The 121,896-nt window shown below is 36.7% G+C and overlaps 3 protein-coding genes and 4 long non-coding RNA genes across 8 annotated transcripts; 4 read left to right on the forward strand and 3 right to left on the reverse strand.

The window, feature by feature from the left end:
* The first annotated feature begins 55,965 nt into the window (after positions 1-55,965).
* On the forward strand, positions 55,966-57,942 carry LOC124170435. The gene is made up of 3 exons (XM_046549156.1): positions 55,966-56,177; positions 57,231-57,422; positions 57,733-57,942. Exons 1-3 carry the CDS (start codon positions 56,142-56,144, stop codon positions 57,940-57,942), a joined length of 438 nt encoding a protein of 145 aa, XP_046405112.1. The 5' UTR covers positions 55,966-56,141.
* Positions 57,943-61,133: 3,191 nt separating this feature from the next.
* On the reverse strand, positions 61,134-86,459 carry LOC124170159 (putative nuclease HARBI1). 2 transcript variants are annotated; one of them, XM_046548860.1, is made up of 4 exons: positions 86,189-86,459; positions 65,383-65,554; positions 62,731-62,869; positions 61,134-62,443 (listed from the first exon to the last, which is right to left on the reverse strand). In XM_046548860.1, the coding sequence occupies exons 3-4, from the start codon at positions 62,858-62,860 to the stop codon at positions 62,061-62,063; spliced, it is 513 nt and encodes a 170-aa protein (XP_046404816.1). In that variant the 5' UTR covers positions 62,861-62,869; positions 65,383-65,554; positions 86,189-86,459; the 3' UTR covers positions 61,134-62,060. The 2 variants fall into 2 exon arrangements, with proteins under 2 accessions (XP_046404816.1, XP_046404817.1); XM_046548861.1 differs by lacking the exons at positions 65,383-65,554; positions 86,189-86,459 and having other exon boundaries at positions 62,731-63,088.
* Positions 86,460-87,905: 1,446 nt separating this feature from the next.
* On the reverse strand, positions 87,906-90,624 carry LOC124170160. Its single transcript, XR_006867334.1, has 4 exons — positions 90,375-90,624; positions 90,060-90,255; positions 89,864-89,945; positions 87,906-89,595 (listed from the first exon to the last, which is right to left on the reverse strand). It is a non-coding gene; the product is annotated as an uncharacterized LOC124170160 (long non-coding RNA).
* A 5,326-nt stretch (positions 90,625-95,950) lies between these two features.
* LOC124170213 lies at positions 95,951-96,509 on the reverse strand. Its single transcript, XR_006867372.1, has 2 exons — positions 96,305-96,509; positions 95,951-96,142 (listed from the first exon to the last, which is right to left on the reverse strand). It is a non-coding gene; the product is annotated as an uncharacterized LOC124170213 (long non-coding RNA).
* A 982-nt stretch (positions 96,510-97,491) lies between these two features.
* On the forward strand, positions 97,492-112,650 carry LOC124170004. The gene is made up of 7 exons (XM_046548691.1): positions 97,492-98,501; positions 107,153-107,391; positions 111,065-111,169; positions 111,292-111,333; positions 111,407-111,653; positions 111,809-111,971; positions 112,357-112,650. Coding segments are annotated over exons 1-5 (495 nt in total). The 5' UTR covers positions 97,492-98,499; the 3' UTR covers positions 111,514-111,653; positions 111,809-111,971; positions 112,357-112,650.
* Positions 102,400-104,418, forward strand: LOC124170006. The gene is made up of 3 exons (XR_006867289.1): positions 102,400-102,432; positions 103,668-103,900; positions 104,332-104,418. It is a non-coding gene; the product is annotated as an uncharacterized LOC124170006 (long non-coding RNA).
* Positions 104,605-105,299, forward strand: LOC124170005. The gene is made up of 2 exons (XR_006867288.1): positions 104,605-104,698; positions 104,848-105,299. It is a non-coding gene; the product is annotated as an uncharacterized LOC124170005 (long non-coding RNA).
* Positions 112,651-121,896: the final 9,246 nt, after the last annotated feature.

A 121,896-nucleotide genomic window follows, 5' to 3' on the forward strand; every position in this document is an offset into this window, starting at 1 on the left:
GCAATACTACAACTCACCCTCTCTGACGACGCAATCCGGCGAAAACAGATGCGACCAATCACGGGTGTCGGTAACAGGGGTCATAACCCCCCAAAATGTATCCACAACAATATATTTTTATTTGTCCCACAATTTTTGTATCCTTGTAAAGAAGTAATGAGAGTGTTTATAGAGGGAGTTACTTAGCTATATTACGAAGGCCAACATACTACAGTAGATCAGATAATGAAAATAAAATAAGAGTTATAGACTGCGGGACACATTGATTCAGAATGTCGGTTTTTCCACGATAGGTGAGACGAGACTATAAAGGCAGCGTTGGGACTTACTTAGAAATAGGTTTAATTAACTTATATTGTAGACTACTAACGTATTGTTCTCCTTAATACATGCTTCTGAATATTATTATTATTTCTAACAGCATTCTTAGCAAATTATTAAAATTAAAAGCGTACTTATTGGTAAACGTGAATGCCCGCGGAGCAGAAATTCTTATATTTCACTTCCATGTTAATTCTTTTCATTCGCATGTTTCACTATTTGCTGAAATTAACAGGAATATTCGTGATTACGTAAGTGAAAGAATTAGATTCCGTGTAGTTACAAGTGAAACTGCAATCTTTGTACGGGTTCCATCCCCTCCCTGTCTCCAAGACGACTGATCGCCCTCCCAAACCTCACGACTAATGCCACAACAATAAAACAGATGCGAATCGCCTCCGTAGTTTTTAATTCGTGTTTCAATAGGCCTACTATTTGCACATATGTGATGTTAGTGTTCGTCTGGGCTGCTGCCAAAATCCAATTAAAGCCTAATTATTAAAATTTTAAATGCTTTTTTCTCTCAAACCCGGGTGTACATGGACAAAACCCTTCAACTGTATTCCTATCTAAGCGTCTTCTTTCAAAAAAAAAGTTTTCATCTTCTTTCTCGTCATTACTTACGCAAAGTCTCCTTGTCAGAAAAATACGTTATTTTTTAAAATCATTCGTTTATCTGTGATCGCTTTCTCTCGTTGTAGGGGGTCTACTCCCCCCAGACCCTCTTCCCCTCTCCGAAAAAGTCCTCTGGTCTTCCCGGTCACTCCGCCAGCTTTGACAATTATTGTTGGACCCTATGACGCAACAGCTTACCTGCCTCCATTGTTGAGATAATAATTCGCGAAATAATAAAATTGCACGATTTGGCCGGAATTGCTTCGAATGGACTGAAAATCGGGTTATCGATACATCCCGCGATGTGGAATCGAAAAATTACGTTAAAAACGATTATTTTGACCCTCAAAAATTGGAGGCCGAGGTTGGCAACAATGTAATAGATAGAAAATGTAGTCATTTCATAACTTTCCCAGGGTTTGAGACCATTTCCGAGGGAATCGATTCGACGACTTTTTTTCGTATATTGTCTCGTTCACTCCAAAACATTTCTATGAATCAGTCAGTCAGTGCAATCGGAAGTGCGTTTTACTATATATTGAAAACCCTGTAGCCGTTTCGTCAGGCATGTCCTAGGCAACTACGGGGTTCACGAGGTTGGGGAAAAGGAAATGACATTTGCATAGCCACGAGGAAGGTTGGGGGGTCCAGAACCCCCCGAAAAAAAATTATTACTTAGATGAATAAAATATATCAAGATATTGAAAAATCATTAATTAACAAATTTCTTTTTGAAAAATGAAGTTTTTTCGATTACGATAAGTGTTAAAATTAGTTGTAAACCCTCTACTTATTACCCTTTTTTTCTATTTTTTCTAATTTTCCCACCTAGTTTTGGACCCCCCCCCCCGAACAAAATTTCTGGCTACCCCTCCAGGCGAATTAACTTTAATAGCTTATGGAGAAACAAAATCCAAGTACCTACCTATTGACCCACAATTTTTTATTTATTTCCTGCTGTCAACTAGTTTGGACGTCTATACCGTCATTATCATGACAAGCAGACGGTATAGACGCCGAAACTGGATGACAGCGGAAGATAAAAAAAATTATTGAACAGTTATTGGTTTTTGTTTCACCATGAACATTTCATCGTTGCATCAAGTGACGCCCAAATCAGTTGATTTTATTCTTAATATCTTAGGCGGAAAGTGTTGCAAACGTGTATGTCAATAGACGTCATAAACTCTAATAATTCAGAACGAGAAATTGCGCATCAAGAGGGGATTTTCCTCAACTAAGGCATAGCAACAGGCGATTCGTGTGTTGACAACAAGGGCTATCAAAAAATTTAAAAAACATTGCGCAATTGCGACTTCGTTTCATTGACCAAACAGAACTTAAAGAAAACTATAAACGAAGCGAATAATAAAATGAAATAACGCCCCCGGCTTGGCTCGAACCACCAACCTTTCGGTTAAGAGCTGAACGCACTAGCCGATTTCGCCAGGGGGGGATACAGGAAGAGCATTTCTATTGGTCTTACAATAAGGATTTGTTTAGGTGATACCTTACTTTGGCTTTATTAAAATTAGATAGAAAATATAGTGTCCCAAAAAATTTTCATAGAATTTCAGAAGGGGTAGATACCATGATTTTCTTCGTATCTAGTCCCGTTCACACCAAACATTAGAATTAATCAGTAAGTCAGTGGTCAGAAGTGGATTTTATAGTATAATTATGCCTTGGCGATAAAGAATTATAAATACACTCATTGTGGTTAATAAAACCAATAAAATTTTATTCCCACAAGCGAGAGTATACATAAATATAATGTAATTAGTTTTAAAAGATGAAAATTATCCTTACTTGCTTATTTATTTATATTTGGAGCCATTAGACGCTTTCCACAAGAAAGAAGCCATCTCGTAAGTTCCGATAATCGTTTGATACTTTTCTTGCGTAACTTATTTAATGTTAACCCAACAAGGTACACAATACAACACAATCACCACAAAGTGCTTCCACAGGTACACCATCGAACACACTAGACACTATATGCACTAATCCAGAGATTTCCAAATACGGATTATTTTATTAATCCACATTCACTTTGCACCACGAAAGATTAACATCTTATAAAACTGTAAAACACTTCCTTCATGTTATCAGAACACAGGAATAATTTCTTCAGTAGACAGAAAAGGCACACTCAGGAATAGAACTCAACACTCTCATCACACGGTTACCCAGCAACTGAACGATATTTAGAGTCGCTTTGCATAGTCGATGCGATATTTTTTCTCCACCCTCAACTCTGAATTGCGTCATGCCGAAGGCCTAAAGACAAACGATCTCTTCCTACGGTTCGTGCGTGACCACAGTTCACTGCATTTTATGCAAACATTGACGAAAATGCGGCCAGCCGAACGGCAGTTGTTCGCCATGTTAACCGCGCGAGTGAAAATATTAGCGATCATTCACGATGACTTCGTACGGGATCTACAGTGATTCTTTGGGTATGTGTAATGCTAATCTACGCACCTCAGTGATTGTGGTATAATATATAGGGTTAACATTTATCTCATATTTGGTGAATATTCGAAATATCCATGCTTAAAACTTCGAAATAATAGTGAATAACGGAATAAATAGCATTCGACACTCCCATTAGAACCACTCCTGCATACTTGCACACCTATAAGCTTCCCATAAACAAACACAAATTCGAAATACCAGGCGTACTGCCGCTTTCACGCAGAGAAAATCCAACGCGTTAAGATTTTTCTGCGAGGACGTAGCGAGTTCAACTGCAGTGATGCATCGTGTTATAACCGCTCGTGTGAATGCTAGCGATTATTCACGGTGTCTTCGTGTACGGAATCCAGAGAAATATTTCCCATTGGACGCACTGCCAAATAGTTTTTAAAAGGGGATTGCATGTCCCCATGGGAGAAGGTTATTTATCAATCGGTCGATTCGTTAACCTTCGCAGGAGGCAAAAACCTTCGGGGGATTTCATCTCAAATCAGGCAGATGGGTGTCAGGTGACCATCACCGATTTCTGTGAAATTTATATATGTAAAAGCTGTATCCTTATGATGAATAATGATGCCTTTATCTCAGCTCAGAACTGAACCGTCATAAAGTTACCGTCCTTTGAACATTGCAGTGTCAGGCCTCAGAGTAAAAAATGAAAAATCACATAAATGATGATTACTAAGTAACCATGGCCCGTAAAGCAATGGTTATTGTTTCATTTTGAAGAAAATTATTTATGCACATTATGGCATAACTTGAAAGTCATTTGAAGCAATAATAAATAAATAGGACTTGTTTAAACAATAAAAATTAGTCATTATATAACAATTGTTTACTAAAAAATGCCTCCTTTTATTTTCTTTAAAATTTGTCAGAGGGTAGTTTGAATGTTCTGCTTTCAATTAAAAAAATAAAAAAAGGTAGTATTTTTATACTTTTTGTTTTAAGGCATGTCAAAGTTGGGCATGTTTTCGACTCTTTTACACTAAGATTGCATACCTTCAAGGGGATAAAAAATGAAGTTTCATTCTACTTAGCATTCATAACAGTGAAAAGTTCATATCTGAATGATTAGTTACATCTATTGAGTGAAAGCAAGTTCAATCTTGTTTACTTCCATAGCATCCAATGTGTGCAAACACCCACTGCTACTGGCTGGAAACGATGAATGAGTTGCAATTTGCACAGAGTATTTTTCAATGGCACTTTACATAAGTCTTCTACTATGGGCCATGTGGAACATTTTCATGAACCATGTGTATGCATAAACGAGACACTTATGTCATTCTCTTCTAAACGCACTGCAGTGATTTTAGAAATTCACCAGGTTTTTCGGAAGCACACGATGAAGTCATTCATGGTGAGATTTTGAGTACTGTATGTCTTTATATCTGATTTTGTTAGTGTCACAGCCTGTTTGATTGTGTGGATTACAGAGAGAGCTATAGTTTTCCCGTGTCTATAAACTACCAAGACATGAAACTGTTGATGCCATGTACAGCAGCAAATGAAGTCATCAATTTAATCACCGCGGATCTTACAGTAACAAGATGTTTTTGACAGATTTCGTCATAGAGGATAAATGTGGGAATTCGCTCTTACCCCGAACCATAAAAGACTTTAATGAATGCTGGTCGCAATTCATTTTTCTCGAGCATTTCCTTTCTATGTAATTAAATGCTTGGATTGCCTGAACAATTGAGAATGGATATCTTTCATGGCGACATAAAGAACCGTATGATATTTACAGGTCCGAAAGAAACGATAATATAAGATAGATATTTAGCTGAACGGATATATATGGGAATTCGTTTTTCCTCAACTAAGCATAGCAAAGGCCGTATCACACTAGCGACTGCGACCGCCGCTGCGACCGCGATTTCGGCTGCGACTGCACTCCATCACACATTGCGGCCGACGCCACGATCGCGCATGCGCACGTATGAACGTTTATGCTTGTGGCTTGTTTATTTACGAAAGCCCAAAGAATAGATAGAGAGCAGCAATTGTTGAAAATGTTCCTAAAATATGTTAAAACGTACTTCATTTTCATTCACCTGTGTACTCGGGTGCAATATCCAATATACTGGGCTTCCATCTTCACTTTAAAAATCCGAAATTATCTCAGCGTTATCTTATAACCTTCTTGAACTTCCCTCGCTACGGTAACCAAAACAAACAAACACGTCTGCCGCAAGCGCGCGAGATTGAAATGGAGCTCTCTGATCGGCTGCGACTGCGACTCAGAAGAATAGCCGGTCGGCTATTCTTCGGAGTCGCAGTCGCAGCGTCGACGGCCTCGCTCTGATTGGTCGACGGTCCAGTCGCAGTCGCGGTCGCAGCCGCAGCGCCGGCCGCAGTCGCTAGTGTGATACGGCCTCAACGGGTGATTCGTGTGTTGACAATAAGTGCTATCAATTGACATACAATAAGCTCTTATAAAATTTTTTTTTTTAAACCAGCCTTTATATTTAGATTACAGGGGATGAGCAACGTTTATATATGACACAAAGCAAAAAAACTCAGTGACCCCGAAAAACCAAAAGTGACGTATTAAAAAAGTCACTATATTTATTAAATTTTCAGTGAATGGTAAGCCCCCTATGTTTCAAAATGCCACCCCTATGCTTTTAAATGCCTACCCCTATGTTAAAAATGCCACGAAACACGAAAATCGACCATTTGGAACTTCTTAGATCAAAAACATGTTTTGGGGGGCTATAGGTTGACTGGGGGGTGGTTAAAGGGGGGTTGGAGAGAAAAAGTTATATTTTCATGTATTGTCATCGGAAATGAAGAAGTGTGCAAAATTTCAGCGTTTTTGCTTCACAGGAAGTGAGTCAAATTTCAGTTACAAGATTTGTACCAGACAAACAAACAGACAGGTTGGTGAGTTGATATAAAGGCTGGTAAAAACAATGCGCAATGGCAACTGCGTTTCAATTGACCAAACAGAACTAAAAGAAAACTATAAACAAAGCGTATGGTATAATTCATGATGCTATAACTTAATTTTATTTATCATCAATGCTAGTCGTAATTTCATTGGAGTGTAGCCTTTTTCATCTGTAATCGGCTCTTGTCTTAACACCCCCTTCCACACGCCTTTTTGTGGCGACTAACTCCGTGGTAGTATGTAGCGATATTGACTGATATCTCCTGTGATAGGTTTTGAGGGACATTAAATGTGATTGCTCATTGACATATCACTTTCTGACTCATCACTCGGTAATTCGCATTGACTGCAGTTTTTTTTTTTCAAATCGCTTATTCCGTCTGTTTCCGAATTTAGCCCTGTCATTCAATTTAAATCCGAGCGTGGCGTTACGTTCGATGTGAGCAGCCGTGCTTTCTGATTGGCTGAAGGACCGTGCCAGCGATGGGAAAAGGGGCGTGCCCAATGAAGGGATAAGGGATGGGATTGCCATCCCTATGGAGCATAGGCGGAAAATGGTGATATAAGCGAAACGGTCATTTTTCCACTATCATTGATGCGACCATTGGAGCGATCATTTTAGCCTGTCCCTCGAATAGGATGGAAAAAATGATAGTTTCATCCATGCTTTCGTAAAAAAAAACAATAAGAATGGTAATAAAATAAAAACTCTGCGAAAGAAATCCCGAAATAATAAATGTTCACCTGCGGACATCAGTGGCCTCCATTTCAATCGTAAACTCATTGACGATTTTTTTTCGCGATAATTCCGAGTCGAATCATTTTTGGAGGAAAAAACTTTTTAATGTTTAATTATATTAACCATAAAAAACCTTCATCAATTTAATCACCGTGAAAGCCTACGTAAAAGTTAACTCTTAGCTACGCCACGGCGCGGCGAACTTTCCACTTTCAAAATTGCCATAAAACGTGTTATTGGTTCTCTTGGATATCACACAATAGGGTGGTTTCCTATTATTTTTTTATTGCCTAAAACGAAAGATTATTACTCCTGGAGTACGTATTTCACCCTTTTAGATTTCTAAATGATGGTATCTATTTTTCGCGATTAAATGAAAAGTGAAAATTTTCAAGCGCGCGAAAACGTGACGCGTAAGTATGAATGCCGGGAAATTTCTCCGTACGACGTATTTCTGGTCCCCGGTGCCGCTCTGTGAGGTGACCTTGAGGCGAGGCTTAGCGATGATACGACGCAGGCTGCTAGCGGGTAGCTGAGTACCCTGCTGGCTGGTAGCGCTTGGCTCAAATAAGGATTATTAATACCTTATCAAACGAGGAAAACTTTCGGACCTTAGCCAGTTTTAATAAGTGATTATTAAGACATGTTTCCCTGAGCTTTGCGCCTCATGCATGCATTGGTAACCTCAGACGATGTAAAACTCCTATCTACTCGTATAGAAACTAGGTCCCTGTGACGTCACGTGGAGTGGCATCGCATGGGCGCCAATCTGGCCTTTTTCAAATTAAGTTAAAATTGACCATTGCCATTCGTCTAAACCGGTATTTCTAAAACGAAATAATTTGTGTATTATGAATACAGTAATGGTGGGTAATAAATCGCAATCAATGCCTTTCGGTTTCTTTGATGAAGGAAACTACCCTATTACTAATAACACTTCTTTTTTACAGAGCGCGAACCGGGACTGATTTATTGTTAAATGTAAGGAACAGATGGATCAATTGGATAGATATTGTGGAGTGTATTCATTGAAAAACAGCGCTTGTAAGGGTTTATACGTGTTGCAGACAGGAATAAGTTTTGAAATCAGGAAGAAAGAACATTTAAGTGCTTACAAAAATAACAAAGATGAAAAAAGTAATTTTGCTAAACATTTAATTTGAAACTGCCATACGAACGATTTCAATGTGAATATTTTAAAATTTTTCAATGACCGCCGCGAAGTGGACTTTACACAGAGTAGTTAGAAATATTAAAAATTATTGAAATTCAGGACAGTACTCTTATAAACGAATGTAATTACCCATCCTTTTCCCCAAATCTGGCGTCCGTTATAAAATTCATCACGTAACTAGGTAACAAGAATAAGATAAACAAATCATAATTTGCGCCTGAAGATGATATGATAACTCATTGAAACCCGGGTCGCGCTCTGTAATAAAGAAATTGTTTAATATCCGGGAAAACTTATAATGGAAAAGCACAAAGTTAATCAATAGTTAGTGAATTTTGTTGAGTGTTATTGCACTCGCTCGAAAATATCCCTCGGAAATCCGTAAAACTCGCCATTTTGAACCATCTTCTATATTATTTCTACTGCATAGATACCTTTTACTCAGCTAATACGCAACCAAACTCTACAAATGATGTACCAAAATGCACAGAATTTGTCGGAGAACATGCGACGGCATATCTTACTTCCTAAATATTGCTATTGTTTCCTAAAATTTGTTTTTAAATAATTAAAAAAAAACTGTAAATATTCCAGACGTTAACGGCCCACAAACTGATACATTTGTTCATTTGCAACAATATATCGCATTCTTTAAATAACTTTTATGAAAATGCGGCTGATTCCACATTCAAGTCTCCTGTTGATACGAGAGTATGAGTCATCATGAGCGTTTAAAAGAGGATAGTGTAATTACTTCCAATGTTGTGTTTAAAGAGGTCCTCTGACCTCAATTTGTACGTGAACATTCCAATTAAATTTGTACATAAGACCCTGCCTTTTTATTTCTACATTTTAAAATTGGAAACGCGCTTATCCCCACACAGCAGAAATACGTCTCGGATACGTCTCTGAGACGTCTCGAATATCGCATGTTACGTCTCAGAGACATTCTGAGAGCTTCAGAGGCATCTCTGAGACTTCTCTGAGATGTCACTATGTCAAAAAAAATGGTCTATGAGATGTCTCATGAGACGTCTCAGATAAGTCTCTGAGATGTCTCATAAGAGTTTGTACTCTGGTATGCTTAAAAATGTAGGCAAAAAAATAATTAAATGCAAATTATACAGTTGTGACCTACTTATCTCGATCATTTTTAGCGACGAATTTTTGATGGATGACCTTTTGAAAATAAGAAACCCATATTAAATGTCGTGATTTTAATAATCAAAACTGCGCAATTGCACCGAAAAATAATATGGAAGGCATTGATGGCGTTAAAATTTTTTTTTTAAATTTCCTGAACGGCTCACGATTACATCTCTGAGACATATTCGTGATATTCGAGACATTTGAGATCATAGTGAGACGTCTCTGAGAGGTTCGTTGCTATGTGGGTCCCTCTGTGGACCTGCAGTGAAAAGAGCGGGGGAAGCCGGATGGGAGCGGGCGCAGCACGCTCTTTCATTTTAAAATTCCGCAATTTATTAATCTCGCACCTACCGCTTCTCCTGGTGGGTATACCACACACACACACACTATATAGCTGCACCGTAACCCCTCCCCCCCAGCCTTAATTCCTAGTTGCGCCCCTGTTCCGTACGACAAGAAAGAAGAGTCTCTTGGGGCTCAGTACGAACAGCAGTCATGCTAAGACGAAAACTCCTCCGTCTCGAAAGGGTTAAGTAGTTATTCTTGTTATATTGTAATATCATTTAGCAACACCTGTGACTCACAAGGGGAATACACGGCCTTCGCGTCGCCGATCGAGCTCAAATTTTGCGATACGGTAGTTTATGGGTGCAAATGTAATATGCCGAAGCGAGACGACGCACTTCTCGTAAAATTACGAGAAAAAAGCAATTAAAAATCATAAAAAATGAAGCTACGCTTTATAAACTGTTTTGAACGCCAATTTTAACGGGCCTCAGCCCAGTGGATACGGTGTCCAAATGTGGAAATGAAGGCAGCGAGTTCGATGCTCACTCAGGGAACTTTTTTTGTGTTAATTTTTAAGAATTTTATTGTTTAAATTTTTTAAGTTCGTTTTCTTATCTTCGTTACTACTATGGAATATATTCTTAAAAGAGTTTTTTTTAAATATTTAAATCAGGAATGGATCAGTTTGGGATTAGGAACTGAGGATGAAGGATGGATAGAAACCCGGCGTCGGCATAAGCCTGCTCTTAACGAAAGGCGCCAAGGGGACCACGGCTTAACGTCCCATCCGACGGACGGTGTACTGCACAACTAGTGTAATCCACATTACGCGCAGGGATTGAATTTAGGAATTCCCCTTAATTCTTTACCGAGATTTGGATGTGGAAGGCCAGTACACTGCCTCACCACTCCAGTTAATCCTTTATTTGCAATTTTCAGGATGGAACTCACCATAAAGACATGCAAAGCAAAGTGATTTGCGGCACCACGAACAAGCAGAAAAGGTGTTTTTTCCACAACCGCAACAACTGTCTCTAATTTTTGAAGGAAAACACACGTCATTCACAAAATTTAAAATTAAATGATATTTTGCTTGTTGTATTGATTCATGTTACTAATAGAATAGTGTAAGGATTAATAAAATATCCCTTAGAGACCGTAAAACACACCATTTTGAACCATTTATCTTAATTTTTTTCTGGCGGAGGGCCCCCGCACCTCACGATTACCCTGGCAGTTATTTCATACACCCAGACACCCCCGTATTAGTTGCGCCTGAAACCCCCCCTTAGCCTTAATTCCTGGCTGCGCCCCTGATGAGGAGGGATGTTGGCTGGAGGATTTCGTGAAGACGGTTTTAATTCCACTACGGAAAAAGAAGAAAACTGTGGAATGCGGAAATTACAGGACTATTAGCCTAATATCGCTCGCGGCGAAAGTGGTACTGAGGATATCGAACAGACGAATGGAGGCAAGGGCAAAAGAGTACTCGGGCGAAGATCAGTTTGGTTTCTGAAAAGGGAAGTCAACTCGGGATGCAATAGCAATGATGAGGTTCCTCGTCGAGAGGAACCTAGAATATAAGCAGGACATGTATGCCTGCTTTGTGAACTTTGAGAAAGCATTTGATAGGGTTAACTGGGTTAAGCTGATGGATATTCTCAAGAGAATAGGTGTAGATTGGAGGGATAGACGACTGATTCGTAATCTTTATATGGCCCAGACTGCGCAAGTGAGGGTAGCGGGCGAGGAATCTGGGTGGGCAAGCATTGGCCGAGGTGTAAGGCAAGGCTGTCCTCTATCGCCGCTGCTTTTTAACGTATACGCTGAGGAGATGGTAAGAGAAGCGTGGGACGAGTTGGAAGCTGGAGTGAAAGTGGGAGGAATGATGTTGAAATCGGTAAGGTTCGCGGATGATCAGGCGCTGATTAGCCAGTCAACGAGGGGATTACAGGCTCTAGTGGATGCGTTTTACGAGCGGTGCGAGGAGTATGGGATAAGGATTAATCACAAGAAGACTAAGGTAATGTTGTTTTGTAAAGTATCGCGAGCGAGGAATGTGAGACTCAAGATCAAAGTAGGGGGGGGAAAACTTGAACAGGTAGAGCAGTTTAACTATTTGGGCAGCACATTAGAGGAAAACGGACACAGTAGCAAAGACATCAGGAAGCGAATTGCACTAGCAAAGGAACCAGGAAGAATTGAACTAGAAGAGGCTCGTCGAGAGGAACCCAGAATATAAGCAGGACATGTATGCCTGCTTTGTGGATTTTGAGAAAGCTTTTGATAGAGTGAACTGGGTAAATTTATTGGATAAGATATCCAATTACTTAAGATATCCATTCTCAATTGTTCAATCAATCTAAGCCTAGCGCACAGCCTCAGAGTCTCCAGCGGCTTCCAGCCCAATCAGCTTAACATTTGCAAAACGCTGTCTGTACACCCCTAGCAGTTTTTAACGAAACGCGCAGCCCTTTAACATTCGTCTAAACTGGGATTTCTAAAACCGAATAATTTGCATATTATGAATGCACTAATTGTGGGTAACGAATCGTATTCAATGCCTTTCGTTTTCTTTGATGGAGGAAACTACCCTATTCTTTTTTCCATTTTTTCTTACTTCCCCATTCCGCCTTCCCCGTTCTGCCCCAAGAACACGTTTACGCTTACCTAGGAACTGACGCCGACTGACTGACCGAAAATGACATTTATTCAGACGTTTAGTCATACGAAACTAACGTTAACCTCAAACACATACCAGGAATTACTATAATTTAAACGCTTGAATATGACCTAACATCGATACAAGATCTTCCGAAGTTAGAAGAAAACAGCTAAAATTCACACAACTCTAGTTCACATTTTAACGCTCAGATAACTAAACTGACATGGCTGCAGAGGATGAGCAATAACAGGTTTATCTATTTTGAATACTCTATGATAGTTGACAGCAACTCCTAGTCGTAAGAAAAACCCAAACCCCCTTCTGCCCCGGCCCCCGTTCTACTCTGTGTTCCACCATTACCAAATAAAACTTCGGCGGTTCATTTTCCAAATCTATATGGAAATGATTTTACTCGTCCATCGTCCGCCTCTCTAGATAAATTGGATTCAGGCGTCAGCATGCTCTTAACGAAAGGCGTCAAGAGGACCACGGTTTTAGGTCCTGTCCGACGGACGTAGTGTTGCGCTTGAAATATCCTCCACGCAATACTCGGGTAGGAATCTGAAAATTCTTTAACACCACCAGCATTTGAACTCGAGCCCACATGTTGGGAAGCCAACACTCTAGCCTCCACACGAACGCGATCCCTCTTCGCCACAGTTATATCGGTACTTCCGTGTTAGTAGTAGGCGAAAACTTGGAAGGTTGGCACATGAAGCCACTTGCATCCTTTGCCCTCACGGCACCAAGAGCCGACGAAGACTATTGCACTACTAAGCGACTTAGCAACCGCAGTTGTAGTCAAACTTTTGGAACATAAGCCCGATCGGAATTAAGATTTGTGAATAGAAAGAACTGAGGAAAATCACGTCCACGCACACGTTGGACACTCGGAGGGTTTTCTTTCGGGCTCCATGACGAAGTTTTTCCCGTCTGTAGATTCTTATCAAGACCCACCGTTTATATAAAAAAAGACGTGGTTCCTTAGCCGATCATGTCTATGCGCGATATTTGCGGTGAACATCTGGGAGGCTTTGAGTCCAAAGTAATATCACTCTCTTTCATTTTTAAACGAGACATTCTTACTCTCAATATTATATCTGCAGATAAATAAAGAAAAAGTTCATGTTGAATTTTTTAAAAGAATAAAGTCATTAAAATGATGTCTCTATTCACACATTTACACATACCAGCATTTGAACTCGAGCCCACATGTTGGGAAGCCCTTTTTTTCTCTAGTTGTCGAGTTTCTTTAGGGTTCAATCCAGCAGCCATCATCTTTCTTTTCGTCAGATTGTCTCTCAAAATACTTCTCATTGGGGGAACCTTATGCTCCTCCATGCACTTACACGCAAAAATATCGCATAATTTAAAATGTTCCTTTAAAATTGTTTGAGTCTTATACTTCAATAAAACCCTACTTTTTGCCTATTGCGATTTTCCGTAAGTTTTAGTACTTCCTGTGGTACCGCTAAATCCATTTAGTCACATTCATAATGGAAGAGAAGCGCGTCACCATAGTTCGCACACCTTCATAGCCACTCGAGAGGCGTCTTCAAGACCGTAGTCTCCTTTGCGTGGTATCCGCGACGCTGCGTGGGCGTTGGAATATTTTCTTCGCGGACGCGGACTCAAATTAGGCATTTTGTGGCTAAACGGTGGCAGATACTTCAAAATGCACGAAATATTTGATCTAGAAGGAAAGTAACTCCGCAAAATCTATAGGAAATGACCATAAAATATTATATTTTTCGAATTTCGACCCTCCGACCCTAAATTGCATTTGAGGGTCAGGGGGTTTACGTACAGGTCTCAAAATTTTCAGGCCTTATTTTTGATCGGTCCCACAACTTTTTTTCATTGGGCCGGATGGATTTGGAAAAAAATCGATTTTTGCGATCCGCCATACTACACAAGCCTGTTTGCAAGGGAAGAAACAAACTTAATAAACTTAAAAAAAAACTTTTTATGTATAAAACAATCGAAACGCTAATATTATTGTATTACTCCGAAATGTGGGCTTTTACAAAAGTATCACAAGAGGAAGATGGTCGAGGTACTTATTGTAGGGGCCAGAACGTGGTAGTAATTACCCACACAGCACAAAGATATCCATTGGATATCCACTGGATATCTATGTTGGTAACCATGGCATCCGTTAGATATCCAGTTGTCCTCCATCTGGAGATACCATGGATATACATTGGACATCCAGTGGATATCCAATGGAGATACTTCAAGATTTCTGTGGACATTTATGACTCCCATTGTTTACGTCGTCAGGAAGAATTGTTGTTCACCATTACGTAACTCATTGATAAAATCTTTTTCGGGTAAGGCCTTACTCAACCTAACCCAGTGGCGAACCCGAGAAGATCATCAAGTAGATCAAGATGTATTCGTCAGGAAAGCCTTCGATCTCCTACGTTGTCCATTAAATTACGCAGTCTGCTTTTATCATGCATGCCGCAACATGCTCGTGTAGAAAATATGAACTAAATCCTGATTTGCAAAATAAATTTGGAACTTTACGAAACTGCTGCTCCCATTAAAATATAATTTTCCAAATTTTTAAAACGTATAGAAATCGATTTTTACATTTACACTACAATTACCATATGCCATAATTTAAATATTTTCAATAATACATCTATGATAGAAAGTCTTGAATATCCATGGGTGTACTCTGACAGATATCCATTGCATGTCTAGACATGGATATCCACTGGATATCTTGCCATAGATATCCATTTGGATGTTCATTGTTGTACTCTTGATGGATATCCAGCCATGGATGTCCAATGTATATATATTAGACATCTCCCATGGATATGGATATGTGGTGGACATTATGGATATCCACTGGATATCCAGTGGACATTTTGTGCTGCGTGGGTAGTAGCAAGAGAACATGATGGTTGAGCCACCTACACAAAAAGAAGGGAGGATACATCGCTGAAAAACAGTTCTTGAAGGTAAAGCAGAAGGTGAAAAAAAGGCAGGAAGACTGATAATTCACTGGGGCGATGATCTCAATGAGGATGTTCAATGATGTAATATGGAAGGAGAGCCCGGCTGCGCATGGCAGGTGAGAGGAGAATGTGGAGACATCTGATAGGTGAGACTTTCTAGGTTACGAGTAAGGGTAAGTTGGTAAGTATTGTGATAGTTTGCTGCAAGGCCATGAAAAAGCTGCTGAAACACAGCAGGTGGGAAAATTAAACCTTTCGAGACGGCGGTGTTTTCGTCTTAGCATGACTGCTGTACTGAGCCAAAAAAGATTCTTCTGTCCTCACCATAGAGATCATATTTGCAGGACATATATATTAACAACCAAAATCCCGTGACATTTGCCACTGTTTTCGGTCTGAATTTCAAGTTTCCTGGTCAATTACATGTTAACAAACAACATTAGCGATGCATGTGCTTCCGTGCGATACTGTTATCGGTCAGGATGGCACTAACAGCGTTCCGACTCCAATTAAATTATAAAAATTCACGTTTTTTCCAGGTTTTCGCGGTTTTAATGTCGTCTAATTTACGGTCTGTTGATACGCCATTTTAGGAAGAAATATTGATCACATAAACAATCACACCGGCCGCACGTCGACTAAAAATATAGCAAAAACGCGATAAAAGCCGGGAATGCATAACGCAGCGATGAAAGGGCCTATTGTTAGCAAAATTCAGGGCCGGCTAAAGGTTGTGAGTGGGAAAATGGAGGGTTACAGGGAAGTGAAGATGTGTCTGATTTCTCGCCAGGGTTAATGATCACTTTGGTTAAAGCTCGTCCAATCTCAGCCTTAAGGTCTGTGCGTCAGAATGGCACACACGGACCAATATTTGCACCACGAATATACGTGTGCAGACAAATGCGTGGACAGTGCCTGAAATGTGATCGACAAATCGATTTTACTTTTGATCCGTCAATCGCAGATCTAAAATCAAGTTTGAGAAGTTTTTAAGGTTTTACGACGAATTTCACGGCCATTTCCAGGTCTAGACGAAATTCACGGCTTATTCACGGTTCTAAGGTTTTCACGGTAAACGAAATAGGGTGGTTTCCTATTATTTTTTTATTGCCTTAATCGAAAGATTATTACTCCTGGAGTACGTATTTCACGCTTATAGATTTTTAAATGACAATATCTATTTTTCGTGATTAAATGAAGAGTGAAAATTTTCAATCGCGCGAAAACGCGACGCGTTAGTGGGAATGATGGGGAAACTCCGTGTGACGTATTTCTGGTTCCCCCTCCCGCCCGGTGAGGTGACCTTGAGGCGAGGCTTAACGCTGATACGTCGCAGGCTGCTAGCGGGCTGAGTACCTTGCTGGCTGGTAGCGCTTGGCTTAAAATAGGTTTATTAATACCTTATCAAACGAAGAAAACTTTCCGACCTTAGCCAGTTTTAATAGGTGATTATTAAGACATGTTTCCCTGAGCTCTGTGCCTCATGCACGCATTGGTAACCTCAGACGATGTATAACTCCTATCTACTCGTATAGAAACTAGGTCCCTGTGACGTCATGCGGAGTGGAATCGCATGGGCGCCAATCTGGCCTTTTTCAAATGAGGATAAAATTTGACCCTTGCCATTCGTCTAAACCGGTATTTCAAAAACCAAATAATTTGTGTATTATGAATACACTAATGGTGGGTAAGGAATCGCAATCAATGCCTTTCGTTTTCTTTGATGAAGTAAACTACACTATTCGCGATTTTAAGGTTTTCATGGTTGAGTGGGAACTCTGACTTAACAATTTTCAATAACGGCATTTCAATCAGCCAAATTGAAAAAAATCAAGCGTCGATTGTAAGCGTCGAAAACCAAATGATTTGTATATTATGAATACACTACATCTACATAATACCCCGCAAGCCGCCTAAAAGGCGCGTGGCAGGGAGTGTTAGGACACCAGCCGTTTACAACTAATTAAAAAAAATTGAAGTGCTCTAACGAGGTTGAGACTAGCGTTTATTAAAGTCCTTTATTGTTCGGGGGAAAAACGAATTCCCATTTCTATCCGTTCGGCAAAACATCTCTCTTAATTTATCGCTTCTATCGGACCTGGAAATATAGTGTGGCTCTAATATTATGTTCTCTGTGTCGCTCTTAAGTATATCCATTCTCAATTGTTGGGGCAATTTAAACCTAGCGCGCAGCCTCCGAGTCTCCAATGGCTCCCAGCCCAATTCGCTTAACATCTGCGTAACACTGTCTGTACGCCCGTAGCAGTTTTTTTTACTAACCGCGCAGCCTTCTTTTGTATTTTATTTAGTTCGCGGATTAAGTCTTTCTGCGCGGGATCCCACACGCTCGCAGCATATTCAAGGTGCGGTCGGACGAGAGCGTAATAGCACCTTTCTTTAACTTTCTCATCCGAAAATCTTCCCACAATACGCTTGACGAATCCCAATTTCTTCAGGGCTATACCGCAAATATTCTTTATATGTGTTCCCCATGTGAGGTTCGAGGTTATCGTAACTCCCAGGTACTAATGGTGGGTAACGAATCGCAAACAAAGCCTTTCGTCTTCTTTGATGAAGGAAACTACCCTATTAAACACTCTCAGTCACACACACGACGTAACATTAATAACATACCTGGACATGGAGACCCAAACGCAAGCCAAGTCCCACGCCAAGAGTTAGCATATTAGACCCTCGTCTTAACCCTTTCGAGACGGCGGAGTTTTCGTTTTAGTATGACTGCTTCACTTCGCCCCAAGAGACTCTTCCTTCTCGTGTTACGGAGCATGTTTGGGGTGACATTCGTTGAGAAGGGTCTCGCGGATAATCACACACTCTTGAGCACCAACCTTTTTCGACCATTCCCAGCAGGGACTCCACATTATCACGGAAACTAAGGGTATTTAGGCCCCCTCTTTTCCACATTTATACACCGCGATTCACGACACCACTTCTCTCACAAACTATCATCAATACATTGTATGCTTCACAGGCTATGCATGATTCCATTGTCGAATTACGGAAGGATGAAGGAGCTAAACACAATCAATCTAATTGCATCCAATAATAGGTACTCCGAAGTTCCCCCCCTTTCTCCACCGCCACTCTACCTCCCCTCTAACGCCTTCAAGGGTATAAATTCTACGTACTGATACTTGTAATTGCCAGATGATGATACGCTGTATCGAAACCGGTCGCAAATATATTTTATTTTGTGAAACAGCGAAGTCTTTTCTTAACCTTTGTGCATCGTATAAAGTTACCTTTCCCGAGTGTAATATATCCTACATCGGGCAGATACGGAGGAATTAAAACACGCATTTCAAGTATAGCGCTGCGTGCTTCAGACTTGGCAACTACAGCAAGTCGTCTATAGCTCATCATATGGCTTATAATTCTCATTCAATCGCCATCAATGATATCAGGCTAATTAAACATGTCCTAGATAATTTATTAGCCTTCTATGAATCTATCAACTTTCAAAAACACCGAGGCAAAAACATGAACAGTGACCAAGGGCCGGACACAGATTGCCTTTTTCCTTGATTTCAAACATCGACAAAACATATAGTAACGGCCATCTTATTTCTGATGTCGAATTTTTTTTTGTCGACAGAGTAAATTCGGATATAAGAACGGAAAAATGACTGGCTACCGACTAAATTTCAGTGACAATTGCAATTTTCAGTTGATACTTTCTTATTTTGTCCGGAAGCTTTATGTCATTCATAATATACATATGATTTGGTTTCAGAAATCCCAGTTTGGACGAATGTCAATTTTAAACTCATTTGAAAAAGAATTTGTTAAAAAAATATTAGGAGGCCAGATTGGCGCCCATGCCATTCCACTCCACGTGACGTCACAGGGACCTAGTTTCTACACAAGTAGATAGGAATTTAACATCGTCTGAGATTACCAACGCATGCATTAGGCACAGAGCTCAGGGAAACATCTCTTAATTATCACGTATTAAAACTGCCTGTGGTCGGAAAGTTTTCTTCATTTGATAAGGTATTAATAATACTTATTTAACCCAAGCGCTACCAGCTAGCAGGGTACTCAGCTACCTGCTAGCAGCCTGCGTCGCGTCGTATCAGCGCTCAAACCCTCGCCCCAAGGTCACCTCACTTGCGGCAGCGGGAACCAGAACGCCGTCACACGGGGTTTTCCCACCATTCATACTTACCCGTCGCGTTTTAGCACGCTTGAAATTTTTCACTTTCTGTTTAATCGCGAAAAATAGATATCGTCATTCGAAAATCTAAGAGCGTGAAATACGCGCTCCAGGAGTAATAATCTTTCGATTTAGGCAATAAAGAAAAATAGGAAACCACCCTATTCTAAACGGGCAAATTAGGATTGTAATTATTTAATTATTCTAAAAACAATGTGCTCATTGTTTAATTTTTAAGGGTGTCGCGGCTAAACGTATGGGCTGAAATGGGTCGCGGAAAGAAAATGTTTGTTCTGGACAAAATGCTGCATTACATATTGCGTGTAAGGGGAAGATGCAACCAGCAAAGACGCACAGTTAGAGAGGAGATGCATAATCTCAAGGATACACCATGCGTATATACAGTACGTAATCACGGCTGCATTAAAGGTCTCTAGTTGTCTCTGTACGATTTGCGGAGGTAGTTAGGCCGTATCAGGTGTTTCTCCTTGGTATGATAAATGGAGGTTTTACGATATAAAAAGGTTCATTACATAGAGGTTTATCTATAAATTTACATGTAAATCAGACGGGACCGTAGTGGTGGTATGAAGTATGGAGGTTTATGATGTAAAGAGGTTCACTACATAGAGGTTTTACTATATTTTGTCGATTCTTTGCAGGAGCTGGCTGATAAAGTGGCATCAAGTGAAACCAAAACGCCTCCTAGGCGCAGAAAGAGAAAATATTCTGTCCAAAGCTGCCCTGGAGTCGAACTTAATGATTCCGATATGGATCGCCTCATATTGGACGATGTCCCATTCTCGCCTCAGGAAGAGAGGAAGAAGAAGACAGGCCAAGTTCGGAAACGCAGCATAAGTGTGAGCTTTGGGATATCGCGTTCATATTGATTTCGTATTTTGAACATTTGTGGATTTGTGGATGCATCTCCAAAAATATTGTTTGAAACGCATGATAAACAATATTTTCTACCGAATGACCCTACCTGTTCACTATGAACCGATATTTTGAACTGTTCTTTTTACTGAACAGTATCAAAGTGAACGGTTCATAAAAGTGAACAGTTTAACCCACCTCTATGTACGTAATCACGGCTGCATTAATGGTCTCTAGTTGTCTCTGTACGATTTGCGGAGGTAGTTAGGCCGTATCAGGTGTTTCTCCTTGGTATGATAAGTGGAGGTTTTACGATATAAAAAGGTTCATTACATAGAGGTTTATCTATAAATTTACATGTAAATCAGACGGGACCGTAGTGGTGGTATGAAGTATGGAGGTTTATGATGTAAAGAGGTTCACTACATAGAGGTTTTACTGTATTTTGTCGATTCTTTGCAGGAGCTGGCTGATAAAGTGGCATCTAGTGAAACCAAAACGCCTCCTAGGCGCAGAAAGAGAAAATATTCTGTCCAAAGCTGCCCTGGAGTCGAACTTAATGATTCCGATATGGATCGCCTCATATTGGACGATGTCCCATTCTCGCCTCAGGAAGAGAGGAAGAAGAAGACAGGCCTAGTTCGGAAACGCAGCAAAAGTGTGAGCGTGGCCTTGGACGTGCCGTGCGTTGCGCAGGGGCGTGAAGGGTTGCGCAGGCGAAGTGAATGGCAGCGACTCAGGATGATCGACAATTATTCCCATTGGTTTGACCTCCGCAGAGCCCCCTATTCCAGCCGTAGTTATTCCCCCCCACCCATGGCACGGAAGGAACGGTGCAGAAAAGATAGCGATGATTTGTGTGTGCCCACAGTGTCTAACGGAGAGAAGAGTGTTAAGAAGACACGAAGTCGTCTAACGAAAGAGCAGGATGCGTCTATGGATTTGAGCTTACCTGGTGAGTATGATAATACAGTGAACCCTCTTTACATCGTAATATTGGAAGGGACCAAAATTTGGGCAATGGGGAACATGCACAATTTTTTCATAGTACTAGAATAAGAAGGTCCCTATTTCAAATGTACTCACCGAAAATTTCGCGGATGAATAATGTTTTTTAGCTGAGTTATGAGTCTTTGGAATTTAATCTTCATCGGCTGCTTGAAAACACGACGTCATCGGAGCGTGACGTCACGGCACGGAATCCACTGATGACAGACTGAGGAAGTTGGTAAAAAATCGGTCTAAACAGGGGCTCAAACGCAAATATGGCGAAAATAATTGCTGTTTTAACGTCAAACAGCAGATAATGGGTATGTTGGGTTGCCAAGGCGTTATTGAAACAAATGAAGGGGATTGTTCAGTGAGATTTGGAAGCAATCACTATATTTCAGAAAATCAGATGCCATATGGAAGTCGACCAAAAGTAAACTGTCGTATTGTGCTTTCTTAAATCCCTATTAAGTCAACTTGTCCTTTTAGGAACTACTACAAAGCTCGTTGGTGATTTTTACTTCGATATATTGCAATCAAGAGTCTGCCCTACCACTCTCTTAGCAAAGAGAATGGTGTACCGTGCGATGACATCGGAGGGCGTTTCAGGTCACGTGGCATCAAGCGATATTCTATCACTTTTATTAAGCATTTAATGACGTTTGTGTAGTGCTAGGAGAGTTGTGGCTTAGATATTTGGACTCGTGAGAAAATTGTCTATTCAATAAGACTTACTAGCATGATGAACAAATTTCATGCATGTTCCCCATTAGGTATGGAGGTTCAGAGGCGCAGCTAGGAATTAAGGCTAAATGACTCAACCGTGAAAACCTTAAAACCATGAGTAAGCCGTGAATTTCGTCTACCGTGAAAAAACCTGGAAATAGCCATGAATTTCATCATAAAACGTTAAAAATCTCTCAAACTTATAGAAAAATAACTACTATTGACAGATCAAAAGAAAAAACAGATATTTCAATAATTTTTCAAGGCTGAGCCACATACAGACACATTCATCTCCACACGTATATTCGAAGTGCAATTAATTATTGGTGCCTTGTGCCATGATGACACATTGGTCTTGAGGCTGTGATTGGAAGACCGGCAAACAAAGTGTTCATTAATCCTGGCGAAAAATCAGACACTTCTTTACTTCCCCACCTCACTGCTCCCTCCATTTTGCCGCTCTCAACCTTAAGCTTCACCTAAATTTTGATATCGATAGGTGACATCATGAGAAATGGCACTTTCATTGCTACGTTTGAATTCACAGCGCCTGTTGCTGTTGATGAATTTTTAGTTAACGTACAGGCGGTGATTGTTACGTCTTCAATATTTCTGCCTAAAATGGCTCATCAACAGACTGTGAATTTGATGATATTTAGACCGTGAAAACCTGGAAAAAACCGTGAATTTTATAATTAAGATAGAGAGGGAACCCTGCTATGGGGGGTTTCAGGCGCAACTAATACTGGGGTGTCTGGGGGTATGGCATACCTGCCAGGGTAAGCGGGAGGTGCGAGGACCCTCTGCCAGAAAAATTTTAAAGTAAATGGTTAAAATTGGTGAGTTTTATGGCCTTCTGAGGAATATTTTATTGATTCTTACACTATTCCATAAGTAATATTAATCCAAGTAAATAAAATAGATTAAACTTAAAAAAATGTCTGTGCTGTTGGGGGGTTTTATCCCCTAAAACCCCCCTCGCTGCGACACTGTGGAGGTTCACTATAGAGAGGTTTCAGTGATAGGCACCATTTTTTTATATCCTTTGGAAATGAAAGGCACTGCTGTCTTGTAAACCATTGTATTTACAGTGGGTCCTCGTTTAACGTCACTTACCATTCCTGAAAAATGTGACGATAAACTAAATAACGTTAATCGAAGCACAATATCCCATAAGAAACAATGTTTAAAGTGAATATCGGCTCCTAGACCTCACAATTTCTACGCGAAAAAATTTTAGCGTATCATATTTGGGCCATTTCTTACGATGGGAATGCCAAACTACGGCATAAACCTTAGAGTAATGAGGCATAAACCAGCATAAACACGAGTCCCTGTCTTCATTGATGGCAATACCAGCAGCGACGTACGTCCTTCTCCATTTTTGTATTTCCCGCGTTTGTTTTTTCGGCTTCGCTATGGTGGTCACCTGGGCATCATCATTGCTGAAACATTGTCGCAGTTACAGGAACCAAGATTGAGAACACGGCGAAAAAGTGACGACAAATACTCCGAGTTCTACCCGGAAAAATTCCTAGAAATCACTTTTCAGGTTCCAGAAAATCGTTATGTCAAGTAAAATTTGCTAAAACTTTACTTGACATTTAAGCACTTAACATTTGCGCTTCTACCTAAGAATTCATTTTGCAGAAAATTTGCCGTAAACGTAATCGAAATTGACAATAAACACACCGTTTTACACTTCGTTTAGACTGACTGTATTACCGCCCACAAAAAGAACAACCTGCAACGCCCGCCGCTTTGAATTTTTTCTCGCACGAAATTTAAAAGACGTGACCAGACCTGACGTTATCGCGAAGCAAAGGTGCGATAAACGAATGACGGTCTCAAAATTTTCGTGACATTATCGCGAAATGACTGTAAACGGGGTGACGTAGAACGAGGACTCACTGTATATGTTTAAGCAAACATGCATGCATTAGTGAACATATATTTACTATTTACCGTATTTCTCTTAGAATATAGTCCCCTTCTGAATATAGTCCCCCCCCCCCTAATTTTGAGGTTTCAGTTTCGGGAAAAGTTAAATAAATGTGTTTGAATATAGTCCCCCCCTTTACTTTTACCATGGGCATTTTTGGAAAAAAAGGGGGGACTATATTTAGACTTATATGGTAATAATAACAGAAAGCGAGCATTATCGTGTGATTTTTACCATGATTCGAGAGAAAACGATGTGAGCTCTCTTAATTCTACAATCACATAAAATGATTAGGATAGTTGAGCATCTCTTTTCTTATTTACTGTTAGGTATGCTCTCATATGGAACAAAATGGCCACAACTAATGATTCACATGAAAATTACAACATAGTAAAGATGTATAAGAAAACAAAAAGGGTGAAAAATTTATTGCTGAAAATGTCATTCCATGTACGTAATAGCGGATGCATTAATTGTCTCTAGTTGTCTCGGTGTGATTTCTGGAGGTAGTTAGGCTGTCTCGGGGGTATCTCCTTGGTATGATAAGTAGAGGTTTTGCATGATAAAAGAGGTTCACTAAAAAGAGGTTTATCTATAAATTTACATGTAAATCTGATTGGGCTGTAGGAGTGGTATGAAGTATGGAGGTTTATGATGTAAAGAGGTTCACTACATAGAGGTTTTACTGCAGTAATATGATGGTTTCCTATTATTTTTTTAATGCCTAAATCAAAAGATTATCACTCCTCGAGTACCTATTTCACTTTTTAGATTTTTAAATGGCCATATCTACCTATTTTTTGCGATTAAATGAAAAGTGAAAATATACAAGCGTGCAAATACTTGGCGGCTAAGTATGAATGCTGGGAGAAGCCTGTGTGACGTCCTTCTGGTTCTGGCGAGTAGTTTCCGTGAATGAAATTTAGACTTTTCTCTATCATGATTTTTTTGACATTGAGACCCAACTGAGCATGGGCGGTACTTGAAAAAGCACCGGTATTTTTGTGATGAGTATAAAAGCAATAATAGTGCAGTCCTGGTAATACCAGCGAAAAAATACCGGTATACCGGCACTTACATAATTGATAAAGTATGTTAATAAGTCAAGATTTAATGCTTGTATTGCCCTAATTATACGGTATTTCGGTAAATTAGCGAAACATTAAGAAAGAATACACTGAAAAATTCATAAACTGGATTTTTTTATGAAAATTTATCGGAATATTTACATTGAGGCTAGATTCTCTAATAGTGAGAAGGGTGATAGCGATGAAGTTTTTAAAGGCAATGATTTTGGTGCATATCATTATATTTTAGCATTTTCCTGGCGTATATGAAGTGTGAAGTTCTCTCGGGAAATCTGTCACATGACTTGTTTTCCTAATGTCACCGGTTTTTTCTTCGGACTCGAGATTAACATTAGAACGTCTTCAGCCAAGAACTTATAATGAAAAGCCTTATTATTCACAGAGCTTACATTGTCAATCTGAAATTGCCTAGAAAAAGCTCCTCTAATATTAAAACATTTAATTTTATGATTTTACACAACAAGAATCGGTGTTAGTTATGGCTAAAATACTATCGAATAAAATTTGACGTGTAGGTCGCTGTTCCATTTATTTCAGGGAAAGAAATACGTATGTGGTGGAGTTCGATAACTTCACCGATAACTGTACGGGTATTTCTAGTTCTCGGTACTACTGAATACCGGTATTTTTTGCCCATGCCCACAGGGGAAATTCAAAGTTTTGACTTAGGTCCAAACCAAAATTTAACAATCGAGATAGTGGGTCAACGGTTAAATTTTTATGAATAAAAGTGATATTTTCATGTTCAAAAAACCTAAGAATTGACATCTTAGTCAATGAAATTCAGACTTATTTCTATATTGATTTTTTTAGCATTGAGACCCCAGAAGGCAATACGGATCTATGAACTGAAAACCGATTTTGGCACCCATTAAAACCTATGGTTCGATATGTTGGTTGTCTTGATGGCGCGATGTTTAACTTTATGACCTTTGAACCCCATTATGACCCTCAGAAGTCATAAAATAAACAATATGTATTTATGAACTGCCTAACCGACTTTAGCACCCTTTAAAACCTATGGTTCCATAGGTTGGCCGATGGCCGGACGTTTATCACTATGGCCTTTGACCTCCGTATTAACCTTGGAGGTCAATTAGTGAATAATACGGGTATTTGGACATTACCTATACTTGTGCACCCTTTAAAACCCATGGATTGCCACCTTCGTTGGTATGCTATTCTTTTTGCCATCCTTATGACCTTGACGGTGACCTTACTGGGTCAACAGTTGAACTTTCGTGAATAAAAGTATTATTTTCGGGTTTCTCGTGTCCGAAAACCTAAGAATAGTCATCTTGGTCAATGAAATTCAGACTTTTTTCTATCTAGATTTTTTTTACAATGAAACCCCATAAGGCAAATTCAAATTTTTGGTTTGGACCCACATTGTGAGGTCAGAAAGTCAAAATTGTAAACATTTTGCCTACACTCAACAAAACTTAGGTCCTTTCCTCATAACTATGCCAATTTTCATGAATATTGCTTGATGCAAAGTTACTAAAACTAAGGTCAAAAATGACACATGACATGTGGGTCAGTCTGTCTTAAAAAACAGTGAAATGGAATTGTATCCTGAGCTCAAATACAATGACAAACGCTTTATCTGTATCAGACATAAATTGTCAACTTAATAATGTTCAGTGCACAAATTGATCAAAGTTAAATAACAATCTCACGGCTAATTTCGTATGTACTGTAATTAAATAAAAGGGTCTAGCAGGTTAAGATGGTGAAAAGTGACCCCAGATATTTTGAAAAACAAAAAATATACGCTTGAAGTGAATAAAAATTATGTTTTTCCAAGGGTTTTTAAGGGGCGGAGCCTCTTAAAGAGCGCGAGGAGCACAGCGAGTCCATGTACATTGCGAGGATATTTGATTTAAAAGTTGAGAGCAATGATTGTTTATCAGTTTGTAATATTATTGATTAAGAATGAATATTAGCATAAACAATGCCTATCACTGTTTTTTTAACTGTTATTAATGTTTGCAACCATACTGTTAAGCTTTAAGTTAGTTTTCAAGCTTCGAGAAATACAACATCTGCCGAAAATGATTTTTTTTCGTATCTCCTGACTAATTAACCATGATGTTATCGCCAGCACTTGAATCGATTTCCTTATTTTAAATGTATATTTTTTGTTTTACAAAATATCTTGGGGCACTTTTCACCATCTTAACCTGCTAGACCCTTTTGACAGTGTAACTCTAATTGATCCTGATTATATTTTTTTCAATCATTTCCCCATCACTAATCAAATCCTTGGTCTTACTATTATTCTTCTAGATTCCAACAAGAAGAATAATCCGAGAAGAGGACGAAGAAAAACAACCGGCAATAATGGTGCTTCTGAATTTGTGTTAAAACAAGGAAGAAAAAGTAGGTCTTCTGTTGGTCGTGGACCTAAAAATGTCTGATGGTTGGTTGGATTTCTGAGAGTGTGCGGACAAAATTAAGGTTTAACTGAAGGAAGTGAAGTTGTTTTGGGTCATATCTTCTGACCGCAAGGAACACCTTCAACCTTGGTTTCTGTCAGTGATTAATAGGTTTGTATTTTAGGAGTAATTATGGATGTCTCAGTTTCGCACAGTCCATTATTGCCGTCTCTTGTGGTTATCGTGATACATTATTGACATATGACCAACTTTGGCTGTGCAGTAAAATGTTTTTGTAACAAAATTTTACAGATTGACGAAACACGTTCGTTAAACTGAAATTTCGTTATACGGAGAATACGTTTACTGGAAATTTCGTTATAAGGGACGGCAAATAATTAACGCTATAATGAATATTTTGTTATACTGAATACTTTGTTACACTGGCGTTCGTTGTAAAGCCATTTCACTGTACACTACTGACTGAAACTGACCACACGGTATACGGAGAGATTAATGCTCCAAAAAAAATCTCCTCTTGCCTCTTGTGGTTAACATGATATATTTTTGACATATTACCAACTTTGGCTGTACAGTAAAATGTTTTTGTAACGAAATTTTACAGACTGACGAAACATGTTCGTTAAACTGAAATTTCGTTATACGGAAAATATGTTATACTGGAAATTTCGTTATAAGGGACGGCAAATAATTAACGCTATAATGAATATTTTGTTATACTGAATACTTTGTTACACTGGCGTTCGTTGTAAAGACATTTCACTGTGCACTACTGACTGAAACTGACCACACGGTATACAGAGAGATTAATGCTCCAAAAAAAATGCGACTGTTAGTTGCAGCGTGCCCTTGTGCAACAACTGCGTTGATCTAGACATTGGCTGTTTTTCCCCTTCCGACAAGTTTCTCTAAGCAATGGTTCGCAAATAGCCTTATTTTTCTGATACCGTACATTTTGGAAAGTTTGAACACTCTTGGAAGCGTGAAAGAAATATGCTCATGGACATGTTTATGATTATGAGGAAAAAATAATATTTAATATAGCCAAATGTTTAGAAAAATCAGTGACTACGTCTTTCAGGGAGTGGCTGAGTATCGCGTTTTGTCACGCGAGCTTTCGCGGCCATTATTTTGTCGCCTGATTATGCGACCTGCAATGGCCACCAAAGCTTGCGTGACAAAGCGCGATACGCAATGGCTCCTGAAAACTGTCGATATATCAATGAATTTCGGTCTACGTTCCATTTAGCAAAATTCTTTCTGCCTTTAATTCAAAAAATAGTAAAAAAATACCACCTGAATGAACCTCACGGGCGGTGGCAGGTTCGTGAGTGCGTGATTTGTTAGCTTTAATTACTTTGTGAATGAAATATTTTTATGCTAACGTGTTTTATTTATTGAAAATAGAATCTTTTCTGATTTGTTCTAATGATATAAAATGGCCATCACTTCACGTATTACGGCCTTAATACCCATTTCAACATGTTCCTCAATGCGCTGTTGTAAATTCTCACCCTCAGACTTTTGTTACATGAAATCGAATTTAGTGTAAATAAATTGAATAATAAAAAGAGTACTCAAAGTAATTACATGAAAATTTTCTCTCGTCACGAGAAACACGGTAGCTTTTGAGGGAATTTTGTATTATTAAGTTCAAAAGTACGTACTTACTGAGGAGAAAAGATAAAATTTTATCTGTCTTTGTCTCAAATTCATGTATAGCAAAGCAAAAGTCTGAAGGAAATATAATGTAGGCATTGGCAGGCACAATGACCCGACTTTGTCTTGCTTGTCCATACTCGCCCCAACTAATGGTACTGTCAGTAGCCTGTACTTGGGATGGATTTTATTTTTTAGCATAAATGAAAATACTCTGGTAAATGACCACAAAGTTTAAATGTAAAAGCACAATTATTAATAGCCCTTCCACTTTGGAAATGGGGAATATTAACCCACCAATTTTCTAAATATATGTACATCATGGTAGCGAACATGAAAAATTAATAAGTCCCCTTTTTTTCCCAAGAATGGGGTCTGACTGTATTACTAAGTTCAAAGGCACTTACCAAAGAGAGAAGACTTTTCTTTTCGCCAGTGCGAAGTTTCACTTCTACTTTTCCAATCAAACAATTTGTATTGACTGTGACCATAAGTGTCAGACCGACTGCTAATATACATGACACGATACAGTTTCATCTTTCACTGTCTTGAAGTCATGATTATATTGTAGGTACAGTAATGAAAAAGTAAGTTAACACAATTTATGCATCAGCTGGCAAGATCACCTGAAATCGCTATGAAACTATGTATTGGTATGAAGTCTGTATTAGTATCCAAATAATATTTTATGATACAGTGAATGAATGAATTAGAGGTCTGTAATTCCCCTTCTATAATTAATGTCATTAAGTGAGACTACTGACACCACTCCTGAGGAATTGTGGGTTAGTAGCTTGGATACTCAAAGTTTTTATATGGATATTTTTGTATGTTAATTGTATACCATTGTATCTAGATAGGTACTAATTTAGTGTGCTGTCTAGGGACTTACCAAAGAAGAAATAGTTCATTTAATATTGTACTGTACTGTTCAAAGTTTTTATAAATGCAGATGATTTTATGGGTTTAATGCTTAGCACTAGAAGCGCATTCTTTTCCCATGCTTAGAAGTGCCGGCGGCAGTCATTTTGACCGCTTACTCTCGTTGCGGTGTTGTGTGTGAATAATTTCTTTTGTATAATCTATTTTGAAGTGTGTTTATTTCATTTTAACTCAAATCAACAATATTTTCAAGTAATTTATAAAATTTTGATGCAGTTTAGTTTTTTCAACTTGGAAGCAAACTCCTGTGGGTTAACTCATAGGTAGTCAATGCAATAATCTTATGGTATCTAAAACTGCATTGCACTGAAACAAGAAAGTGAATGGAAGCATGCAGAAAATCAGTTGTGAATTCGATATGTCAACGTGACTGCTGAACATAATGCCAGGATAAAAGTCTGATTTCAAAGGTGACGAATAATGTGCGGAACGTTAATGACGCTGGTTGAAATGACCGCTTTGGTACATTTAGGAATGTCAGCAAGTATTTCACAATACATCCCCTATAAAAAAATTGTATAAACCTGTTTCAAAATATTATACAATCTTATACATTGCCATGGCAATTGTATAAATTGTATAAAATTTTGAAACAGGTTTATACAATTTTTTCATAGGGGATGCCGCCGATATTAAGAATTTTTTGTGTGCGGAAAGAGGACAAAAATTCACTAAAAGTCACAAAATATCGACAATTTTTAAACATTGTGAAGGGAAGGAGACCATTTAAATACAAAAACGGTCAAAATGGCTTCTAGTGTTAATGGAATGTATTCGTTCTGTCTTTCTTTTTAAAGTACAAAGTTTTTATACAATGGAATAATTTACGTATTGAAACTAATCCATGTTTTATCTCAACATGGTGAATGTGTTAGTTTTATAACAAAACTTGAGAGAAGTATTTTCTTAGCTTACGATATGATCTCGTGTCTCAACCAGCTATCCAAAGGTCTGTTGAAGACTCATCTCTGCTCAAGGGTGTGTAAGCATTTGTAATTCGTTTTAAAAACGCAAAAGGAATTGCTAATATTGATTTATTTTATTTTATGGATGTTGTTGTAGATTTTAAAATGGTTTTATTTATGATCTGATGGATTTTTATGATGTAATCCAATGCAATCGAATAGGTCGGATTTGAAAGTACATGTTCAGTTATTATCTCTGTTGCTGGAACTTAAAAAAAAAGTATGTTTGTTTTTCTGTGGCTTGTCTGGCTAAAGTCTGTGAATTTAAATTGTACCTGAGAGAATATTTTAAAGTTTATGGTTCTTCTGTGTAATATTCTATTTTAACCCGGGAGTGGTCGCCGCGGGTCGCTCCGACCCGCCCGCAAATATTTATATCTGCCCTGAATATACAAAGTAACGAACGGTCTTCACTTTCCGTGTAGCTGCTTCTCTAAAACCCTCCTACCATACCCTGTTGAGTTTCTTCAGTTTCCGCTCATTCGTTGACCTAGGCGTACATGTGCGTGTCACCCTGACCCGCAGCGACCATTAGCGTTGTCAAAAAGTGTGCAAGTCTTTTTTATAACTATGAGCGTAAGTTAGTGTATATTAGTGTAATGGTGTATTTTTTATATTATACACATAGGGACTACACAATCTTTTTACACCTGAGAGTTTTGATGTGCTTTTATAAAAAATAAATTTGTGTATCTAATCAATAAAATTGTGGGTTTTGTAGGTCCACTCGTGGCCAAAATACCTCAACTATACTGACCTTGGGATGCAACTAAACCAATAACTGGAAATTTTTAGTGACACAAAGTTGTGGAAATATATATTAGTTCTTATTGGAAAAAATATTATGAAGTAATAGTTGAAGTTTACTTTTAATTTTTGTGATAAACCATGGCTCATTGATATTTCGTTTTTTTTGAAGAAAATGTGTACAACATTTTCATGCTTCAATAACTTGAAAAATTTTCCTTATAAAAAGAAGCCATATATTAATGTTTTATTTATTTATAACCTATGTTCAATATTAAAGAGTGAAAATTTATTGTAAGGAAGCTAGTTAGCCGTAAAATTACTAAAAATCTTGTACTATGACAAAAATCTCATTTTTTGTGATACTTTTTCTTTAATTCCGAAAAAAAATATAAAAGTGATAAAATGTTTGTTTTAAACACATGGTTTTAGTTTATATACCTAGTAACTGAAATGTATAAAGTTACAAAAAAACAAAAATGTAAATTAAGCTTTAAAACAATTACTTTTAGTGCGGGTCAGAGTGACCCGCAGCGACCACGTAAGGCTACATGTTAGGCGCGACTACTCCCGGGTTAATTAGAAGTATTTGTTCTGAAAATCTATGGAATGAAGTATTTATTTTTTCCTTTTCTTGACCTCATTTAATATATAATATGGTATTTCCTGGAGTATAGGTCATTTATACAAAAGTTAGCAGCAAACGTTTTGATTTATTTTCTTAAATCATCTTCAGGACTATGTTAGAAAAAGTGTGAAACAATATAAAATACAGAGAATAAGACAATACATAATATTTATACATAAAAAAGGAACAATTGGTTTTTTTTAATACAATATAATTTAAAGAAATATGTATATATAAACATATATATAAGAACAGAATGGAATATACAAAAAATTTTGACATACCTCTAAACTTTGAACATATTTATTGATGTTTTGTTTCTAAGGTATTGCCACAACCTAGGTTACCATTATTTTTGATGTATTAAATAAAAATATATTTTGCTGAGGTTATCGATGTCTGTTTTTTTATTACAACAATTTTTTGAACCATTTTCATGAGACATTTTGTAAACCATTTCCTTGAAAAGTTTTTTTTTTCAATATTACTTCATGATCTAAAATTTCGGCGTTCTCAAAATCAAAACTATGGCCATTGCTTATGCTATGGCTAGCAAGAGCACACAGAGTTATACCACCTTTTACTGTTGATTTGTGTTGTGATATTCTATTTTTTAAATATAGTGATGTTTGTCCTATATAACAAGTGTCACAATCGAGACACTTTTTCTAACATAGCCCTGAAGATGATTTAAGAAAATAAATAGAAGCGTTGGCTGCTAACTTTTGTATAAATGACCTATACTCCAGGAAATACCATATTATGTATTTATTTATGTGAGATTGAGAGTTGTCAAAATCTCACTCGACACTCACAGCCACGAGTATGATGGGTGCGTTGATGTGGTGATGGGAAGATACTCTGCATGGCGGGAAAGGAGGCATGGCGCTACTTTTCCCACCCACCAGAATGTAAAGAGCTCTAAAGATGAAGTTAAGGTAACTAAGCAAATAGAAAGCTTTAGGACCCATGTGGAGAGAGTAATAAGGAAGGTCAGAGAATACAAGTTGCTTGTCCTTCATTCCTGCATTGATAAACATTTGGTGCGCAAAAGTAGGATTAGAGGATAGCTTTAAAAGATAATCACTTCTACCATAACAATATTTGGGCTCTGCCTCAATGATGGGGAAATTTTGTAGGAAGTGACCGAAAATACTTTGAATGCATTTATAACCAATGCACACATTTATAACCATTAAAAAAAATAAAGTTGTATTTTTCATTTAAAAAACAACGAGAGATTAGTTGCACACCTAATACTATTTAACATAAGTGATTGAATTTTGTCATAAGTTTGCTAAATAGCTTATAACTATTTTGTAGTCATCTTATAGAAGTTTCATAGCTAACATTAAATGCTGTATTATCTTATGCTAATCGTTAAACAGCCATTATAAAAGTGGCTCCAAAAGCACATAACCTGTCAAAACCTGTACGCACTTCAGACAGTATGCATACAGAACACACCTTAAAACTGTACATAGTATGATGTGCATAATGTGTATAGAAAAATTACCGTAAAGTGCACAGAAAGTATTTTACAACATACTGAATCTAATGTCCAGGAGCATTTCCGAGAATTTGGACCGTGCACTAAAGTACTCTACCCTTTCCAACTCCTACCCCCTTCTTGCCACCCGCACCCCCAGGAACTTGATACAGTGAGTCCTCGTTCTTCGTCACCCCGTTTAACGTCATTCACATTAACCACGGAAATTTTGATATCGTCATTCGTTTATCGCACCTTCGCTTCGCGATAATGTCAAGTCTTTTAAATTTCGCGCGTGAAAAAAGGCGAAGTAGCAGGCGTTGTAGGTTGTTTGTTTTGTGGGCGGTAATACAGTCAGTCGATACAAAGTGTAAAATGGTGTTGTTTATTGATAATAGGGTGGTTTCCTATTATTTTTTTATTGCCTAAATTGAAAGATTATTACTCCTGGAGTACGTATTTCACGCATTTAGATTTTTAATTGACGATATCTATTTTTGGCGATTAAATGAAAAGTGAAAAATTTCAAGCAAGCGAAAACGCGACGTGTAAGTAGGAAAGATGGGAAAAAGTCCGTGCGACGCATTTCTGGTTCCCCCTCCCGCCTTGTGAGGTGACCTTGATCGAGGCTCTGAGCGCTGATAGGACGCAGGATGCTAGCGGGTAGCTGAGTACCTTGCTGGCTGGTAGCGCTTGACTTAAAAAAGGTTTATTAATACCTTAACAAACGAAGAAAACTTTCCGAACCTTAGCCAGTTTTAATAGGTGATTATTAAGACATGTTTCCCTGAGCTCTGTGCCTCAAGCATGCAATGGTACCCTCAGACGAGGTATAACTTCTATCCTCTCGTATAGAAACTAGGTCCCTGTGACATCACGTGGAGTGGAATCGCATGGGCGCCAATCTGGCCTTTTTCAAATGAGGATAAAATTTGACCGTTGCCATTGGTCTAAACCGGTATTTCAAAAACCAAATAATTTGTGTATTATGAATACACTAATGGTGGATAACGAATCGCAATCAATGCCTTTCGTTTTCTTTGATGAAGGAAACTACCCTATTGCGATTACGGTTTTGGCAAATTTTCTACAAAATGAATTCTTAGGTAGGTGCGCAAGGTTTTACTTGGCATAACGGTTTTCAGGGACCTAAAAAGTGATTTCACGGCATTTTTCCAGAGCAGAATTTTTGTCATCACTTTTTTCAAGGTGTTCACAATAATTTTGGTTCCTGTAACTGTGACGATGTTTCAGCGATGATGATGCCCAGGCAACGCTCGCCCGGGCGACCACCATAGTGAAGCCGAAAAGCAAATGTGGGAAGATACGAAAATGGAGAAGGATTTACGTCAGTGCTGCTATTGTCGTCAATGAAGACAGGAACTCGTATTTATGCCATAGTTTGGCATTCCCACCGTAAAAAATGCCCCAGATATGATACGCTAAAATTTTTTTGCGTAGGAATTGTGAGGTTTAGGAGCAGATATTCACTTTATCCATTGTTTCTTATGGGATATTATGTTTCGATTAATGTCATTTCGTTTATCGTCACATTTTTCAGGAACGGTAAGTGACGTTAAACGAGGACTCACTGTATATAGGGCTGAAATTCTGTCCCGCGTGGACAGTTTCTAGGCAGGACAGGGAGTGTGTGTGTTAGTGCCTGGTTGGGACGTGTTCGTTGTTCGAGGACTTCTGCGATTCTCTTCCAGGGACTCTTCGGTACCGTGACGCGAGAGCTGCGGTAATTCTCGAACGACGACTCGACAACCATCAGCATCGCCTCTTCCTACTAGCCGCTACGTAAGTTTTATACCCCAGCCTTCCTCCTCCGTGCGAGCCAGCCTCAAATCCCCCTCCCCACCCCCCCTCCTGTGCAAGTGTAAGGACTGAATATCAAAGAACAATAAAAGCTGAGTTTAGTACAGTGGAACCTCGATAAAATGACACCCCACAGTGCACCAATAAACACTCGCTATAGCGAATTGTCGCTTTACCGCAGGTGGTGCAAATAATAGCCAATATACCTATTGCAAACAGTTATACAGGAACAGGAGTGGTGCGGCGACAGATAAATTTCTATCCGATAACCGTAAGCATAAATCCAGACGAAAGGTGAAGTTTTTTTGTGTCGCTAAATTTCCTTACTCAAACAACGACTTACTATTCAAACAATTTATAAGCGCTGTACTGAATAAAAATCATGCAAAGAATTGTTTTGACAATCATTATGCCAATACACAACCGACAAAGCCATTTATGTAATCATTTTATTATTTTGATATTTTCCACTGAAAATTCAAAAATTAACTATTAAAACTGTTTGTTTGGTGTATTTTAGCCATGGTGTGTTCCATCAAATGCTTTCTATTCATGCAACTCATGGACGTGTGGGTATGCTGACGACTGCTTTCTGCCGCCCGAGGAACAAAAGAAGATCAAGCATTGATTTAGCATTCTCGAATGCTAATGCCACAATATTTTCACCAAAATTAACTACTTCTTTATCGAACGACAGTTTACCACATAAATTTGAGACTGAACGATCCATTAACTTCATTTCTAACAGATCGCTAGCGATTACAGAGATTAAGGAGTCTTGGTGTAAGTTTTTCCGGCGGTGAAACCCTCGCTATGGCGAGAGCCAACACCAAAAGGGCCTCGTAAAAACGAAATTTTTAACATGCTTATTATAGGATCAATCGACGGTACATCGGCTACCTCTCGTAATAACAGGGGTCTCGCTATAGCCCGTACTCGCTTTAACGAGGTTCCACTGTAATTCCTGAAGAGCATTTGACTCGCTCTCTCTTCAGAACCTTATCCAGGTAGAAGTCCTCCTAGTAGGCAGCAGTTGTCGTCCCGTCACGACATCGGACATCGAAACGTCGGCAGTTTTGCAGATCCTGACACAGTGGCGATCATGAGAACATTTTACGAGGTCTATTCGCCAGGGAAACACTAAATCTTTATGCAGGCATCCCCCGAGTTACGTATGTCTCGACTTACGTAAATCCGTACTTACGTAAGCGATAACCGTATTTCAAATGATTACGTTAATTTTCGAATGCGAGCGCGAAGAAGTAGATATTCCCTCGTACAACCTATGGTAGAAAAAATATCGAATAGTTTAATCGAGTTTTTTACGTGCTAAAAATAACAAAGTGACCCATTTTTGTCATTCCTCGAAGGAAATTTCATTAATTTCTGTAGAAAAATCGCTTATAAATCCCAAGTCAGCAATCAACGTGAAAATTTGCAGTTCTAGCGATGGATGTGGTGGCGTATGTGGTTGCGCTCATTCCTGTACGATACAACTTGTTATACAGCAATCTCTTAAGCGCCAACGCAAAGGTTCGACTTACGTAAATTTCGACTTACGCATAGTCTGCCGGAACGCATCTCTTACGTAACTCGGGGGATGCCTGTACACACATTTGGAGGCTGACTTGATTATCCTCTTGTGTAATATTTGTGAGTAAGCTTATCTAATAGGGAGGTTTCCTATTTTTTTTCTTGCCTAAATCTAAAGATTATTTCTCCGGGAGAACGCATTTCACGCTTTCAGATTTTTAAATGACGATATCTATTTTTCGCAATTGATTGAAAAGTGGAAATTTTCAAGTGCACGAAAATGCGACTGTAAGTATGGGAAAACTCCGTGTGACGTCGTTCCCGCTGCCGCAAGTGTGGTGACCTTGGGGCGAAGCTCTGAGCGCTGATACGACGCAGGATGCTAGAAGGTAGCAGAGTACCCTGGTAGCTGGTAGCACTTGGCTTAAATAAGGATTATTAATACACTAAATATTTGGTTTTAGAAATCACAGTTCAGACGAATGTTAATGGTCAATTTTATCCTCATTTGAAAAAGGCCAGATTGGCACCCATGCGATGCCACTCCACGTGACGTCACAGGGACCTAGTTTCTATACGAGTAGATAGGAGTTTTACATTGTCTGAGATTAGCAATGCATGCATGAGGTACAGAGCTCACGGAAACATGTCTTAATAATCATCCATTAAAACTGCCCAAGGTCGGAAAGTTTCCTTCATTTGATAGGAGAATAATAATCCTTATTTAAGTGCTACCAGCTACTAGGGTACTCTGCTACCTGTTAGCAGCCTGCATCCTATCAACGCTCAAAGCCTCGCTCCTAGGTGGCCTCGCATGGCGGCAGCCGGCACCAGAAAGTAGACACACTGGGTTTTCCCAGCATTCATACTTAGCCGTCGCATTTTTGTGCACTTGAAAATTTTCACTTCATTTAATCGCGAAAAATAGATATCGCCGTTTAAAAATCTACAACTATATAATACATACTCCAGGTGTAATAATCCTTCGATTTAGACAATAAAAAAAATAAGTCAAGTCAAAAATTTGTTTATTTCCAATGCTGCCAGTCTACATGAATATTTACATAGTATTGGTAGTATTAAGACATATATACAGCATGAACCCCGTTATAGGACATTTTTCCTCTTCATGGCTTGTCATTTGTATTTTAAGTTTACAGATTTTTGTGAGCTTGTAGCAGCAATTGTTATACATATTTCGCTGGAACTCATTTCCTCTGGGATGGCTTATTGGTCCGACATTCGTCCGAGACGTGAGGGAAACCGGCAAAACCGCACGTAGACCGCCGTGTGAATGATCTTGATGGCTTTGATGTTGATGTTGCAGAAGAAGCCAAGTGGTGTCTGGAAGGCATTGTCCTGTTGTCCTTCCCTATTGGAAATTTCTTATAAGTCTTACAAAAATTCTTATAAGAATTCTGTAAGACTTCTAGAATTCTATAAGTCTTACAGAATTCTTATAGGATTCTATAAGTCTTACAGAATTCTTATAGGATTCTATAAGTCTTACAGAATTCTTATAGGATTCTATAAGTCTTACAGAATTCTTATAGGATTCTATAAGTCTTACTGAAATTCTTATAAGAACTTTGCATTTCTTATAGAATTCTATAAGAATGTTTCCCAGGTCGCATAACTTTCAGGTTTTTATCCAGGCAGGCATTTAAGTCACCATAACTAATGTTGGCAATTGATAATTATTTAAGAAATTCTTATAAGATTTTTTTGGAAATTATGCGTAACTCTTCGTTAGGTAATGTTCTGCTAATTTATTAGCGTTCTCAGCATGGCATTTGACATAAATGGTTCCAAGAAGTGGAGGCTTCTTTTTATGAGACTTGTTAATATTATTAAAGCCTTGGTTTATAAGAAATTTTCTTATAAGAAAAATTCTTACAAGAAAAATTCTTATAAGAAAAACGTCCAATTTCTGATAAGAAATTTACTTATAAGACATTTTCTTATAAGAAAAATGCCCAATTTCTGATAGGAAATTTTCTTATAAGAATTTTCCAATAGGGCCCTATTGGAAATTTCTTATAAGTCTTACAGAAATTGTTATAGGATTCTGTAAGTCTTACAAAATTCTTATAGGATTCTATAAGTCTTCTGAAATTCTTACGGGATTCTATATGTCTTACAGAAATTCCTATAAGAACTGCATTTTTTATAGAATAAGAATGTTGTGCAGGTCGCATAACTTAAAGGTTTTTATCCGGCTGGCATTTAAGTCACCATAACTTATGTTGGCAATTGATAATTATTTAAGAAATTCTTATAAGATTTTTTTGGAAATTATGCGTAACTCTTCGTTAGGTAATGTTCTGCTAATTTATTAGCGTTCTCAGCATGGCATTTGACATAAATGGTTCCAAGAAGTGGAGGCTTCTTTTTATGAGACTTGTTAATATTATTAAAGCCTTGGTTTATAAGAAATTTTCTTATAAGAAAAATTCTTACAAGAAAAATTCTTATAAGAAAAACGTCCAATTTCTGATAAGAAATTTACTTATAAGACATTTTCTTATAAGAAAAATGCCCAATTTCTGATAGGAAATTTTCTTATAAGAATTTTCCAATAGGGCCCTATTGGAAATTTCTTATAAGTCTTACAGAAATTCTTATAGGATTCTGTAAGTCTTACAAAATTCTTATAGGATTCTATAAGTCTTCTGAAATTCTTACGGGATTCTATATGTCTTACAGAAATTCCTATAAGAACTGCATTTTTTATAGAATAAGAATGTTGTGCAGGTCGCATAACTTAAAGGTTTTTATCCGGCTGGCATTTAAGTCACCATAACTTATGTTGGCAATTGATAATTATTTAAGAAATTCTTATAAGATTTTTTTAGAAATTATGTATAACTCTTTGTTAAGTAATGTTCTGCTAATTTATTGGCGTTCTCAGCATGGTATTTGACATAAATGGTTCCAAGAAGTGCCCTATTGAAAATTTCTTATAAGTCTTACAGAAATTCTTATAAGAATTCTGTAAGACTTATAGGATTCTATAAGTCTTACAGAATTCTTATAGGATTCTATAAGTCTTACATATTTCTTATAGGATTCTATAAGTCTTATAGAAATTCTTATGGGATTCTATAAGTCTTACAGATTTCTTATAGGATTCTATAAGTCTTATAGAAATTCTTATAGGATTCTATAAGTCTTACAAAAATTCTTATAAGAAATCTGCATTTCTTATAGAATTCTACAATAATGCTGCGCGGGTCGCATACCTTTTAGGTTTTCATCCAGTAGGCGTGTCACCATAACTTATGTTGGCAATTGATAATTATTTAAGGAATTCTACATAAGATAATTTTGGAAATTATGTATAACTCTTTTTTAAGTAATGTTCTGCTAATTTCCTGTTTTTTTTCAGCATGGTATTTGACATAAATGGTTCCAAGAAGCGGAGGCTTCTTTAATGCTACTTGTTAGGTATAGCTGAGGGCACATGAAAAATTGTAGACTTATAAGATCTCTCTGTTTCGAGTCTACAGCTTACTTGACCGATGGAAGTTCGATATGAGCCATGAATAACCACGATGTATACTACGATTGCATACGTTGCAGGATACTGTTCACATGGTTCCCTAGCAACCTAACAACCAAAACTTGTTTGGTTGTTAGGTTGCTAGGGATTGCTTTTATATGTTAATCATTCACTATGTCTTTGTGATAGCAGTTTAATAAAATAAGTCGTGTGCTTCTAACCAAAATAAGGCATTGACCTCATTTGGTAAGTATTAAAAAACTGGCACTCCTAAAATTATGTTACCTTAAACAGATAGTCTCGTTGAATTTTAAACTTTTAATCATTAATTTAGATAGACATGTATATTTTTCAGATTGTGGTATATCTAACATAAGAGGAAGTTTTAATGAAAACAGTGTTTTAATGGACAAAGAGAGTGATTTAGTCGTCTCTGAAGAGAATGAGAATGAATTTGTATGAGTATGCCAACATCTTCACAGTTATTATTTTATGGAAAATACATCAACTATTATTATCAATCAGTGTTTCTGTGATTCCTATTACTTTCCCTAAATCTTGCACTTTTATTGTTAGCCATATTCTACGTATCCTTTTCTCCAAAATGGCATCAAATTCCATTTTGCTTTGTTTATTTCTTTCATTATCTATCCAAATCTGCATGTAGAGGTCTCTTTCTCTCTGGTATCTTAAATAAACATTGCTCATATGCATTTGATTTATCAAATTTTACTCTTCCTTCTCATATAATTTCTTGAAGTACCTATCCCCAGTGGAACTTGAATTTTATTTCATTTGCTTCTTCAATTTTCCAGGTTAAATCATATTCCATATTGCAATTCCTGTATCTTTCATTGTGTAATGATTGCCAAAGTTGTATTCAATTATCAGTATATCATTCCAGGCTATCGTTGGTTTCATTGATTTTAGTTTCTTTTAGCATGTGGGGACATTAACCCTATACAGAACCCATGCCCTGAAAGACCTCTATGGTATCTTGCCTTTTCTGGCCAGCCAGGTGAACTTTACAGAGCTTCAATGTCCTTTTTGATGTACACTGATGATAGACATCTACATTTGGTTCATGGAAAATCATTAGGTTTTGCTGTATAAGATATAGGCGTCTACATTTGGATTGAATTAGGTATAATGCTAACTTTGTACTCTCAGTAGGGATGTAAATCTTATGTAGCTTTTTATAGAAGTTTGCGCAAGTGTTTTAAGCATGTTTATATGATATTTATAATTAATATTTCTATCAGAAAATTTGTTATAAATAACAATTTGTAACTGATAGTTAGAAGAAATTTTCTTATAAGAAAAATTCTTATAAGAAATTTTCTTATAAGAAATATGCCCAATTTCTGATAAGAAATTTTCTTATAGAAAAATTCTTATAAGAAATTTTCTTATAAGAAATATGCCCAATTTCTGATAAGAAATTTTCTTATAGAAAAATTCTTTTAAGAAATTTTCTTATAAGAAATATGTCCAATTTCTGATAAGAAATTTTCTTATAAGAAATTTCCAATAGGGTGGAGGCTTCTTTTTATGAGACTTGTTAATATTATATAAGCTTTGCTTTATAAGAAATTTTCTTATAAGAAAAATTCTTACAAGAAAAATTCTTATAAGAAAAACATCCAATTTCTGATAAGAAATTTTCTTATTGAAAAATTAATTTAAGAAAACTTCTTATAAGAAAAATGTCCAATTTCTGATAGGAAATTTACTTATAAGAATTTTCCAATAGGGTAAAGGTCTCAAATTTTTCAGACCTTATTTTTGATCAGTCCCACAACATTTTTCGGTGAGCGGGAGAGGTAAAACTGTAATAACAGGAATTCTCGTTTTGTTCCATGGATGAAACGCATTTCTTACTGTTTTTCTCGCACTAAGTCTGACACATTTTAAACCCTTTAGGTTATAGAAAAAACACACAGTACTTCTCTCACCGTAAGTAATTTTGAGCCACGTATTTCTTCACTTTCTTTTCCAACCAGTTCAATGTTTGAAATCAGTTTTGATTTCAGACTTTTTTCTTGCTGGCCTATTCTTAAAATGAACGTCACTTGAATTCATGATGAACTAGTTTTTTTCACCACTTTTCTCCTCAAATCCTAAAAAACTTAGCACTTCCTATCCTTTGTGCATTATACATAAGAACTAACTGCAGGGTGCGCCAGAGACTCTTACTTATTTGAAAGGTCAATAAAAACAAAGGTACTTCAGTTATTGTTTTAAATTTTTTTTTATTTGAGAACACAATATCCCAATTTTTTTCATGCAGTCTTGAAAATCACATCGGATAAATGGCGACCCCCATTGCGCATACACTGATGAAGTCGATTTTTGAAATTCGTATCCACTCTTTGCAGCATATCAATCGGTATGTTGGCAATGGCGTCGCGAATCTTGTTCTCGAGGTGTGCTATGGTCCGTGGTCGATCGACATAAACCAGGGATTTCAAATAACCCCATGAAAAGAAATCGCATGGAGTCAAATCTGGAGAGCGTGCCAGCCATTGGAGATCGCCTCTGAGAGATATGGGTTATTTGAAATCCCTGGTTTATGTCGATCGACCACGGACCATAGCACACCTCAAGAACAACATTCGCGACGCCATTGCCAACATACCGATTGATATGCTGCAAAGAGTGCAATACGAATTACAAAAATCGACTTCATCAGTGTATGCGCAATGGGGGTCGCCATTTATCCGATGTCATTTTCAAGACTGCATGAAAAAAAAATTGGGATATTGTATTCTCAAATTTAAAAAAATTTAAAACAATAACTGAAGTACTTTTGTTTTTATTGACCTTTCAAATAAGTAAGTTTCTCTGGCACACCCTGTATCTCTCCAAATTGATCTACAAATGTGAACTGACTGCCTCGTTTCTTCTTCCTTGAATATTTCTATCTGGAAGCCCTGCTCATTTTCTTCATTCCGTTATAATAGGGTGGTTTCCTATTATTTTTTTATTGCCTAAATCGAAAGATTATTACTCCTGGAGTACGTATTTCGCGCTTTTAGATTTCTAAATGACGATATCTATTTTTCGCGATTAAATGAAAAGTGAAAAATTTCAAGCGCGCAAAAACGCGACGCGTAAGTAGGAAAGTCCGTGCGACGCATTTCTGGTTCCCCCTCTCTCCTTGTGAGGTGACCTTGATCGAGGCTCTGAGCGCTGATAGGACGCAGGATGCTAGCAGATAGCTGAGTACCTTGCTGAATGGTAGCGCTTGGCTTAAAAAAGGTTTATTAATACCTTATCAAACGAAGAAAGCTTTCCGACCTTAGCCCGTTTTAATAGGTGATTATTAAGACATGTTTCCCTGATCTCTGTGCCTCATGCATGCATTGGTAACCTCAGACGATGTATAACTACTATCCTCTCGTGTAGAAACTAGGTCCCTGTGACGTCACGCGGAGTGGAATCGCATGGGCGCCAATCTGGCCTTTTTCAAATGAGGATAAAATTTGACCCTTGCCATTCGTCTAAACCATTATTTCAAAAACCAAATAATTTGTGTATTATGAATACGCTAATGGTGGGTAACGAATCGCAATCAATGCCTATCGTTTTCTTTGATGAAGGAAACTACCCTATTCACAAACACAATGGGGAATTTTCACATTTTTTGAAAACTCAGTCAAAACGTAGTAAACCTTTAGGAAAGAATATCTACCGGGGGAAATTTCAATACTAGCGGTAGTTTTCAAGATATTAAAGGTCAAAGTGGAGGAGTGGGGGGTGCGAACGAAAGTAGTGTGTCCAAGAGGAGTGACGTCATTTCTCCCCAAACAGAGTTGCTGGCGTCCGAGGCACGGAGTTAGGAGATTGTTGCGGTATGCCTACGCCAGGAAGACGGTATGTGTACCTACGTGAAGTGCTGTTTATCATCTCGAATAATAAATATTGCTCGGTGCCTACGTGTTCAAACACATCACGAAATTCTAATAAAATATTCGTCCTTATGTCGAATAATAAAGTGAGAGGAAAGAAGTGTGTTGAGCCAATGAAGAGGGAGAAACGATTCTGACACAATTACCATCAGCGGTCCTCATATCTTTTCCCTTTCACATTAGGCCATTAGTTCACCAGTGAAAATGAACTAGGGGATAGGAAAATTGAGAATATGTAGGTGAATGTATTATTTTTTTTCCCCCTTTTCTTGACCTTATTTAATGTATAATATGGTATTTCCTGGAGTATAGGTCATTTATACTAAAGTTAGCAGCCAACGTTTCGATTTATATTCTTAAATCATCTTCAGGGCTATGTTATATAAAATGTGAAACAATATAAAATACAGAGAATAAGACGAAACACAATATTTATACATAAAAAAGGAACAATTGGGTTTTTTTGATACAATATAATTTAAAGAAATATGTATATATAAACATATATATAAGAACAGAATGGAATATACAAAAAATTTTGACATACCTCTAAACCCTATTGGAAATTTCTTATAAGAAAATTTCTTATCAGAAATTGGACATATTTCTTATAAGAAAATTTCTTATAAGAATTTTTCTATAAGAAAATTTCTTATCAGAAATTGGGCATATTTCTTATAAGAATTTTTCTTATTAGAATTTTATTATAAGAAAATTTCTTATAAGAATTTTTCTTATAAAAAATTTCTTCTAACTATCAGTTACAAAATGTTATTTATTACAAATTTTCTGATGGAAATATTTATTATAAATATCATATCAACATGCTTAAAACACTTGCGCAAACTTCTATAAAAAGCTACATAAGATTTACATCCCTACTGAGAGTACAAAGTTAGTATTATACCTAATTCAATCCATATGTAGACGCCTATATCTTATACAGCAAACCTAATGATTTCCCATGAACCAAATGTAGATGTCTATCATCAGTGTACATCAAAAAGGACATTGAAGCTCTGTAAAGTTCACCTGGCTGGCCAGACAAGGCGAGATACCATAGAGGTCTTTCAGGGCATGGGTTCTGTATAGGGTTAATGTCCCCACATGCTAAAAGAAACTAAAATCAATGAAACCAACGATAGCCTAGAATGATGGACTGATAATTGAATACAACTTTGGCAATCATTACGCAATGAAAGATACAGGAATTGCAATATGGAATATGATTTAACCTGGAAAATTGAAGAAGCAAATGAAATAAAATTCAAGTTCCACTGGAGATAGGTATTTCAAGAAATTATATGGGAAGGAAGAGTAAAATTTGATAAATAAAATGCATATGAGCAATGTTTATTTAAGATACCAGAGAGAATGAGACCTCTACATGCAGATTTGGATAGATAATGAAAGAAATAAGCAAAGCAAAATGGAATTTGATGCCATTTAGGAGAAAAGAATACGTAGAATATGGCTAACAATAAGTGCAAGATTTGGGGAAATTAATAGGAATCACAGAAACACTGATTGAGAATAATAGTTGATGTATTTTCCATAAAATAATAACTGTGCAGATGTTATTTAGGTTTACTCATACATATTCATTCTCTCCAGAGACGACTAAATCACTCACTTTGTCCATTGAAACACTGTTTTCATTAAAACTTCCACTTATATTAGATATGTCACAATCTGAAAAATATACAAGTCTATCTAAATTAATGATGAAAAGTTTAAAATTCCACGAAACTGTCTGTTTAAGGTAACATGATTTTAGGAATGCCAGTTTTGTAAGACTTACCAAATGAGGTCAATGCCTTATTTTTGTTAGAAGCACACGACTCATTTCATTAAACAGGTCACACAAAAACATGGTGAATGATTAACATATAAAAGCAATACCTAGCAACCTAACAACCAAACAAGGTTTCCATGGCAACCGTATCCTGCAACGTATGCAATCGTAGTATACATCGTGCTTATTCATGGCCCATATCAAACTTCCATCGGTTAAGTAATCTATAGACTCGAAACAGACAGATTTTATAAGTGTACAATTTTTCGTGTGCTCTTTGGGATATATATTAACAAGTCTCATAAGAAGAAGCCTCAACTTCTTGGAACCATTTATGTCAAATACATTGCTGAAAATGCCAATAAATTAGCAGAATATTACTTAACAAAGAGTTATACATTATTTCCAAAAAAATCTTATAAGAATTTCTTAAATAATTATAAATTGCCAACATAAGTTACGGTGACTTAAATGCATGCCGGATAAAAACCTGAAAGTTATGTGACCTGCGCAACATTCTTATAGAATTCTATAAAAAATGCAAAGTTCTTATAAGAATTTCTGTAAGACTTATAGAATCCTATAAGAATTCTGTAAGACCTATAGAATCCTATCAGAATTCTGTAAGACTTATAGATATCTATAAGTCTTACAGAATTCTTATAAGAATTTCTGTAAGACTTATAAGAAATTTCCAATAGGGAACTTTGAACATATTTATTGATGTTTTGTTTCTAAGGTATTGCCACAACCTAGGTTACCATTAATTTTGATGTATTAAATAAAAATAAATTTTGCTGAGGTTATCGATGTCTGTTTTTTTATTACAACAATTTTTTGTTTTTGAAATATAAACCATTTCCTGAATGGGTGAATTTGCCTCGTCCAGATATTACTAGAGTTCATATGACTCCTCTTGACTCGACTAGATACCAGACAGATCAAAAAGTACTACGCGCACATCCCTAGTTAGACGAAAACGATGGGATTTGTTCGTGAAGATCACTTTACCTTAAATAATTACGACAGAATTATGCTGAGAAATTACTTGAGCATGTGGTGCGGAGGAGGTGCAGTTGCCCCGTTTGTGCAGTACCCGCCTGTCACTTGTATTATGCTGTTTTTGATGAGTTATCGCCGCTTGAAAAAAAGGCCCTCTCAGTATCTGATGCCTTATAATCAGGGTTGATAAAAATCATGATTTTTTTCAAAAAAATCATTTTTGTTGATTTTTTTATTGTAATCGGATTTTATTGATTTAAATTGGATTTTATTGATTTAAATGAGATTTTTATGTTTCTCCATTCATCAAAAATTCAGTTATTTGCAAAACTAACTATTTGGGCAGCATATTGGAGAATGATCGTTTGCAGAAACAACAAGAGGCAACATACTCTAAACTCAATACAACATTTAGTCAATCAGGGGAGAGAACTATGGAAATGCCAATGGTTTCAAATTAAAAATTACACCAGCATAATATAAAATTGCCATTGGAAGTATCAAATGTGCTATATTATGCAGTTCTAAAGTAAATGAAATTTAGAAAAATTCTGTAATTGCAACTTTGTATGGTGCCTACGCTTAGAAGTTAAATCAGAAAACAATTTTTTTCAACGGATACACTAGTATTCTAACCAAAGCCATTTTTTTTAATTTTCATGTTACATGCATTCCTACAGTATCACTTCTATTTAAGAGGCACCATTGTGCTGATAACTGTCGATTCATTGTATTAATTAAGAAATCAAAATCAAAATTATGCACTTACAGCTTCCTTTTCTTGACTCTTTAAAAATCAAACATATAGATCACATTATGGTTTAAATCACCTGATTTTTAAAATAAAAATCAAGTGATTTAAATCGCGATTTAAATCATGATTTAAATCAAAGTGATTTAAATCAATCAACCCTGCTTATAATTATTGTATTTTTTTGAAGTGTCAATGATTAATCATGATAAGAATACTTAAAGGGGACATACAGTAGGCTACCCTCCTTCTCTTCGAAATCAATTGATTCTCATGCATAGTATTCCAACTGAACTCCCTCGACACCATATTTGCTACCTAGAAGTGTACAATTTGTAAGAGCTCACTGGTATATAATCACGACCTCCTCCAATCAACTGACTTAGTGCCATAGGAGGAAATACAACCTGAGGAATTGATGGAAAGCCGAGTTCAGGAAAACTCCTGCCAATTGAAACCAGAATCAAAAACTGTTGGTGTTCAGAAAAAAAAACCTTCAGTATAGTGTGTTTTTCTTGGAAAAAAAGGCAGCATTGTATTTAAGAGTAGACTGTGTATTTTATTGTCAATTTGCTATCAGGAAAGACTGGGTTACCTGTTATTGTTATGTTCAGGCAAATTAGACACAACAAATCTTTCAATATTTTAGCTCAGAATATCTCAATGTCTCACCCTCGACAGCGGCACGATATTTTTCTGCTTCCATTATTCCGATGGCTAGTCTTTCGAAAAATCTGGTTTTTTGGGTTGACAAAAATAAGATGTTGCTTAATATGCCAATAGGGTGGTTTCCTATTATTTTTTTATTCCCTAAATCGAAAGATTATTACTCCTGGAGTACGTATTTCACGTTTTTTGATTTTTAAATGACGATCTCTATTTTTCGCGATCAAATGAAAAGTGAAAAATTTCAAGCGCGCGAAAACGCGACGCTTAAGTATGAATGTCGGGAAGTCTCTCCGCGTGACGTATTTCTGGTTCCCCCTCCTGCCCTGCGAGGTGACCTTGAGGCGAGGCTTAACGCTGATAAGACGCAGGCTGCTAGCGGCTAGCCTAGTACCCTGCTGGCTGGTAGCGCTTGGCTTAAATAAGGATTATTAATAACTAATCAAGCAAGGAAAACTTTCCGACCTTAGCCAGTTTTAATAAGTGATTGTTAAGACATGTTTCCCTGAGCTCTGCGCCTCATGCATGCAATGGTAACCTCAGACGACGTATAACTCCTATCCACTCGTATAGAAACTAGGTCCCTGTGACGTCACGCGGAGTGGCATCGCATGGGCGGCAATCTGGCCCTTTTCAAATGAGGATAAAAATGGACCATTGCCATTCGTCTAACCCGGTATTTCTAAAACAAAATAATTTGTATATTATGAATACACTAATGGTGGGTAACGAATCGCAATCAATGCCTTTCGTTTTCTTTGATGAAGGAAACCACCCTATTCCCTTTCCTGCTTGCCTTCACATGTAGAGTCAACTATTGATTGTTTAGAAATAGACATTGAAAAACCAGGTAACCCAATTTGGCAAAGTTTAACCTGAATTGGATCATAAAAAAATAGATGTTTTTCCACTCCAGTGAGTGATATTTTCTCTTGTATGAATCAGTCTTTTCACTGTGGTTAGTACATCAAATTACGCTTACTTTATTACGCTACAATAGGTATAAAGTAAAAGAAGTGAATTGCAAAGGAAACTCTAAATCCGTTTTTTACAGTAATCAGTGCATTATACGGCTGATAGTGAAGAAAATTAGAAATAATGTTTTTCAAACGCAACTATTTCAAAAGGAATCAGTTTCAACATTGCTATAAAATTAATGAATTGTTTGTAGCTCAAATATTTCTATCTAAACTCAATCAAAAAATAAATCGTTTGATTTTTCTTTAGAAAATTTCAGTTCGAGGGTTTATGGTGACTAGGCAATAGATAGTGTAATTCGAATAGACTGGATTTCTTCAGCAAATTCCAAAAGGCTGTGGGGTAATAGTAGATCGCGTATTCAAACTACGTGCTCACTCATTCAGTGGTAAAATTTGAGAGTTAATTAGACCACCAAGAGTTTCCAAGAATGTAGAGAGCTCTCAAGATGAAGTTAAGCTAACTAAGCAAATATGACCCATGCGGAGAGAGTAATAAGAATGGTCAGGGAATACAAGTTGCTTGTCCTTCATTCCTGCATTGACAACCGCTTGGTGCAAAAAAGCAGGAATAGAGGATAGCTTTAAAAGACAATCACTTCAACCATAACGATATTCGGGCTCTGCCTCAATGATGGGGAAATTTTTTAGGAAGCGACGGAAAATACTTTGAATGATTCATTTATAACCTTTTTTTAAATAAAGATGTATTTTTCATTTAAAAAACAGCGAGAGATTAGTTGCGCACCAAATACTATTTAATATAAATGATTGAATTTTGTCATACGTTTGCTAAATAGCTTATAATTATTTTGTAGGCATCTAATAGAAGTTTCATAGCTAATATTAAAAGCTGTATTATCTTATGCTTATGCCTTTCGTCAAGCAGCCACTATAAACGCGGCTCCAAAAGTGCATAACCTGTCAAAGCCTGTACACACTTCAGACAGTATGCACACAGAACACACCTTAAAACTGTACATAGTATGATGTGCATAATGTGTACAGAAAAATTACCTTAAATCTGTGCACAGAAAGCATTTCACAACATACTGAATCAAAAAGCTGATATCATACAGAGAGCAAAAAATCATAACTTGTACCATATAAACTATATTTGCACTAACTAGATGCATCAGGATGGTGAGTGAGTGAGTGGTGGTGTTGATAAGATCCCTGGTAATGTAATATACCTCAGCTATGATATGATTAAGTCTCCGTTTCTGCATCTAGTTAATGAATCTCTGAGACTTGGAATTTTTCCAAACTCGCTCAAAGTGTCTAAGATTGTGCCCTCTTATAAGAATAAAGGTAATACTGATGATTTGAATAACTATAGGCCAATTGCACTGCAAAACGCATTTTCCAAAATTTTTGAAAAAATAGTCTACTCAAGATTTGTATCATTTTTAGATTAACATAACCTACTTTCTAGCAATCAACATGGGTTTACAAAAGGAAAATCCACAGTTACTGCTATTACTCATGCAATTGATAAAATACTGGTATCCATTGATAATAGAAATGAAACTATGGCTTTATTCTATGATTTTATTAAAGCATTTGATCTTGTAAATCATGACCAGCTATTGATTAAACTTTATAGATTGGGCATTAGGGGTATTCCGCATCAATGGATAAAATCATATCTACACAATAGATCTCAGGTGGTGACCATAAAATTTGATGGAGTCAAATATACTTCAACTGCTCGTCATTCAACAGTGGGTGTTCCACAAGGTTCAACTCTTGGTCCACTGTTATTTTTATTATATGTAAATGACCTTTCATCATCCTTATCTTGTAATCACAATAATACACCAGTTTTATATGCTGATGACACGACAGTGATAGTGTCATCCAATTCTGAACAATCATTGATTGATCAAGCTCAGTTAATTTCAAATGAGATCAGTAAATGGCCAAAGGATAACTTTTTAATTATTAACCCTAACAAAAGCAATTTAATGCACTTTAAGACTAGTGGCCCACCATCAGAAAACATCAGTGTAAGTCTGAACAGTAAACCTATTGATCAAGTGGATAACTGTAAATTCTTAGGAATACATCTGGATTACAAAATGTCCTGGGCAGACCACATTGTATATATCAGCGGCAAACTTAGTTCTACTTGTTACTTGCTGAGACAGCTCAGTTCCACAGTGGAAAGTAAAACTTTACTAAACCTATATTACAGTGACTTTTATTCACATGTTACTTACAGTGTAATTTTCTGGGGATCAACTTATAAATCCATTAAAATATTTTGTCTACAAAAACGGGCCATGAGAATAATTGCTCATAAAGGCTATAGGTCTCCCAGTAGACCAATATTTAAAGAATTGCTTGTACTACCTATTCCGTGTGTATATATATTGTTAACTGTTATGTATGTAAAGAATAACCTTAAAAATTTCACTTTGAATAACAGTGTACATAGTCATTACACTAGGTCACAAAGTGATATTCATCACAATTTTGTACGCACCAGAGTTACTAAAACGGGGCCCACAGAAATGGGCATCAAACTTTTTAACAAATTACCGACAGATATTAAAAATGTAAATAATTCTAATTTGTTTAAAGCCAAGTTAAAAAAACTACTTCTGGCTAAAATGTATTATTCAGTTGATGAATACTTTGACGATGCATTTTAACTCTTTATGTAAATATATTAACAGGTAATTACTCCTGTTTAATTATGTATATCTGTATTTTTCTGTATTTACATGTATTATTGACGTGCCTTATATCTTGTCCATTACTAATGTACTAGATCGTTGGGCAAATAAAGATATTATTATTATTATCAACATTTCATGCAGAAATTTTCAGCGGAGGTGGAGTAACTACTACTGTATTCGTAAAAGCTGGTCCAGTAATGGCAAAATAAACTAGAAAAAATTACCGCGAAGCCTTCACTTCTTTAATATCTGCAGCCAAAAAGTCTTTTACTTACTTTTAAAATATAATGCCATCATTAAGGAATCCACCTTTGGGAGATTATCGCAACAGTCTTTTCACGAAACCGTCTTCCATTTCGCATATATTCGATATATTCTTGTTCAACGAATACAGAAAATGGATAAAATATACTTGACGTGACTAAGTAACGTCATGAATGTCTGAGAGAAAACACGGATTAAAAAAATACCGAAATATTCACATACTCAACGACTGCTTCCTTGTAGCTTCTGCGGCCGTACATGCTGAACGAAAACGCCGTAGGGAGAAATGACGTCACCAACAATCAGAGCTAACTTCGCGTTTGCAGACACATTTCACTGTTTTAAATGAATTTCATGATAAAATCAATGGTCTACGAGAAGTTCGATTGGTGAAAATGGATTCCTGGTGAAAATAGGGTGGTTTCCTATTATTTTTTTATTGCCTAAATCAAAAGATTATTACTCCTGGAGTACGTATTTCACGCTTTTAGATTTTTAAATGACGATATCTATTTTTCGCGATCAAATGAAAAGTGAAAAATTTCAAGCGCGCGAAAATGCGACGCGTAAGTAGGAATGAAGGGAAAAAGTCCGTGCGACGCATTTCTGGTTCCCCCTCCACCCGGTGAGGTGACCTTGAGGCGAGGTTTAGCGCTGATGCGTCGCAGGATGCTAGCGGATAGCTGAGTACCTTGCTGCATGGTAGCGCTTGGCTTAAAAAAGGTTTATTAATACCTTATCAAACGAAAAAAACTTTCCGAACTTAGCCAGTTTTAATAGGTGATTATTAAGACATGTTTCCCTGAGCTCTGTGCCTCATGCATGCATTGGTAGCCTCTGACGATGCATAACTCCTATCCTCTCGTGTAGAAACTAGGTCCCTGTGACGTCACGTGGAGTGGAATCGCATGGGCGCCAATCTGGCCTTTTTCAAATGAGGTTAAAATTTGACCCTTGCCATTCGTCTAAACCGGTATTTCAAAAACCAAATAATTTGTGTATTATGAATACACTAATGGTGGGTAACGAATCGCCATCAATGCCTTTTGTTTTCTTTGATGAAGGAAACTACCCTATTGCTATAAGAATCATATATTATTTTGATGAAAAAAATTCCATGCAACTTCCCCATTGTGGACAGTACTGAGGGAGTCTGGGACCATTTTTGAGATGGAGTCGGATTCCATGATGGCTACGTTCAATTCTTCACTGCCCACTTTCTTTTTTAAAAACCACTTTCCAAACAGGGAATGCTGGGTAAAAGAAGAGGGGAAAACCCTTCATAGTGGAGCCCAAGTGTGGTTCACGGATGGCTCCATGAAAGAAGGGAAAGCAGGGGCAGGTGTCTACAGCCAATCTCCTCCTAGGAGCATACATGTTCCCCTAGGAAGATATGCCACAGTGTTTCAGGCAGAAATTTTTGCTATCCTAACCTGTGTGCACGCCATTGAGGAGACAGGTCTCTACAAGAGACCGATCCATATATGCACCGATAGTCAGGCTGCCCTAAAAGCCATGAACTCACCTTGGTGCAGGTCCAAGCTATTGGCTGAATGCTACAATGCACTCAATATTTTGGGCAGCCATTGCAAAATAGAACTTTTCTGGGTACCGGGACATTCAGGTATTACTGGTAACGAGAAGGCAGATGAACTGGCTAAGGCCGGCGCTGAACAGAACCCAATTGGCCCAGAACCAATTGTGCCAGTTGCCCCCTCAATGGGGATGGATGCAATCTAGTGTGGGGATCAACCCAACACTTTCAAATATGGCGAGAAACACCGGGGCTACATCAGGCAAAACTCTAATAGGAGAGCTCTCTCCTAGACTCGAGAGAAGACTTCTCCTTATGAACAGAAGTCAAATGCGGACAGTAGTAGGCCTGCTTACAGGACACTATCATGTAATGAGACATATGCACCTGCTGTGGGTAACAGACTCAGATAGGTGCAGATGGTCTAAGATCGGAGAAGAAACAACCACCCATCTAATATGCGAGTGCCCCGCAATCATGAGGACTCGTTATAGACACCTAGGGGGGTGTGCTTGAATCGCTCGTGATTAATTCCGGCACAGAATAATCCCGATCTCTCATTCCGTGCCGGAATCTTTTTGCTCGGGATTTGGTGTGCTTGAAATTTTCAAACTGATTGTCGGTTTCGAGGGTTGCTATCTAGATTCAACCCGAGCGATAGACGTGGCAACGTCGGGATGAGGACGTAAATACAGACGCTGTTAACCCTTTCGCGCCGAATCCCGCACCTGTGCGGCGAGGATTTTTTTTCCTCAACTACGAATGCCACTCCAGTGCGTCCTGAATGTTCTTACCCTAACCAACGAATGCCGCGCCTGTGCGGCACAGGTCGAAAAAAGTGACCGTGGCGGACACAATAGACCCACGGGCGCGGTCGCCCCTTGTGATCCGCCTTAGCGCGAGCCCAGTCCCTTCTTCGGCCACTCAGGTCGACCCTTTCCTATCCTCTCCACACGGTCAACTACTGTTATTTGCAGTGTGTTTTCCAAAAAAATATTTGTTGCGTACTTTTGAAATTCAATGCTAGAAATGAATTCGTCTTTTTTCTGACCACATGGAAATTTCAAACAAAATTCTAACGTTAATATCAACGGATTTACAGACCAACTAATAAATATACTAAATCCGTCTATATCAACGTTACAACTTCATTTAAAATTTCGGCACGCTCAGAAAAACAACACAAAATTCATTTTGAATGTAACAAATCGATGCGAGCAACAAATATTTGCATATACTTTGCATTAACATTTTAGCCAGTTGACCGCGAACTCGTGCTAGGAAGGGGCTTTTAATCCCTCTAGGGTCTGGGACAGAGGCCGAGGAAAAGGATCGGCGCCCCACTGAGTTGGGTCCAAAAATGGTTAGGGAGGGAACCACTGCCTTTAGTCGACGCGGAAAGGCTTCGTACAGAGGAGTAAAGAAAACTTTCAAGAGACTCGTATTGAGGAAGAATTTCCTTCAACGAAGGTCCGGCACGAAAGGGTTAAGGCCGTGTCAAAAAATATTTACAAAACAATTGACAGCAGAAAGCCAGATACCGCTCATATTAAAAATGAAAATTACGATGCAGCAGAAGGAAATCCTTCTTCAATTTGTTGAAGGTAAGTAAATACAACTAATTTTTATTTTACTGCTTGTAATATATAGTTCTACATCACTATTTACTTTTTAGAAAATGAAAACATCAGAAAGGGGAGATTAAAAAGCACTTTTACGGCCAAAGACGCCGCAAAACTTTGGGAGGAGGTGACACATACTTTAAATGGGTGTATGGGACCGAAGAGGTCATGGAAGGAGTGGAGAAAGGTAAGTTTGAAAATTGAATGTAAGCATATGTTGCGATTTTTTTCATTTTTAACCATGAATCATCGACAAGGCGTGTTTTTAACCCTTTCGAGACCGCGGAGTTTTCGTCTTAGCTTGACTGCTGTACCGAGCCCGAAGAGACTCTTCTTTCTCGTGGTACGGAGCATTTTTGGAGGGCATTCGTTAAGAAGGGTCTCGCTGAACCTTTTTCGACCCCTCCACGGTGGGACTCCGCATTATCTCGGACTCTGAGAGTAGTTGTGCTCCCTCCTTTCCGGGTTTACGACCATACCTGCGGCATTGGTTCGCGGTCAACTTATGCATTGCTTATATGTATTTAGCAAATGGATAATTGTTGCTTGCACGTAAATTACAGACATAGAATATAATTCCTCATTTTTATCTGAGCATTTTTAAATTTTAAACGAAGTTCTAAGGCCATTATCAAAGCATTTAACGCAGCAACAATTTCCATGTTGATGTTTATACATAACTCGAGATATAAGTTAATATTTGTCGTAGAATTTCGTTTAAAAATTGTAAACGCTGCTCAAATGACAAACAATTCAATTCTTAGAATTCAATTATTTCTTAAGAAATGAACAAATATTTATTTCGAAAATTGACTCTATAAACAATTGTATGACCGCTGTCCCTTACCGCTGAGAGGGGTTATAAAAAACGAAGGGTCCGGGTACCTGCTCCCGGATTCGGAGGGTTAATCCTAAACCCTGAAGCTTTGGGTCCCGAGACAAAGGCGACCTAAACCCACGATCGTCCTGAAAGGGGGAGAGCTAGAAAACGTATTTATACAGGTTTCGTTTTCTTGACCGGGAAAATCTCACACGTATACATACGCCCGTGGTCTCCCGGGTCAGGAAACGTCCACACGTATATATACGTGTACGGTAGGGAAAAGGTTAAATTTTTCGACTCATAAATGATAAAGACGTTTTCGATTAATGAAGCGTTGCTCAAATTTGTTTAGCGATAATGTTAACAGCTATTAATTGAACATCATAGTGGTATCATGACAGACATATCTCTTTACAGTCTTGGCAAGATATCAAATCCGCAGCAAAGGGCAAGGCAGCAGCCCTTATAAATGACATTGCTCACACTGGGGGTGGGCCTCCAGTGGCTCTGGAACTGAGTGAGTTCCAGAGGCGGGTGGCAAACATCATCGGATCAAATGCCATTCATGGTCACCAGAATATTAAGGAGTCACTGATTATTTTTGATGAGGTGAGGTTTTTTAAAGTTGTCCTTTCAATGATGCATTATCAATAAAAATGTTAGTTCTGCAATATCATACTGAAATTGCTATCATTAGTGTAAAGTGCTATTATACCATGTAGTATATTAATTTCAATACTATTAATATATTCTCATTTTTAAGTCGAGCACCTTACAAAAGTAAATTGTTAATTGAAATGAATGTTTAACTGTGGACAAAAAGAAGTTTTGTAAGATATAGTGTGAACAACCTAATTGCATACATATTCATGTTGTTTTCAGGGCGCATTTAATTCGCACTTTACTCCTTCCATTTCAGAACACTAAAGAAATTTCTATAGATTCAGCATCCCCTCCAACCCCTCAATTAAGTTTCAGTGAAAATGATCCTGGCCCTTCCACTTCATCTGTTCCCTTGCTCCCTGAATATCCATCTGCCACATCAATCCATCACCAAATAAATGCCGATCCTCCTCCATCCTCCTCAGCCACGAAGACACAAAACAAACCCTGTGGCAAGAGTAAGTGATTTTTTTACGGACAAGCTCATTTTATCAATTGGTTTAAACAGTACTCCACATTAACATTATAAACTTGAAGAACCTGCAGTGATCTTTTTCTAAATATTGTATTATTTACAAAATAATATATTTCAGGTACCAACAGCAGTGTAGAAAATTTTAAATCCATGCAGGAGAAGCTCATTTCCCTAAAGGAGAAGTCTTCTCCTGAGGGAAAAAGAAATAGAAGAGGTAAAAAAATTTCATCAGGAATTACAATCCATAGAAAGAGAGAAATTAGAGATGTTGAAGAGAATTGTGGTGAAGATTGATAACATTAATTTTTAGATATGTACTAAGTGTTGTATTTTATTGTGAATTTAATATAAAATTGAGTTCTATCATTGGGTTATTAATTATTTAATATGAAGTCCTCTCCTATAACCACTAACTATATTGTATATATCCATGCATATTGAATTCTCAATAACCATATGTATTCATTTAAGTAAATTTTTCTCTAATAATATTCCATAGAAAAAGTAAGTACCTATACATAACGCCAGGAATAATAGGGTAAAAATAATTGAGAGTGTTTCTGGGAAAGGTGACATTAAATGAAATCTCTAAATTAAACAAGAGTTTTTATTTGACTCACTGTAAATACAGTATGCAATTGCATTTTATTTATAATTTAGAGTCACTGAATACAGAAATTTTTCATCACAAAGTGCAGTAAATGTTAGGCATCTAACTATTATAATAAAGTAATTTTGCTTAAGGCCCATATCGTCAGTCGCTCCTTCAGATCTCGTCTTCACTTAGGATTCCTTCGGCGGCCTCCTTCGCGAAGGACGTGATTACGTTCGAGAGACGATCCTCAGTGAAGCTCTTCTTTATCTTCCGACTTAAGCTGGTCTTTTGGATCATTTTCGTCGCTCATGGAATGTCCGGTTCTGTGATCCGTTCATCCAGTCAAACAAAGACGAAGCATAATTCACCTAGCGTCACATGGGTCACAAAATATGCAGAAATGGAGCGAATTGGTTACGCGGAAAGAGTTTTTCTGTTTAATTTGGTAATCAAACATAGGGATATTCAAGAAAATAAGAAAACGGACGCAGTGACAGTATGTATTGGAATCAGAAATTAAATTAACCGAAAATTCATAGATAATTCATACTTCAAATATAAAACAGACCGAAGCGTGGGAAAAAAGCAACAAGTTTCCTCAGTTAGATGATTAGTAAATATCAACTATAGTCTTTAGTAGTCGAAACGTACACCTAAACAAAACCAGCATTAACGTAAGCCAACATGATGATTAAATAATTCCTGGGGTGTAGGTAATATAATGCAAAAAGTTGTTTGCCAACGTGTTGTTTTATTTTAAAGCCTTCATCAGGGCTATGAATGAAAAAATGAGAGAACAACGATGCACAATATTGATACATAAATAAAGGTTACAAAAAAGCTTTTATACAACAATATAATTAAAAAATGGGAAAGGAATACACAAGAATTTTGACATTAAAAAAATATCAAAAATATTTTTTTAATGTCAAAATTCTTGTACATTCCTTTCTCATTTTTTTATTGTAATATTGTAAAACAAGTGTTTTGTAACCTTCATGTATGTATCAATATTGTATATTATTGTCGTCTCATTTCTTCATTCATAGCCCTGATGAAGGTTTTAAAATAAACCGAAACACTGGCAAAAAAACTTAATCGTACGCGGAAAAAAGGTTTAGTTAGAACTATGAATTCTGATGAAATTTATCAAACTTTTCGGTCGTCATATGGCTCATTGAAAAATTTAGTAACAATTACCAAACCAATTTGATAAATTATATCAAATTGGTTTGGTAATTGATACCGAAATGGCCACAGCAGTTCGATAAAAACAATCAAAATCAAAAGATAATAAAACATACGAAGCGTGCACATGTGAAAGATTTTCAATCCAGAAAACACTCTTATGATTTAAAATCATAAAATTAATAGTTTCACGTAAGTTTATGCCAAAAACATACAAAAAAAAGTTAAAAAAATAACCCGTCGGCAAGCAGCATCGAACGTGGGCCCTCCGCATGGTAGCGTCGAGCGCTTACCACTAGGCTAACTCGGTTACTGTACCAACTGCCCACACAAAGATAGTAATATTTTATTAATGTAAATAATCAACCTTTGCGTTGAAATGTGAATAAGACGTGATTGAACTTTCCCTTTGTAAGCTTAAGAGTAATACTCGATGCACACAATTGCAGTAAGTAGTTACCCCATATTCATATCTAGTGCATATGCGCAAGAAAATTTTACTTGTAGGCTTTTTACATCGATGTAGAGATGATTTTAACGTGCTGGGTGATATCCTTAGCATGGATTGAGTCTATAGTATGACGACTTTTATCACGTCATTCAACATGATCGCGAATGATTATACCTCAGGAATACCTCCAATTAAGGTTTTTATGTGTCGAAATACACAAACATCTCCTAACAGCTTTAATATCCATGATAATACGCTGTTCAATCATTGTCTTTGATGCACCAGCTTACGGATAGCATCGCAATGTAAATCAGAAATAAACAGAAAAATGAACGTAAACAAAATTAAAACGTTATCGCCATCACAAATAATAAAAACAAAATCATTTCTACCAACCTATCTTTCATGTAAGGCCTGTTTAAAAATCTTTAAAGTGATGAAATGGTTGTGAAGTGGATGTGAAGGTTGGGTCAGACCAACCTACGCTGGCGAGGAGTCCTTCACCAGCAAAGTGCGCTGAAGAAGACCTTCGGACGTCTCTCGAACTGAAATCTATCCTTTAGGAGCCGAGGAAGATGAAGGATGGCTAAAGAAGCGACTGACAATACGGGCCTAAGTCAACAATTATTCTTTATATAAATCAACCAAGCTTCTAGAACTTCTACTTAGTGATCAACATGTGGTAGCTATGAAAGTTAGTTAGTGTATGTAATGATTAGGTGTGGAATTACACAAAATAATTTCTGGCTATGTATAGTATGAACTTCTGCAAAATTAAGATAGAGGTGAATGCTTAACAGGCAATTAGTTCAAGACTTGATACTTCATAATGCTGAAGAAACCATGCATTACATGCAATGATATGGCCACAAAAAAGTTTGTAGTTATGCAATCAGACAATAAATTTTTAGTATAGACCATTGATAACTAGTTATTTTAAACATGCAATGATCATAATAGGTATCACTCAAAGGGATCCAAGTGAAAAAATAAGAAGCACCATAAAGAATGCAAATAACAATGGCAACTTATGCATTTAACACAAGTATACACTAAAGGTAAAATTATCTTTCAATTAGCAAGTCTTACTTGCCTCTATAATTATAATACCTTGAGTGTGCACGACAGGATAGAGAAATACGTCACAAGAAATGACAGCACTTTTTGGGAAGGCTACATTAAGTAAAAGGGTTTGTGATGAAGAGCTATTCACATCACAAGAACATTGGATTGCACTTGATCATACATGCAGAGAAACACCTTCATATTCTGAACAGCCCAGTTCCGTTTTATTTATTTTTTTTTTTTGTTGAAGGTATTCCAGCAGTGAAGATGGGTTCAAATTGAGACTTTTTACATATCATCCTGATCAACCCTATTCCACATTAGACATCTCTATTAAATTTTAGTGACACCATTTTCCTATAAAAATCTGAGTGTAATCGATGAAACAGAATTGTGAAGTACACCAACTCAATAATTATTGACCCTAAACCTTATGTGTTCTAGTTAAAAATATATAGCTAGAGCCTAAAGTATATCCTACTCATTTGTTTACTTTATGCATGGGATATAGATAATTTTTGATTGAACACTAAGCCTTGTAAAATATAAACATATACTGCAAACAACTTCAAATTATGATCCCACTGAATGGAATGATTCATGATATCAAATGCACTCTAACATGAGTGCAATAACAAAATAAATGAAAACCATGAATAGATAACAATAGTAGGATAATTAGTAAGGTAATCATCGCTAGAAATATTTAAATGAACAATATAAGCACTATTTGGACAAAAAAGTGCCAAAAAACTATGTACACAGGCAGTAAAAAGTAAAATCAAAAGTGAACAATGAAAAAATTAACATTCAAGTAAAATGAGTGGCAATTAGCCTGTTTCTTATGTCCCGCCCTCGCTGATTCCCAAGTACATTTTGGTCAGGGACTACATCAACTCCTAATTCCTCCAACTCTACCATGTCTTCAGCATTTAGGGGCAAACCTTCTTCGACACACGTGTTGTGCAGTACAGCACAGCTATTGACAATTCTGCTCACTTTGTCCGGCAAATAGTGTAATACTCTATGTTTCAAGAGGCATCTCCACCTGCTCTTTAATACCCCTATGCACCTTTCAACCGTGCTGCGTGCTCTCGTCAAGGAACGGTTGAAGTTGTCCTCTGGGGTGTTAGGAGCAAAATAACCTGGGACAGGTGTCATCAGCCAGGGGGCAACAGGGTATCCACTGTCACCTATAGAAATAATTACAGACCAAGTTAATTCTTGTGTCACTAACCTAATAGTCGAAGAAATTAAAATCTTCTATTTTGAAAGTGTGATAAAATTCCAAAGGGCATATCTGATGGTTTGAATCCAATATTGCTTAGTAAATATGATAACTATGATGTAATGAATAGTACATATTATGTAACCACCGAGTAGGAATGTTTACCTCAAAATTACAAATAAAATAAAAAGATTAAGATACACCCATTCAAATCATGACTGAGAAACATGGAAAAATAGGCATGTCTATTACCCAAGAGCCACACATTGTACCGCTCATATGCTTGAGTGAGGGCTGGCTTTAAAGCAGAATGAGATATGATGTAAGCATCATGAGTCGAGCCACAGTACCGAGAGTTGATGTTTGTTATTTTAAGGTCCATGTCACACACCTAGAAAAATAATTTCATGCATCTAAATTAGCATTTCAGGTATTGAACTTGATTGAGCCATAAGAAGAGTGAGACTTACAATTAAAAATATTACCAATTCCATTCAAATAATGAATTTCAGTAAGTTTTAATCAAGACCAAGGATAGTTTTTTTCTCGGCAAACATGGCCAGTTAATAGTAACACTATGACTATCTTTGAAAAATATATATATAAGTACAGTGGAACCTCGATCTGTCGTTTTTCAGGGGGATGGATGAAAAGAACGATGAATGCGGGAAAACGTTAAATGCGGGAATGGTTGTCCGGGTTGCCTATGTCCCAGGATCAGCTGGATTTTTGCGAATTATGACATTCATTAATGGATTCAAACGAGATTTCAGCTGATTACAGGAATATTATTACTTTATCGAAACACTTAGATCATATTGTTGATTCGACTTATCTCTCTTTCTAAAATCCTAAAGGAACAATAGGCCGCCTTGCTAAAAAATGTTTGCACTCCACTCGGAATTTTCACGGCTATTATGCATTTCTTTCTGATGTAAAAATTCTTATCCATTAAATGCCATTTCAAGTACGCGTATTTACGAGAGAAATGTGCGTGTTATGCCTCAAACAACTGATTTCGCCGTCGCAGTTATTGGTTATGAAATGGATCAAGAAGGCCAAAAATAGTTTATTATTTGAAATGTTCCTTTCTAGCAATTAAATTTTTAATATGATTGAGGCAATGTGGCGTTAATCGTCAGCGGCACGCCCACCTGATCCTCGGCTTCATCCCACTTCTTGTTTTCACCAGGGATCTCGCTCTACCCCCACCCCTGCCGTCATGTCCTACCGGACATACCGAAGCGTTCTGCAATATTCACGCATTCTAGCCCGGATTCTTTTCTTCATCATCAATTATTTTCAGTCCATCTTTTAAAGTTCTCACTTGTGTCTTCGGAAGGGCCATGGTCCGAAGACGAATAAGAATAAAACTAATAAAAATGAAAACGGACTCCATTGAACCCACACAGAAAACACTCGCTAGTTTTAAGTCAACCCACCCCGGAAAGTACGGAACCACTCGTACGAGGTGAGGTTCAGCACTAATGCTATCGCGTACGGCGTAGGCATAGCTTACTGCAGAGGGTGAAGCAAGACCATATGACTGCGCAATGAAATTTTTTATCCTATAGAGAAGGCAACTTATCCACTCATTTCTAACAATAAGTTGCTTAGCTCTGGATGAGCAGATGAATTCAGATTGCTAGTCGAGAGAAACAAAATATCTTGAGAAGATATCGCTTCGTTAACAACTCAGACAAGTGAAACTTGTAGCATAACTCGTAAATTGTAACCAGACGTTCTGTTTTCGAAAAAAATCGCATCAACTGCCGTGAAGCTCACTATCAGCTGCGAGGATATCGTTATTCGCCAGAAATCACCATTGTATTATTCCAACTCTTTCCTTGCTTAAAATGCTTAAATAACGTTAGAAATACGTCATGTTTAGTATCAATCTTTACTGAATTACGTGCATATTACTAATATCTCAATATAATAAAAGTATAACACCAATTGCCGAAATTCATTTCTACGCACCTTTTGAGCTAATCGGTGATTCATGCAGCAGTTGACCTCCAGAGGTGGGGATCTTTGAAGCGAGTCAGCTAAAAAAAAGTCAGTGGTCGAGAAAGGGGGAAGCGTGAAAAAGGTTTCTTTTGTTCTCGAGTAACTTGATATTTTCTTTCCAAGCTAAGGTCTTCGTAATACAATCCCTGCTCGAGCTGGGACCTTTTTTTTATTTCGCAGAAGAGGAAAGCTTCAGACAGGGAGAGGCGAGTGCTAAATGGAGGGGGATACCGGATATTGGGAAATGCGATAATGTGACTATCCCACGGCACTCAGTTTCTCCCTATCGCATTTCAATCTCCTGGGGAAGATTCAAACTATGTGTCTGTTGTGATTAGCCATAATTAACACGTTGTAAACACTTCGTCTCATTTTTATCAAACGATGAATGCGGGAAAATTATTCGACGGGACCGCGATCTTCAAACGATAAATGCGGGAAAACGATACTTCGGGGAACGATAGATGCGGGAAAAAATTACATTGTCTTTATGGAACTTAATTTGGGACCAGGAGCGGCGAACGATGAATGCGGGAAAACGATGAATGCGGGAACGATAAATCGGGGTTCCACTGTAACTTGAAATTGCAAGGAAAATTAAACTGCTCATTACATATACATATTGAAGCTGCCATAAGCACATAGTCTTACCACTTGTACAGTGGCGGAAAAAATTAACGCAAAGCTCGTTGGCGTCTGAGAGCGGCCAGTTTAGGAACTACTTGTCTTCCAAAATTTTTCCCTCGTAATGCTCTCATACACCGGGAGTTTTAATAGCAATACATCCCTTATACCGGGGAAATAATCATGCCCATCACATTATGACAAGGCGCAAAAGATCCAGCTACGAATTCTTCGCCATATTCTACGAAGTATGCTTCGCCCTCGACTCACCTACAATGGAATCTGCTCTCGTCGGCACATCGTGGACACAGCCAACATATTGAGCATTGAGACTGCCAAGAACCCAATCCTTCCGGTGGTGTAGTGGATAAAGTATCATGCTTCGAATCAGAGGTTCCACAGATCAAGTCCCAGTGATGGATGACTTGACGCTGCACACACACTGTAAACATTTTTCAGATCCTAAAACTTCGCAATACCTATCAATAGGTCCATAGGATGATGCATGGCTATTGAATTCTTACGCGGTTATTTATTTGTTGAAGTTCAACCACCATATTGCATAGCCATTTGGGCAGTTGACTGTAGAGTGAATTTTGACTACCATTTCCGCGTCGTCCAACCCAGCTTCAAGTATCCAATCAATTGATTGGTATTAGATTGGATTCCGTTTTCACATAGATCCAAGATTCACATGAAATCAAGATTCAGATGGATACAGGGTTTAAATACTTTGTATATCCATACGTATTCAAGATAATTATGAATTATTGATTCACTTGGATATCTGATTCCGCTGGATTGAGGGATCACGTGGATTTAAAAACACACATGTTTTCGACACAACCTGGAATCGAAATTTTAATGGATTCGAGACCTTATGGATAGGTAATAGATTGGATTCCATATTCAGATAGACCCTAGATTCACATGAAATCAAGATTCAGATGGATACAGGGTTTAAATAGTTTGTATATCCATATGGATTCAAGATAATTATGAATTATTGATTCACTTGGATAACTGATTCAGCTGGATTGAGGGATCATGTTGATTTAAAAACACACATGTTTTCGACACAACCTGGAATCAAAATTTTAATGGATTCGAGCCCCTTATGGATAGGTATAAGATTGGATTCCATATTCACATAGATCATAGATTCACATGAAATCAAGATTCAGATGGATAAAGGGTTTAAATAGTTTGTATATCCATATGGATTCAAGATAATTATGAATTATTGATTCACTTGGATAACTGATTCCGCTGATTTGAGGGATCACGTGGATTTAAAAACACACATGTTTTCGACACAACCTGGAATCGAAATTTTAATGGATTCGACCCCCTTATGGATAGGTATAAGATTGGATTCCATATTCACATAGATCATAGATTCACATGAAATCAAGATTCAGATGGATAAAGGGTTTAAATAGTTTGTATATCCATATGGATTCAAGATAATTATGAATTATTGATTTACTTGCATAACTGATTCAGCTGGATTACATGGATTTAAAAACACACATGTTTTCGTCACAACCTGGAATCGAAATTTTAATGGATTCGAGCCCCTTATGGATAGGTATTAGATTGGATTCCATATTCACATAGATCCTAGATTCACATGAAATCAAGATTCAGATGGATAAAGGGTTTAAATAGTTTGTATATCCATATGGATTCAAGATAATTATGAATTATTGATTCACTTGGATAACTGATTCAGCTGGATTGAGGGATCACGTGGATTTAAAAACACACATGTTTTCGACACAACCTGGAATCGAAATTTTAATGGATTCGAGCCCCTTATGGATAGGTACTAGATTGGATTCCATTTTCACATAGATCCTAGATTCACATGAAATCAAGATTCAGATGGATACAGGGTTTAAATAGTTTGTATATCCATATGGATTCAAGATAATTATGAATTATTGATTCACTTGGATAACTGATTCAGCTGGATTGAGGGATCACGTGGATTTAAAAACGCACATGTTTTCGACACAACCTGGAATCGAAATTTTAATGGATTCGAGCCCCTTATGGATAGGTACTAGATTGGATTCCATTTACACATATATCCTAGATACACATGAAATCAAGATTCAGATGGATACAGGGTTTAAAAAGTTTGTATATCCATATGGATTCAAGATAATTATGAATTATTGATTCACTTGGATAACTGATTCAGGGATCACAGGGATTTAAAAACACACATGTTTTCGACACAACCTGGATTGAAATTTTAATGGATTCGAGCCCCTTATGGATAGGTACTAGATTGGATTCCATATTCACATAGATCATAGATTCACATGAAATCAAGATTCAGATGGATAAAGGGTTTAAATAGTTTGTATATCCATATGGATTCAAGATAATTATGAATTATTGATTTACTTGCATAACTGATTCAGCTGGATTACATGGATTTAAAAACACACATGTTTTCGACACAACCTGGAATCGAAATTTTAATGGATTCGAGCCCCTTATGGATAGGTATTAGATTGGATTCCATTTTCACATAGATCCTAGATTCACATGAAATCAAGATTCAGATGGATACAGGGTTTAAATAGTTTGTATATCCATATGGATTCAAGATAATTATGAATTATTGATTCACTTGGATAACTTATTCCGCTGGATTGAGGGACACGTGGATTTAAAAACACACAGGTTTTCGACACAACCTGGAATCGAAATTTTTATGGATTCGAGCCCCTTATGGATAGGTATTAGATTGGATTCCATTTTCACATAGATCCTAGATTCAAATGAAATCAAGATTCAGATGGATACAGGGTTTAAATAGTTTGTATATCCATATGGATTCAAGATAATTATGAATTATTGATTCACTTGGATAACTGATTCAGCTGGATTGAGGGATCACGTGGATTTAAAAACACACATGTTTTCGACACAACCTGGAATCGAAATTTTAATGGATTCGAGCCCCTTATGGATAGGTACTAGATTGGATTCCATTTTCACATAGATCCTAGATTCACATGAAATCAAGATTCAGATGGATACAGGGTTTGAATAGTTTGTATATCCATATGGATTCAAGATAATTATGAATTATTGATTCACTTGGATAACTGATTCAGCTGGATTGAGGGATCACGTGGATTTAAAAACACACATGTTTTCGACACAACCTGGAATCGAAATTTTAATGGATTCGACCCCCTTATGGATAGGTATTAGATTGGATTCCATATTCACATAGATCCTAGATTCTCATGAAATCAAGATTCTGATGGATACAGGGTTTAAATAGTTTGTATATCCATATGGATTCAAGATAATTATGAATTATTGATTCACTTGGATAACTGATTCAGCTGGATTGAGGGATCATGTTGATTTAAAAACACACATGTTTTCGACACAACCTGGAATCGAAATTTTAATGGATTCAAGCCCCTTATGGATAGGTATTAGATTGGATTCCATTTTCACATAGATCCTAGATTCACATGAAATCAAGATTCAGATGGATACAGGGTTTGAATAGTTTGTATATCCATATGGATTCAAGATAATTATGAATTATTGATTCACTTGGATAACTGATTCATCTGGATTGAGGGATCACGTGGATTTAAAAACGCACATGTTTTCGACACAACCTGGAATCGAAATTTTAATGGATTCGAGCCCCTTATGGATAGGTACTAGATTGGATTCCATTTTCACATAGATCCTAGATTCAAATGAAATCAAGATTCAGATGGATACAGGGTTTAAAAAGTTTGTATATCCATATGGATTCAAGATAATTATGAATTATTGATTCACTTGGTTAGCTGATTCAGCTGGATCACATGGATTTAAAAACACACATGTTTTCGACACAACCTGGAATCGAAATTTTAATGGATTCAAGCCCCTTATGGATAGGTATTAGATTGGATACCATTTTCACATAGATCCTAGATTCACATGAAATCAAGATTCAGATGGATACAGGGTTTGAATAGTTTGTATATCCATATGGATTCAAGATAATTATGAATTATTGATTCACTTGTATAACTGATTCAGCTGGATTGAGGGATCACGTGGATTTAAAAACACACATGTTTTCGACACAACTTGGAATCGAAATTTTAATGGATTCAAGCCCCTTATGGATAGGTATTAGATTGGATTCCATATTCACATAGATCCTAGATTCACATGAAATCAAGATTCAGATGGATACAGGGTTTAAATAGTTTGTATATGCATATGGATTCAAGATAATTATGAATTATTGATTCACTTGGATAACTGATTCCGCTGGATTGAGGGATCATGTGGATTTAAAAACACACATGTTTTCGACAGAACCTGGAATCGAAATTTTAATGGATTCGAGCCCCTTATGGATAGGTACTAGATTGGATTCCATTTTCACATAGATCCTAGATTCAAATGAAATCAAGATTCAGATGGATACAGGGTTTAAAAAGTTTGTATATCCATATGGATTCAAGATAATTATGAATTATTGATTCACTTGGTTAGCTGATTCAGCTGGATCACATGGATTTAAAAACACACATGTTTTCGACACAACCTGGAATCGAAATTTTAATGGATTCGAGCCCCTTATGGATAGGTATTAGATTGGATTCCATTTTCACATAGATCCTAGATTCACATGAAATCAAGATTCAGATGGATACAGGGTTTAAATAGTTTGTATATCCATATGGATTCAAGATAATTATGAATTATTGATTCACTTGGATAACTCATTCCGCTGGATTGAGGGATCACGTGGATTTAAAAACACACATGTTTTCGACACAACCTGGAATCGAAATTTTAATGGATTCGAGCCCCTTATGGATAGGTATTACATTGGATTCCATATTCACATAGATCCTAGATTCAAGTGAAATCAAGATTCAGATGGATACAGGGTTTAAAAAGTTTGTATATCCATATGGATTCAAGATAATTATGAATTATTGATTCACTTGGTTAGCTGATTCAGCTGGATCACATGGATTTAAAAACACACATGTTTTCGACACAACCTGGAATCGAAATTTTTATGGATTCGAGCCCCTTATGGATAGGTATTAGATTGGATTCCATTTTCACATAGATCCTAGATTCAAATGAAATCAAGATTCAGATGGATACAGGGTTTAAATAGTTTGTATATCCATATGGATTCAAGATAATTATGAATTATTGATTCACTTGGATAACTCATTCCGCTGGATTGAGGGATCACGTGGATTTAAAAACACACATGTTTTCGACACAACCTGGAATCGAAATTTTAATGGATTCAAGCCCCTTATGGATAGGTATTAGATTGGATTCCATATTCACATAGATCCTAGATTCAAATGAAATCAAGATTCAGATGGATACAGGGTTTAAATAGTTTGTATATCCATATGGATTCAAGATAATTATGAATTATTGATTCACTTGGTTAGCTGATTCAGCTGGATCACATGGATTTAAAAACACACATGTTTTCGACACAACCTGGAATCGAAATTTTTATGGATTCGAGCCCCTTATGGATAGGTATTAGATTGGATTCCATTTTCACATAGATCCTAGATTCAAATGAAATCAAGATTCAGATGGATACAGGGTTTAAAAAGTTTGTATATCCATATGGATTCAAGATAATTATGAATTATTGATTCACTTGGTTAGCTGATTCAGCTGGATCACATGGATTTAAAAACACACATGTTTTCGACACAACCTGGAATCGAAATTTTAATGGATTCGAGCCCCTTATGGATAGGTATTAGATTGGATTCCATATTCACATAGATCCTAGATTCACATGAAATAAAGATTCAGATGGATACAGGGTTTGAATAGTTTGTATATCCATATGGATTCAAGATAATTATGAATTATTGATTCACTTGGATAACTCATTCCGCTGGATTGAGGGATCACGTGGATTTAAAAACACACATGTTTTCGACACAACCTGGAATCGAAATTTTAATGGATTCAAGCCCCTTATGGATAGGTATTAGATTGGATTCCATATTCACATAGATCCTAGATTCACATGAAATCAAGATTCAGATGGATACAGGGTTTGAATAGTTTGTATATCCATATGGATTCAAGATAATTATGAATTATTGATTCACTTGGATAACTGATTCAGCTGGATTGAGGGATCACGTGGATTTAAAAACACACAAGTTTTCGACACAACCTGGAATCGAAATTTTAATGGATTCGAGCCCCTTATGGATAGGTATTAGATTGGATTCCATATTCACATAGATCCTAGATTCACATGAAATAAAGATTCAGATGGATACAGGGTTTAAATAGTTTGTATATCCATATGGATTCAAGATAATTATGAATTATTGATTCACTTGGATAACTGATTCAGCTGGATTGAGGGATCACGTGGATTTAAAAACGCACATGTTTTCGACACAACCTGGAATCGAAATTTTAATGGATTCGAGCCCCTTATGGATAGGTATTAGATTGGATTCCATATTCACATAGATCCTAGATTCACATGAAATCAAGATTCAGATGGATACAGGGTTTAAATAGTTTGTATATCCATATGGATTCAAGATAATTATGAATTATTGATTCACTTGGATAACTGATTCAGCTGGATTGAGGGATCACGTGGATTTAAAAACGCACATGTTTTCGACACAACCTGGAATCGAAATTTTAATGGATTCGAGCCCCTTATGGATAGGTATTAGATTGGATTCCATATTCACATAGATCCTAGATTCACATGAAATCAAGATTCAGATGGATACAGGGTTTAAATAGTTTGTATATCCATATGGATTCAAGATAATTATGAATTATTGATTCACTTGGATAACTGATTCAGCTGGATTGAGGGATCATGTGGATTTAAAAACACACATGTTTTCGACACAACCTGGAATCGAAATTTTAATGGATTCGAGCCCCTTATGGATAGGTACTAGATTGGATTCCATTTTCACATAGATCCTAGATTCACATGAAATCAAGATTCAGATGGATACAGGGTTTAAATAGTTTGTATATCCATATGGATTCAAGATAATTATGAATTATTGATTCACTTGGATAACTGATTCCGCTGGATTGAGGGATCATGTGGATTTAAAAACACACATGTTTTCGACACAACCTGGAATCGAAATTTTAATGGATTCGAGCCCCTTATGGATAGGTACTAGATTGGATTCCATTTTCACATAGATCCTAGATTCACATGAAATCAAGATTCAGATGGATACAGGGTTTAAATAGTTTGTATATCCATATGGATTCAAGATAATTATGAATTATTGATTCACTTGGATAACTGATTCAGCTGGATTGAGGGATCACGTGGATTTAAAAACACACATGTTTTCGACACAACCTGGAATCGAAATTTTAATGGATTCGAGCCCCTTATGGATAGGTATTAGATTGGATTCCATATTCACATAGATCCTAGATTCACATGAAATCAAGATTCAGATGGATACAGGGTTTAAATAGTTTGTATATCCATATGGATTCAAGATAATTATGAATTATTGATTCACTTGGATAACTGATTCAGCTGGATTGAGGGATCACGTGGATTTAAAAACACACATGTTTTCGACACAACCTGGAATCGAAATTTTAATGGATTCGAGCCCCTTATGGATAGGTACTAGATTGGATTCCATTTTCACATAGATCCTAGATTCACATGAAATCAAGATTCAGATGGATACAGGGTTTAAATAGTTTGTATATCCATATGGATTCAAGATAATTATGAATTATTGATTCACTTGGATAACTGATTCCGCTGGATTGAGGGATCATGTGGATTTAAAAACACACATGTTTTCGACACAACCTGGAATCGAAATTTTAATGGATTCGAGCCCCTTATGGATAGGTACTAGATTGGATTCCATTTTCACATAGATCCTAGATTCACATGAAATCAAGATTCAGATGGATACAGGGTTTAAATAGTTTGTATATCCATATGGATTCAAGATAATTATGAATTATTGATTCACTTGGATAACTGATTCAGCTGGATTGAGGGATCACGTGGATTTAAAAACACACATGTTTTCGACACAACCTGGAATCGAAATTTTAATGGATTCGAGCCCCTTATGGATAGGTATTAGATTGGATTCCATATTCACATAGATCCTAGATTCACATGAAATCAAGATTCAGATGGATACAGGGTTTAAAAAGTTTGTATATCCATATGGATTCAAGATAATTATGAATTATTGATTCACTTGGTTAGCTGATTCAGCTGGATCACATGGATTTAAAAACACACATGTTTTCGACACAACCTGGAATCGAAATTTTAATGGATTCGAGCCCCTTATGGATAGGTATTAGATTGGATTCCATATTCACATAGATCCTAGATTCACATGAAATCAAGATTCAGATGGATACAGGGTTTAAAAAGTTTGTATATCCATATGGATTCAAGATAATTATGAATTATTGATTCACTTGGTTAGCTGATTCAGCTGGATCACATGGATTTAAAAACACACATGTTTTCGACACAACCTGGAATCGAAATTTTAATGGATTCGAGCCCCTTATGGATAGGTATTAGATTGGATTCCATTTTCACATAGATCCTAGATTCACATGAAATCAAGATTCAGATGGATACAGGGTTTAAAAAGTTTGTATATCCATATGGATTCAAGATAATTATGAATTATTGATTCACTTGGTTAGCTGATTCAGCTGGATCACATGGATTTAAAAACACACATGTTTTCGACACAACCTGGAATCGAAATTTTAATGGATTCGAGCCCCTTATGGATAGGTATTAGATTGGATTCCATTTTCACATAGATCCTAGATTCACATGAAATCAAGATTCAGATGGATACAGGGTTTAAATAGTTTGTATATCCATATGGATTCAAGATAATTATGAATTATTGATTCACTTGGTTAGCTGATTCAGCTGGATCACATGGATTTAAAAACACACATGTTTTCGACACAACCTGGAATCGAAATTTTAATGGATTCGAGCCCCTTATGGATAGGTACTAGATTGGATTCCATTTTCACATAGATCCTAGATTCACATGAAATCAAGATTCAGATGGATACAGGGTTTAAAAAGTTTGTATATCCATATGGATTCAAGATAATTATGAATTATTGATTCACTTGGTTAGCTGATTCAGCTGGATCACATGGATTTAAAAACACACATGTTTTCGACACAACCTGGAATCGAAATTTTAATGGATTCGAGCCCCTTATGGATAGGTACTAGATTGGATTCCATTTTCACATAGATCCTAGATTCACATGAAATCAAGATTCAGATGGATACAGGGTTTAAATAGTTTGTATATCCATATTGATTCAAGATAATTATGAATTATTGATTCACTTGGATAACTCATTCCGCTGGATTGAGGGATCACGTGGATTTAAAAACACACATGTTTTCGACACAACCTGGAATCGAAATTTTTATGGATTCGAGCCCCTTATGGATAGGTATTAGATTGGATTCCATATTCACATAGATCCTAGATTCACATGAAATCAAGATTCAGATGGATACAGGGTTTAAATAGTTTGTATATCCATATGGATTCAAGATAATTATGAATTATTGATTCACTTGGATAACTGATTCAGCTGGATTGAGGGATCACGTGGATTTAAAAACACACATGTTTTCGACACAACCTGGAATCGAAATTTTAATGGATTCGAGCCCCTTATGGATAGGTACTAGATTGGATTCCATTTTCACATAGATCCTAGATTCACATGAAATCAAGATTCAGATGGATACAGGGTTTAAATAGTTTGTATATCCATATGGATTCAAGATAATTATGAATTATTGATTCACTTGGATAACTGATTCCGCTGGATTGAGGGATCATGTGGATTTAAAAACACACATGTTTTCGACACAACCTGGAATCGAAATTTTAATGGATTCGAGCCCCTTATGGATAGGTACTAGATTGGATTCCATTTTCACATAGATCCTAGATTCACATGAAATCAAGATTCAGATGGATACAGGGTTTAAATAGTTTGTATATCCATATGGATTCAAGATAATTATGAATTATTGATTCACTTGGATAACTGATTCAGCTGGATTGAGGGATCACGTGGATTTAAAAACACACATGTTTTCGACACAACCTGGAATCGAAATTTTAATGGATTCGAGCCCCTTATGGATAGGTATTAGATTGGATTCCATATTCACATAGATCCTAGATTCACATGAAATCAAGATTCAGATGGATACAGGGTTTAAATAGTTTGTATATCCATATGGATTCAAGATAATTATGAATTATTGATTCACTTGGATAACTGATTCAGCTGGATTGAGGGATCACGTGGATTTAAAAACACACATGTTTTCGACACAACCTGGAATCGAAATTTTAATGGATTCGAGCCCCTTATGGATAGGTACTAGATTGGATTCCATTTTCACATAGATCCTAGATTCACATGAAATCAAGATTCAGATGGATACAGGGTTTAAATAGTTTGTATATCCATATGGATTCAAGATAATTATGAATTATTGATTCACTTGGATAACTGATTCCGCTGGATTGAGGGATCATGTGGATTTAAAAACACACATGTTTTCGACACAACCTGGAATCGAAATTTTAATGGATTCGAGCCCCTTATGGATAGGTACTAGATTGGATTCCATTTTCACATAGATCCTAGATTCACATGAAATCAAGATTCAGATGGATACAGGGTTTAAATAGTTTGTATATCCATATGGATTCAAGATAATTATGAATTATTGATTCACTTGGATAACTGATTCAGCTGGATTGAGGGATCACGTGGATTTAAAAACACACATGTTTTCGACACAACCTGGAATCGAAATTTTAATGGATTCGAGCCCCTTATGGATAGGTATTAGATTGGATTCCATTTACACATATATCCTAGATACACATGAAATCAAGATTCAGATGGATACAGGGTTTAAAAAGTTTGTATATCCATATGGATTCAAGATAATTATGAATTATTGATTCACTTGGTTAGCTGATTCAGCTGGATCACATGGATTTAAAAACACACATGTTTTCGACACAACCTGGAATCGAAATTTTAATGGATTCGAGCCCCTTATGGATAGGTATTAGATTGGATTCCATATTCACATAGATCCTAGATTCACATGAAATCAAGATTCAGATGGATACAGGGTTTAAAAAGTTTGTATATCCATATGGATTCAAGATAATTATGAATTATTGATTCACTTGGTTAGCTGATTCAGCTGGATCACATGGATTTAAAAACACACATGTTTTCGACACAACCTGGAATCGAAATTTTAATGGATTCGAGCCCCTTATGGATAGGTATTAGATTGGATTCCATTTTCACATAGATCCTAGATTCACATGAAATCAAGATTCAGATGGATACAGGGTTTAAAAAGTTTGTATATCCATATGGATTCAAGATAATTATGAATTATTGATTCACTTGGTTAGCTGATTCAGCTGGATCACATGGATTTAAAAACACACATGTTTTCGACACAACCTGGAATCGAAATTTTAATGGATTCGAGCCCCTTATGGATAGGTATTAGATTGGATTCCATTTTCACATAGATCCTAGATTCAAATGAAATCAAGATTCAGATGGATACAGGGTTTAAAAAGTTTGTATATCCATATGGATTCAAGATAATTATGAATTATTGATTCACTTGGTTAGCTGATTCAGCTGGATCACATGGATTTAAAAACACACATGTTTTCGACACAACCTGGAATCGAAATTTTAATGGATTCGAGCCCCTTATGGATAGGTACTAGATTGGATTCCATTTTCACATAGATCCTAGATTCACATGAAATCAAGATTCAGATGGATACAGGGTTTAAATAGTTTGTATATCCATATTGATTCAAGATAATTATGAATTATTGATTCACTTGGATAACTCATTCCGCTGGATTGAGGGATCACGTGGATTTAAAAACACACATGTTTTCGACACAACCTGGAATCGAAATTTTTATGGATTCGAGCCCCTTATGGATAGGTATTAGATTGGATTCCATTTTCACATAGATCCTAGATTCAAATGAAATCAAGATTCAGATGGATACAGGGTTTAAATAGTTTGTATATCCATATGGATTCAAGATAATTATGAATTATTGATTCACTTGGATAACTTATTCCGCTGGATTGAGGGACACGTGGATTTAAAAACACACATGTTTTCGACACAACCTGGAATCGAAATTTTTATGGATTCGAGCCCCTTATGGATAGGTATTAGATTGGATTCCATTTTCACATAGATCCTAGATTCAAATGAAATCAAGATTCAGATGGATACAGGGTTTAAATAGTTTGTATATCCATATGGATTCAAGATAATTATGAATTATTGATTCACTTGGATAACTGATTCAGCTGGATTGAGGGATCACGTGGATTTAAAAACACACATGTTTTCGACACAACCTGGAATCGAAATTTTTATGGATTCGAGCCCCTTATGGATAGGTATTAGATTGGATTCCATTTACACATATATCCTAGATACACATGAAATCAAGATTCAGATGGATACAGGGTTTAAATAGTTTGTATATCCATATGGATTCAAGATAATTATGAATTATTGATTCACTTGGATAACTGATTCAGCTGGATTGAGGGACACGTGGATTTAAAAACACACATGTTTTCGACACAACCTGGAATCGAAATTTTTATGGATTCGAGCCCCTTATGGATAGGTATTAGATTGGATTCCATTTTCACATAGATCCTAGATTCACATGAAATCAAGATTCAGATGGATACAGGGTTTAAATAGTTTGTATATCCATATGGATTCAAGATAATTATGAATTATTGATTCACTTGGATAACTGATTCAGCTGGATTGAGGGACACGTGGATTTAAAAACACACATGTTTTCGACACAACCTGGAATCGAAATTTTTATGGATTCGAGCCCCTTATGGATAGGTATTAGATTGGATTCCATTTTCACATAGATCCTAGATTCACATGAAATCAAGATTCTGATGGATACAGGGTTTAAATAGTTTGTATATCCATATGGATTCAAGATAATTATGAATTATTGATTCACTTGGATAACTTATTCCGCTGGATTGAGGGACACGTGGATTTAAAAACACACATGTTTTCGACACAACCTGGAATCGAAATTTTTATGGATTCGAGCCCCTTATGGATAGGTATTAGATTGGATTCCATTTTCACATAGATCCTAGATTCAAATGAAATCAAGATTCAGATGGATACAGGGTTTAAATAGTTTGTATATCCATATGGATTCAAGATAATTATGAATTATTGATTCACTTGGATAACTTATTCCGCTGGATTGAGGGACACGTGGATTTAAAAACACACATGTTTTCGACACAACCTGGAATCGAAATTTTTATGGATTCGAGCCCCTTATGGATAGGTATTAGATTGGATTCCATTTTCACATAGATCCTAGATTCAAATGAAATCAAGATTCAGATGGATACAGGGTTTAAATAGTTTGTATATCCATATGGATTCAAGATAATTATGAATTATTGATTCACTTGGATAACTGATTCAGCTGGATTGAGGGATCACGTGGATTTAAAAACACACATGTTTTCGACACAACCTGGAATCGAAATTTTTATGGATTCGAGCGCCTTATGGATAGGTATTAGATTGGATTCCATTTACACATATATCCTAGATACACATGAAATCAAGATTCAGATGGATACAGGGTTTAAATAGTTTGTATATCCATATGGATTCAAGATAATTATGAATTATTGATTCACTTGGATAACTGATTCAGCTGGATTGAGGGACACGTGGATTTAAAAACACACATGTTTTCGACACAACCTGGAATCGAAATTTTAATGGATTCGAGCCCCTTATGGATAGGTATTAGATTGGATTCCATATTCACATAGATCCTAGATTCACATGAAATCAAGATTCAGATGGATACAGGGTTTAAATAGTTTGTATATCCATATGGATTCAAGATAATTATGAATTATTGATTCACTTGGATAACTGATTCAGCTGGATTGAGGGATCACGTGGATTTAAAAACACACATGTTTTCGACACAACCTGGAATCGAAATTTTAATGGATTCGAGCCCCTTATGGATAGGTACTAGATTGGATTCCATTTTCACATAGATCCTAGATTCACATGAAATCAAGATTCAGATGGATACAGGGTTTAAATAGTTTGTATATCCATATGGATTCAAGATAATTATGAATTATTGATTCACTTGGTTAGCTGATTCCGCTGGATTGAGGGATCATGTGGATTTAAAAACACACATGTTTTCGACACAACCTGGAATCGAAATTTTAATGGATTCGAGCCCCTTATGGATAGGTATTAGATTGGATTCCATTTACACATATATCCTAGATACACATGAAATCAAGATTCAGATGGAGACAGGGTTTAAAAAGTTTGTATATCCATATGGATTCAAGATAATTATGAATTATTGATTCACTTGGTTAGCTGATTCAGCTGGATTGAGGGATCACGTGGATTTAAAAACGCACATGTTTTCGACACAACCTGGAATCGAAATTTTAATGGATTCGAGCCCCTTATGGATAGGTATTAGATTGGATTCCATATTCACATAGATCCTAGATTCACATGAAATCAAGATTCAGATGGATACAGGGTTTAAATAGTTTGTATATCCATATGGATTCAAGATAATTATGAATTATTGATTCACTTGGATAACTGATTCAGCTGGATTGAGGGATCACGTGGATTTAAAAACGCACATGTTTTCGACACAACCTGGAATCGAAATTTTAATGGATTCGAGCCCCTTATGGATAGGTATTAGATTGGATTCCATATTCACATAGATCCTAGATTCACATGAAATCAAGATTCAGATGGATACAGGGTTTAAATAGTTTGTATATCCATATGGATTCAAGATAATTATGAATTATTGATTCACTTGGATAACTGATTCAGCTGGATTGAGGGATCACGTGGATTTAAAAACACACATGTTTTCGACACAACCTGGAATCGAAATTTTAATGGATTCGAGCCCCTTAAGGATAGGTACTAGATTGGATTCCATTTTCACATAGATCCTAGATTCACATGAAATCAAGATTCAGATGGATACAGGGTTTAAATAGTTTGTATATCCATATGGATTCAAGATAATTATGAATTATTGATTCACTTGGATAACTGATTCCGCTGGATTGAGGGATCATGTGGATTTAAAAACACACATGTTTTCGACACAACCTGGAATCGAAATTTTAATGGATTCGAGCCCCTTATGGATAGGTACTAGATTGGATTCCATTTTCACATAGATCCTAGATTCACATGAAATCAAGATTCAGATGGATACAGGGTTTAAATAGTTTGTATATCCATATGGATTCAAGATAATTATGAATTATTGATTCACTTGGATAACTGATTCAGCTGGATTGAGGGATCACGTGGATTTAAAAACACACATGTTTTCGACACAACCTGGAATCGAAATTTTAATGGATTCGAGCCCCTTATGGATAGGTACTAGATTGGATTCCATTTACACATATATCCTAGATACACATGAAATCAAGATTCAGATGGATACAGGGTTTAAAAAGTTTGTATATCCATATGGATTCAAGATAATTATGAATTATTGATTCACTTGGTTAGCTGATTCAGCTGGATCACATGGATTTAAAAACACACATGTTTTCGACACAACCTGGAATCGAAATTTTAATGGATTCGAGCCCCTTATGGATAGGTATTAGATTGGATTCCATATTCACATAGATCCTAGATTCACATGAAATCAAGATTCAGATGGATACAGGGTTTAAAAAGTTTGTATATCCATATGGATTCAAGATAATTATGAATTATTGATTCACTTGGTTAGCTGATTCAGCTGGATCACATGGATTTAAAAACACACATGTTTTCGACACAACCTGGAATCGAAATTTTAATGGATTCGAGCCCCTTATGGATAGGTATTAGATTGGATTCCATTTTCACATAGATCCTAGATTCACATGAAATCAAGATTCAGATGGATACAGGGTTTAAAAAGTTTGTATATCCATATGGATTCAAGATAATTATGAATTATTGATTCACTTGGATAACTGATTCAGCTGGATTGAGGGATCACGTGGATTTAAAAACGCACATGTTTTCGACACAACCTGGAATCGAAATTTTAATGGATTCGAGCCCCTTATGGATAGGTATTAGATTGGATTCCATTTACACATATATCCTAGATACACATGAAATCAAGATTCAGATGGATACAGGGTTTAAAAAGTTTGTATATCCATATGGATTCAAGATAATTATGAATTATTGATTCACTTGGTTAGCTGATTCAGCTGGATCACATGGATTTAAAAACGCACATGTTTTCGACACAACCTGGAATCGAAATTTTAATGGATTCGAGCCCCTTATGGATAGGTATTAGATTGGATTCCATTTTCACATAGATCCTAGATTCACATGAAATCAAGATTCAGATGGATACAGGGTTTAAAAAGTTTGTATATCCATATGGATTCAAGATAATTATGAATTATTGATTCACTTGGTTAGCTGATTCAGCTGGATCACATGGATTTAAAAACACACATGTTTTCGACACAACCTGGAATCGAAATTTTAATGGATTCGAGCCCCTTATGGATAGGTATTAGATTGGATTCCATTTTCACATAGATCCTAGATTCAAATGAAATCAAGATTCAGATGGATACAGGGTTTAAAAAGTTTGTATATCCATATGGATTCAAGATAATTATGAATTATTGATTCACTTGGTTAGCTGATTCAGCTGGATCACATGGATTTAAAAACACACATGTTTTCGACACAACCTGGAATCGAAATTTTAATGGATTCGAGCCCCTTATGGATAGGTACTAGATTGGATTCCATTTTCACATAGATCCTAGATTCACATGAAATCAAGATTCAGATGGATACAGGGTTTAAATAGTTTGTATATCCATATTGATTCAAGATAATTATGAATTATTGATTCACTTGGATAACTCATTCCGCTGGATTGAGGGATCACGTGGATTTAAAAACACACATGTTTTCGACACAACCTGGAATCGAAATTTTTATGGATTCGAGCCCCTTATGGATAGGTATTAGATTGGATTCCATTTTCACATAGATCCTAGATTCAAATGAAATCAAGATTCAGATGGATACAGGGTTTAAATAGTTTGTATATCCATATGGATTCAAGATAATTATGAATTATTGATTCACTTGGATAACTTATTCCGCTGGATTGAGGGACACGTGGATTTAAAAACACACATGTTTTCGACACAACCTGGAATCGAAATTTTTATGGATTCGAGCCCCTTATGGATAGGTATTAGATTGGATTCCATTTTCACATAGATCCTAGATTCAAATGAAATCAAGATTCAGATGGATACAGGGTTTAAATAGTTTGTATATCCATATGGATTCAAGATAATTATGAATTATTGATTCACTTGGATAACTGATTCAGCTGGATTGAGGGATCACGTGGATTTAAAAACACACATGTTTTCGACACAACCTGGAATCGAAATTTTTATGGATTCGAGCCCCTTATGGATAGGTATTAGATTGGATTCCATTTACACATATATCCTAGATACACATGAAATCAAGATTCAGATGGATACAGGGTTTAAATAGTTTGTATATCCATATGGATTCAAGATAATTATGAATTATTGATTCACTTGGATAACTGATTCAGCTGGATTGAGGGACACGTGGATTTAAAAACACACATGTTTTCGACACAACCTGGAATCGAAATTTTTATGGATTCGAGCCCCTTATGGATAGGTATTAGATTGGATTCCATTTTCACATAGATCCTAGATTCACATGAAATCAAGATTCAGATGGATACAGGGTTTAAATAGTTTGTATATCCATATGGATTCAAGATAATTATGAATTATTGATTCACTTGGATAACTGATTCAGCTGGATTGAGGGACACGTGGATTTAAAAACACACATGTTTTCGACACAACCTGGAATCGAAATTTTTATGGATTCGAGCCCCTTATGGATAGGTATTAGATTGGATTCCATTTTCACATAGATCCTAGATTCACATGAAATCAAGATTCTGATGGATACAGGGTTTAAATAGTTTGTATATCCATATGGATTCAAGATAATTATGAATTATTGATTCACTTGGATAACTTATTCCGCTGGATTGAGGGACACGTGGATTTAAAAACACACATGTTTTCGACACAACCTGGAATCGAAATTTTTATGGATTCGAGCCCCTTATGGATAGGTATTAGATTGGATTCCATTTTCACATAGATCCTAGATTCAAATGAAATCAAGATTCAGATGGATACAGGGTTTAAATAGTTTGTATATCCATATGGATTCAAGATAATTATGAATTATTGATTCACTTGGATAACTTATTCCGCTGGATTGAGGGACACGTGGATTTAAAAACACACATGTTTTCGACACAACCTGGAATCGAAATTTTTATGGATTCGAGCCCCTTATGGATAGGTATTAGATTGGATTCCATTTTCACATAGATCCTAGATTCAAATGAAATCAAGATTCAGATGGATACAGGGTTTAAATAGTTTGTATATCCATATGGATTCAAGATAATTATGAATTATTGATTCACTTGGATAACTGATTCAGCTGGATTGAGGGATCACGTGGATTTAAAAACACACATGTTTTCGACACAACCTGGAATCGAAATTTTTATGGATTCGAGCGCCTTATGGATAGGTATTAGATTGGATTCCATTTACACATATATCCTAGATACACATGAAATCAAGATTCAGATGGATACAGGGTTTAAATAGTTTGTATATCCATATGGATTCAAGATAATTATGAATTATTGATTCACTTGGTTAACTGATTCAGCTGGATTGAGGGACACGTGGATTTAAAAACACACATGTTTTCGACACAACCTGGAATCGAAATTTTTATGGATTCGAGCCCCTTATGGATAGGTATTAGATTGGATTCCATTTTCACATAGATCCTAGATTCACATGAAATCAAGATTCAGATGGATACAGGGTTTAAATAGTTTGTATATCCATATGGATTCAAGATAATTATGAATTATTGATTCACTTGGATAACTGATTCAGCTGGATTGAGGGACACGTGGATTTAAAAACACACAGGTTTTCGACACAACTTGGAATCGAAATTTAAATGGATTTGAGCCCCTTATGGATAGGTATTAGATTGGATTCCATATTCACATAGATCCTAGATTCAAATGAAATCAAGATTCAGATGGATACAGGGTTTAAATAGTTTGTATATCCATATGGATTCAAGATAATTATGAATTATTGATTCACTTGGATAACTGATTCAGCTGGATTGAGGGATCACGTGGATTTAAAAACACACATGTTTTCGACACAACCTGGAATCGAAATTTTTATGGATTCGAGCCCCTTATGGATAGGTATTAGATTGGATTCCATTTACACATATATCCTAGATACACATGAAATCAAGATTCAGATGGATACAGGGTTTAAATAGTTTGTATATCCATATGGATTCAAGATAATTATGAATTATTGATTCACTTGGATAACTGATTCAGCTGGATTGAGGGACACGTGGATTTAAAAACACACATGTTTTCGACACAACCTGGAATCGAAATTTTTATGGATTCGAGCCCCTTATGGATAGGTATTAGATTGGATTCCATTTTCACATAGATCCTAGATTCACATGAAATCAAGATTCAGATGGATACAGGGTTTAAATAGTTTGTATATGCATATGGATTCAAGATAATTATGAATTATTGATTCACTTGGATAACTGATTCCGCTGGATTGAGGGATCACGTGGATTTAAAAACACACATGTTTTCGACACAACCTGGAATCGAAATTTTAATGGATTCGAGCCCCTTATGGATAGGTATTAGATTGGATTCCATATTCACATAGATCCTAGATTCACATGAAATCAAGATTCAGATGGATACAGGGTTTAAATAGTTTGTATATGCATATGGATTCAAGATAATTATGAATTATTGATTCACTTGGATAACTGATTCCGCTGGATTGAGGGATCACGTGGATTTAAAAACACACATGTTTTCGACACAACCTGGAATTGAAATTTTAATGGATTCGAGCCCCTTATGGATAGGTACTAGATTGGATTCCATTTTCACATAGATCCTAGATTCACATGAAATCAAGATTCAGATGGATAAAGGGTTTAAATAGTTTGTATATCCATATGGATTCAAGATAATTATGAATTATTGATTCACTTGGATAACTGATTCAGCTGGATTGAGGGATCACGTGGATTTAAAAACGCACATGTTTTCGACACAACCTGGAATCGAAATTTTAATGGATTCGAGCCCCTTATGGATAGGTACTAGATTGGATTCCATTTTCACATAGATCCTAGATTCACATGAAATCAAGATTCAGATGGATAAAGGGTTTAAATAGTTTGTATATCCATATGGATTCAAGATAATTATGAATTATTGATTCACTTGGATAACTGATTCAGCTGGATTGAGGGATCACGTTGATTTAAAAACGCACATGTTTTCGACACAACCTGGAATCGAAATTTTAATGGATTCGACCCCCTTATGGATAGGTATTAGATTGGATTCCATATTCACATAGATCCTAGATTCACATGAAATCAAGATTCAGATGGAGACAGGGTTTAAATTGTTTGTATATCCATATGGATTCAAGATAATTATGAATTATTGATTCCCTGGAAATAATTGACGTGCCTTATATCATGTATATAACTCAATATGTAAAATCTTCTCTAGGCAAATAAAGAGTATTATTATTATTAACTTCACATTAGAAATTACGTCACCGAAAGAGTCCTTTCCTCAGCATCATAAGCTCCGTTAGTTGTCACACTGTCAGCTAAAGCATCTCCCACAACAGCACTTTCAAGACGTTGTTCCCTCAGTGATGGCACCACCCTGGTCTACTTCGAAGCGGAAAAGTAAGGGACATCAGGGAAGACCCTTGGGATATGGCACCATCCTTCATTTTTGGCCAGTCATTAGATTTCCTGACTTCTCATCGAGGCATGAGCTTTTAACTACCACATCTTCAAACAGGCAATACCGGACGAACACCTTAAAATAGAGATAATTTCATTACACAGACAAACAACTGTATTTCAAGTGAAGATTACCTTCGTCCGATACGGATGTCGCAAAAAAAGGCTTAAAGGCCTGGTTACACGGTGCATTAACCCGTACGGGTTAATGTCTAAATGTATGAACGCGAGAATGAACGGAAAAATTCACCGTGTAACCACCCCAAAATGTACAAATGCATGAACGCGTGAACGGAAAATAGAACATGTTCTAATTTCGTTCATGCATTCGCACAAGTTGATAACAGAGCCACCTGGTGGGAAACGACACATTTAGTTGTCATCTGCAGGGCTATTCCACGGCCGTCTTGGCTATTCAGTAACTCTTTACGCGTATTTGTTCATTTGTACTGTATCGTAAGTGCTTGAATCCTACCACAAACTCACCATTTGCATCTACACTAATATTTGCATAGATTATCCTTGTATGTATGCCGGACATACCAAGTTTATGCCTATGGTATCTTATTGGTTGTATTATGCCGGAACAAAACAATCGATGAGGTTGTCACAGAGTTTTCAATACGACATTTGTGAAATACAACGGCAATCATACGACTTATAGAACACATTTAAACATAATTAATATCATACGAATTAACGACAATTCTACCTTTTATACGTCCGAGGTGGGAATGCGCTGGCTCACCACAAAAATACGACTCACATTACGCAAGTTCATAAATCGGCAAGACCTCTAAACCAACATCTTTTCCATCAACAGCAAATATCTTCTTAACTTTATAACCGTCCCGGACAAAAGTAGAACAAAGTATTAAAAATATCTACTCTCATACATCATCTACACTCAGTGAAACAGGTGACAGAAAAATGTCTAGTGAACACGGCTTAAAAACAAGATGCGTCTACAAATTTTCAGCCTAAGTATTAACTTTGATAACGGTTTGAAATAAATAGAGTACTATTGAGATATAGCATTAAGCGAGCGTTAACGATAAATATTAAATATAAATAAATATTACTGGCACGAAATGAAACAACATCGGCAACTACAATGAAAACCACTGTTTACACGGCAGCGCAAATATATTACCAGTATGTGTAATTTCCTGGTCCTACAGGAAACAACGAAAAGGGAATTATTTTCTGGTAGGTATCGTCTGCTTCCTACCTAATGATACTGTTTTCACATTTAAATTTTGCGCACTGTAAAGGGAATAAACAAAAACTAAACGCCTCGCGTTACGAGAAAATGTGTGAAAACTTGTGCGAACGCATGTACCGCATACATGGGACACTCAATACTAAAAAACGGGACCAGCGTTTGTAGCGCCACTGTGGGCGGAAGGGAACTATCAGCAGTAGAGCGATTTAGCCCCGCCCCCTTTCGTAGTGCAAGATGCCTACTTTATAGGATACCTCAATTGCCGCGTATTTCGAAAGGGAAAATGAGAACACAAAATAACATGTACTTGTTTTATTGCTCAAAAATCACATATCATGTAGTTACAAGCAGGATATCAGAAATAAACCACAAAACATGAAAGCAAACATCCAAATCATGTCGTAACACATGCAAAGTTAAAATGCGGTACAATGAAATCGAGTTAAATTTTAAGAATAACAGTAGTTCATTATACATCCCATAAAGTACAATACTAAGTTTTATCCTAGCGCATCATGAATTTAAGCGCTAATATGAATAAGACTTCTACACCAAATACAAGTAACAGTTAGTAACATTCTTTAGGAAAGTTACATATTACAATACCACCCATAAAATATCACGTATTAAAGTCAGTTATAATTATGGAAGGCCATAAAAGCATATGGATGTTTAAATACAAGGAGGTTTCAGTGTTGGAAAGTCACATCATAACACTCATTACCATTCATAAAAAATACTTTTGAATTAGGCTTATCATGAAAGCCATCAAAGCGTGGATATTTAAATACAAGAAGATTTCAGTTTTGCAAAGTGGTATTTTGATAACACTTTAAACTTACAAGGTAAGTAGCATTCGAAGGAAGGCTTATAACAATAGCATCACAAAGTGGTTGTGAAAACACAACATGCAGGCTTCAGTGTTATCAGCACCAATACTAACTCCTAACATTATAAATCACCAAGTGAACCAGGGATGGCCAACCTATATGACAAATGTAACTGTTGTAAGCCATTTAATTACAAAAATGTAATTATAAATACTGGCAAAATCCGTCAGTACTCGTCAATTACCACGAGTAAATGGTGAATTATATTGGTTATCGATCATTTTCACCAGTAATAGGTGTATGTTTAAAGATAACTGATTATCTGTACAAGTTTTTTAAAAATTAGTTAATTCTTCTGTATTGATCAGTTTTTAGGTTCAATTTAGTACCACCACTAAAAATAGATTTATTAATGATATTAGATTGGCCACCCATGTTCAAAATTTATAATCCTAAGGAATGTGTCGATGCCTAAAGTTATTGATTCTCGATACCGATACCAAGTATAGGAATCAATGGTATTGAGAATCGACACATCCCTAATCGTAATCCTATGAAACAATTACTTGGGGTAGGACTTGTGAACTACATCTATGACCCACTTGTTTTACATTAGAAATTTAAATTAAATGAAACACAGATATACTCATGATACAAATGATAATAGAAAACCACTATTTTATGAAAAATGAAATATATTGAAAACAAATAACCTTTCAATGAAATTGAAATCAAAGTGGAAGCAGAAGCACGACTTGGAAGCACGTTCGAGCATCATATCGAAACCCATAGCTTCGAATGCTCCCACACTTATTTTCAAGTGGATCTGGATTTAAATTCCTTGGGGTAAGGTTCTTAAATCCAATGCTGTGTAAAGTTTGCCAAAGGGCCTTAATATTACTTCCTAGTCCTACCCCAATTAATTAAAGAGGGAGTCCTACTCTCCTTCTGCCCATGAATGAACACTATTGACTGCAGGAGTTTCTGAGCCTCACCCCAAAATTGCACATGCTGAGATGAAGGAGACACTGCACACCGTAATGGCTTCCCAGCAGGTGGCTTCAGGGAATCACCATTTATGCTATCAAAAAGCCTGTCGAAGAAGTATAGGTGCTCAGCTGTCTCCCCGGCTTCGACTCCCAGATCTCCATTTGCAGCTGGAAAAATAGCATGGAAATTGCCATAAAAATAAGGGACATTGTTGTCTATCAAATAGATATGAGGAGAAAAGGTCTTATTTAGAGGCAGAGTTCAATTGCTACTTCATCATTACAATCCTGAATGCATGTGTGTGATAAAAATTTAATTTTATGGATTTTAAGAACATTTTGTAATTTAGCAGGCTTCCCCACTTTTTAACACAAACTAAAAACAAAACAGACTCAATAATAAACATATGTATTCAAATATCTGAATAATACTCACGCAAGAGAGAAGGTATATATCCCACTGGAGGTGGAAGGGACTTCTTTCATTATAACCTCTCTAGCGGCATCCAATGGGGAATCTAAGAGAAAAGGCAAATGGAAATTTAGCAGGCCTCCCCACTTTTTAAAACAGACTAAAAACCAAACAGACTAAATAATTAACTGATGTATTCAAATCACTGAATAATACTCACGCCAATGCCCGAGTAATATTAAAGGTTTCTTCTTGTGAGAGCTGGGGAGTAGTTTCACTAAATCAAGCCCGATATTAAAAATTGCATTCTTCACTTGATCTTGACGACATTTTTGAAAACTGTCTGCCTTTTCGTCAATTCCATATACTCCCGGCAGCCATGTAACTGCTCCAAATCGGATGGCGAATGTGATAGTCTGAAACGGTATAATGAATAATAAAGATTTCAATGACAATATTTTAGGTTCACGCTTAGTGAAAAGTACGGCCGAATTTCAACGAACCTAACATTGAAACAATACACTGGATCACTTACCTTGTTCACAAATATCTGGCCTCCTGAGATGCTCTCCCTGCTTGAATCCGCCGGCGACCGTTAACAACCGTTAACGCCGGTTCCACCACCCTCCTTCTCGGCCTCCCAAATTTGAACTGCCTGTTTGTATTACTGCGCATGCGCGAAATTTCCTTCCAAATTCCAAGAGAGCTCATGTAGTACCCTTCCATACGTGCCTACTGCCCTGGCGCTAGCGTCGCGGGGGCAACTTCGGGAAGGGGAGTGCGCCCTGTATGATGTACCGTGTAACCGCTCATTCATGCTCCTCGTTCACGCAAACGTCCATGAATTCAGACATGCAAACAGACACGCATTCATACATTAACCCGTACGGGTTAATGCACCGTGTAACCAGGCCTTAAATGATTCTCTGTGCACACAACGGTGGTTATAACTACCGTAAGTTTCAATGTCACTTCAGTAGATGTATCAATCTAATAAAAACTTGAAAGTCCTGCCAAATCACCAGCATAAAAATATGTATAAAGAATATGATATCTCTTAAATCACATCTCAGCTCTTACCATGCATGAAGACATCACCACAATGAATTTTAGTGGCAGGAAAGAAAAAACACAGAATTAAAATACAGATATTTTATATTTTCATTATTCAATCACAATAATAGTTGCCATTCTCTCTTGTTGCCATGAACTACTTTGCTGAAACAAATACTGTCATTCTCTTTTGATCAAAAATTATTTTAAGTGCATTGGCAGAAGCCATACTATCTTCAATAGTTACTCCAACGAATGTCTATTGTCACATCATCCACAGTCGATCGGTACCTTTAATTCAACACGAATTATCACCCCATCTTGTCGTGCAAGGCCACAGATTCTTTTCTGATATCACTCGATGTGAAGTGCAGCTCACACACCTAAATTAATAAATAAGAAAATAGCTACTAAATTACTGTCTTTCATTTTCAATTTAAGGCATTTCTGAACGAGAAATATATCTAATGACTTGGCTGGTAAATATAGAAGGTAACTATACATACCTCAATGATTTTTTATATAAAACTAGATACAAGCATAAGATAATTTGAGATGATGAAAGCCGGACACAGCTAAATTCCGGTTCATTGCACCACTCATGATTGTAAGAGAAAAACGCATATTTTCACTAACGGCGGTTCATCCACACTACTTAATAACATACACAATTTTCTGACGAGACTCGATGAATTCCTCATCATTGCTTTCCATCCAACTCATTAAGTGATCATTCAAAGAAAGTTAACAAAAATACTAGTCACTGTGTGGATATGTTACAAACACTGAATCCGCAATCATCTGACAAGAAAAAGATTTGTAAAAAAATTTCAATATCTCCTACCATCACCTGCTAAATACTTCCTAAAATCGATGCGACAGATTTTTTCTATGCTACATTCATCAATTATATTTATCGCTTCCTCAAGTACAGTCAGGAGAATACATTATATGTGTAATGTATTAATCATGAGTACAGACAGACAGCGATAGATACTAACAAAAAAATATCAGCTGAAAGACGATTTGCGCCTTTTGCATGACGTTTTATGAAACGATGAAACGGCCGTTATTCGCACTGTGTAAACGGGAAATTATGATCATACCATTGTGGTGTAAACGGGAAAGTATAGATGTGACCATGGTCGACACTTTTGTAGTGTATAGGATAGGCTAACTCTATACAAATTGCGCAGGATGCTATGGCCTGGGGTCCGGTGGATCGGCCTCTCAGCTGTTGACGTTGTGTGATGTAAATACGGATGGACCTCCGTTCACCCTCCCTAAAGTTAAGATAAAAACTACGGTAGGGTTGAGTTATTCGAGTGGTTGTATTTCGTATTATAACAGCTATTTATTAAAGGTAATCGTGAGAACTAATAACAAGGCAAGGGATACGAGAGATTATGAACGGAAATATATTTTAGTACTGCGATCGACGACCCAGAAATTCAGACCAAGAAGGCAATACCGTTTAGTTTACTGCTTAACCCATTGGTTGTTTATATAGAAGAGCACCCTATATAATTTATTGGCTTAGAAATAAAGAGCGGCTTTAAAATAAACATCATTTCACCTCCCTGGATAACCTAAAAAATTAACATGTTAAAAAGTAATGCGTTATTTTCTAGCACCTTTCGCCGCGGTATTTCAGGAGAGAAAAAATGTATGAAGTTTAACAACATTTATTTAAAATAAAACAGATAAATACATTTTCCGGTAAACATTTCATATTGAAGAGGTCAAACAACATATCAAACCTCACAATGTCACAAGACATGGCCATCAAAGCATAAATATTACTCCAGAAAGTGGAATAAATAAAAGCTGCCACAGGTTCTTAATTTCAATTTCAGCCGGAAACAACCTCCATATATCGTGCCATTTGAAGTTAACCGATGAACCGTCACCAGCAACAGCTATCAGTTTCACAGGCACATTATCTGATGGAAAAATTTGATAAAAAAACATGATCAGTACAAATGTAAGGACTAATTAGAAAACTTTATGTGATATTACAAAAAAACTAGTCTTAACATTCTATATATTAGACAACAATGTTTAAAAAATATGAAGCCATAAGGAAGATAAATATATTGTCAATCTTATATTTCTAAACACCAAGACCAGTATAATGAAATAATAATGACTTCCGAATTGGAGAAATGTCTCAACAAATAACATTATACTACCGTATAACTCAATACTGATTAAAATCAAATCAAATTTCACAAACGAGAGGAAATTATTGAATTAATCTCGATAATGGTAGCCACACCAGGTTCTTCACAATTGATTATAAGACCAAATTTTCAAAGTTCACTCTAAAGGAAGTTTTAGCTGCAGAGAAAATTATTATGGTGTTCTAAATACCACATATATACATAATTCCACTCAGCACTCATGGATTTTCCAATATACCTACTGTATTGGAGGCGGCTAGACGTCAATTTACTAAGTCTTTTCAATATGAGAACTTATATCGTCATTTCCTCAGTAGTTCTTTCATGTTCCACTAATTCATACAATATTCGTTCATTTCATCTCCAAGAAATACTTCATCTTTAATTATTTCCACAGATTTTCATGCTTCACTGATCACAATAAGGAGTTTTACCTGCAAGAGAATGAATGGATTATTTAAAAAATACCACGCATAGATATGATATCACTCAGTACCCTTGGATTTTCAACATACCTAGAGTATAGTAAGGCAGATAAATATCAATTACGGTACCCTTATCGATACGAGAACAAGTATTGACATTTCATCAGATGATCTTTCATGTTCCACTGATTCATAAAATATTTGTTGGTCTCATTTCCAAGATCTTATCTACTTATGTTCACAGGTTTTCATAATTCACTGATCACAACAAGAAGTTTTACCAGGAAGGGAAAGATGAATTAGTTCAAAATACCACTTATATATCCCATATCACTTAGTAGCAATTGATTTTCCAATGTACCTTCAGTATTAGAAGGCGGCCAGATGTCAAATTAGCATGTCTTTCGGAAATAAAGATATATATTGTCATTTCATCAGCAGTCTTTTCATGTTCCACTGATTCATACAATATTTCCTGATTTAATTTCTTAGAAGTACAACTCATCTACTTATGTTCACAGAATTTCATGGTTCACTGATCACAATAAGAAGTTTTAAGAAGAGGAGAGGGCCTGAAACACTGTGGGAGTAGCACCAGGGGACAACTTTAGGCGATCTAACTCGTAACTTTTCACTTCACCGTTCTTATTCATGTAAGTTACTCGGTGTAGGATATCCCGCTCAGCAAAATGCTTGACGCAAACTATTGCACTTGAAGAAAGATTCCAATCCTTCCGAGGGATATTCTTCAGCCACTTCTGTCTACTGCGTTCATCTTTGGTGAACTGGAACACTGTCACATACCCCTTGTTCTTGGTGGATAAGTAGTTGCTTCTGCAATATGCACACAACAACGCTTGGGTCCCTTAAATGAAAACAATGGAAAGTTGCATTAATAAAGATAGTTTCGCTGATCACAGAAAAAAAGGAGTGCATTATAATAAGTTTGGAAAATATGAATAACATCAGTACCTGGAGACACATATTAACAGAGTTAACGAGTAGCCATTCGTCGTTCAATAATATACGACGTTATTATAAACACAACTACACATAGTTATTCATAAGGCACACCAAATATAGCAATCAGTGATAACCCGAGAATAATATAAATATTGTAAAAACAACGCAGCATTTATATACCCGACAAATACTCCTCGTTTCATTTGTGTGCTCTCAAGGTTACTTCGTGGCCGGCCGCCAAGAGACGCTATGCTTTTGATGAAATACTGCTGAATATCCACTCACAATTCACTGAGAATATCATTAAGCTATTTTACTTACCGTAAGGCAAAACAGTACAAAAAATTAATTCTTGTTCCCCCTTTTAAACCAGTATTGTTGCACTCTCAATTCCCCTCCATTAATGGCCGGCCGGCATGTGATCGCACCACTTTTGAAGTAATAAACGTGATTTCCTTACTTCAGCTCCCAAAAATTATCTTCAAACTATTGTACGTACCTTAAGCCAATATAATATCTACAAAAGAAGTCCAGTTCTGCCTTTTTAACAAGAGATTTAATGCTTCTATGGTTACACGGATACTCTTCACGCATAAGTCGCCATGCTCTCAAACAAACACGATAGGACCCCGGCACAGCGTTGCGAAAATTCCATGTTCCAGCCTGTTTAAAGTTGGCCATGTTTTAACACTAATTAGGTCACCTGTAAGCGAAGAGTAGCTTTTCGTTGAGTTTTTCGAGAGGCTGGCAGAAAACTATTCCAAGAAGAATAAATTCACTATTAATTCAAAATAATATCACTTATGTCGTATTATAATGTCGTATCCCAGGGACAAATATAATTTTCCTCGAGCGAGAATGTCAAAAGCATTTAAGTCTGTGGTAAGAATGTATTGAGAAATAATTAAAACTATTAATTATTGAAGCAATTATACACAAACAATATTAAAATCAACCTCCAAATACACTCGCGCGTAGATTTTTTTCGAGAAACCAACACTAATTCGTCCACCGATCGATGCTTACATGAAATCTCTTTGTAAATCACTTTTAATAACGATATAAATTACCAATTTACTAGGATATCCCTGAATAATAGTGGAGTTCAAAATGAAATAAAAGGATAGAAACCCACCTAGGAATTTCTGTCGGCTGGAACTCGTTTCTTGGATTGGCCATCGAAGAATCTTACATGGAATGGCAAGTATCATTAAATATCTACCAGATGCATAGGAATATGTCTATTTAATGGAAGTATTTCTGCTGCTTACTATTAATTCAAAATAATATCACTTATGTCGTATTATAACGTCGTATCCCAGGGACAAATATAATTTTCCTCGAGCGAGAATGCCAAAAGCATTTAAGTCTGTGGTAAGAATGTATTGAGAAATAATTAAAACTATTAATTATTGAAGCAATTATACACAAACAATATTAAAATCAACCTCCAAATACACTCGCGCGAAGATTTTTTTCGAGAAACCAACACTAATTCGTCCACCGATCGATGCTTACATGAAATCTCTTTGTAAATCACTTTTAATAACGATATAAATTACCAATTTACTAGGATATCCCTGAATAATAGTGGAGTTCAAAATGAAATAAAAGGATAGAAACCCACCTAGGAATTTCTGTCGGCTGGAACTCGTTTCTTGGAGTGGCCATCGAAGAATCTTACATGGAATGGCAAGTATCATTAAATATCTACCAGATGCATAGGAAGGATGTCTATTTAATGGAAGTATTTCTGCTGCTTTATCGTACCGTAAAAAATACCGTAATTTTAAATACTGATAGTAATTTCTAAAAAAAATATTTGAAGAAATGATACATACTTGAAAATTAAAAAAAATTTTGATGAAAAAGAAGCCGTCGATAGTTTCTGCAGAATTTATTATCATTAAACGCATTTAATAAATCAAAAATGATAGATGACTGTTAACTGTCTCAGTTTCACGATGGTTCTACGTATCCACGTCCTTTAGAAAATAGAACACCCTTCGTAACGTACTCGGGTACCGTAGGTATATTTTTCACTTAAAGCGCAATAAAAACGATTCTCACATTTCATTTGTCGTTTAAGTCTAAAAAGTCGCCGCCAGGGGGCCAAAGAGTTTCAGTACTCATTTGTTTTTAGTGTCGCCGGGGGTGGCGTGAGGGGACATAAAAACGGGCATTTCAAACCTCATTTGTTTTCAGTTTACAATGTTGACAAAAGGGCGCTGTCCCCTAACGACGTATTGCTCGGTTTTTATAGGGTTGGGTTGGGTTGGGTTGGGTTGGGTTGGGTTGGGTTGGGTTGGGTTGGGTTGGGTTGGGTTGGGTTGGGTTGGGTTGGGTTGGGTTGGGTTGGGTTGGGTTGGGTTGGGTTGGGTTGGGTTGGGTTGGGTTGGGTTGGGTTGGGTTGGGTTGGGTTGGGTTGGGTTGGGTTGGGTTGGGTTGGGTTGGGTTGGGTTGGGTTGGGTTGGGTTGGGTTGGGTTGGGTTGGGTTGGGTTGGGTTGGGTTGGGTTGGGTTGGGTTGGGTTGGGTTGGGTTGGGTTGGGTTGGGTTGGGTTGGGTTGGGTTGGGTTGGGTTGGGTTGGGTTGGGTTGGGTTGGGTTGGGTTGGGTTGGGTTGGGTTGGGTTGGGTTGGGTTGGGTTGGGTTGGGTTGGGTTGGGTTGGGTTGGGTTGGGTTGGGTTGGGTTGGGTTGGGTTGGGTTGGGTTGGGTTGGGTTGGGTTGGGTTGGGTTGGGTTGGGTTGGGTTGGGTTGGGTTGGGTTGGGTTGGGTTGGGTTGGGTTGGGTGGGGTTGGGTTGGGTTGGGTTGGGTTGGGTTAGATGGCAGCACCTGTACGAATAAGTTCAGATTTTGCCCGTCGAGTGGCAGTATATGCGTGCATTAACTGCGCAGTTCTCTATGTGTTCCGTGCTTCTCTTGTGCACCCACTCGCTGTGGTTGGGTTATGTGGCAGCACCTGTACGAATAAGTTCAGATTTTGCCCGTCGGGTGGCAGTAAATGCGTGCATTAACTCCGCAGTTCTCTATGTGTTCCGTGTATTTTCTGCGCACCAACTCGCTTTGGTCCGGCATATGAACGGCATCTATATGATACTGACGATCTATTTCATTTTATGTTTGTAATATATCCACAGAGTGAGTACGATTTTTTATACTTTTCTTTGGATGACTCTCCTTTTGAAGAAATTCATTGTCGTGACAACTCCTCGGACTGAACCATTCCAACATTTGTTATCTAGTACTTTTCCTATAATTTCCTTCTGTGAACTTGTATTTTATAAATGCTGAGAGTTTCGGTTACCCGTAAATGGCAGAGTTAACAATCTATAGACAGCACACGTTCATGGAATCCATGGTGGAAAAGAGATGGATGTATCCATGACCCTTATGGAATTATTGGAGTCCTGAGGAATCCTCAGGATTCGCTAACAGTCGTATACCTATTCACAAGGATTCACTGAGATCACTGAGAATCTTTAGGACTCATAAGGATTCACTCGCCGATTCATGTGTTTTCATATGGGGATGGATAAAAGGAATGGAAATTTCCAAATTTCCATCTTCACTTCAATGGAAATGTAACCATGGATTCCATTTTAATTCCATCTACATTCCATGAAGCAAGTTACCAAAGTCAAACAATATATTCTCATAAGCATTTTAATGATGGGCGATTTCTTTGTAAATTTTACGTTCTTAAAAAAATACCGACAAATTTCATTTTAAAATTAGTTCTGTCCTGAATTCCACCTCTCGAAAAAAGTTGTCAACCCGATGACTGGAGAAGTACTGTTTTCCGTTGGGGTTTTGGTCATTTCCGTCCGAATCTTCATGATTTGGTGAGCGTGTGTCGATGGTGTTAGGTGATTCGAAGTTCCACAGTAATTAAATCTGCATCTGCTGCATCTTGGGAGGAGTTTCCAACCAGGGAAGCATTAAGCAACTGGAGAATTAGTTTCCGACCTTGCTGAAATTAGTTCTGAGGTGGGCCACAGCCTGTAATTGTGGAATATTTAGAACCTGGTTGCACCATGTAAGTACAACATTCGTTAATATGCTTTAGATTAAAATTAGTTGCTGCTTGATGATTCGCTTTCCACCAGTGATGATATAGATCGGCTACAAGTCGGCGAATTCCTCGTCGGTTTGCGGTTAATTTCTATATTATAATTCCGGATTTCATTACAGTGGGTGACACTAGCATTCTATTCGAAGAATTACTGACCGATTTCATCCACTATGCAATCCGCCTGTTTGATATTCACACGCATTGAATAAACGATATATTAATGCATGCTAGTCTGTATTAGCCGCTCTGAAAGCATTTGCTATTGACTTAATACTGCTTTTTAATTCATCGCCAGAGATTTCTTATTATTCACGGAATAATTTCTTAATTTCAGGCAATCCATATAGATAGACCACTAATAAGGTTGTACATGAAATATTCTCCAATATATTGATGACTCTTGCCATAAAGTGAAGGGTATCTGATTTTTTATTTGTCGGTTATCGCCTGTCTGATATTCACACCTATTGAATAGACGATATATTGATGCATGCGAGTCTGTATCAGCCGCTCTGAAAGTTTATTCGGGATTGCCACCGGATAAGGTTCTCCATCTCTGCCGACGTTTCGATGGCCGAGTCGTCCATCGAAACGTCGGCTGAGATGGAGAACCTTATCCGGTGGCAATCCCGAATAAACTTCAACAACATCATACGCCGGGAAAACCTCAGATCTTTCTTCGCTCTGAAAGGATTTGATAATAACTTATAATTCTGCTTGTTAATTCATCGCCCGAGATTTATTATATTCACGGAATAATTTCTTCATTTCAGGTAATCCATATACCGCTAATAAGGTTTTACAGGAAATATTCTTCAATATATTGATGACTCTTGCCATAAAGTGAAAGGGTATCTGATTTTTTAACTTTCAGTTATCGATAGATTGAGGGTTTGACTACGCTCGTTACATCAGTATTATCTCATATCGCTTTCCAGTCATGCCTAAAACCAATTACAAGCCTTGTGATGAAGTGTGCCCGAGGCACAAACGCAGACTACGGTTTAAGAAAGTGTTACCTGAATCTGTTTCCATGCAATACGCTGATGTAAGTGCTGTCAGTGAAAATGTTCCAGATGTGCATGTTCCGGAGACATCTAAAGAATGCAATATGCCACAGTGTGGTCACGCGGAATACATCGAGACGACTGACGTATTGATGGATAGAACTGAGCCTGTTACAGATTCGGAAGATTCAGATGGAGAAGCAGGTTTCGATTTCGAAAATTTCAAGGCTCAGTTAGCCGTTTGGGCAGGAAGTGATAGCATTACTCAAAGTAAAGTGAATGATCTTCTTAAAATTTTAAAATCGCACCCTGATTTATCCGAGTTACCTTCGGATTGCAGGTCCCTGTTAAACACACTTCGTAAAACTGTAATAGGAACCGTTGCCAGTGGGCAGTATCAGCAGTATCTAGGTATACAGCGATCGTTGGTAATAGCATGTGCCGGTTCAGATGTGCTGTTGATATCAGACTGTGATTGGGGGCTACAGTTCAATATTGACGGTTTGCCCATTGCTAAAAGTAGTGGCAGCCAAGTGTGGCCTATTCTTGTGGGAATTGTCGTATTTCCCTTGGATTGATCCATTTGTAGCTGGTCTCTACCATGGTTCTGTGAAACCCAACTCGTGTGACGAATATCTTAGTGAATTTGTCAGTGAATTGCAGGATCTGCTACAGAATGGTTTATTGATTGATAGCCATAAAGTTTCAATCCACATCCATTCCTTCATTTGTGATGCTCCGGCTCGCTCTTTTATCACCCAAACTAATGTCAGGGTGTCATGAGAAAAATGTTGTTGTCATTCATAAATGGTTGCAGCCTTGTGAAAATGAAAAGGTGTGAAAGAGATATTGTCAACACTAGACTCGTGAAAATGTCTGCATTCATTCCGTGTGAGTTTGCGAGGAAGTCTAGATCAACTGATGACCTGCTAAGGTGGAAGGCCACTGAGTTTCGCCTTTTTCTGCTCTACCTAGGACCGTTAGTGTTGAAGAATGCTTGTAATAATTCCTTGTATGTTCATTTCCTGTGCTTGCATTTTGCAGTAAGGATATTAGTGAGTGAGAAAATGATTACAGATGGCCTTGATTATGCGAATGAATTGCTACATTACTTTGTTACCACCTTTGGGCAACTATATGGACCAGAGAAATTGTCATATAATGTTCATTGTCTAACACACATAGCCTCTGATGCAAGGAAGTTTGGCACATTGGACAAATTTTGTGCTTTTAGATATGAAAACAAATTGAAATCAATCAAGAATCATTTAAAAAAATTTGATAAACCGCTGCAACAGATACACAGGAGAATATCAGATAGGAATTATGTGGCAAAGAATGTCAGGAAATGTAGGCACCCCAGTGAAAATTTTGTATACAATTTATATACAGGATGTATACAATGTACACATTTTGTATACAATTGTATACAGCTGTATAGAATGTATAAAATGTGTAAATTGTACACAATGTATACAATTTTATACAGAATGTGTACAATGTGCACATTTAGTATACAATTGTATACAGCTGTATAGAATGCATAAAATGTGTAAATTGTATACTATGTATACAATTTTATACAGAATGTGTACAATGTGCAAATTTTGTATGAATTTGTATAAAGCTGTATAAAATGTTTACTTTGTATAAATTTTATACATTTTATGAAAATTTATACAGTTGTGTAGGCTGTATAAAATTTGTACATTTTATACAATGTAAAGGTATGCGTACATCAATGTGTAAATATCTGGGTTTGGGAGTTAAAGCACCACAACTATGCTCATTTTCTATTCTTTACATCGTAACGCATTTTTACTTTAAAAAATGGTGTTAAAATTGTTGCTAATTATTTTTAAACTTAAGAAATTATTATAAACACCAAAGAGTTCCAATAAACCATTCCTTTATTGTTGGTTAACCGAATTAAATTAAAGAAATTGTAATATTTTGAAAATGTTTCTAAAATTGTTGCTAACTTGGTTTAAACATTAGTAATCGTTATAAACATAATAGAATAAGAGTATCACTCATTCCACGTTTCTCAACCGTATAAAATGTGGGAATTCTTAATTTTTGTAAAAGTTGCTAAATTTGTTTACATTTAAGTAATTGTTATAATCAACAAAAAGGCTCAGCCAACTCTTCTCAACCATACAACATGCGGAAATTGTCACATTTTTAAAAGTTGCTAGCTTTATTTAAACTTTACATTTTCTTATGAACAATGTAGATTAATAAGTTATTAATTTGCTGTTTTGTAACCCGTAAGGTATGTAGAAATCGTTAATGCTGGTAAATGTTATTAGCATTGTTGCTAACTTTGTTTAAACTTAGTTAATTGTTATAAACAATAGTAAACTTCAAAATAGCATTCATTTGTTGTTCTGAAACTATAGAAGGGGTGAAAATGTAAAAAAATAATTTCTCGCATAAAATCTCGCAAGTGAGCACGCTTCTTATTCCCGCCGATTATATTCAAATAATCGATTATGCAAAATAATCGGATGTCCATAATCGATTCAATAATCGCAATAATCGAAAGCAAATAATCGATTATTACGTACAATCGATTTCTTTGCCCATCTTTTGTTACCGTTATTTTGTGATGGCGAATTTAGCTGTCATGAACATGCTTAGCTGTGATGAAAAATATTGATTAGTAGCAAATATACGTTGAAGTATGCTATGGAAGAAGAAAATAATCCGTGCTTCGTAGTGAATACTGACAAAAAGGGATTGAAAGAATACTGTTTCATGCACAATTGAATCAACGCCTGAATAAGTTTTTGAATTCCCGGAAACAGTGGCTTTTAGCGTCACGAAGAGATTTAAGAAGTTGCCATTGTCAGCATCAACCCATCTCTGCTGTGCTGCATGTTAATGTAAGTAAATGGAACATTTTTTTTCCATTCGATACTTATGTATGATTAATGAACCGCCAATTACTATCCATTAATTATTTAAGATTACTCATTATTTTATTCTCAGGGTAATTACAATTTAGCATGGTCTTTACTTTCGCTGGAATAGTGAAAAGAATCCATTCAGACGGTTAAAGTTGAAATATCAGGGTTCTCGCAGTAGAATCCACTTTGTTAACAGTTCTTTATGACATTAGTCTCAACCTCAATTAACTCATTTATGAATGATTTATCTTGAAAATGAGTAACTATTTGGAATATGTCGAGGAATAATAGCAATTAATAAGCTGTTCTAAACATAGCCATCAGTTGAACTCTCTCCGATCGTTATAATTTAGGCATTGATTTGTGCTTTAGTACATTTTAACAGACAATCCACTTGGCTTATTGTGTAGTTTTATGGGGAAACACAAGTGCTGCTGCTAGAGCATTCTCTATGCAAAAAAGAGCCTTGAAAGTTATGGCAAATGTGTCCATCAGGTCTCCTGGAAAGCCATTATTTCTAAAATATAATATAATGACACTACCAAGTATGTACATTTTTTACTGTGCATTATTTGTAAAAAAGAACCCTACCTTATTTTTACCAAACTCCTCGGTTCATGCCTATCTGACCCGTGGGAGTGAAAATATACATATTTTACAACAATTATGTGCCAAAAGAGGTCCACATCACTCTGCCTCGCTTATTTTTAACAAATTGCCTACGAGTATAAAACATATTTCAAATATTAATGTTTTTAAGACAGAATTTAAAAAATTTTTACAGCCTAAGGGTTATTATAATGTAAACGAATTCTTGTCTGATATTGTATGACAACATGTATGTTTTGATGTTCTATGTCACATGTTCTATGTCTGTTCTATGTCTCCCTGACAATGTTCTATGTCACATGTTTGACCCATGGAACAATAAAGATATTATTATTATTACATATTGCACTCAAGGGCATAAGTAACACGTTTCTAAGTTGTTTCTGTACAATAAGATTGCAATCCTTAAAATTTTTGTTATGTAATCAATTACTCGTGTTTGTTGATAGAAAAATTAGTGGTATATTAAAATCTATGGTTATCACCTGTTTGATAAGCATGTAGGCAGGATTTATGATGATTAAGTACCAAGTCTGCTAAGGAAGTATAATGTAAGCAAATCAATTGGTATTAGTGTATTTATAACAATTTTATATTTACAGGCTGCAGTAAATTAAAACAACATAATAGCCAGTGCCTCATGTGGATGGGAGGAATGGCACCTGGGTTTTCTCACTTGGAGAGGAAAGTAGGTGCTTTATTGGCTTGTGACCCAAAGCAAAAGGGTGCTGCTGTGGAGGAGATGAAATTCAGCCAATTGCCATTGACATCAGATGAGGATTTCATCAAACTCTGCCGTAGGATAAGTGAAGATCCCTCATTTGAGCCAAAGGTGGTAAGTGAATAATGATAATTTGTGTGCTGCCATCCTGATTCAAATAATGTATGATTTTTTAAATGAAAGAACAATTAAGTTTTTGTAAGAAAGTTTCATAAGAGTTTCATTTGTAAGAAAGTTTCAGAAGTATATCTTGAGCTCGCCAGACATTCGTAGGTGCTTGGAATTCCAACTGCTATAAAAATACTCAAGTACAACATAATTTTGAAGTGGGTATGGATTAATGTCCAATGAAATATTAAAAAATTATGGTATGATTGGATTTTTGTTATTTCATATGCACTTGTGCACGCATACTACATGTGCATACTAACCATGACAACTGTGTTAATTTCATTGGTGAATTTTTCTTCTGGCTGAAAACATGATTTTTATTATTCTTGTATTAGCTGTTAACTCTTCATTGATTTGGTCTTTTTTATCTCTAGATGCAATGTTTGGTAGCAGTTGAATGAGCACTTCTACAAAATATGTTGCGTCGTCTTAGAATGACAATGTAGCAGAGCTGTAAGCCCTTACAGGCAAACTTCAGAAGAATTCGGTTAAGAAATCATTTTATAGCACTCCAGTGTGTCCTGTTATTTTTTGTGAGTGCATCCAACAAGATATTCTAAGATTATTATAATAATTGATCATTGAAATGAACTTTTAACTTATTACATTAAGTGATATTAACAATGTTTTTTATAATTTTATAGGTGTATGCAGAAGGGTCGACCGTGATGCATCAGATGTGGAGCTGAAAGGGTGTCTGAGTAATTGGCTCAACCAGGCTAAAGTCGGGAAAATAAGATAGTAAGTAGTTGCTTCTCATTTCTCTGCCACACTAATTCGATCATCCCAGACATTTTCTTCATATTTTCCATTCCCTCTTACAATAGGTATACACTATAATGTTCCATGATATATCATTTCACATGGAGTAATTACTATTTTCTCTTCAGGGATTGGCAGGATAAACAGACTGAGGATCAGGCTGATGAAGACAATAATTTTGCTTAATAAGTTCATCAGTAACGATCTATAAGTATGTAACCATGTAAGTTCCATGCGCAACCTTGTACTCCCATAACTAAACAAGAATTCAAAAGAATGAAGTTTTAATTTTACATTCTCACAGCCAATCAGCATACTTGTGAATGTTTTGATGAAATTCGAGCAATATGTTTTTACCTTTTGAAGATTTCTGTATTTTAGTTATTACCATGTGTGGCCTAGGGGGTCATAAATTTTTTAAAGTGTTTCTGTCTTTGATGTTTCCTATTCAGTTTGTAAGTATTTCACTCACTTCATTAATAATGATTAACTATCGATGACTAGATATCTACTTTCGGTATGTCCACCGCTGCCTCAGCATGTACATAATTAATGAGAAAAATAAATTCTTCAGCATTTATTTGTTGCCCATTTTATTAAATAAATTTAGCTCCCAAATTCTGTGCATGTGAAATGACTAACAATTGATAGAGTGGAAAATTTTAAATTTTGTTGTTCTAAATTAATCATTATTTAGGAGAGCATTTTAAAAGCAGAAATTTTAAGTCAGTTTTTCCTCAGCAAGTGTCACTACAGAAATGGTAGGTGTGGAACTAGTTTTCCTAGTATGTAGCAATGTGACACTACACATTTTCAGCAGGTGTGATGTGACAAGTTTGATGCGACAAGTTTGCTGCAAGTTTGATGCGACAAGTGTGCTGCATGTTTGAAAAAGCATAACAAGGCGGTTTGATTCAAGCTTGCAGGCTTGTCATGACAAGCTTTCTGCAAACTTACAACTATGTCGTGACAAGCTTGCAGCAAGTTTAGCATGCTATCTGGGATCAATGTTAACACACATAAAGAACTCAGAACAATATTTCAATTGCCAGCTCACTGAAGAGTCGATGAACTAATATTGTCCACCAACAAGAAGATAAAGGTATCACCAATTATCAATGGGAACACAAATTAAGAACTCAAAAGAGTAATCTAATTGCCAGCTCACTGAAGAGTCCATCAGCTAACATTGTTCATCACAGGAAGCTAAAGTTCTAAATACAAATGTTTACAATTTTATACAGGATTTCCTGTATAAAACTGTACACAATTGTATACAAAATGTGTACATTGTATACAAATTTGCCTTCATACAATTGTATACAGTGTATACAATTTACACATTTTCATACACTGTATACAATTGTATACATTTCATACAATTGTATACGTTTCATACATTTGTATACATTTCATACAATTGTATACATTTCATACAGTTGTATACATTTCATACAATTGTATACATTTCATACAATTGTATACATTTCATACAATTGTATACATTTCATACAATTGTATACAGTGTATGAAAATGTGTAAATTGTATACACTGTATACAATTGTATGAAGCCAAATTTGTATACAATGTACACATTTTGTATACAATTGTGTACAGGTTTATACAGGAAATCCTGTATGAAATTGTATACAATTGTATACAAAATTTTCACTGGGGCAGCAAAGCTATGATGATGAATGCATCATTGATACAAGCCATCCTCAAGTATTACCCCAGGGATTCAAGTTACCGTGCTACTCAAGCATCAGATTGAATGGTTTCAAAGTAACCACTCAAATCCCAAATAACTGTAATATTGAAAGACAATGGCATTGTTGTAGTGGAATTTATTGGACCAGATGATTCAGGAATAGCATTTTTTGGCAAGAGATTCCAAAATGTTGAAGATTATTATAGTAGCCCTCAGTCTTCATTGGATGTCGGCATTTACAAGGCATCTAATTTATCGGATGTCTTGGTGAAATGTTCTATTGCGGAAATGAAATGCAAAGCAATGATGTTTCCGTATGAAGAAAATGGTGCGGGTGGTGTATCTTTCATTGCGGAAATAATTCATCAGTGAGCCTCGTGATTCGAAGGCAGACTGATCTGACAGAAGCTATAATGGTAAGGCTGATCCCATTCACTTGCACTCATGTGGTTCAGGGATATTCTTAAGAAGCTTTCATTCAATTACAAGACCTTAAATCTCATCCTCTTAATGACTAATATTGAACAATGTCCTGATACTTAGTTGATTAAATAATAGTATGTACATGGTTCCTAATGTAAAACATAATTTTAATACACATGTAATATTCACTGTTGGTTCTGTACATCTGCGATTGATATTAGAATGTATTAATTCTCTCCTGGTCCATCACATATCATTGTATTACACTGTCTAAAACAGCTAACTTCTCCATTTCCAGGGCAAAGTGGGTGATAGTCAAGTTTCTAGATTTGCTTGATGATGAGGAGCCTGCTTTTACATTCTGCGTTATTCCGACGTCATGGCTGGAAACAGATGATGGGGCAGACTATGCCAGATGGCCTCCATCTATAAATTCCCAGAAGGAATTGAAAGCTATCGAAAAAATGATACAGGATGGTACCCCAGCATGTATTGAGTGGCCCATCCACATTGTTATTGAAAAAACTCCAGAAATTGGTGAGTTTGTGTGTGGAATAACTTTAAAGCAACCTATATTTACTGCAACCTACCTTTTAATTTTTGTTGTTATGGCTGGAAAATTTTATACAAACCTTTGTCAAAATCTCTTTAAGTGTTTACATTGCATCCTTTCTTTAGACACATACAAAGAGGCTAAGCCCTATTGGAAAATTCTTATAAGAAAATTTCCTATCAGAAATTGGGCATTTTTCTTATAAGTAAATTTCTTATAAGAATTTTTCTATAAGAAAATTTCTTATCAGAAATTGGACGTTTTTCTTATAAGAATTTTTCTTGTAAGAATTTTTTCTTATAAGAAAATTTCTTATAAAGTAAGGCTTATATAATATTAACAAGTCTGATAAAAAGAAGCCTCCACTTCTTGGAACCATTTATGTCAAATACCATGCTGAAAACGCCAACAAAGAGTAATACATAATTTCCAAAACAAATCTTATAAGAATTTCTTAAATAATTAATTATCAATTGCCAAACATAAGTTATGGAGACCTAAATGCATGCTGGATAAAAACCTGAAAGTTATGCGACCTGCGCAACATTCTTATAGAATTCTATAAGAAATGCAAAGTTCTTATAAGAATTTCTTTAAGACTTATAGAATCCTATAAGAATTTCTGTAAGAATTATAGAATCCTATAAGAATTCTGTAAGACTTATAGAATCCTATAAGAATTCTGTAAGACTTATAGAATCCTATCAGAATTCTGTAAGACTTATAAGAAATTTCCAATAGGGAGGAGTATGAAAAATGCATTGGAAAGCTGGGGCAAGGCCGGAACCTGCTCAAAGGCTATGAGGCAAGGCAACAAGTTCTCCTAAATAAAAAAAGGGTTGTCTACCCCAACAAGAAGGCATTTCCAGCGGAAGAGTTGTGTTCCGATGACGACAGTATATTTTTGTTGCCTGAACTTTCCCCAGTTACCAAGAGGAAGAAAATTGATACAGGCAAGAATACCGTTGCATTCCAGAGATATTCTTTCATGGCTTTGTGCAAACACTATCCTATGTCAATGCTTATTCCCAGTGAGAAATGGGTGGTGGAATCCACGTGGAACCCACGTGGAAATGTAACGTGGATACCACGTGTTTTTGGTCGTGGAATCAACGTGGAACCCACGTGGAAATATGGTGGAAAAATTAAAACAGCAGTAGGTGCTGTCCTAAAACCATTAAAACCTCAACCACTCTATATCTAAACCTTCTATATATGTGTCTACGATTTTTCATGTGCTCTCATGGCTGCCTTTCCACGAATTATATAAAAATAGAATGTGCGATACATTTTCACATAACTAGCGTGGTTTCAGGATGATAAATGACGAAATGTCACCAGAGAGTTAAGTTCCACAAATTAGAAATTCTGTTTAACATTTTATGCTAATCACCACAAATCCACTTGAAATCAACGTGGATTCCACGTGGGTCCAACCACTCAATATCCACCACCACCAAATATCCACCACTCAACGTGGGTTCCACGTGGATTCCACCACCCATTTCTCACTGGGTTATATTGCAACCATTAACCCTGGTGCATGCATGGGTGAACACATGACCACTACTTAACCCCTCAACGCCGTCATGCGTACCCAGTACGCGCCCTTTAAATTTCGTATGCCGCCGTCATGCGTACCCAGTACGCTTCCTGACCTACTGTATATAATATTTTTTCTACGCGAGACATTGCATGTTAAATTAAAACTAATTACTCTATCATTTGAAGAAATGTTTTTCCTCTCCAATAAAATATTCATAACGGCTTTATACCTTCAAGATGTTTTTAAAATGCTTCGATAAAATTCCGTTTTAAACCAGCGCGTTGACGACTGCGGTCCAAAAACTCAACGCCTTCCTTCGACTGTTCTATCATGACAAAATCCGCCTATTCTGCTTGAGAGACGCCAGGAAGGGTCAGCTACTTAAGCTTGAGATATGGTATCTTCTAAGCTGAATGCCTTCTCTCCGTCTTCTCCTTGTCTGTCGTCACCTCGAGCCCCAAGTGTGTTTGGCCCGCCTCGTTAGTCCTTAGCGTTCTAGGCGAAGGGGCCATATGCTTTGCTCTGCATTTATTTTTTTATATTTTTTTCTGGACAGTAATCAACGAAGATAAGATTCCATCTAAACAGTCAGCATATACCAGGGCCCCTTCGAGATATTTTCTCGTCTCTTGAGGGAGCTTCTAAACCACGAGCTTCAGTCCACTAGAGTCATTCATACTGTGTGGTGTTCTTTCAGGCAGTGTGTTGAAATTCTCATCAAGTTTACTTCCTGTGAGTGGTATTTTTTTATAATTGGCGATCCTACAAAATGGGAATAGTATTGAAAGGCAAAATAGAGACTCGGAAGTCTGTTTGTGTGTTAGGTTATAGTAAATTCATTGGTGGGGTGAATTTCAAGGACCTGTTATTGCATTCGTAACTAATGGAAAGAAAACGCCATTACAAGTAGTGTATGAAGTTATTTAGGAGACTATTGAATGCGGAAATCCTAAATTCATATGTTGATCATAGGAAAAACACGTATAAAAATTTGACTTATCATTTCGCGTGCCATTGGTCGAGGTAGTATTTTTGAAATATCCAACGTCATACGAACTGTTTGGACATGGCCTTCACTCATTACACAATTTAGTACCAAGACTCACAGAAATACATTTCCTAAAGACAATTCCTCAGCTGGGAAGAAATCAAAGTCTCAAAGGAGGTGTGCAGTTTGTGCCTCATATGAGAAATGAAGAGACTGCGTGTACTGGTGTGAAAAATGTGCAGTGGGATTATGTTTGGATTGCTTCAAATCATGTCACACAAAGCAGATTTTCTAAGGTAAATCATTTGATTATTCACTTATTGACGTTTGAAACATTAGCACGTGTTTACCTGAATGAAATGATACGGTAATAATGGAACAAAGTCAGATAAGTGGTCGGAGTGGTAAATTTTTAAGCCGGCAAAACGGGTAATCCTATCGAAAATATCCGATCTGTTATGGCATTTTCAACCCCAAATAACTAAATTACATCATGTAATTGCATTTTTTTAATGCAGGGAATGTTAGAGATCTTGCAGCTTATTCGAAACCAAACTAAAATCTTTCGAAATTGAAAATTTATTCATTAGTTCATTAAAGGAGATACATAGAACAATAAATATTTTTTCAAATCGCTCGAAAAATTATAATATAGTAGCGCATTATATTACGCAATTTTACTAAAATTTTCAATGATACTGATCGTATATTATGAAAGATATAAATTATTGAATGATACTCTGCCAAAAAGAAGAAGTCATTTAAATCTCATCCGGCCGCTGAGATGGGATTTAATTAAATGACCGCCGCGCTTGAGGGGTTAATACAACTTTACAACATCTACCCCTCAAAATGGTAACTGCATTTATTACATAATGTAGTCCTTGTACCTGGGAGGTTTTACAATTCTTCGGCTGTTACTCGTTCTATTGCTATAGGAGATACTGGTAGTGCTTAACCATTTATTTTGTTCTTATATTTAACTACATTTGGTGGTTAAAATTATATTGAAAATCTTCATTTTCACTTAGCATGAAGGATTTATGATGCAAGATTTCATTTTGTGGAATAGAAATTTAGTGTATATAATGGAACTGTAATGTAATTGCACCTTTGGTTTCAGTGAGAACAGAGAGTCCTGGAGAGGAGGTACGCAGTGGTGATGGAGAATCAACAAATAGTCACGGCATGTCACAGCCTCCAGTGGGACATGGCATCTCCTCTCAGGGTAATGATATGGAAGTGCTTTAGTTTCAAAATTTATTCTTCAATGTTTGTGCATATTTTTGGCCTTTGGAGTTGATCATTTCATTTTAAGTAATAACTTTTCGCTTTCAATTATTCTTGTAGGTGCACTGACGGATAATAGGGTTGGAGATGATTCTTTGAAATGTAAGTAGTAAGCTTATATTTGAAGATATTTGTCTGATGGCTTGCTGTTTTCAACAAAAATTTTTCTTTGCAGATGTCACTGTATCCATGTTCAATGAATTCAGGGTGTGGCAGGAAGTAGAGAATGCCAACCGGAAAGCCGAAAATGAAACCATATTAAAAAACCAAGAAAAATTATAAATCTTCTATCAAATGGAAATTTAAAGGCAGGGGTTTCTGAAGGCTTCACAGTACCGTTGGAATTGCCGATAAATAGTTTATTGGAACTGGAGACTTTAGATGCATATGTTGGTAGGGACAAAATGTTCCAAGATTTCATGGTAAGCTGTCATTATTATTCAATACTTCATGGTAAATTATAATTGACAGTGCAAGATAAACATTATGATATGTATTGAATAAATTACAATCCTTAGGCATAGTGATTTGAGCATTCATATGTTTTTAAATTTGTAAGTTTTTTTTCCCAATTTAGGTAGCGGATTTCAAGGGAATGAAAACTAAGTTTATTGGAGATTTTGTTAGAAAAAACTTAGTAAAAGTTTTGACTAATGCAGTTGCCTCGCAATTAAACTGGGCAGGAAAAAATGGCAAGGTTTCTTTCAAAAAGTTTTCAAACATAATACGAATTTTGAAAGGTATGTATCATTCAAAATATCAGGAATGATGGCCATGAAAGGATATCACTGGAATGAATATGGCCCTTAATAACCACAATCTTCCTGAAAATTTTGATCTTTTGGGATTCCCTCCAAGTGATATTCTCCATCAATGCTAACATTTCAAGGGTAGTTTTCCATTGTGTAGTCAGGACTTTTAATTAATTGAAACATGAAAAGCTTTGATGATTGAGGAGGGTTATCAATTTCCAACTGCTACACACATCCCATTTCAAACAAATCTTTCTTGTTCAATAATTTGAATTTTCAATCCTGGAAAAGAACTCATAAATATCACATTTCATGAAGCTTGGTTGTGTATTTTCCTTTGCCAAAATATAATGTTAATTTTCTCTGTTTTCAGATGCAGCTCAAGAAGTTAAGGGACACTTCGACGAAGATTTGTTTAAACTGCATATCGCAAACTGGCTTGCTCAAGCACCGAAGAGGAAGTGAGGTTGCACATATATCAGGACTTGCACTTAACTGTGAAAACCTCAAAATCATCTATAAGCTGTGACTTTCGTCTACCATGAAAAAAACCAGAAAAAGGTTTGAATTTTGTCTCAAACTTCATTGTAGGATTGACGGATAAAAAGAAAAAAGTGATATGTCAATCATCTTTCAAGGCCTGTTTGCGGTGTGCCATGACAACTCAGGCAAAAAAATCTGTACTCTAAATAAGCTAAAGCTATACTCTAACTGCACTTAATATCTGGACTGGGAATGCACTTAAGACTGCACTTAATTGAAACAATACAGCACAGTTGCCATAGTACAGTAAAGTACAGTTACCAAAGCACAGTCAGAGTGCAGTGGCCACAGCACAGTCAGAGTGCAGTGGCCATAGCACGGTCAGAGTGCAGTGGCCACAGCACAGTCAGAGTGCAGTCACCACAGTACAGTCTAAGTAATTTCTTTGGGTCTTCTTCCGTTTTATCCATGGCTCTATGAAAAATCACCAACATTCCAGCTGGCTTCATCAGATCCACTGAAGTAGCGATGCAGATTTGCCCAGACTGATATTTATGTCCAACTGAATCCTCTTTGACACTTCAATGAACACAAAGAAGCTGACTGGAAGTTTGACTAAATTTCATCCAAAGCCATGGATAAACTCTGAAGAAGACCCAAAAAACTAGCTGGAAAAGGGAATGATCTAAACCCTGTTTTGATATTGGATACAAATGACATGAAAGCCAATTCAGATATAAAATCATTTAATATAAAATGTAATATCTTACAATGAAATTCAATAATACATGGTGAATTTTACATGGTGTTTCATTTTACATAAATTCATGGTGTTACATTTCGCGGAGGTTTTCCGTAAAGTGGTCGAGTGGGACTTTAACGTATCATCCTCTGTTGGCCTAAGGGCCTGCAGTGTCTCTCACCTGCCTACACCGTCTTTAGCTCACCGGTGCACTGTCGTGCCTGTAGGGAGGTAGTGTCCTTCAATCTGGTACGCTATGGTGAGCAAAAACAAGTCACCAGCAACGGGGTCGGACGGGATTCGATTCGCTTTAACCTTATAGGTCCCCCGTGCCCTGGCAACTTTTACAAAGACTTCGATAAATTAGATGCCTTGTAAATGCCGACATCCAATGAAGACTTTCCTATAATTTTTTTATAGCCTAGATCGAAAGATTATTACTCCTGGAGTACGTATTTCACGCTTTTAGATTTTTAAATGATGGTATCTATCTTTCGCGATTAAATGAAAGGTGAAAATTTTCAAGCGCGAGAAAACGCGACGTGTAAGTATGAATGCCGGGAAATTTCTCCGTACGACGTATTTCTGGTCCCCGGTGCCGCCCTGTGAGGTGACCTTGAGGCGAGGCTTAGCGTTGATACGACGCAGGCTGCTAGCGGGTAGCCTAGTACCCTGCTGGCTGGTAGCGCTTGGCTTAAATAAGGATTATTAATACCTTATCAAGCGAGGAAAACTTTCCGACCTTAGCCAGTTTTAATAGGTGATTATTAAGACATGTTTCCCTGAGCTCTGTGCCTCATGCATGCATTGGTAACCTCAGACGATGTATAACTCCTATCCTCTCGTGTAGAAACTAGGTCCCTGTGACGTCACATGGAGTGGAATCGCATGGGCGCCAATCTGGCCTTTTTCAAATGAGAATAAAATTGACCCTTGCCATTTGTTTAAACCAGTATTTCTAAAACCAAATAATTTGTATATTATGAATACACTAATGGTGGGTAACGAATCGCAATCAATGCTTTTCGTTTTCTTTCATGAAGGAAACTACCCTATTTCAAATGTAATATTGCTATTGTGACCAAATTGTCATCTTTAGCTCTCTTGTTTTATTCTCTTATTTGTTAAAACAGTGCTTTAGCAGGAAAGAAATCTTTCTCAGTCCACGTTTGCTAAGGGGATCCAAATTGCTTAAAGGCACTTAGATGCAAACGATTTCTCAGACATTTGAGGTAAGGGACAGCGGTTATACAATTGTTTATCCAGACATTTTGCGAAATAAATATTTGTTCATTTCTCAAGAAATATGTATTAAGAATTGAATTATTTGTCTTTTGTGAGGCGTTTACAATTTTTAAATGAAATGCTGCGATAAATATTAACTTATATCTCGAGTTATGTATGAAAATCAACATGGAAATTGTTTATGCATTAATACTGACCTTGGAACTTCATTTAAAATTTGACTACTTATGCTCAGAAGAAAGGTGAGGTATTCAGCTCAAAGTTTGTAATTTACGTGCAAGCAACAATTATCCATTTGCCAAATACATATAAGCAATACATAAGTTGACCGCGAACCAATGCCACAGGTATGGTCGTAAACCCGGAAAGGAGGGAGCTCAACTAGTCTCGGAGTCCGAGATAATGCGCAGTCCCCGCTGGGAATGGTCGAAAAAGGTTGGAGCTGAGAGTGTGAGATTATCCGTGACACCCTTCTTAACGAATGTCCTGCTAAAATACTCCGTACAGAGGAGACGGAAGAGTGTCTTGGAACTCAGTACAGCAGCCATGCTAAGACAAAAACTCTGCTGTCTCGAAAGGGTTTACCTTTTCCCTACTAAAGACGAAAATATATGTCTGGAAGTTTATTGTGTCTAATGCAGCGTTCCCTCTCAACCGTGAATACCTTAAAACCAGTGGCGTAACTTGGAATATGCTTTGGGGGGGTAAAGGGGGATGGGGAAGGGCGACCTCCAACCCCTTTGGGAAAATCTTGGAAAAATGGCATGCCTGAAAATTACATTTTACGTTAATTGATTGATTGATTGATGATGCGGTGGGGGATCAGCTCCCAGGGCACTTAGACCTGTAGGTCCACTGTGCTAACCACTGTTAATGGATCACCCAATGAGGCCAAAGATCTCTTACCTCGTTGGGCTCTACCAAAGGTGAGCCCAGGTGTCTATATCGAGTCCTCATGATTGCGGGACACTCTCATATTACAGTGGAACCTCGATAAAACGACACCCCACGGTGCACCAATAAACACTTGCTATAGCGAATAGTCGCTTTACTGGAGGTGGTGCAAATAATAGCCAATATACCTCATATTACTCCTTTATTTTTATTTTCTTGCTTAGACGTGTTTGGTGTTTTTTTGGCCATGGTGTGTTCCATCAAATGCTTCCTATTCATGCAACTCATGGACGTGCGGGTATGCTGATGACTGCTTTCTGCCGCCCGAGGAACAAAAGAAGATCAAGCATTCGCGAATACTAATGCCACAATATTTTCACCAAAATTAACTACTTATTTATCGAACAACAGTTTACCACATAAATTTGAGACTGAGCACTCCATTAACTTCATTTCTAACAGATCGCTAGCAATTACAGAGAATAAGGAGTCTTGGTGTAAGTTTTTCTGGCGGTGAAACCCTCGCTATGGCGAGAGCCAACACCAAAAGGGCCTCGTAAAAACGAAATTTTTAACATGCTTATTATAGGATCAATTGACGGTGAATAGATGAATCTACCCAGTAGTAACTCCGGAAACCTCCATGCTGAATCAATTTAGGCCTTATGACAATGGGGAATTCCACTGAAAATGGGTGATTATGCAATAAAAAAGTATCTTCCACGCTAAAAATTATAGTGAAAGCAGTTCTTCTCTAACATGCGCATTATTCGCATAATTCCACTTTGAAAGTCATATAGTTATCTTGCGCTTCAAACAACACATCGCCATGTTGGCTGAGCGTGACGTCAGAGTCCAGTAAACAAAACGTTTACGTGGTGCCAGTAGACTGTTTGCCCCAGTTTTAGGAAAATCTATGGATCTCTCATAGCATATAAATCTATGCATCTCAAAGCAATGAGTAAATGACAGTAATTAAATGAGATACAAAACGAACTATAGATTACTATTGAACGAAATAGTTCATTTAATTTATGTTACGTTTAAATTTCCCGGCTTCTCAACTCCGCGAAATCTTCATTGCCGGAGAATAATATGCGACCATGAATTAATCTACCTTCAAAATGTTCCTAGAATGCGCCTTCACGAAGTCGGATTCATCCATCTTGCAATACGTGCATCGTAAAGTCTTTAAAACCATTCGCAACTGTTTTTGACACACCCTTTAATGTTATGAATCAGTATCGTCGTAGCTGTTTGTTATTATCGTTACTTTTTGCTATTACCATGGAGCGAAGCTGCTTACTCGCACTCTGACGTCACAGGACGTTTTTGTAGCGCGAAAGAATTTAGTGATTTTCACGAACTTTGAAGCTCCGTAATAACAAGAATATTGGGAATTATGAAGTCATAATTTGCAAACCTTAATAACTTCAACTTACTTATCGATACATGTAAAAAAAATAGCTACTTTAATTTTAAGAGAGTACCCCATTGAGACCAAAGCTAATGTTGTGGTGTTGTAGCTATTTTAAATTATTTTTCACTGATTAATAGTAATTATTATTATTATTATTTTTATTTCAGCTGGACAATTTTGGAGTGAGGATGGATATGCCTGAGAATCACATTCGTCAAGAGCTCTATCCTGAGGTAAGGAACAGTAGTGCTTGTAGATTTGTAACTTACAATGGACAAAAGGTCAATTACGGATGTCACTCACTCAAAATTGCAGATGTTTTCCTGAAAAGTGTTGTGCTATAAAGCCTGAATCACATTATCATTTTTTCCATCCTGTCTGAGGGACAACTCCATTGTCATGTCCCTTTTCCGTTGCAGTAATCATCTCCGGTACTGTCTTTCTACCAAGCAAAAAGCATGGACACTAACATTGATTATAATGTCATGCTTTTAATTGAACGGCTGTTGTAATTACATATGTACAAGGACTAACGCAAAAGTTTTTGACAAAAAAGTAGAGACTATTCAGTAGTTTAATTAATAATTCTTCTGTAACATCATAACTGCTTAATCAGTGCTCCCAATCAACTGTCTACCAATGGAGAATTCCACTGAAAATGGATGATTATGCGATAAAAAAATATCTTTCGTGCTGAAAATTACAGTGAAAGCAGTTCTTCTCTAACATGCGTATTATTAGTAAGATTCCAATTTGAAAATTGTCTTTGAATCTTGCGCTCCAAACGACCCATCGCCATGTTGGCTGATCGTGACGTAAGAGTCCAGTAAACAATACGTTGACGTGGTGCCAGTGGAGAGTAGACTATTTGTCCCAGTTTTAGAAAAACCTATGTATCTCTCTTTACAATTCATTTTTTTATATGTTAAAATCATCATCAGTCATGTGAAATATTTATCCTGAATAATTGATAGGTTTAAAGAATGTATGCATGCTGGAAGATACAGTCTTTACAAATAGCGCTTGTTACTTTTTCGTCATCCTTATCTACGGCGATTTCGACAGTATTAGAAAATTACTAAATTAATCTACCTTCAGAATGTTCCCAGAATGCGTCTTTTCGAAGTCGGAGTCAACCATTGCGCAATACACGCACCGTAAAACTATTAAACTGTTCACAACTGTTTTCACACACCCTTCAAGTTAAGAATCAGTACCATCGAAGATATTTGTTATCGTCGTTATTGTTTTGCTATTGCCATGGAGCGAGTCTGCTTACTCGCATTCTGACGTCACAGGGCGTTCTTGTGGCGCAAAAGAATTTGGTAATTTTTGCAAACTTTGAAGCTCTCTAGCAACAAGAATATTGAGAATTATGAAGTCATATTTTGCATTCGTTTATAAATTTAACTTACTTATTTAGGCATGTAAAAAAATTACCTTTTTAATTTTATGAGACACCCCATTTTGTCTACCGTGAAATAAAAAATGAAAAATAAAATTATGGAGATAATCTTGAGTTTTTTTTTTCAGAGCTTTCGCGCTAATCTTTAGCGAAATTATTTTCATTCACATCTTGTTGTTGTTATTTATCAAAATTGCTGTTAATTCCGGTATTAAGAGTTCATCCTTGGAACCGAGTGAGCATCGAGAACCAAGAACCGATGGGGGAGAACCAATGGCAATGCTTTGAAAAATCACAGATAATAAATACAGTGAAACCCCGATAAAACGAGACCCCACGGTGCACCAATAAACATTCGTTATAGCGAATTGTCGCTTTACCGGAAATAATAGTCAATATGTATACCTGTTGCGAACAGTTATACAGGAGCAGAGTGGTGCGGCGACTCATAAATTTCTATCCGATAAATGTAAGCATAAATCCAGACGAAAGGCGATGTTTTTTTGCATCACTAAATTTACAAGTTCAAACAATTTATAAGCGCCACACTGAATAAAAATCATGCAAAGCATTGTTTTGTCAATCATTATGCCAATGCACAACAGAGGAAGCCATTTTTCTATGCACTTTATTAGTGCATTTACGTAATCGTTCTATAATTTTGGTATTTTCCATTGAAAATTCAAAAATTAACTGATAAAACTGTATCGTGTCTATTTAATGGCTCAAATGTTTCCATTGGTGTATGTTTATTGTTCCTGTAGGTTAAGCGGCAGTGAAGTGAAATAACGTATTGCATTTGTTTCTGCAGTTTCCCACATAAATTTGAGCACTCCATTGACTTCATTTCTAACAGATCGCTAGCAATTACAGAGATTAAGGAGTCTTGGTGTAAGTTTTTCCGGCGGTGAAACCCTCGCTATGGCGAGAGCCAACACCAAAAGGGCCTCGGGAAAACGAAATTTTTAACATGCTTATTATAGGTTCAATCGACGGTGCATAGGCTATCTCTCGTAATAGCGGGGGTCTCGCTATAGCCCATACTCGCTTTAACGAGGTTCCACTGTACATAAAAAATGTATTTTAAGAGCTTCCCAAACAGTCATAATTTCGTAGCAACTGAACACATCAAGTGCTTTTACACATTAAAATAAATAATTTGATTCCTCCTCCCTGAACTAAAGCTTACTCCTTTTCCCACATTGGTGGGGCCAATCAAAATTCAATAAAAATCACAATTTGATCAGCGTTAGAATGTTCTCAGATGAATTCCCCTAAGGATTCCTAAGATTTAAAAACATATTATTACCATCTCAAAATGTTCTAGCTGATGCCAGAAACACACTCGTTACCATGAAGGAACATATTAATAATAAAGTAGGAGGATGCGCAAAAAAAGCATATCAACAAGATTAGTTGAATTATTACTCAATAGATATCATATCACAAAAAATAAACTTCAAAATTCATGCATTCATGAGCAATGATGAGTGACTCATTCAATTATGATACATGATGGCGCAACCATAGTTGGACACACATTAGATCCTGAGGTTTAAGAAAACAAAAGAAAAATAAAACCAGAACTTGGAACCAGACTGGTACCAAGAACAGAAAAAATTTAGGAACCGACTCATCTTTAGTACTGTAGATTCTGGTCAATTGGGACATATCGGGACTTGTGCACTTTACCCTAATTAAGCGGCTGCCCCAATTAGGCGAACTATCCCGTATATGGGCATAAACAAATGTTGAAGTGATGGAAAGAAGACTAAAGAATGTTTATAATGCAATATAAGTTTATTAAAATATTAATTTGATTAATAAATCAGCGAGTTTAGATAATTTATTATCATTTTTAAGACTTATAACAATTTAGTTAAAAATATTTTTCACAGCCACGGGCAACGCTGAGTGAATGTCTTTTACTAAATCCTTTTAAAGAAAAGTCCTATCCTCTTGCGGATAGTAAAGCAAAAAAGAGCTTTCAAAATAGGGCAAGAATAGGAACCTTTGTGAAAAACAAGAGTAAATCAAAGGAGGAAAATATAAAAAATAGTTCAGTCTGAAAACAAAATAATTTTAATTTAGTCGCGAGTGTAGTGTCTACATCGCTGTCTCATGGCCCAATAGAGCAGCATAGGCTGTCCGAATTAAGCGGAGAATACTCTGGGATATTCCTCTTAATTAATACCCAATACCCAATTAAGCGGCCGCCCCAAGTAACCGGTGGACCCATTAAATGGAATCTTCTGTACTAACCAAATAGTTTTACCATAATTCTGATTGGGTGGTAGTGGGACCAAGAGAAATCACCATGTTGAGAAGGAAAACGTGCTAAAGAGGAATGTACTAACCAATTTCTACGGTAATTGATTTCTTTCTTTAATTACAGGTAATCCTGAAGACAATGGACGAGCCAGATGGGATGGAGGAGAATCCAAGCACTTCGTGTGGGTATCCAGTTGTGGATAGTTCGTCAGCATTGTACAATAACAGCACCAAAGATTGCGAGGGACTCGATTCCAATGTAAGTTGAACCCAACAGCAGTTAGCACATCAGAATAAACACACCGTAATATACAAGAAATTGCCATGTGAAAAAATCCCCCTGGACCGGGAATCGAACCACAGACCTTTGGCTTTCCGGGCCACTGCGCAGACCACTACGCTATCCAGGTTCTTTAATTCTCATGGCAATTATACCGAGGCTCATGGTACTAGGTGTTAGGCCCTCGCGATCCATCAAGGATGGCAACACGAGGGAGGAAGGACTTCCAAGAAGCCACGACCAGTTGAGAGCCTCAAACCTGCGCTAAAGCCGCGCAAAGCGGTATGTGTAATACAGTAGACTCTCGTTATTACAAAGTTCACGGGACCGAAAAATCGGAGGTTCGTAATAAGGAAGTTCGTAAGAACGTTTCCCTAAATTCACACCATTTTCATTGATACCTTATTCAGATCATGATCACAGTGAGAGTTTCCCAGCGCCACACCGCGTAGTATCGGCCAAATCGAAAGGCGCCAAATTTGAAATTTGAAAATTTTGAATGCTCGTATCTCTGAAAATTCATAAATCGAATGTGCATAGGAAGAGGACTGACTGTACATCCTATATACGAACGGTTATGAGTAGGGCACCTTGACTACACAGGAATGAAGCTAGTTATATGATGTTGCGTGTAAACTGAATAAAGAACCATAATTGACGCTCTTAGGCACAGTAAACGAGAATAACTTAAACGTGGCGCAATTATTGAAACTTAAGTGTAGTGAATATCCACCTAAATGCCGTGACTTGTGCGTGCAACTTCGTAATAAAGTTCATATTGTAACTGCGGGGGCCGGGACTTAGGTTCGTAATTTCGTAAAAACGAAAATTTCGTAATAACGTTTCTTTTACTATTGCTTGGATAGGCCTTTTCGACGGGACCAACTGTTTGCTTCGTAATAACGAGGACTTCGTAATAACGTTGTTTGTATTAACGAGAGTCTACTGTAATCCTTGTCCATCCTTGATGGACCGCGAGGGCCTAACACCTAGTACCATGAGCCTCGGTACAATAATAATAATAATAATAATAATAAAAGAAGCTTAAGTTGGGCCCAGCTTTGATCTGTTAGTCCTAAGGGAATGATAATGAAGGTTATTACAATTCCTAGTTTCATATTTGTGAACATCACAATTGAGCATAAACAAATCAAGATTATAACGTACAAAAAT

Source organism: Ischnura elegans, chromosome 13 (genome assembly GCF_921293095.1).
Source record: "Ischnura elegans chromosome 13, ioIscEleg1.1, whole genome shotgun sequence".
NCBI lineage: Eukaryota > Metazoa > Arthropoda > Insecta > Odonata > Coenagrionidae > Ischnura > Ischnura elegans.

Excerpts from the sequence above, each read along its gene's own strand:
- LOC124170435 (XM_046549156.1), top strand. The coding sequence starts at position 56,142 with ATGGGACCGAAGAGGTCATGGAAGGAGTGGAGAAAG. Across the intron at positions 56,178-57,230 it reads CATGGAAGGAGTGGAGAAAG|TCTTGGCAAGATATCAAATC; the intron begins GTAAGTTTGAAA and ends ATCTCTTTACAG. Across the intron at positions 57,423-57,732 it reads CACTGATTATTTTTGATGAG|AACACTAAAGAAATTTCTAT; the intron begins GTGAGGTTTTTT and ends CTTCCATTTCAG.
- LOC124170159 (XM_046548860.1), bottom strand. The coding sequence starts at position 62,860 with ATGGACCTTAAAATAACAAACATCAACTCTCGGTACTGTGGCTCGACT. Across the intron at positions 62,444-62,730 it reads GTACAATGTGTGGCTCTTGG|GTGACAGTGGATACCCTGTT; the intron begins GTAATAGACATG and ends TTATTTCTATAG.
- LOC124170004 (XM_046548691.1), top strand. Across the intron at positions 107,392-111,064 it reads TGAAAAAACTCCAGAAATTG|TGAGAACAGAGAGTCCTGGA; the intron begins GTGAGTTTGTGT and ends CTTTGGTTTCAG. Across the intron at positions 111,334-111,406 it reads TGGAGATGATTCTTTGAAAT|ATGTCACTGTATCCATGTTC; the intron begins GTAAGTAGTAAG and ends TTTTCTTTGCAG.